Raw genomic sequence first — 142,997 nt, 5'->3', positions numbered from 1 at the left:
TTCTTTTTCCATCTTCACAACTATTTTAAGAGAAGCTTCCTATTTTCCAGGAAACGCCATAAAGCCACTTATCAAAGCACAGAATATATACTGTATGGCATGTATTTAAATGGCCGATGCACTCTGTACCACATATCTCCCTTCACTTGGGATTGTATTGCAGGCTTAACTATGGGTTCTTTAAATAACATTCCATGATTATCACATTTCCTGTGACTGTCATGCTTCAAACGAGTGGAACAAGGGACAGTTTTGATGTCAGCACAGCTCACAATGTGCTCTTCTGAACTGCTTTACAGTAAAGCTTAGAACAGAGAGCCGCTTGTAGACTCTTTGTAAATAGTCGCATACTGATACTTTGAAGTTAGTTCTTTTTGTCTAGTTGTGTTTAGTTTGTTGAGTTGTTGATGACTCACCAGTGGCAGGGCTGCACCCTTCGCTCTGTTAAGGCCCTATTATGCTTTTTGGGGTTTTCCCTTTCCTGTACTGTGCTATATACTGTAGGTTGGCTTGTAGTGTTATGTTTACTTACCTGCACATAGTGACATCACTACATAACAATCTTGCTTCTATTAGCAAACGCTCCAACACATTGTACGCCATAGGCTAACGAGCGGGACCTCTCTAAGCGGTTGACCATACTCAACAGGGCTGGCCAGCTAACCAATCAGAACAGACTGGGCTATGGTTTCAGACAGAGGGTGAAAAAAGGTGCTGCAGTATGAGAAAAATAAATCACTTTTGAACATTAAAGCATGTAAACATGCCACATCAGAGGCACAAACTTGAAACTTAGCATAATAGGGCTCCTTTAAGACAATTCAGCCAGCGGAGATAATGCTTCATGACCAAAAAGACACTCCAAAATTGCAATTCCCACACCTGAAAATGTACCAAAGCAGATACAGTACACACAGCACTACGCTCTTGTCTCTGTTCAGTCAGTGTTGTAGGTAAATGTCTGGTGTTGTCCAGGGATTGTGCTCCAACATTAGCATTGTAAATCTCTTTGAAGGTAGGTCAGTGGCTGGCATGCTTCTCTCTTTTAGGTACAGTAAAAAGCAGACGTCACTCAGCTCCCTCCCCCCCCTCTCACCCACCTCTCTCTCCCTGCAATGGCCAACATCTGCATTCTCAGCACTCTTGTGCATAAAGAGACATGGCTCATTTGGAGGGAAGTGCTCGACTTCCTTTGAGACCAGCAGCTGCTCCTGAGTTCAAAGCTGTATCGCATTGTTGGGACAATCAATGCTGTGCTCATACAGTTCTGTCACTTTCACAACAGAAATGCATTCAGATGTTGAATCAGTGATCCAAATGAACAATGCTTCATTTAAATAACATCATAATCATGGATTGTTGGCATGTTCCCAATGCTTTAAATTATTATAAATCATTGAACACCTTTGCTTATTATCAAATGTGTCCGTTTGTTAGGTGGATTATAAAAAAAAAAAAACTAATACACACTAATAATATTTAAAATATACAAGCCCTGGTTAAAAGAGCAAACAATAAGTTTTCTAGTGCAGATTAAAATTCACGAGATCTTATGATTTGTCATTTTGATTCTTCTTTCTCATGAACTGTTCTTGTTCTAACTTTAATAACAAACCCTGATACAGCTTAAAAGTGTATCTTAATGGTTTTTATTATCACAGTAACAAATAGCGTGCACAGTCTTAACAAAACTGTCTTCTCTCTGCCTGCAGCAGATCACCCAGATACAAAAGATAGATTATAGATAGATTATATCTTTTCAAATAAAAGAGACTATCATTTCAGCGCTCACGGTGCAGCCCAGCTGTAAACACACTGAGGAAAACATAAGTCCATATGAAAAGATGGTGCATACTCAGGGTGTCTGCGGGGTCTTAAAAAGTATTAAAAGTTGATAAATCAATTTAGCCAAAATGAAGACTATTAAAAAGTATTAAGGGGCATTTTCCAAGGTATTACATTTTGTAGCTTGTTTTCAATAAGTATATACATTTGTCCAAAGAGGTTGTATTCTACAGTCTGCCTGAATGTAATCATTGCGTAGGTGTGTAGTGTGATTCTGTGTAGTTTATTTATGGCATCCCGTTGGATTTGACGTCATCTGAACAGGACATCGCACGCTCACTGCTTGATAGCGCGCAAAGGTCCGTTTACGCCGGTTGTTAAACAACATCGTTATGGGGGAATGCAAGTCTGCGTCCAAATGGTTGGAAGATAAGTAGGAAGGACAATCAATACTGTATATAGTCAATGTGAGGTAACGTGTGTCGTCAATGTAACAGGTTAAAACTCAAAGTGGCGAAGAGGTCTTAAAATGTATGGAAAGGGTCTTAAAACAGGTCTTAAAAGGTATTACATTTGACTTCAGGATTCCTGCATATACCCTGATACTATATGATATTTTGTGCAGGAATCACTTTTTGCTCGTGCTGCTGAGGTGGAGTGATTGCTTTTTTATCGCTTGGCCTTTGTAGAAGAGAGCTGATCACAGAGCTCAGCCTCATCAAGAGCAAACTCATTAGAAAACACACACACATACACAAACAGTGTGATGGATGAGCACAGGCTAAGTGCTGCCACTTCTCATGCCCCCCCCCCCCCCACACACACACATACACACACACACACACACACACACACACACACACACACACACACACACACACACACACACACACACACACACACACACACACACACACACACTGAAGACAGGGCTTAGCTCCACGCCGTAGATCTGTCAATCCATATATGACAGTATCAGACAGGCTCTGTGTGCAGGCTGCAGGCGCTCAGATAGTATGACTCACACTTAGCTGCTCCAGGCCATAGTGGAATTAAGCTGTTCAAAGTTAGACTAGGGTGTAATGGGATGTTATCCATGAGAGTGCACACACATACTCAAGTCATTATTAAATGTAGGCAAGGGACTGGAAATACTAAAACACTTGGCAGAGTTTATAAGTTCAGGATGACATGTGAAGACAAACGTATACACTTAATTCATCTTTAACATGGTGTGTTCAGTTCAAGTATAATAAGGAGATAGGGCATGATGATATGAAGGGCAAAGCAGTCAGCATTGATGGTGTCTACAGACTACACACCGCTCTAGCCCCCTCTGTTGGACAGATGAAACAAAAGCCCACCATTCATTCACTGAATGTGTGCACTCTGATGGGGGGGTTAGATGAGATGCTATCTTTAACATGGTCAATCTGTTAGATGGAAGCGCTTTTCCCGCTGTTATCGTGTTTGTGAGTGTATCCATTTATCACAGCAAACTGAAATGTGTCTGTTGATGTTGCTCAGGGGCAAAGGATGCAATATTCTGTGATTATGTTGAACATATTTGTGTGTGTGTGTGTGTGTGTGTGTGTGTGTGTGTGTGTGTGTGTGTATGTGTGTGTGTGTGTGTGTGTGTGTGTGTGTGTGTGTGTGTGTGTGTGTGTGTGTGTGTGTGTGTGTCTGTGTGTGTGTGTGTGTGTGTGTGTGTGTGTGTGTGTGTGTGTGTGTGTGTGTGTGTGTGTGTGTGTGTGTGTGTGTGTGTGTGTGTGTGTGTGGTAGCAGTTGTGGTTTCTGTGCCACTGAGTAATAGACTCATTAGAACAGGAGCTCTGCACATGTGCTCCAGCTGGACTGTCTGTCTCCTCACTGTTCCTCCTCCCTCGTTAATGTTCTGCTTACCGTGTGTGTGCTTGGTCGTGGGTGTGTGTAATTGTGAGTCAGTATAAGTTTTTTATTTCTGAGTTTAAATGTGTGTTTGCCATTGATGTACATGTGTGGCATATATACTCTGTGTGTGTCTTTGAGTGTAAGTGTTTCAGTGTTTTTATGACTGCATGATAACTACTATAAATGTGTGTGTGGTGGGGGGGTGGATTCTAGATGAGACTCTCCCTCTCTCTCTCTCACACACACACACACACACACACACACACACACACACACACACACACACACACACACACACACACACACACACACACACACACACACACACACACACACACACACACACACACAAAGGTGGTCCATTTCATATAAAATGATAATACATGTCTGAATAATTATGTACAGTATGTAAAGTACCACAATGTGGAATGGTTACAAAACACAAAACTGTGTATGTACCGCCATGTTTCTTCTTCTCCTGTGTGCCAGCCAGCACTGGTGTTGTTAACGAGCTGGGGCAGTGTTGAGCTGTTGTGTTAAAATGTAAAAGGCTTCAGTTTGGCCTTGAGAACGCTATCACTGCTCCACTTAATTGCTTGAGAGAGCACAGTTCAGTCGGTTGTTTGGCGGAGAAAGTGAAAGTGCCACACCGCTGAATTATTGATGAGCAATCACATGCATACATGAGCCAGAAAGTGTGTAAGCATGTGTGAATGCTCACTTACACACGGACATCTCTGCATATGGGAGCATGTGTAGTGATAAGTGTTTAAGGGTTTTGCAACTTGGTTCTCAAGGATACCAGGAGCTATTTTAATATCAATTACCTTTGTTGATTTTACAATATTAGCATTCGAAATGTTAGTTTACGACTCGATGGTGGATGATGGAAATGAGGGGAAGAAGGACGAGGAAGACATTTTAAGAAGAGAAAAGAATTGAACAATTCTTTTTTTTTTATGTGTTTATTAGGAAGCTTTACATATGTTACACTGCAGAAGGACCTGTGTAGGCGCAGATCTTTTGTAAAGTTCTCGGTCTTAAAGGTTTGTATGAAAAAAAGAAAAATGTTTGATGGTTGATGTTTTGGTTGGAATCAAACACGATACCACTATGTATGTAGTTGTAGAAAACCATGGTTACTTGGTTACTTGCACATGACTTGACTATATATTATTGGCAGGGTGGGTTTGTGATGCAGAGAGGAGGGGAGATGGGAAGAGGAACAGATGGTGTTTGGTAGGAGGTGAGGCTTGTGGTCATCCTGTCCAGAGCTGCATGAGATCTGCCTGAAATGTCTGTGTTTGGAATAAAAAATGCAGTCGAGAGGAATTGCTGTTATCCAGTAATCCATATCACTGAGTAAAAACCTTGGAACTGCAATAGTTCTCAAATGATGAGTTGATTAATCCTTTAAGTGTTTTTTTTATAAAACAAGAATGCCAAACAGTTTCCGATTCCAGCTTTTAAAATTTCACTTTTCTTTCTGTTTTTTGCCAGAGTGAATTCAATACATTGGAGGTTTTAAGTGTAAGTCAGACAACGCAAGCTATTTGAAAACATCAACTTGAAGACCTCAGGGAAATTGTGATGTCATTCACAATTCTCTAACATTTTAAAGGGCAATAAGAAAATAATGAGGGAGCTCATTTGATTTTGAATCATCAATATTTATAGCTCTTACAGTTCTCGGTTTTTACGGAGCAACTCACGGCCCTCAATGTGCCTAATACGTTTATAAAAACATCTCAATTAAATGTTATAATTCGATAAGGAGAATAATTCTCACCCAAACATGCATTGTTCATTTGCGCCATAGATGTGTTTGAGCACATTGGTCCTACAGTGTGTGTCCGCCTGCTTGTTCTCTGTTGATCCTCTCTCACCTGGATAGCCATGTTTAGCTTTATTTAAAGAGCTGTGTGTATATTTGGAAGCACACATTTTCACATTAGCAGCGTTGACAAGAAATAATGTGCCTAATGTGGTATGTTGAAAAGGGGGAAGACAGACACACACACACGCTTTCATGTAATCACACACTGGCGCTGGGCTCTCCTCCAGAACTCGGTCATGAATCACAGGCGAGGAACAAAGACTTTGCCGAATGGCTCGTTCAACTTGGAGCAGAGTTAGTTAGCCCTGTCCGCTGACATATAGTTATGGATACATAAACACACAGTTGGGGGCAATAGCCTGCATCTCCAACACCGCCCACTGTATCTATGGGGGCACGCTTTAATTGAATTGCCACGGTGCCCATGTGTAGACGCTGTTCTGTGTGTCCATGCAAAGACACTCTCTCCTCTCCCACCCCGCTATCACACATAGGTGTTTTTGTGTGTGTGTTTATGCAAGGAGCTTAATGGCTAAGCCTGTGTCAGGCCGGTGAAAACATGGTCATTCATATGGTAATGACCAGGCAAAGAAGGCGATAATAAATCTCTCAACATCCTGTGAAAGCGTACAGACAAGTGCTCAGAGCTGGGAGCTTCGTATGGGACACCATCCCACTCGTATCTCAAACACCGGGACGCAGGGTTCCTCTTCACTGAGGAAGATACTGGAAGTGCTGGACGCCAAGTAGGTGGAACCCATACTCGGTAGCATTAGTTATTCACATTATAGCAGGCTTATGTTATTTTGTTAAACATAGATCGTATGGTTTTTATATGAAGGACTAATTCGTCTCGACAGACATTTTGCAAACAAGTGTAGTTTTAATCGCTAAATTAATCAGTCTGTGAAAACATGAGTTTCCTGCCTGGGTTATTTAACAGCTCCCCTGAGGAATGTAAAACAGTCGGACTGCATGCAGCATGTTTGGCTGAGCACATTTAATAGCATCTGGACAAGGGTTAGGGTTGGATCAGGTTAGGTCATTCTGTGCTTCAGACTCCTTTTTGAAGTGTGACAAATTAGATTGTTGAGTTAGAGAGTATAGCTTTACTGCCTGAATGGAGGGCATTAGCGAAATTGAATTTGACTTTGTTTGACTGGATTTCTCTTACTTTTTGAAACGGCTCACATTGAAAAACATGGCTTTTACCTCATGTCATTTCCCAGTGAGGCGAGAAGAAGCACACGAGAAGCAGTTTTTTGAATGAGGACAAGTTGAATGAAGCTCCTGTCTTGGAATAAGCTGTTCATTAGCAGCCAGTCAAGCACCATACTTATTTTTTGTGCTGATCACTGCAGCTCTGCTTACTCTGTAACTACACCGTCAGGGCCAAATGACAGCAGCACACATGGTTTTTTCTACAGCTCAAGAGAGATGTTCAGGTTGTCGCCGGCAGCAGGGCTTATGAGCCAACAGGGAGTACAGTTAGGCTGGCACTCAGAAACTAAACATGTAGGATACATTAGTTGGTCCATTACAGTAGCTGGAGGCGCGCTGTGCTTGTTGGCTGTAAACAGATTCCTGTGTTTCGTGGCAGAGTCTTTACTGCGAGGCTCCCACACTGGTCACGCCTGTCACACAGAGGTCTTGCTCCACCAATCACAAATATTCTCTGCAGAGACACTCACAGAGGCTACATGAAAGGATTCACACAATGAGGCATTCTGACATACCACGTTTTATATAATGCAGTTCTCTCAGGCTGGTTTAAATAGTGAAACAAATATGAATGTGAAAAAGGAATCGCACTCGCTGAAAGGGTGCTGTAGATCTGATGAGGTCAATGGTAAAACCGCCATATTGTTTCGTACACTTGCTTTGTTCTTTATCATTGGCCAAGGTGATTTCATTGAGCCTTATGTGTAGAAACAGTGTATGATGTTTGATAGGACAGATCCTGACACTGCATGGCGTCCATGTTGTGTGGATGCATGTTCACACATCATGAAACTCTGGCTGCGAGCCAGAATAGCAGCACATCGCTCAGTTTGGACTACGGTCAGGTCTCAATCTCTCTCTCTCTCTCTCTCTCTCTCTCTCTCTCTCTCTCTCTCTTCTCTCTCTCTCTCTCTCTCTCTCTCTCTCTCTCTCTCTCTCTCTCTCTCTCTCTCACACACACACACACACACATTACATTACATTATTATTACATTGCATTTAGCTGACGCTTTTATCCAAAGCGACTTACTGTACAATAAGTGCGTTCGACCAACAAAATACAAACTTGAAGAAAACAGAATCATGTAAGTACATCAGGTTTCATAGAGCCAAACATTTCAAGTGCTACTCAACTGGCTTTAGATAAGCCAGTCCTTTATTAGTATATAAGTGCTTTGTTAATAGTTCTATCGCTCGAAGTGGAGTCGAAAGAGATGAGTTTTCACACACACACACACACACACACACACACACACACACACACACACACACACACACACACACACACACACACTACACACACACACACACACACACACACACACTCACATGTCCATCCAAGAAACTTTGGCAGCACAACTTTATGCATTTAAATATAATTTCAAACACAAAAAAAGCAGGAAATCTCCATATTTGAGAGGCTGAAGGAAGCATTTTCTTCCATTATTGCATGCCATACTCATTTGACACAACCAATGACTACAATGCGTGGGGTTTGTATGTTAATGTGTGTCCATGTGTGCAATATCCTGATCCTTGGTCTGCTTTAGTATTCACTCTTGAATTCTTCTGCATCTGTCCCTTTATGAGAGCCGGTGAAATTGCACATTTGTGTGTGTGTGTGTGTGTTTTCTCTTCAAGTGAGTGCTACAGCATCAGTGTATATTTGTGAATGTTAATTACGGCCCCCTCTCGTCTGCTCCCCGAATCAGTGCACAGCTGTAGGGCCCCCCGAGTGAGGCAGGGCTGCATCCTACGTCTTATTATTCACGCTGTCTGTCTGCCTGCTCACCAGTCATACACAGCCTGGGGGATAGGTGTGTGTGTGTGTGTGTGTGTGTGTGTGTGTGTGTGTGTGTGTGTGTGTGTGTGTGTGTGTGTGTGTGTGTGTGTGTGTGTGTGTGTGTGTGTGTGTGTGTGTGTGTGTGTGTGTGTGTGTGTGTGTGTGTGTGTGTGTGTGTGTGTGTGTGTGTGTGTGTGTGTGTGTGTGTGTGTGTGTGTGTGTGTGTGTGTGTGTGTGTGTGTGTGTGTGTGTGTGTGTGTGTGTGTGTGTGTGTGTGTGTGTGAGTGAGAGATGTATTAGCAAAGTGGTAATGGGGGGTTCATTCAGTCTCCTAAGTCGTTGGCAGTACTTAATTAAAAGCGATACGACAGTGTGATTGGAGCAGTTGATAAATGGATGGAGACTGAAAGACGCCCATGTGCTTTAGGATTGGATATATCTGAGTGTGTGTGTGTGTGTGTGTGTGTGTGTGTGTGTGTGTGTGTGTGTGTGTGTGTGTGAAGAGTGAAAGGGGAGAGGAAGTCATTACCTTTTAATCATATCCTCCTTTTTTCCTTATCGTCCTTTTCCTCCTCTCCTTTCTTTCCTCGTCCCCCCTTCTGTCTAATTTCTCCTAATGCCCCTTCCAGTCGGCCCCCCCGTTTCATTTTTCCAGCTGGCTCTCAGTGTCAAGCTCCTTGTCATCTCAATCAAGCCCTCTTTTCTGCAACACTTACCCTTTTTCCTCTCGCCCTGACTGTCTTTAACCTTCCAGTAGATGTGTCAGAATGACTGGAGCTGTACAAAAGAATACATCTCTAGTCACATATTTGTCTTAGCCTTGAGGTTGCATGACATCTCGTGGCTTTCTGTGAAGTTAGTGTATTGCTGTGCTCAGCTGGGAGCTACAGTCAGTGTGACTGGAAATGGTCCAGGACTACTCTGTGAGAAACGTATCAGATGAAATCGTAATAGATTGTTTCGTTCATTTACAGAAATTGGAGAACATTCTTGAAAACTTCAATATACAGCACGTACCAGTGCAAGACCAAACTACAGCCTCTAATATAGGGCAACATTAAGTGTATATGCCACGGTACTTTAGTAACCCAATGAGTAAACATTTAAAAAAGTTCAATAAAATATAATCTATAGCAATGCAACAATTAATGTCATTATTGCGTAATCTGCTGAAAATGTTCCGGATTTAATAGTTTTGTCTATAAAAGAAAATAGAGAAAAATGCCCATTATAATTATTCAATAATAATGATCACTAACATATATATATATATATATATATATACAATATTACAAAAATTCTGTTTTCTGATTTGTTATATCCTAATAGACTGAATATCTCTTGATTTGGGATTGACAAATAAGACTTGGGATGAACATTTTTTACTCTTATATTACATTTTATAGACCAAATGATTAAACGATTATCATTTTCTAAACTGCTCAATAAACCCGGCAAATTGTTTCAGCTTTAACTAAATGTTCAACATCGTATTGTGGACGTATTATTGGACTTCATTTCATTGTGAAGGGGTTATCCATCACATTTTTTCCCCCCCATTGAGTTTATTCAGGCCATTTACATTTTCACATGTGGATTTAAGCCAAGATTCAGAAAATGACTAACCCAGTAGTCCAAGGTGACATGTAGTTCATCTCACTCCTTAGAAACAGAGTAGATGATCCATTGTGTGTGGGCGTTAGGTGGAGTCTTTGTGCAGGTCCATTACTGTGTATTCCAGCAGGCAATAATTAAACCTAATTATATGCAGCTATTCATTGAAATTAGCTGCCAAAGGGCAAATAGGTCTCTAATTTCTAAAATGAAATAGATGCAAACACCCAGACACAGGCTGATAAGCCTGCTGGGTCTTCTGTAGTACTCTCATCTCCAACCAGTTTAAAACACAGGGCAGGTTTTTGCACAACATCACAATGCAGTTTTGAATTACATATTACAGGACATGTTGGAAGTTATGTCTGCTTCTCTATTTTTCAGTTGTGGTGTTTGCCATGTTGTAGTATGCATTAAACGTAATGCTGTGGTTGCCTGCATCAATGAAAAGCTTCTGCTTTACAGTGTAACAGCGTTTGCGCTGCAACTTGACCTGTATAAAACGTGTTGTAACAGGCTAACCAAGCCTATAATCTTGTGTGTGTGTGTGTGTGTGTGTGTGTGTGTGTGTGTGTGTGTGTGTGTGTGTGTGTGTGTGTGTGTGTGTGTGTGTGTGTGTGTGTGTGTGTGTGGTGTGTGTGTGTGTGTGTGTGTGTGTGTGTGTGTGTGTGTGTGTGTGTGTGTGTGTGTGTGTGTGTGTGTGTGTGTGTGTGTGTGTGTGTGTGTGTGTGTGTGTGTGTGTGTGTGTGTGTGTGTGTGTGTGTGTGTGTGTGTGTGTGTGTGTGTGTGAGATTGGTATGTGGGATGGTGGTGGGGGGGGGGCAGGGGTCTGCTTTGACACCCTAATCCAGCAGCCTAGTTTGGCTTTGTGTGGAGACCTTAGCTGGGAGGAGAGACGGATGGAAAGAGTGAGAAAGACAGAGAGCGAGAGAAGGGCGGGGGGGGGGTGTCGGGGGCAGTCGATTGAGGGGGGAGTCGGGAGCGCCGGGTTTGAGAGGGAGGGGAGTGATGGGAAGGAGAATGTGGGAGATGGGGTTTGTTCATTCTCCTGCTCTCACTATGAGAGGAAACAAAGGATGCTGAAGGGCCTGACTTATGACAGCAGGACTTCTTACAGTTTACCTGTTAGCTTTTAGCCTCCGCTGACCTAACAGCCTGTATTGAAGCTGCTGGCTTCTTCTTGTTTTTCTTCTTCTCATTCAATCCGTCTGTGCATCTCTCTCTCTGCTGAAGACTCGTCACTGCTGACCTGCTTGCTCCCCTGGCATCTCTACAGTATGTGAGTTATACTGCCTGTCTGTGTGTCTTGAAACTATTTAATAGGGGTCTTATGAGGTCTTGTACTGTACTTTTACTTTTTTCCCGCTGCTTGGCTTTTGTCTTATAGACAGACAAAAAAAGCCAGACATGTGGTTATATCCGTAGTGGGGATCTGTTCTTTCTCCATCTATCTTATCTTATCTATCTCATTCATACTCTTTTTTTTTACCAGCATAACTGGTCACACAGTAACAGCAAAGAAACTAGTAACACCACTATTTGCCCATTTCCTATTGGCAGGGAAAGTCAGAGAAGTTATGGTCAAGTATGTAAATGCACACCTGAAATAGTTCCTCTCTGATCCTCATACAAACTGTTCTCTGCAAATATGCAGTGGAAAAAAGATGAGATTTTAGCGGCTGTCTAGGGTAACGCTGGGCTTTGTATGCCAGAGAGCTAATGCTAAATGACAGATGGCTACATCTGCTTTTGTTGCAGGCAAGCAGCACACACGACTGGAGAGCAAATGCTTCCCTGTCAAAATATTTAGCCGTGGTTTGTGGCTGAAGGGCAGACGGCGTGGTTGCTGGTTTGGCAGTAGTGTTGGCACTTTGAGGGTCAGCTTGGCACAGGAGCTGACATTAAGTGTTGGGGGGGGGGGGGGGGGTCCTCTCTGGCTGGCTGTCACTTAGGAAGAGCGGAAGGCAAAGGCTGGATGTTATTTATTCAAAGATAAAGACACATTTTGGACTATTGAATAGCAGTTCAAATTAGTGTTGCATTGTGTGAGCACTGAGCAGCACAGCATTTCTCAATATGATTATATATATATTATATTTACATTCAGAAAGGGATTTCTCGTCTCAGATTCTGTGATCATTTTTTAAAAATTGAACCTGACATCATTCCATTTAGAGCCAGAACAATAATCAAAAAATCAACCAGCAACTACTTTATCGATTCATTCGCTCTTTAAGTCATTTTTGAGAACAATAATGTATTGTTGTCCCTTTCTTCAAATTGTTTTAATTTTGGGCTAGGAGATTATCAAGGACTGGCATTTTGTACTATTGTCTGATGTTCTTTTGGAAAGACTGAACAATAATGAAAACCAAATGTTTTATAATGATATGATATATATAAGTAAATATAACGACAACCTTGTTCATGTTGCAATTACATTTGTGAGACCTATCTTAGTATAAGAATTTGAAGCAGTACTGTTTATAGGTATGATCCTTTAGAAGAAGTTAGAGTGTCATCACGATTTAGTGCTGCTTTATGTGGGAGGGTCCGCAAACACACACACACTGACACACTTAAGGAGAAAGTTAAGAGCAATAGTTGACATACACAGTACAGTACATGTCTGACTTCCTGCATCTAGAAGGAGAGATGTCTAAATCTTTTCCTGCTACAAGTTCGTTTTTCAGCAGCCTCATTAAGGTGAGTCTTAAGTAAAGCCAATCTCACCCTCTTCATTCAGCGCTCCATTATCTATCCCTGATGTGTTTGAGAGGAATGTGCTGTGTTTCAGTACGTATACTGTAAGAGCTTCGTCCAGGCACATGCAAGGTAATTCTCTAATGGGCCTCAGCTCCACTCAATAGCCATCAGTCAATTATAGTCAATATGACACAGCAGAGGGCAGCGGGCGCTCGTGCTGTCACTGTTCTGACTGTCACAAGATTGACCGTCTCTTTTTCCAAATTGGATTGCGTGCAGGGTGAGAGGTATGTTGGTAACACGATGACGTTTTAGAAAAAGATAGTCTCTCGAAAACAATCTCTTGCCACTTAGAATGGATGGAACGAAATGTGTACATTAGACTCATGGCTTTTCGTTTTCCTCTGCAAGAACTGCTGCAGGTATTTCAACAAAGGGGTCAAAAGATGAGTAGAATGCTTAGTATGCGTGGAGAGTGAGCCCTCCAGGGTGAGAGGAAGGTAAAGAGGTTAGAGTGGAGGGATAAAAGCCACAAAGGAGGTGGGTTTGGATGTAGGTGGAAAAGAAAAACAGTCTTTTAGTTCTGCCCCTTGAGATATTCTCTCACGATCATGACATGAGAAAATCCTCCTCCCCCCTCCCTCGTGTGCTTTGGTTCATCTCCCTCTTTTGACACATTCCATCTCGTTTTATTTACTGGATCCCACCGCCCTCTCCCCCCCAGGTGCTTGCTTGGAGTCACCCTTTCCCTTTTTTCTTTACAGCTCAATTACATGGTAAAGCCTTTAGTCAGCGCAGGAGGGTGGAGGGGGTCGAATGAAGTGTTTCCCACTCAGCTGTAAATATTCTGTAAGCTACAGTTTGCGATTGTGCAATTTGACGTCACGCTAAGCTTCCCTCCATCCGTTGCTCCATCACTCTCTTCTCTGCGTCCCACTGCCTCCCCCCCCCCCCCCCCCCCCCCTCTGTTATTCCCCAGGCGGATCCTCCCATTTCTATCTCGTGGTAGCTCAATCGGAGAAGGGGAATGGAGCATCTTTCTGTGAATACGTAAAAACACACACAAATATACGTGCAGGCATATTGTTAAACACACTCAATCCTATGCACCCGCACAGTAAATATCCCGATGCTACGGCGCCTCAGACTTTTAGTTTTTTATAACGAGGGTCATTGTTTACTGTTGAATGCTTGAGTCCATTCCTCCATATTTAATGACGAAGCTGTTTGTTCCCAGATGAAAAGATTAGCTTCACCAAGACATAACTTGATGGATCAGTGTGTGCAAAGGGGCCGCTCGGCCACAGAGACCGCTGACCAGAATTTGGTGCCGCCGCGGAGAATAGCCCTCTATTGTGTGGTTGTCATGCTGGTTGGCTGCTGTGGTGCGCACACACAGACATGATGGCATGCACGCAGACATACTGATGTACACACATACAGGCCGAGACACTTATCACCAGAAAGAGTCAGTGTCGGGTCAGCGCGGCCTGTGGACAGCACTGTATTGTTGCTAGCCTCCATCTCTACTGGACATTTAACAGTGCAGGCATTCAGCTGTTCCTGGTGACTCAGGACCAGCGGCCAGCGCCAACACAACCTGCCCTCACACTAACACACTGTTGTGTTCAAGAGAGATCAAAGATAACTGAAGAATATTTAGTCTGAGAAATGTTGGTAACAATTATTAATTGAGGGAGATAACTCAATGAAAGATCTAGGACAATAGCATTTGGTGTATGAAAGGGGACTTGTAAAAAAGTACATTTTATGAATTAATATAGGTTAAATATGTCAATAAAGGGCAAGTAAAGTAAATGGGTGAGGGTTTAAATCAATGTGTAACCCTAACCCTAACCCTATCCACATAGCTCTATTGAACCTATCACTTAACCTCCACTCTTATGACCCCCACTGAGAGCCTATAGAGATTAATATAAAGCACAAACTGATCCCTATTCATTGGCGTCCAGTGTTAACATCCTGTCGAAAATCTGACCAGTGAGATCTTGAGTTGACTTTTCTGAGCATTTCTGGCTTCCTGCCAAAACAAAGCACATGTCAAGTCAAGTGGCTGTTTGGCTTTGACACTCCTTCAAGCTCCTCGGTTTGACTGGCATATTTTCCTCAAGACCCTTCCTTTTTTCTCCATCCATCTTTAGGGGTGTTGGAGCTTGTTTGAGAAAGGTCACATATGAGAGCATAGTTTATGTACATTCTCATAGTTGTGTGTTAGAGGTGCTGTCAGTCAGCCCTCTCTGAGTGAATCAATATGTCTTTTGTCTGCCAAAGAGTGAGCCTCCATCCCATAAGCCTCAGCTTGGCTTTGTCTGATGTGCACAAACACAGTGACATCTCACATCCCCAGATCAGCCAAAACACTCAGTCAGTGACCATCTTTTCTGTCTCTTTAACAGGATCCGTGCGGCCCGTGGATTTGTTTCAACACATTTTGACAGTTTGTTGACACTGTCATTTAGTGGTGATGAGTTCAGATGTTACACATTTTTTAAAACATATTTGTGTTGTTGAATAAAAGCAACAAAAGTAATTGCATAATCTGTGGAGTTGGTAAGGATATCGCCATCATCTGTCCATACGGACTGATCGTCAGTCAGGTTTATCTGTATAATATGTGATAATTGGGATAATTTTAAAGGTTGAGTAATTGAGATTTATGTTTCTTTTTTGTCTACATTTCTTAGGGTAAGGATATAACATTTTATCATTTTAAATTAGCAACAATACAAGCACTAAAGCAGTGCTCGGGTTTGGATTTGTGTCTGTTTCTTCCTGTCCATCTCTTTGTTACTTTAGGATAACCATGGTCAATCTTTCATCACAATCCTAACAACCCACATTAAGTAATAGCTCCTTGCTAGCTCTACACCACACCGTGCCAAGCCTATAGACAATTAGCACTTTAAGCTACAGTATATAACCTTTTGCTGCAATCTGCAGAGCTTTATTTAACTTAATACCTTCACCATATCTCTCTGTCTCTATGTGCCCTCATTTCTCCCTTACTTCATTTACTCTAGTTAGATTCCAGGCTGGGAGAAGCTTGTACATTGAAGTTCCTTTCCAATAGGCCTATTAAAATAACATGCAGCTAGCTCTTATTTAACAGACTGCCTTTTAATTATGTGTGGGGAGACAACTGAGTGCGATTCAGTTCATGCTGACATCAGCAGAAGCCTTTTTACTTCTGGTAAAAACACTGCGAGGGAAAATGTTCCAGGCGCACCAGACAAATGATATTTTAAATGCCTCTTGCCTTGTCGATGTTATCATACAAGTATTTAAAGGGGAAATTTGAACACTAACTAATCTAACAATCGCAATGTCACTTCCTGAGTTTGAGAGAAAGATAGTTTCCAGTGGGTGAGGGCTGGTCATCTGCTACCACAGCCCTTCTCTGGTGCCCCGTGGTGCCAGTGCAACCAGCCTGGCACTTGTGCACACACACACATACACACCACCAGGGCATGGCTGAGCTAATGACTCATCTCTCTTCCCCTCCTCTTCTCTCCCTGTCTGTCTGTTCCTTTGTATTTCTCTGTCTCTGTCTGTACAGGGGACATCACTCAGAAGGGCTATGAGAAGAAAAGAGGCAAGCTGCTTGCGCCGTACATCCCACAGATACAAGGTAAGACACCGGCCTGCAGGACATTTACTGACCGGAACAGGTTTTTGTCTTGGCTCTGGCTGCCTTTTAGCACAGCAGTTAGCATAGTGTCCTTGCAAGAGCATACACGATGAGAACAAGTATACAAATATAGCAGCAGTTTCATTTACTCACAGCATAATTTAGTAAAATAAATACAATCCCAAAATAGTAAAGAAGAATGATTCAGAAGTTGCATTTTCTTTTAACTTTACAAAAAATAAAGTATTTTTCGTATGAGAGGTACCAGATGGAACATTACATGGCCATAACGTTTTGAGAAAGGATACTGTGAAGGCTTTTGACACATCTATACTTTATTCAGCTGGTTAGATAAGGTGTGTCTGCTGTTGTGTCCTTGATTCCTCGGGTCTGTTATCAATGCCATCGCCTCGCAGCAAGCATATATCATAGTGTAGGTCGGGGCCAAATGAAAATAGATGCTAATCATCCGAAGCTAGGAAGACCTACTGTAATGGATTTGTAAATATTCTACGTCCCTGCTGTAATGATACGTTTGGTCTCATTTACATTTTGAGTGTGTTTGTGTGCTGCTTTCATAACACTAAAGCTTAGCTCTAATTATTTAAAGGAATATTTTCTTTATTTAATCGTCAGCTCATGTGTATCTGTGCCTGCCATCCTGTGTTAGGCTATGGGTGTTTGAGAAGAGAGGTATTACATTTGGCAAACAGGAGGCGTAAAGTTTCCCAGATGTATGTCACTACTTATTATCTGTCCATGGCTTTTGAGTCTGAGGGGGGATACATGTATATGTCAATTCAGTGTATTTTTATCCCAAGTCAAGCAGTCAGTCCAAGGTGCCTCGGTCAAACTTTAAGGTCGAGGTGGTTTGCGGTGAATCCCAGAGGAGAGTCACTGTGAGCTTCATGCTTCTTTGTCCTTTGGTCCATGGCAGTCTTTGGTTTGGCCCGCTATCAGAACACCAGGCCTCAGTGGAAACCACAGTCTGTTGTGGGTCGCTCGCTCGAGGCTTTCCACTGGAGTTAGCAGGTCTGTTATTAAACTTTGTGGAACTATGTACTTCATTTTCTTTCTTTCTATTGCTCCCTTGTTAAAGTGGATTCACGTGTTTCCTTTTTGTTGTTTATTTTAAGATCCACTCTGGCTGGATGCTAACACCTAGAGTTGATAGATATAGGGCAGAAATGGATGGGCTTTTGGAGGGAGTGATATTCTTCCAGCAGGATGAATACATGTTTTGGGACTTGATGACACATCCATCAGCATGGTGAATCAGTGAGTTAGGGTTTACCAGCTAAAGGGTTGAAATAGAACACCAATGGACTGAGTACCATGCTAAATTCCACAAGCTGATTTACTGCCTTATATTTCACTGTTGTCACAGGACTACATGTGCCAAGTGCAATAAAGCATAGATGCACAGCCAGATTGTTGAAGATTTATGAGAGCTGATGAATTTTCTTTGTCTATAATTTTAGTGTGTAGGCTTCACTGTGAGCTTTGAAGGTACAGAATTGCTTTAGGTGTCAAACATACAGGAAAATCAACCATTTAGGAAAAGTTGTGTACTATGAATGCAAGTTTATAAGCATTAAAATGTAGCTGTTTGGAGGAATTTCTGCACCTCCGCAGTGAGAATACAGGTGTGTTGACATGACTTGAGTGATGCTTTTAAGACATCGAAGTTAAATCTTACGACTTTGATTAGTCCCAGGTCGGCATTGAAACCAACCCATTCATTAATATGAAGCATGTGTAATTTCAATCACTTATTTATGTCTGTGATGTAAATTGACAACTGTGTACAGCTCATTAGCCAGGCATATTTGCTATCTAGGAAGTAAGGCACGGCACACTGTCACACCGGTAATTGTTGGCATCAGATGAGTGCAAAAAACTCATCAGGGTTCGCTCTGGACCAATAACAACATGTGCTGTGACGGAGCACGCCTCTGATTGGCTTAGAGCGGCATGTCTCTAACGAGTGTTCTTCCCAGCAACCGGGTCTGGTGTCTTGGCTTGTTTTTATAGACCTGTTTCCTCTGAAAGGCTGGAGTGTGACCGGGTTGTCAGAGCAATATCAGGGACCAGCATATATGAATGTATCCATCCATGCTTAGGGAAGTGTGTGTGTGTGTGTGTGTGTGTGTGTGTGTGTGTGTGTGTGTGTGTGTGTGTGTGTGTGTGTGTGTGTGTGTGTGTGTGTGTGTGTGTGTGTGTGTGTGTGTGTGTGTGTGTGTGTGTGTGTGTGTGTGTGTGTGTGTGTGTGTGTGTGTGTGTGTGTGTGTGTGTGTGTGTGTGTGTGTGTGTGTGTGTGTGTGTGTGTGTGTGTGTGTGTGTGTGTGTGTGTGTGTGTGTGTGTGTGTGTGTGTGTGTGTGTGTGTGTGTGTGTGTGTGTGTGACACCATGCACTATGTGTCATCAAATGACATCCAGGCTTTAATAAAGCTGGTGTCATATTTCAAACTTTTGATATTGAATAGTTTACTTGATGCATGTGTAAATGTTTTGCAGTGTGTGCTGCCGCTGTCTGAGAGTTGCTGACAGTGTGGAGCTCACTGATCCCCTCTAAGCTGCCGCTGAAAAGCCGGGCGAGCTGATGGGTGGCAGGCTGGCCGGGTGTGTGACCGGGCAGCCAGATCGGTGTGGATCCAACACGCTAAATGTGTGATGACGCTGTCCTCAAAAGGCTGTTTTCCAATTGGTATACATGCAAAGGCAGCCACTCTGCCATTTGATTAACAGCATTTGCAATATCACAGAAACTTCAAAGCTGTTCATTTTGCCCAAAACATATAGATTTATGTTATTCCCCAATGGCCCTTGAGTTTAACTCCAGCCAGCCTCCACAAAGGATGTCGATTGTTTTCATTTGAACATAATCAACTTACTGTTAATTTAACAAGGTCTGTATTCATTTCAGTCGGATAACATTTAGAACGTCTTTTAACAATAAATCAACCTTTTTATAATTTTTTCAATTTGTAGTAATGTTACCACTGGCTTGGTTGTGCTCAGTTTGCTGTGTTTGCCTGAAGATTTGCAGTGGTTAATGTCCATATTTTAGAATCCAGTTAGCGGGTTTCATTGGAATAACTGGATTAAAAAAAAAACTCTTTAGCATGAACTTGAGTTTATGATGTATTGGGTTAGTGCTTGTCCCTTTCACAGGGGTTTTAGTACTCTACTCACACCAAATGTAATGTATTTCTTTATATAATGTTCTGCTGCTTTGACATATATCTGCAAGTATGAAACATGCAGTGTTTACGTAAAAGAAAAAATACATGAAACTGCACAATCCCCCGGCAGTAGTCGGTATTGTTTGTCGAGCTACAGTACTACAGAAGCATCCTTTCAAAGTTTATTCTCTTCATTGTCCCACTGTCGGGAAAGTATACTATATAAAGCTGTCGGATGTATTGCAGAGTTATAGTACAGATGCTGTTCCTTTGAATGCTTCCTGTTCCATTGTGTGTAAAGTTGTCCCTCATCTCTGCCAAGAATAACTGCAAAGGCCTTTCATTACTCTATATGGAAATACAAACACCTTGTGGGAGCTGCATTTCTTTAGTCAGAATGGTCATATTCCCTATTTACTGTAGGTGTGCATGTCGACATTTTATTATGCACAACATAACATACCTTAAAGGTCCCCTATTATGATATACTCTTTTTCATCAATATATTATAGGTCTCAGATATATACAAAACATGTCTCTGAAGTGTTTGCTCCAAACACCAAACAGGTCGTTGTAGCATCCCATAATTCCCTCTGTTTCAGTCCTGTTTCAAAAGTGCTGATTCTCTTACTTTTACTTTTTTATATAAATGGATCAGGACAAAAAGGAAGGGGGTCTTTATTCCTGAAACTTTCAGAGTCTCTTAATACAGAGGTATAAAATACACGAAAAACTTTTTTGCATAATAGGTGACGTTTAATAGTCGCTGAATTAATTGGGTATAAAGTTAATCTGGATCAAACTTGTGATGTTCTGTAAAATAAGATTCATCATGTTCTGTCATACTTTGATTTATTCGAAATATGGATACTTCCTTCCTTCTTCAAATACGTGAGAGGAAGAAGAAGAAGTGAACCAATAGAAGAAGACTACAAATAAAGCCCTTGGCACGACCTTCCTCCAGACGGCTTCCCCTCTGATGTTAACCACTAGTTACCTAATAAGACTCAAAGGAGAGTTGCGTAAGCAGAAGATGAGTCACAGCCTGTGTCACGCTGAGCAGAGCGGTTTGGCATCTTTGAGGGTTTGATAATTTTAGAACGCTCTAGTTAGAAGATGTTTTCTGTTTGACATTCATGGTGCTTAATCACCTCCTTTCTGTTACGCATGTGTAAATTGCTTATGCTTTCCTTTGACAGCTTTAAGGCAGTTGGAAAGCTGTTAGAGAGGCTGGATTAATTTAAGTGAAGACTTTCTCAACTCCAAGCTACTGTATTTGAAGAAAGCAGCCCAAGAAGGGATTACCATTAAGCTTGTGGATACTTGATCTAGTCAAGCAATACTCAGAATGGTGCTCTACGTGCAAGGCACATTCAGAGTGTCTACCTTGAATTAATGATAGTGGTTTTTCAGCTGGTCAGCATTAGAAGAAGGTATAACTTTAGATGTTGTCCTGTAATAAACTATCCTCTCCCTCCACAGGTGTAGATCCTTCTCTGCAAATTGACAACAGGATCCAGGCCTCTTCCCAAGCTGTTCTGTCAGGTTCCAAACACCACAAGTCCCGGGCGGCCAACACCCGGGATGAACGCTTCAGATCCGGTAAACATGTTTCCATTCTGACAGACCATTTTGAATGCCTGGCGCTCCTCTTTTATGCCGTGGCTTAACTGAATGTATGTGTTCTTTTAGATTTGCACACAGAAGCCGTCCAAGCAGCTTTGGCAAAGTACAAGGAGAGGAAGATGCCAATGCCCTCCAAGAGACGATCTGTGTTAGTTCAGTCTTCTGTTGAGGCATGCACCCCGCCAGGTGAGACCTCGGTTCCTGTAAACCCTCTGTTGTTCCCCAAAGGCAAGGTGTTTCCTGTTCACACACAGCCTAGGCTAATGCTCACACTGGGTTGTTTACATGTTCTGACCTGAGCATTGAAGGCTAAACTGCTGACACTGTTGTTCCCAGTGGTGGAAGATGATGTCGCGAGGCATTGCCATTGGAAATAAATATGCATTTTGATGAATGTGTCTATTCTTTGTGACTATAAAGGGCTCAGTTCTCACTGCTGTGTTTCCAGGCAGAGCTTCCCACATGAGTTGCATAATGGATGCATAATCAGATTTTTAACATTGTCTCAAATGCTTTTATAGCAATTTGTGTTGTGGGTCAGTTCATTTTAAGGTCATTTGACTGCGTTCTTTGCTTTTCTTGTTGCAATGTTCAAGGCCTCTCTCTTTTTGGAAAAGAAAGTATTTTATCTTCAATCAGTCAGTAAGCTCTCTGTGCAAGATGTGATGACAGAAAACTTGCCAGTCTCTCTGCGGTGGCTTTATCATTGGTGTATAAGAGTTAATTGGTGGGGGGCCTTCGAGCCTCATGTCTTGGGTAAAGAGAGGGGACACAGCGGTGGAGCGAGTAAACAGATTAAGAGCTCAGACATTGGGGTTTAAACAGGAGAAGGAGGGGGTTTTCACTCACACTGAGTCACCTAAAGGAGAAGGTATATAGGTTTGGCTAACAGACCACCATTACTTACATAAAAAAACATATGGTGCTCTTCTGGGTTTTATGGATAATGGCAGCAACAGGTTAGCACACTGGAAAGGTTGCGTTACTTAGAAATTAGTATAACAGTATTTTAGCAATGCCAGCAGCATTTTTTCTCTAAGGAATACTAAGTTGGTTTGTCAGTGGGTTGGCCAATCCACTACCTTATTTTGGATTAAAATATCACAACAACTTTTGAATTTGCGCTGATATTTGAAATAGACATTCATGGTCTCCAGGGGATAATGAAGTCTACTGTCTTTGTTTAATCTTTAAGAAACAACCAATAGATATGGTTACATTGGCATCAAGTCATGCCGATCTTTAATTGGAAATGCATCTTTCTGTGATCTCCTGACTTCTCCTGTAGCTCCACTTTGATTTTTACATTTACAATGTACACTACATAGATGAAGCATCGATTGAACCTGGACTGGCAAAAGTGTGTAGGATGTAATTTGTGCGTTGGTATAGTGACCTTTTGGGACCAACCATTATGAAGTTGCTTCAGCCAATAGGATTAGATTGATTGTTTTATAGATGAGTCAGGGAAAGCAACCTCAAGAATTTGACTGCTGGGTTGAAGCTTCATTCGATTTAGTATTATATCTTTATTGGACCTGACTTTATTGCCCAAAGAAAATAGTGAGCAAGCGTAATTGAAATCTATCTCTGCTTAGGTTTTCTCTTTTTCTTATATTCTTCCTTACCTCCTAATCCTCCTTCAATGCCCGACCTTATCTCGGACTCACTCTTTACTATCTATTCTTGTTTTTGTCGTAGTTTTCTGTGACCAATACCTCTTCACTTTTTCAGTTTCCTTTCAATTCTTTCCACCTCTCTATTTCTGCTTTGCTTTTCTTCTCTGAACCTCTCTTTCCCTCTCCCTCTGTGTAACTGTGTCAAGGTTACTGAGATTCTGAGACTGATTGGAGAGAGGCAGAGGAATAACAAACAGAATCATAAATGTGAGATAACCCCCGTGGGTCCGCTGGTCGTAGATACATTACATTCCAGCTTGTTATAATCAAACCTGCTCCAGCCTTGCTCTGAAAGCCTCTGCAAGGGCACGAGTAAGCCTGAAAAATACTCTAATAGTTTCTCATTCATTGAATTTACTTGTCCTCCACATACTGTGAGTGATGAGAAGACAGATCAAGATGAAAAAGTCTCATTAGTTTGGAGAACATCAAGAGACGTGATCATAAACAGGCTTGATCTCTCTTTTTCAGAAAATCTATTTCCCATCCTGTGGACTGTGGGATATGTTTTCCACATTAGTTACTGTAGGCGTTGTTCTGTAAAGTGTATGCACATGTGCTAGGATTTGTATAATATGTGGACATTAATGAGTTTTATACATTATATGGGTCATGGCTGATGAGTAATGGGGTCAAATTAGAACTTTCTTGGTGAAAACATATGTTTATTTTATCACATGGTCGATGTCTAAGCCTGTTCAGCCCTTTCATTGAACTCAGTTCAAAGAATAGTAATCTCAAACTGCTCATGTGTAACTTCAGTAACGCGGTAGAAAATACGAGATTTCTGGGAGCTTTGCAGATGACGTGGATTGTGGTCATTTTCAATGATCCTTACCTTGCTTTGAAGTCGTTCCTGTTTCAGGCTATCTTTGCCTAAACCAACTGCTCAGCTGCCTCAAGGGACAGACAGTAAAATCATCAGTGACTGAGTTTGAGTGCAAGCCATAATAACTTAAACATGTACATTAGCAAAATACAATATCATTTTGTTGGTCATGCTATTTCAGTTGATGTTTGGTCTGCAAAAACACCTTCAAGCAGGAATACCTGTACCTGTTTGATAATATGCAAGTCAAATGTTTTGTATTAAACATCCATATTTTAGAGGGCTGTTTTTAACATTCCTAATTAATATGAATGTGTATCTTATAAAGAGGCCTTTCTTACTCGAATACCTATAATTAAGTTACGTAAGCCTACTGTCAGTGTGCACGAACTCACCTCTTGTTATTGACATTCTCCTGTCTAGAAATGCAAAACATTCTGGTCTGTTTTTGAAGGCTATCACAATTTATCATTTATAATCAGGGCCGTCCCTCCCTACAGGCCGAAAATGCGGCGCACCTATGCGCTTATGCGGCGCAATTAGTGTGGCGAGGCACGGTTTCGCCGCTGCGAGGCTCCACTAGCAACAGAGGGCCTCATCATATAACTTTGCGTGGGGCCTCATGTTAGCCAGGGACGGCCCTGTTTATAATACACATACTGTATACATTGCGTGTTTTTGAGGCTACTTTTAGAGGCAAAGAAATATCCAATACATACAATACCAGTGAAGACATGGCCCATTAAACAACATATCATCTCCGAGCTTTACAACGTCCATTTCCATTTCAAACATCTGGCCATCCTACTAGCTTATATGTACTCTCTCCAGTATGTATAAGTAGAATAATGTATCATCAGCATATCATCTAAATCCTGCGGCTCCATATCTCTGTCCACTGTTGTGACGCTGCCCTGTCTGTACCTGTCAAACACAGACACCTCCTCGGCGTCAGAAGACGAGGGTTCGCTGCGCCGGCAGGGACGTCTGGCTACCTCCACGCCCTACCAGGGCCACGGCCACCCAGCCGTGGAGCACTGGTTTAACCGTGTCATCCAGGGTTCGTCCACCTCATCCTCCGCGTCATCCACCTCATCACATCCGGGAGGGAGATCCGTCAACACCACCAACACCACTGCCCACGCAGCCCTCAACGCCAACGCCGCAGCTACCGCACTGGCCGACCTCATGGCACACACCCAGCTAGGTCAGTGACACACACACAGTCTCACACAACATCACCGTATGGCTGCTCGATCTATTTGTTCTTATCCCCTTTAATTGACGAAGCCCTCATCCCAGGTTGTTGTAGTAAGCGGAAGGTGTTGTAGAAATGGAATAAAAAGTGGTCTCAGGCCAAGCAACAAAACAACATTTGAGGGTTTTTTCAAATATTGTTTTATTCTTATATCGTTCTCAATTTTAATTGTAGAAGGATACGTATTGATTCAGTTTTAATTGCCTGTTCAGGGTAGAATAAAAGTCCTATATAGTCCTTCAGCAAGCCTGCAGAATCCCCTGCTTACTCGTATGGTTTTGAATCCCTCTGTCTAAATAAATGAATGAATCTGTCAGCAAGCAGATTTTTTTTCCACTTTTTCCATTGTCTGTCTTTTTTGCTGATACAAGCATAAGTTGAGCAAGCCAATCAGAATTGATGTCTTGTCAAAGGTGACATCTTAACTTGTATTGTGTTGCTCAGACAGCTATTTCTATAACTGTAGCTCCATCGCAGGCAGACAGCGCTGTCTTACACATCTGCTACTTCCAATGCCTTATCTCCATATAGAAGCATAAAAGCACTTGAGGCAAGACAAAGAAAACATGTGGCAGAGTTTTATTTAACATCTCTCTAATTAGTCGTCTCCCTCTGCCATCTCACTGTCATCCAGTCATGTGAAAGGACACACAGCCACTTCCATACAAGTATCTGACTAATGAGACTCACCGGATTCATCTCCATACGTCTCTCAAACAGCAGCAAAGTGAAATGGTGTCTTGCTCGTGTGTGTTGATGTGTGTGTGCTGGCAGACGATACTATTAGGATGGAGCTGTCTGATTTCTGTCCAGCCTGTCCCCCCCTCAAGGTTGCTGTCATAAAGTAGAAGCAGTGACTGGTGCTGAATGTGGCTGTAAATAAATCTCCTCTATTATCCTGTCCCCTGACCCCTCAAACTCTGTCTGTCATTCACTTCAGCTATAAACAATGACTAGTAGGCCATCATCACACGCTTTGAAATCATTCATTTGTGTTGTGCTAATATATACAGTCAATATAGTACACATAAAAGGCATTACATTCTTCAAAGGGAACCTCAGCCCGTACATCACCATTTTCTTTTTTTGTCTGGGTCCAACAACACTGCTACCATAGCCCTTCAGAAAACGTTTACTTTATAAACCCCCTTTTCTTTTGCCAATGTAGAATTTTCAAGTGATTTCTATAAGAGTCACTCACTTGGTTTAAATAAGTTACAAGGTAAATTATGTAATTAATGGAAACCATTGTGAGGCAAACTTTTTATAATTTACCACTAACGGCAACAAATGGAAGCCTTAGCCTATTAATCAAACTAAACAGGCATCTTGTTGCCATGGATACATTCCTTACTGAGGGTAATTAATCTGCTGATTAGAAGCCATTTTTTCATTAGCATGGCATAAGTGAAATTCTTGTTAAAGGTCTTCTGCAGGTAAAGACTACCGTACTTTGAGAAGACATTAAGCCTCCTTATCAAATCCCCAAGTTTTTGGATCAGTTTATTTGCTCCTAAAGCAGATTTCTATATATTAGAGCTAGCCTAAGTAGGCCTGGAGTTTGCCCTTTTAACCCCCGACGCCCCACTCATCACAGATAACCACTCAGCGCCCCCCGATGTGACGGGGCTGTTGGAGCGCTCCTCGCTTCATGCAGAGCGGCCCCAGGTGGCCTCGGTGCGGGGCATTTCCCGGGGCAACAACCACCACACCAGCGTCATGGAGACCGCAGATGGTGAGTTTCTGACTCACACTCACACAAACACACAGAGAAACACACAGCAACACACACAGAAACGCACTCATGTCCCTTTCTCCCCTGCTGTCTTCCCCTCTGTCTTCCTCTTAGTCAGTCTGCCTCTCAGACTGGCACAAGCTGCTGACTGACCCTCTTGTGTTGCCATGGTAACACTGCACCTCTCCAACCCCTTCCAAAAAGAAAATATGTCTTCTACCCAATGCCTAATAGACATAGACACTACCAAAACACAATTGTTTCACTTGAGTCCTAAAAGTGTCAGGTCTAAGAGTCAGAGTTGTAAACCAAATGATCAGTGGTGATTCAATTTTTTTCATATTATTTGTCAATCAGTGCATAAAATGAACAGCTTATCACAACATTTCTTATTCAATATTCTCAAGACACACTCTTGTATCCACAAAATATATTGCCAGTTGTTTCAGAAGCTGTACAGACGTGTAACCAGTGAAATCACTATGAGGATGTGTCATAACTAGTTATTTTCTCTCAGTATTATTTCTACTTTTCTCATTCATCAGTTATATAGTATGTTTGAACAGTGATTTGCATAGCGTTAATTGTCCTCAGAGAGTTACCATGGAGGACAATCCCTTTTGAGAAGTCATTAAAAGCAGCTCCAATGTGTTCCTGCTCTCTCCATCTCCATTCTTTCAACATCAGAGCTGAAAGGCTGCTTTGAATGAATAGCCAATGTATAAAATAAGCCAGCAGTCTGAAAACTGGAACATTAACTTCCTGCCATCCATCTTCTGTCATTAAGAATGTGTGCGTTGGCTGCGTTTTCAGTGCAAATAAATGCTGAACCATCCCACCCTGCTGACATAAAGGGGAAGAGAGTGTTTAAAGATGTAAACAGTGTCATTGGTATCCCTTCTGTTCGGCTGTGCGGTTTTCAAGATGTTTCAAACCCACGTTGCTTATGCAAGTTTTCACACATCATATGAATAAATAAATCGTATTTGTTGTTCTGGTGCAACAACAACAACAACAACAATATTTGTCTTAGAGTCTTATAAGCCTGCTCTCACTTACGTCTGGCAGTTGGTTGATTTCTCTATCGCACACTCACACACAAAGTTAGCAGGACTGTTTCGTTGACATCCTGATGTGTCTCTCCTCCAGGCTGTGAGTGGCGAAGTGAAGGATCCCTCACTTTAATGGATGGTATTTATAACAGTTCTTCTAACTCTATGGCAGTCTTCTATATGTGCACTCTGCTGTGTGTGCGCATGTATGTCTGTGTGTGTTCCTGCCTTCGCTTCCATTGTCAGGTCTAACACTTGTCTAAACGTGTGTTTCCCAAAATATATGTAGAGCTACAGTCTTATGATTGTTTGTGTAATAAAGTGTGTTACGGCTTTAGCATTGATAGCATCTACAAGTCTATGCTCTTAAAATTGGTAATGATAAAGCAGACTGTGAAGAGGCCTTATCCATGCCAAATGTAACTATTCAGAGTTGTGAATAATTAGCATGTTGACATACTGGTTTCTGCGTTCACACTTACACTTCAGTCAGTTTGTTATTCTCACTACTGTGACACAAGCCTATTAGCCTGTAGCCACAGGGAGGGTTCTTTGATGGCAGCCGTCTAGCACTGTTGCCATTTTAACAAATAGTTGGGTGTGGAAAACATACCACACAGTAACTTTGGGTCGATCTGGATTTAGAAAGTGGCACTATAAGTGTGGTTTTCTTGCTGGAGCATGTTTGTCCAAAACAAACCACTTATCCAAGTCTCAAGTATTGTCTTTGTATGAAAAGTATGATATTCAGCTTTGCCTTCAATGTTGGGCAAAAACTAGGAAAAACACAGAACAAGCGCTGGGTGACACGTTCCTTCATTATGATATAAATACTTGCTTTTGCTGTTAATTCTCAGTATAGCACCAAATGTTTATTAATCCATGGCTGAAAACAGTCCCCAACAAATGCCCTGCTGTGTTAGTTAATGACTTAGTGACAATGAAAGAATAAATTGTCAACTGTTTTTACATAATTGCAACATCAGTAGGAACAAATGAGCTTGTGGCTTAGAGCCAAATTCAGGGTGAGCAGGTTGTAAAATATTTAAACATGGACCAACCATTGTTGGTTTGGGTCTTTCCATGGGATTTGTAAACAAAAGAAAAGGTAGAATAAGGCCATTCTTGCTTTTTTATGCAAAGAAGTGGTGTGTCATTTTTTCCAAAGGCCAGTGCTTGCTTTAGTAATTTAATGTTGTGGGTGGATAAATGATGATATTTTAAATGTAGTCATCATCATAAGAGGTTCCTGGTTGGCTGTTATATTAACGATCATGGCACCTGAGTGGGTGGGGTTCAGGGCCCTCAGATGTTGTCCTGTGTGTCTGGGGCTTTCTAATTGGCCCATCAGGTGCAGACCTGACCCCCCACATGTCTATTCCCAGTACATCTGTCCCTGCATGAGGAGGCAGAGTGTGTCTGAGCCAGGCTTATTATTGTAAGATAGATCAGGCACGCTGCATGCAGCTGTAGCCTTCGTCTCCTGTGGCTGTCTGGAATGTCTGACAGACCACCTCTCCCAAACTAAGTATGAATTCAGATGGAGGAAATGATGTCCAGTGATGACTATAGGTTGCACGTCCATGTCTAAAAATGTGAAGGATATCTAACAGAACACTGCCTCGTGTGTTGTTTCGCTCCTGTCCTGCTTATTTATTAGGTTTTTATGTCTTTATAAAGCTCCATGTCTCTGCGATTATTGCTTTTGACTCAGTGTTGCATTTATGTTGTGGTTCAGCAGTTTGAACCTACTCATCAAATAACTTGCATATTTTGATAAAACTGGGGTAAAGTTAAGGGCTGCATCCAAAAATTACTTTAATTTTTGGTTAATCTGCTGATTATTATTTTTGATTAATTGTTTGATCTGGTCCGTTCCAAGGTGTTGTCTTTACATCGCTTGTTGGTCAGTCTATATCCCCATAGATATATTCACTTTAACATCAGTATCGCAATAAATACAATTTCTATATGTATAATATAAAACTGAGAAATGTTGATAATTAAAAAGCCTGAAAACAGCACTTTTCACCTTCGCAAGGAAAGTTATTCTATTTAATAAGTAATTAACCACATACTTGGATTGAATAATTTCTTTCAATTCTACTAAAGTTGGATTTAGCCTCCCACATTAAGAATTTTATAGAGCGATTTGAAACACACACCTTTAGAGACACCTCATGAGTCACTTACTGCAAGGAGGACATCTTCGTTGCTAGGCAGCAGGCTAGGAGGCGCCTTACTTTGTGATTTATCGCCTGTTAGTTTTGTCTGTGATTCTAGAAAGTATCGAGACTGAAAGACTGTAACCTTTGACCTCCAGGTGACTGTAGAGAACCTCGAGGTCCACTGTTTTGTTGTCTTGGTACGATGTGAGTGACAGCTGGTGGTCCTGTATGTCACATCAGAGCACATCACTGAACTTTTCTCTTTTCTTTTGCTGTCTTCCCTCATCCATTTCCTTTCCCACACTTTATCCATCCATCAATCAATATATCTTTTCTATCTATTTCCGCTCCTCTTCATGTCTGCATTTCTCTCCATATCCTTTTCTCGCCATGTTTATTCCCCCCTACACTTTTCTTTTATTCCTCTCCAATCTAATTGTGTAGGTGTTCCAGTCAACAGTCGCGTCTCCTCCAAAATCCAGCAGCTGCTCAACACTCTGAAGAGACCAAAACGACCGCCGCTGCGAGAGTTCTTTGTCGACGACTTTGAGGAGCTTTTGGATGGTAAGCCGGCCTGAAAGCAATTACATTGCTTCTATTAAATCAATAAATCATGAAATATAGCACCCATCTTTCTGTGGTGTGATCGGCATACTGATCTGGACTTCAGCAGTTAAAAGCTGCATTTGATCAAAACACTCTTCAGTTAGAGAGCCACACGGGCTTAAAGATGTTGTCTAATTTATTTGTAGCTCTCAGTGGTGTTTTCCTGCTTTAATAATGTAATTTATTTCTTGTTGCAGCCGAGATAGAAATATGATATTGTCCAAATCACGCCTGTTAAATAAACAGTTAAGATACACTTTTAGGTCTGTGGTTGTTATTTTGTCAAGGGTGAAGCTGAGACCACCAGGTGTGCTAAGGGAGTGGTTAGGTAACACACACACACACACACACACACACACACACACACACACACACACACACACACACACACACACACACACACACACACACACACACACACACACACACACACACACACACACACACACACACACACACACACACACACACACACACACACACACACACACACACACACACACACACACAAACACAACCCGGACGTGCCCTCTCTCACCATTTCCTCCATTCCAGCCAGGGTTTTGGGTGGTGCTCTGCCAGGCTGAGTAAACACTGTAAAAATGAATAAGCGACAGGAATAGTAATGCAACAGCAGGTAATTGTATAGCCTTCCTGATGTTGGCACAGGGAGTGTGGCATGGCAAGACTCGGTGGTCTGCTTGATGCGAGCAGAAAAAAAGAGAGCAGAAATGTTGGCAGGCCTAACACTATCTGTACCTGATTGAGGTGTTTGCCAGCTCAGTTAAGCAGTTCTGAATTCCACTTACCAGAGCGTTAAGAGCGAGGATAGTGATGGAGAGATCAAAAGTGAGTAGGTTGCTGGTCGCATGAAGAGAGGGGAGGTAAAGGATGAAGGGAGTTACGGCTTATTGAAAGGCAAAGGTTTCTCTACGTTTTTCAGGATTTGGAATCTAAGGCAGCTAAGACAGATAAGAACAGATCTCAGCTCAATTTTAATCCTCCAGCTTTCCTCTCCCATCGTTCCATGTCGCTGTCATTCAATCCCGATACTCGTTTTATTACCCTTCAAGGAATACATCACCTACGAAATAAACTTTTTTTCTCAGTTACTCAATTCAATTTATCTTGAATTTAGGAAGAACACTTTAACTTTTTCTTTGTAATGTAATGTAACAAATACATTGAACCACCCTCACACCGATGCCCCTTTTTCTCTTGCTTCCATTGCAGTCCAGCAATCAGATCCCAACCAGCCGAGACCAGAGGGCCAGCACATGAGTCCCCTGGAAGGAGAGCCTCTGGAGGTGGTAAACAACTGGCCTCCCTCCTTACCAGCAGCCTTACAGCGATGGGGCACCACTCATCCCAAAAGCCCCTGTCTTACAGCACTCGACAATGCTGGCAAGCCTGTCTACACGCTCACCTATGGTAGGTATAACCTGTGAGTGATGGGCTCAGAATCTACTATATTATCCCATGTTGAAATCTGTCTGTGTGAGTTTTTATTCACACAAATAATGGACAAGGATGCGTCTGTATCTACATACATTATTTTGTAATCATTCTCAGTTATTGTGTATGTTTTTGTGTGGGTCCCGGGGTTGTTAAATGAACTTAAATATTTGACACTGTATTCACCTGTGTAGGTAAACTATGGACCAGAAGTCAGAAGCTGGCCTACACACTTCTCAACAAGTTGAGCACCAGAAATGAGCCTTTGCTCATGCCAGGAGACAGAGTGAGTCATGATGTGAAACGTTGCTCAATGCTGGAAGGTGGAATGTTATACTGTATATTTCATTGCAATTTAAAGCATTTTGCTGAGGCTCGTAAAATGATTTTCAGCAACTGTATTTCCTTTGAGTATTATTATTAATAATACAAATTAGTAAATGTTGATGGCTAGTCATTAAGCCACGAACATATTATGATCTAGTCAGCCTACTTGGAATCTTTATGTTTTTGATTGCTCCCTTGCAGAAGACTGCGTGTCACTGCTCAATTTCCATCGAATGAGTTCTAATTCGTTTTTATGTCTTTACATTAAACAATACTACAACTTGATTTCTTGTGAGGGGAATCAACTGTTGATTTCACGTCTTGTTAATAATTTAAACTACACACTATGCCCCTTTCCTTACATACAGTTGCAAGAAAAAGTATGTGAACCCTTTGGAATTACCTGGATTTCTCCATAAGTTGGTCATAAAATGTGTTCTGATCTGCACGTTTGAAGTTTGCAAAAGAGCACCTGGATGTTCCACAGCACTACTGGCAAAATATTCTGTGGACAGATGAAACCAAAGTTGAGTTGTTTGGAAGGAACACACAACGCTATGTGTGGAGAAAAAAAGGCACACCACACCAACATCAAAACCTCATCCCAACTGTGAAGTATGGTGGAGGAGCATCATGGTTTGGGGCTGCTTTGCTGCCTCAGGGCCTGGACAGATTGCCATCATCGACGGAAAAATGAATTCTCAAGTTTATCAAGACATTTTGCTGGAGAACTTAAGTCCATCTGTCCACCAATTGAAGCTCAACAGAAGATGGGTGATGCAACAGGACAACGACCCAAAGCACAGAAGTAAATCAACAACAGAATGGCTTCAACAGAAGAAAATAGGCCTTCTGGAGTGGCCCAGTCAGAGTCCTGACCTCAACCCAATTGAGATGCTGTGGCATGACCTCAAGAGAGCGATTCACACCAGACATCCCAAGAATATTGCTGAACTGAAACAGTTTTGTAAAGAGGAATGGTCCAAAATTCCTCCTGACCGTTGTGCAGGTCTGATATGCAACTATAGGAAACGTTTGGTTGAGGTTATTGCTGCCAAAGGAGGGTCAACCAGTTATTAAATCCAAGGGTTCACATACTTTTTCCACCCTGCACTCTGAATGTTTACATGGTGTGTTCAATAAAAACATAAAAACATATAGTTGTTTGTATGGTTTTAGCTTAAGCAGACTGTGTTTGTCTATTGTTGTGACTTAGATGAAGATCAGAACACATTTTATGACCAATTTATGCAGAAATCCAGGTAGTTCCAAAGGGTTCACATACCTTTTCTTGCAACTGTACTTTAAATTAAACACAAACTGCATAACATGGTACCATAACATCTCCTGTCTGTGATGCGTCTGTAGGTTGCACTGGTTTTCCCCAACAACGACCCTGTGATGTTCATGGTGGCCTTCTACGGATGTATCCTAGCAGAGTTGGTACCTGTGCCTATCGAAGTGCCGCTGACCAGAAAGGTAAAAGCAAATAAAATGTCCTGGGAATGTTGTCAACTTTAAAAAACATGTGCTGCTCTACATAACCAGGGAAGAGCATTAGTGACCCCTGCTGGTCATTTAGCCCTCTAAATGAGTCATTCAAAGGATATGCACAGTTGTTGCTGATTTATTCTAATATCCCAGAATATCTGTCTCTCCCCAAAAACCAAATGCCTTTTTAGTAATGAGTTGCATAATCACAACCCCAGCGGCATTACCTTTAATTGTTCTAATTATGTTCTGGTGATGCATTGCAGTTTCAAACCCGTCCATCAACTGAAAATGAACCAAATCTTGCCACTCGTTACACAGGCTGAATACTAATGCCTGTTCTTATTTGCCCTTCATGAGTACGCTGTTGGAAGACGCTGTGCTGTAATTAATGAGATTTGAGTGAGGTGAAATTATGTGTAATGCCAGTCAAAACATTAGATCACAGGCCAATTGTTCTCACCCCTCCCTAGCTCACTCTGCCAACTCACATTTTTCCAACCTCACTCTTTTAATCCTTCTTTCTTTTTCTGTGTGTTTTCCCCACTCCCACTCTCTCCATCTTACATTTGTTCTTGCTTTTCTGCACAGTATGCTTTGCTCTGCCAAGTTTAGCTGTCAGCTAATTTGCACAGCCGATCAAATATGATTGAGTGTGTGTCTGATCGCCGGCTTCTTTCCCGCAACGATTGGGCTTTGATGCTCCGCAGTACACTTTTTAATAGTGATTGGCCGTCACTCTGCTTTCTGACCTGCTGCTTCTTTGATGTACCACGCTCTGAAGTTTCTTCGTTCGTTGTCCTTCTTAAGCTCCTTGTTACAATTCCCACATGAGCTCCTCCTTCTCAAAGTTGACATGTTCTGAATTGTTTCTCAACAGTTGATTGTTGTGTAACTGACACTGTTTACCAAAGTTTCAGCCAGTGTGAACTTCAGCTTTTCATCCTTATTTGAATTATAGGATGCAGGAAGTCAACAGATCGGCTTTCTGTTAGGCAGCTGTGGCGTCACGTTGGCTCTGACCACTGATGCTTGTCAGAAAGGCTTGCCAAAAGCACAGACAGGGGAGGTTGCCACTTTCAAAGGTAAAATCTGATTCATCTTTTTATTTTTGACACTCTGTATATTTACCTTCAGTTTGAACCGACTTTATGTCTCCTGCTCTGCAGGATGGCCTCGGTTGCTCTGGTTTGTGACGGATGGAAAACATGTTGTGAAGCCTCCTAAAGACTGGCATCCTCCAATACGGGAAGCCAGTAATGACATAGCCTACATAGAGGTAAGTGTAGTTTACTGATTTGACCAATAAAGCTAGTTAAGATGTATGACGTTGTATGCATATTCTACGTTTTTTAACCCTTGACTCATAAGTGGGTCTTTTTTGAACCGGTGAGGTGGTTTTCTTAGAGTATCTTTGTAATTACATTTTTTTTTTATCATTTCATATTCCAGCTATTCCTCAAAAAACATGTTTTGGATATCATGCCATTCAAATGTTTACTTTACATTTTATACATTCTAAGAAATTTTAGTTTTTGTATCACTACCCCAAGCTTCCATAAGTGGGTCAAAAATGACCCGCATGCATTTTCTATGGAATTTTTTTCGAAATGTAAAAATTGTAAAATTCTAAGTAGTGAACAATTAAATATAAAATATTTCTAGTGTGAACCTAAATATAATACTAAATATTATACAAGTTATTTTTCTTAACCAAAATGACAAAAATGCCATAAAAAGACATTATTCTAATACGGGTCGTTTTTAACCCACTTATGGAAGAGTGTAGGGTCCAGTCACTCGTGCATCTAAGGGTTAAGATCGTTTTAGGTACAAATCACTGATTTTAGCTGTTGGCTGTTCCCTGTTTCTAACATCCAGTATAAAACCAGCAAGGAGGGAAGCACCATGGGGATTACAGTGTCAAATGCAGCCATGCTGGCTCACTGTCACGCCCTCACACAGGCCTGCGGCTACACTGAAGGTGAGGAGGACACATCCAATTACCTCTCAAGTACCCATACTTCCTTTCACCCTGCGTTTTTCTCCATCATTTATTCATTCTCCTGACATGGAGAAGAGCATTACTTCAGCTCGGCAAGACACAGAAAAGAAGAACAGACACCATATCCAGATTTAGCAATGAGAAATCTGTAGCACCAAAAAAGTATTCATTCAAGGAAGTGCTATGTTGTTATTTATAACCCAGGTTAGATAACACAGAGAACATTCATAGGATAATCTATGATGTTATAGTATTACAGATCCAATCAGAGGGTAACTACAGTCTAGTTTAATAAATGCAACTGCTCTGAGAATGTAAGGCACTTCCTCTCCTCTGGTGTCCCAGTTTTTCCTTAAATAACTGCACCAGTTTTCTGTAACTTAGTTTGGTGCTTCAACAAATCCAAAAGTGCTAAAATCTGGATTTTATTCATCTTTTATTAAGCTTGTTTGTTTGTGTAAAAGTAATGGAATCATGTGTGATTGCGCTAGGGAAGAAAATGAATGTTAGATTAAATGTCTCAAACGCTAATATTGGCAAAATCTCCTTTGTGATTTGCAGCCGAGACCATAACTAACGTCCTGGACTTCAAGAGAGAAGGAGGATTATGGCATGGTGTTCTTACTGTGAGTGGTTTTAAGGGTTAAATAATCGAAAATATACATCCGTGCTCAGATTGCTGATATCAAAATTGGATTTATCTCACCGCCATTTTTCCTATAAACATTACAACTAATAACTTCCTGATGAGGAAAGTTTTGTCCCATAACAAAAGAGTTTAAAACCTTTAAAAATGTTCATGCATACCCAATTCAGCCTGGTTTCAAACATGCAGTGGAATCTTATTACATTTATCTTTTGAACGAATTACATTAATCATGTGATAAAGTTAACTTCTGACATATTTTGATTATTATGCGACGCTTGTCTGTTTTCATGGCAGAGTGTCATGAATCGGATGCACGTGATCAGCATTCCTTACTCTCTGATGAAAGTCAACCCACTTTCCTGGATACAGAAGGTCCACATATACAAAGGTGAGGGTCCATACTCGTTGACATTTGTCCCTTTTCACCTTTCCTGCTGCATCTTAGCCCTATAAACAGGGATTTAATATAGGATAAACTGTTACCTAATTGTATCTAATTGAAGGGTAAAGCCATGTATGTGTTGCATTCAGTAGAGAATGTTCTGCCACCTATTGTAGTGCATTGTATCTTACTTAGCACATACATCTTAACAGGTTTTTTATGAGAAATGTCAGAGAAAAACTCTTTGGTAGCTGGCAGTTTACCCATCATTAAGTTAATGTTAGTATGTGCGTGAGATTAAAACTGGCGTCCATAAAGAGCTTATTTCTCCTAACAGTTCTGATTTGCACAAGGCATTTGGCAGTGGAGGATAGATGGAAGCAGCCGTTTGTTAGACTCATTGATTGTATTAGCCCAGTGGAGGTCGAGGACAGGAGGCTGAGTTGAATAAAATACATCTACTTTCTAGTCCAAGCTTCGCTGAGTCACCTGTTGGCAACCGACTCAATCCACTCTGCTATTTGCTGTCAGATTTTGTGATCTGTGATTGGCTCTCAAGCTTGTTGACAGACATTTTGATTGGATGACTCTATTGTGAACCTTTGTCTTTGTGTCCCCTTGCACAGCGCGGGTTGCAGTGGTGAAGTCGAGGGACATGCACTGGTCTCTGCTGGCCCAGAGAGATCAGAGAGACATCAGCCTGAGCTCGCTGCGCATGCTAATCGTAGCTGACGGAGCTAACCCATGTGAGTCCATCTGCAGGTTCTCATTTATAAAATATCTCTGTAAAAAGCCTGAAGCCATAAAAGATTATCACTGATTGGTTGGTTTGTGTTTGCCTGTATATCTGTGCGACTGGCTCTGAATATCTATGTGTCTGTGTGTGTGTGTGTGTGTGTGTGTGTGTGTGTGTGTGTGTGTGTGTGTGTGTGTGTGTGTGTGTGTGTGTGTGTGTGTGTGTGTGTGTGTGTGTGTGTGTGTGTGTGTGTGTGTGTGTGTGTGTGTGTGTGTGTGTGTGTGTGTGTGTGTGTGTGTGTGTGTGTGTGTCATCACAGGGTCTATCTCCTCGTGCGACGCCTTCCTCAACGTGTTTCAGGCACGTGGGCTGCGACCTGAGGTGATCTGTCCATGTGCCAGCTCTTCAGAAGCCATGACTGTCGCCATCCGCAGGTGAGCTGCTATTACTGCACTCTATAAGAAAAGGAAAACCACCACCACTTACTGTGTTATACAATCACACCACAGTATGAGATTAGCTGGATACTCCAAGCAAAGGAGGAAGATTTGCACTGCCTGTAAGGATAGGATGTCGGAAAAATGTATAAACATATTGTTTAAAAAAAATGGATAGGATGTCTCAGCTCTTGGCTGATCAGGATGAGAGCTTGACTTAAAAAATATGTTTCAAAAAGGTTATGTATGTGAAAGAGAAAAGCCTTTTTGATAAATATTTGAGAGTGTCTACCAGTTTTACATAGTCGTCATATTCTACCAAAACCATTCACCTCTTTTTAAGGTCTCAGTACTTCTGCAATAGAGACAAAGTACTAAGGCAGAGCTGTATTTCCTGAACTAAGTTAGAACTGGCATGATCAGGAAATGATCGTTACAGATCTCTTTAATTCCATATCCTCCTATGTGTGTCACTGTGTTTAGTAATAAGGAGTGTAACTGTGATTTTGTCTACTCTCTGCAGACCTCCAGAAATGGGTGTTCCTCCTCCAGGAAAGGCGGTGCTGTCTATGGGGGGGCTGAGCCACAGTGTGATCCGTGTGGACACAGAGGAGAAGCTCTCTGTCCTCACAGTGCAGGATGTGGGACAGGTCATGCCCGGAGGTATGATACACTGCGCTGCTTATTAACATGTTGGTGCCGTTGCCGAGGAAGATTCTGAAGATGAAAAGATAATTTTTAATTCACATCACTGTGTGTCCCCGGAAAATGGAGGCAATCAGATAAGACGTGTTAGGATATTAAAAAAAAAAAAGACACAGAAGGGTTCTCACTTCCACTATGTAAATGTTGACATTGAAATTATTAAATGATCTTGTTTGATGGTTTCTTCTGCATCTGTTGGTATGTACCAGCTGATGTTATCAAGGTGTTTATGTAAAAACATGAGGCAAATGCTTATTGTTTATAATATAATACAACATTAAAACAGTATTAAAGAAACTCTCTGACCATAATAAAGCAATTATTTAAAAAAAAAAAAAAACGATTTGCTGGAATAAACTTTACCTAATGATTAACTTAAAACCAAATAACGTTTTCCCAGAGGTTAAGAATGAAGCTATCCAAATAGGAATCTATTTTAATTGATATCTATTGCTCCTAATGCCCCACCCTGTCATCCTTCCCTGTCTCCAGCTCTGGTGTGTGTGGTGCGGGTGGAGGGGACACCCTATCTCTGTCAGACTGACGAGGTGGGAGAGATCTGCATGAGCTCCGGCTGCACGGGCGTAGCTTACTACGGCCTGCCGGGCATGACCAAGAACATCTTTGAGGTTAGTGTCCTATTTATGGAACTGTTCAAATAAACCCACAGTCTAAATGCTTAAATGCACTTCCTCCTTCCACATTTTTTATACTTCATACGCGGATATGTTTGAACTGTATTGTTTCTTTTTACAGACCATCCCAGTTACATCGTCTGGGATTCCCATCAGCGACAGACCCTTTACCAGAACGTCACTGCTGGGCTTTGTGGGGCCGGTTAGTATGATTTATTTTTGGCAGCAAATGCTACTTACGGATAGGTCTGCCTATAACTCAAATAGACCTAATTTGTTATACATCCCCATCATCAATTAGGTAAAGGGTTAGTTCAAAGGGTTAGTTCACTTAAAAAAAGGAATTCTGAAGTCACTGGATGAATACACACTGTACTTTAGATTAAGGTAAATAATCGAGATCCCCATATAAATGCTATGTCTTTTGCGTTTCCCACCAGGACAGCCTTGTGTTTATTGTGGGGAAGATGGATGGGCTGATGGTGGTCAGTGGGCGGAGACACAATGCAGATGATGTGGTGGCCACAGCCCTGGCAGTGGAGCCCATGAAGTTTGTGTACAGGGGAAGGTAAAAGAGGAAGCAAACCCTACATTTCCCAACAGATGTGTCTTCTATCTAAAGACAGCCGTAACAGTGTTCTTTTCTATGCTGTGTGTTCCAGGATAGCAGTGTTCTCTGTGTCCGTGCTGCATGACGAGAGGATCGTTGTTGTCGCGGAGCAGCGGCCGGACGCCTCTGAAGAAGACAGCTTCCAGTGGATGAGCCGAGTCCTTCAGGTGCCCACTCTGCTCTTTTTGACCTCTTATTATCAGATAGACACAGATTACTGAAGGACTATACCTGTGGCTTCACATCTTTTACTTGAATAAGAGCAAATCAGGTCTAATTAGTTAATATTACTCCTTACTAAATGGTTTTACAGCATGTTGCAAGGTTTACATTTTCTTCCTTCAAGTATATCATATTTTGTTTATATATATAAATAGATGACAAATCCTTGAGATACTGTGTGACAGTGAATACATTTTGAATGTCGTAAAAATGGTGGTAAAGGCTGCTATTGATTTGCAACATAAAGATACAAAAACAGTATATCCTTAAAGCAAGCTTCGGAAAATTGGCATTACAAATGTAAAGTGGTCTTAGTTGATGTGGACGAAAACTACACGTCCAATGTTATGGTCACTTTATGTCCCAGTTGTAGGTTTATTTTCTAATCCACACAAGCATATAAAATAGAATGGACTAGAATCAGCTGCAATGACCAATTCAATGTGTACACAAACAAGAAATTGATATAGATATACGGTTAAAAACATGGACAACAAAGCTGAACAAAACATTTGACTACTATGTACACATATATAGAGAAAATCTCAAATCTAAAAACAAGAATAACATCCCCTAAGGTGTTCACTGAAGCTAAAACTTGACTTTTTGTGTATTTCCTGTCTGTTTCCAGGCCATAGACAGCATCCACCAGGTGGGGGTGTACTGCTTGGCTCTGGTGCCGGCCAACACGCTTCCCAAGGCTCCGCTGGGGGGCATCCACATATCTGAGACCAAACAGCGCTTCCTGGAGGGCGCCCTGCACCCCTGCAACGTCCTCATGTGTCCTCACACATGTGTCACCAACCTGCCCAAGCCAAGACAAAAACAGCCAGGTAGATTGTCCAGCATGCATCTCATAAATTGATTTACATTTCTTGGTGTTCATATTTATGTCCTATTGAATGTGAGAGCTGACCTCCCTGAATGTGTTGTGTTGGACAGAGGTCGGTCCTGCTTCTATGATAGTGGGTAACCTGGTGGCAGGCAAGAGGATAGCACAGGCCTGTGGGAGAGACGTGGGCCAACTGGAGGACAATGACCAGGCACGTAAGGTAGTCATCCTCATTTCATCCTCTCATCACCTGCACACACACACAGGTGAGCATACATACAGGAGGGCGAGGAATCTGAAACACAAACAGCTGATGGAGAGGACTTCCCGCTGCTGGAGCTATCTGATAAAACAACTGTAGCATCATTTAGATTTCCCTTCCAGCATGTATTACATCCATTACTCTTCCTTATCACATATACTGTAGCCCATCACGTCTGTCATCCTTTCCTTACAAAAACCCACACTGTGCCACCATGCTCCATTAATTCTACATTGTTTGTGCAGAGATTCATCATGGTCTCAGTTTCTGTCCGTCAGTGTTCTGTCTCATTTCTCTGGAGTTAAACTGTTGTGTCTCTCTCCCCTTTAGTTCCTGTACATACAGGACGTGCTGCAATGGAGAGCTCAGGCCACTCCAGACCATCCTCTGTTCCTAGTTCTCAATGCTAAGGTACTGCCCTTTTCATCATGTATATAAAACTTAGTTTTACCATCGCAATTACTGTTCATTTCTTGTAAATACACTTAGAAACTGTTAACTGATAAACATTAGAAACATCTCTTTTGGCGGATTAAGGTTTTTTTAATGAGTGATGAATCATGGCACTTTATTGCAGTGATGTCATTTTCCCAAAAATAATGATAATATTTATTAATAATAATGGGATTTGTATAGCGCTTTTCCTAATTTTCAAAGATGCTTTACATAAAATCAGAACAGAAACAATACAAAGAAAACAAAAAAATATAAACAGTAGTCCTAATACAAGTGTGGAGTAAAATGGGAGGGGTTTGTTGATCAGAGTTTGAAAGCTAGAGTTTGATAATTAATGAAGTCTAACATATTGGTTTGCATCACGCGCAGAAGAAAACTTTTTTTTCAAACTAAAATCTCTGCTTGTTGATTCATCATCTTGAGAATTACAACTTTAATATCTGTTCATTGAGTGTGTGAAATGCATGTTTCTTGTGTTCTCTTCAGGGCACGGTGGCGAGCACAGCGACCTGTCTGCAGCTGCACAAGCGGGCAGAGCGGGTGGCCACAGCGCTGATGGGACGCCTCAACACTGGAGATCATGTAGCACTCGTCTACCCCCCAGGTAAGAGCTGCTACTGCTACTATGCTGCTTTTCCTTTGAGTACTGTTCTTAAGCTGGGCCCTGTCTTTTCTTCACTGTTTGAGTCTGTCTATGAATCAAAACCACAACAGAAAAGACTCAATAAATTTCTCAGTATAATTGTAAAGCTTTGATCAACTACTAGGTATAACATTTGGAAATCCGTTTTCTAAGTATTAACATAACTCTGCAGGAATCGACCTGATTGCCACTTTCTATGGCTGCCTGTACGCTGGCTGTGTGCCAGTCACTGTCAGACCCCCCCACCCCCAGAACCTGGCGACCACCCTGCCAACCGTCAAGATGATTGTTGAGGTAACAGAGAATCGTTCAACCTGTATCAAAATGCTTACTTAATCCATTACAAGTCATTTTATCCAAAACAACTTACATACACTTTGTTACCATATGGCCATGCCTTCACGACACATTTAAGGTTAAGCATCTTGCACAAGGAAACCTCTACATGTTGACTGCAGGATCACATCCTACAAATTACAATCATTAAACCTGGTGAATGTATGGCTATTGAAACATGAAATAAACTGAATTATATACAAAGTCAGCCCTGCTCCATTTTGGGGCTTAAATTATGTAAATAGTAAGTAGTAATACTGTTGTATCTCTGTGTTAAAGGTCAGTAAATCGGTGTGTATCCTAACCAGTCAAGCAATAATGAAGCTGCTGAAATCCAAAGAGGCTGCGGCTGCCGTGGACATCAAGAGCTGGCCCATGGTGTTGGACACAGGTGAATTATTCATACATACACAACACAATTTATGTGCTCATGTTGCCACCAGAGTGTAGATATTTGATTTGAAAAAAATGGTCTGTGATTTCAGTACTCTTTTTTAAAAACATTTCACCTCTCCTTCTGTTCATCCTCCAGATGATCTGCCCAGGAAGAAGACTCCCCAGATGTACAAGCCCCCGACCCCAGAGATGTTGGCCTACCTGGACTTCAGTGTGTCAACAACAGGCATCTTAGCAGGCGTCAAAGTATGTTACATTTGGAAAGAGTCGCTTGAGTAATCTGGATTTAGTTTTTGAATGGGGTTGTGTGAGAAACTTATCCAAAAGTAGGGTTTTCACTGCAGCAGATGAAGGTCGGCACACCCCCACTTTAAAGTAACAGACTCAAGTACCAGCACTGCATATAAAATACACTGCAAAAACAGCCCTTCCAAAAACAAGCAAAATATTCTTGAATCAAGTCAGATTTTCCTGTATCAAGCAAACAAATCTGCCAATGGGGTGAGCCAAATTTGCTTGGCTAGAATTCTTAAAACTAGAATTAAAATCTACCTACTGAAAGAACGTAATGGGCCTTGAAACTAGACAAAAATGAAAAATGTAAGCACATTTAGCTTATTACAAGCAATGATTCCTGCATTATTTAAGAAAGAATAATGTAAAATTATTGTTTTGGTTGAGTTGACTAAGAATGTATTTCTTAAATTAAGATTTATAATGAGCAAAGAAAGTTTACAATATGAGTCATTGGCTTTAATTGACAAAATATATTAGTGACTTTGTCTTAAACTTAGAATGTAAATCTTAAATTAAAGGGGACCTATCATGCAAAATGCACTCTTGTACGTCTTTTATACATGAATATGTGTCCCCGGTGTGTCAGGGAACTCACCAAGTGTCAGAAAATACAACCCTCTCTCTTTTCCTCTATACCCAAATCTGTAAAAACGGGGCTGCAACGGATCTGATACAGACTGATCCAGATTTGAATTATTTTCTACGTCACAAAAGGGGTGCTCCGCTTAGTGGTCAATTCTCCACCTATCAGGGGAATGAGAGGTTGGGCCACGGCCGGTCATTGGAGTAGCATGAAGCTGCAGCGTCGGAGGCTGCACTCTCACGACCGCACTCCCACGACCCTAGTTTTTCGTGACACTGCCATCTAGCGAGTAGCTCCCGGGTAGCTGTTATCTTCCCTCCCTTCAATCTAACCCTTCCCTTCCCCCCATCCTAACCCTAACCACTCCCTACCTTTTTATCTAATCCTAATCTTGCTTCCTCCCACCCAAATCTAAACCCCAAAACCTCAATGTTGATATGACGTAATCTAAATGAAATACAGGGTTTTAATTTAAAGCAGTTTTATGCCGAAAAACCCGGAAGTTCACACTAACTATTAACTTAACACTTTTATTCTGAAAATTCTTCATTTCTGGTTAGCATTAGCATGTGGCTAACGTTAAGAAAACTGTGAATTGAAGGTGAAATGACATGTGATGTTGTACACTAAACACACTGGGATTAACAATCATTTATTGACGCTTAAATAACGTTTCATCAGAATTATATATATATTAATAATATAATATGTTACTTTATATATACAGTCTATGGTAAGTACGGCAATGTTGCAAAACAACTAGGGTCGTGGGAGTGCGGTCGTGAGAGTGCGGTCGTGAGAGTGCAGTCTCCGACGCTGCAGCTTCATACAATTGGGCCATTGCCGCTCGAAAGTGCTGGAGACGCTGTAGTACATATGCCAGGACTGTAAGTGGCTCTTTTTCTCCCTCCCCGAGGCAAGCGTTTGCGCCTCCGGCTTTACAACAAATGAATAATGACTCTATATAATCATATGTAAGTCCCCACAGGAGCATTTTGGGGTGAAGTGTCTTGCCCAGGGACATAACGACATGCTGACTGCAGTGGGGTTTGAACCTGTGCTCCCCTGATCAGAACACAAACGCACTAGACCACTGCGCCACACGTCTCCAGTTGTCTCAATGGCAATGTGAATAGACAGCTCTTGACAATGAATAAATGTATATGAAATGTAAAATTGGTGTCATTTCATCAGATTCTTAAATTGAGAAGTTGTTTGATAGTTTATTTCTTAAAATTAAAATGTAATAAGAAAAAGTAAGATATATTTCCTCAAAGTAAGAATACTTTTCTTAAGCAAAACATTCTTAACAATATTATTTGACTTTTTAGACTAAAACATTTGAATTGTTTCCCAGAAACAAGTTTGTTTTACTTTCTTAAAATTCCTTTTTTGCAGTGTAGAAGGTGGACTAAATACAATACATCTTCATTGATTTGCAGACATTAGGTCACATGAGATTGATTTATTGAAAATAAATTAAACTTTTCAATAAAAAAACTGCAGAATTTTCATAAAAATATTAATATAATTTTTTATATTAAACACTCAAATCCAATCACAAAAGGGATGTGTGTTTTTGGCCCAGTGTAGTTATAACATCTGGTATGAATTTATGACACATCAGAAATAAAAAGGAGCAACACTTGTATTATTATTTTTATGGCCTGACTTTCAGTAATATGAGCAAGTGAGCATGGAGGTATTGAAAATGGCACCGTTTTTGAGTCATTTAACTGTAATCGATAGTCCCTGAGTGAAAGTGAGCTTACTGTCATCTGACTGCTGACTCTCTGTGAAAATGAGTAAGGAAACCTGAGCGAATGTGGTTCCTTTTTTCAACTTGAAGCATCTAACTTGGAACTAAAACAGTCAATTCCTACCTAAAAAGTTCATTCATCAAGCAACCATCCACACACTGCTCAGGTGTCCGTCAGTAAAATGATGGATCCCTCGAAGCTCAAGTGGTTGTATTTAAGATGAATTGTACTCAATGATTCAGTATTGACGCTTCATTGGTGTCTCTTTGTGTCACATCCTCTCCTCCAGATGTCTCACGCTGCCACCAGTGCCTTGTGTCGCTCCATCAAACTGCAGTGTGAGCTCTACCCGTCGCGGCAGATCGCCATCTGTCTGGACCCGTACTGCGGTCTGGGCTTCGCTCTCTGGTGCCTGTGCAGGTTAAACAGCAGCTCTAAACAAATCACAGAATGTATTTTTTGTCTCTGTCCTTCGTCTTCCTCATTCCTCTGTCTGCACGTATGTTTCTGGTTTCAGCGTGTACTCGGGCCACCAGTCGATCCTGGTTCCTCCTCTGGAGCTGGAGAGCAACGCGTCTCTGTGGCTGGCCGCAGTCAGCCAGTACAAAGTGCGCGTCACCTTCTGCTCATATTCAGTCATGGAGATGTGCACCAAGGGCCTGGGCTCACAGACAGAAGCACTGCGGGTCAGTTTGTCTCTTCAGGTGTTGAGTTGTGTCCATTTTGAAGGGTTTTCTTTCATTATTCCCCTCCTGGTGGTGCTGTTGCCTGCAGCACTTGTGACTGGGATACTTTTACCAAGCATGTCTGTGGTCTGATAAAAAAGTTATAGATAGATAGATATTTGACTCATCCCAAATCGGTAAATTAGTTTATCACAGCAGAAATGTTGTCAAGCATTACACAAGTTAAACATATTAAAAAGATACAATATATATATGTGTGTCTAAGTAGTAGATACATGTGTACATGTGTAGATATTTGGCATTTAAAACAACCCCTATGTACTCTTTTGTTTTAATTTAATTTGACTAATTTAGTTCTGTATTTAATTTGTCAGGTCTCTAAAGAGATATGATTAGCAAAACTGTACTTTTAATACAATGTGACACCAAGTAAAGAATACAATAAGATACAAATATAGCAACAATAAAATGTATATTCGAAGCAATTATATACAATTTCACAATAGTAGGGACATAAATCACTGGATTCAAAATAATACACAATATGAAGAAATGTTGAATAGATTGAATACTCTACATACAATACACACTCTCAATAAGCTACAGAAATATACTACAGACACATATTGGCTAACCCTAATCCTATTTTACACAATTTATACTTAATTATTATTATGTTTTTGATTTTAATGAGCCAACTTGTATTTCTTCCCTCCAGTTGAGGAACGTGAACCTGTCGTGTGTGCGAACGTGCATGGTGGTCGCAGAGGAGCGGCCCCGCATTGCACTCACTCAATCCTTCTCCAAGATCTTCAAGGACTTGGGGCTCTCGCCACGCGCCGTCAGCACCACCTTCGGCTGCAGGGTGAACGTGGCCATCTGTCTGCAGGTAAGCAGCTGAAGGAGGATGATGATGAGGAGGAGGAGGAAGAGAGAGGTCCAGAGTCTGCGGCGGTCAATGTTTACGTCTGTTCATCGTTTTTTTCCTCCTGTAGCACTTTGATGTCCTTTTCTATTTGTTTCTCCCTATCCCTGTGATTTTGTTCATGTGTGTGTGCATGTGTATCCACTTATATAAGTATATAAATATCTTTATCTGTCCTGCCCTGTCAGTCCAACAGGTTAGGGAAACTGGCTGAGCAGGTAACCGGAGGATAAGAGTTGCTTTTTGCTCTGTGGTCTGTAGCTGTGTGTGTGCGTTTGTTTTTCTTGCATGGTTTTTAAAAATGCCTCCAAACATTTTCTCTTGGTTTTCTTTTTCCTGATGAGCTACGGTTGAACTTTACCGCTATTCATTTCGACCGAGTCTTACCAGCCGGCTCTGAACCAAACCATTGCTTTCTGAGCAGGATATTTGTATTGTGCTTACATTATACCATGAGTGCACGGCATGAACTCTGCCATGATAAAAGTCATTTACAATTACCATTCACACAGCATTAGAAGAAATAATATGAAATATTTAAAAAAATGTCCCCCTATTTTTGACAAACCCAATATTTCAACTTAGTTAGTTTAATTAAAATACCAATTTGTTTTCTTTATATAATGAATAAAGTATTGTTTTGGTGCCTTTTCTTTCACACAGGAAGATATTCAGTGAATGAAGTCACTTATTTGTTTTAATGAAAGAACACGTTGGAGTAACTCCTCGTTACCAAATAGTACGCACAGATTTGCCTCATTAGTTTTATTGGAAGAGCGAACCTGTTGATCAGGTTCATAAAAAGAATGTCTGACAGAAGTTATGAACGCACTCTTAAGTTTTTTGGTTTCTCAGTCTGCTGGTTTGGGATTCATGGAAATCTCTTGATGAGTCTCATTGTCTCCGTGTCTGTCCTTGACCTCAGGGACAACTTCATAATAGAGTGATGGGACCCATAATGCATTGTGACTCGTCCTACATCAGCAATAATGAAACCTTTTAAGCAGAAGGAATCAATGTCTGACAACCACAATCAGTACTGAAAAATGAGGTGGATGGCAGACCGATTGACATTTAATCAAAACAAATGTTGCTCATTTAGAAATCTTCAAACATTGGAGTGCCTTTTTTGTTACAGCAGAAATAAAGAAATGACCTACTTTTAGGCTTCTAATGTACCACAGTAGATTCTCAAAAACATGTTAGACTTGCAAAAAAACGTATAAGATGAATCAGAATGTTCAAGTACTCACACTGTCTTTGTGAGTTTGACCAACTTCCTCACTGTCGTAGTCTGGCTGGTCGGCTTCTGGCTGCAACCCCCCCCCGCTTTGTCAACAGTTGTGTCCTAAGCAGCCTCCACCTCCCCTCCACTCAGGCTACATACAGTACAGCAATACTGTCAGGCTTTTAAGAGTTACATTGATGTCTCACTGCTTGCTTTCCTCCAGGGCACAGCGGGACCCGACCCCACCACTGTTTACGTGGACATGAGAGCGCTGCGTCACGACAGGTAGGGGGCGCCGCTGCAGCTTAAATAACAGGAGTTTTCTTTGAGATATAAACGTGGACATGTTTAGTCAGTCTAATGTGTGGTGTTATTATAATTCTGGTACACATTTTTATAGCAAATGAATACATTCTTCAATCTTGAACGGATTAGTTTTGGCTGTTTTTCCTGCTTTTTTCACATTTGGGGAATAGAATAATAACAAAGAGATTGGTATATGTATCCTTCAGGGTCCGCCTGGTAGAGAGAGGGTCTCCACACAGCCTGCCACTGATGGAGTCTGGGAAGGTACGTGATGTACACATTTATATTTTTCAAATAGATTTAGTTGTATTCTATATGTATGCTCCTTGTCGATGCAGATTTCTACATACACCAGATTCTTGAAATGCACTAAAACAATACAGGTAACTGTGTGCTGCAACATGTTTTCTAAATCTTTGATATATCTCTGTCTGCTGTTCTAGATCCTTCCAGGAGTGAAGGTGATCATTGCCAACACAGAGACTAAAGGACCCTTGGGAGACTCCCACCTAGGAGAGGTAAGTCACAAAGTTACCCTCACCTGTTCCACATGCATTATAAGTGCGCTTACTGCAGAGAACTGACCTCTTAAACGTCATATCAACGAAAACACACATTTCTATAATAAGGGTAATAGATTATAACAACCTTGTTTTACAAGCTAGATTTCTCAAGGAGTTTTAGTGAATTAAGAACACTTTAGACAGGGTAACGAGATGATAGAACAGGTGCCATCCTTTTAAATGAATAAATACATCTTCCTTTTTAAACAGCAGATTGAAGTTTAACTGGATCTTGCACAGAGTTGCATTGAGAGATCTAAAGACAGTTTCCAACAAACAATAAAATAACTAAGAAAAGCTGTGCTCTCACTTCAAAGCCTGTCCTTACACCAGACCTCCACAGCAGATGTATACAACCGTGTGTGTGTGTGTGTGTGTGTGTGTGTGTGTGTGTGTGTGTGTGTGTGTGTGTGTGTGTGTGTGTGTGTGTGTGTGTGTGTGTGTGTGTGTGTGTGTGTGTGTGTGTGTGTGTGTGTGTGTGTGTGTGTGTGTGTGTGTGTGTGTGTGTGTGTGTGTGTGTGTGTCTCAGGTGTGGGTGAGCAGTCCTCACAATGCCACAGGATACTACACAGTTTATGGGGAGGAGGCGCTGCACGCCGACCACTTCAACACCAAGCTGAGCTTCGGAGACACCCAGACGGTGTGGGCGAGGACGGGCTACCTCGGCTTCCTGCGGCGCACCGAGCTGACGGACGCCAGTGGAGGTGAGGATAACAAGCGCTCACTTGTTTAGGTCAAATACAAAAATGCGGTCTGTGTATTTTTTTTTAATAAGTAATATTTGATTTTATTAAGTTAATTAATTATTAATTATTCTTTAGAAGTCAGTTGAAGATAATTTGATGAAATTGGGGTTAATATAAGCATTATATTAAAACTAAAAAAGACAACACTTGTATAAACTTTTAATGCCACTTTAAGAGAAAAAGGGCTCTTGTTTTTAATTAAATAAATAAAAATGCCTTACAGTAGAACAGTTTGCTGATTAGAGCAGCTTAACTTTGAATACTTTTCTATGAAAATACAAAAACACTGTAAAACAAAATACTTTGATTTATTATTTGTACATCAGTTCTAAAGTAAATGTACAATAATAAAATGAATGCAGTTGTTGAGCTTTAACACATTCTAACTTGGTACATTGTGTGTGTGTGTGTGTGTGTGTGTGTGTGTGTGTGTGTGTGTGTGTGTGTGTGTGTGTGTGTGTGTGTGTGTGTGTGTGTGTGTGTGTGTGTGTGTGTGTGTGTGTGTGTGTGTGTGTGTGTGTGTGTGTGTGTGTGTGTGTGTGTGTGTGTGTCTCAGAGCGCCACGACGCCCTCTATGTGGTGGGCTCTCTGGATGAGACCCTGGAGCTGAGGGGAATGAGGTATCACCCAATCGACATCGAGACTTCCGTAATCCGTTCTCACAAGAGCATAGCTGAGTGGTGAGACATTTTCATCACTACTTCATCACTAATCACATCAAATGATGGATTATGTAGTAAGACATTTATCCAGTTAATACTAAAAAATATAAATGAGCAACATCAATTCTGACTAATCTGCCTCTATCCTGTTCTTTCTTTCCCTTTTGCTCTCTTTCCATTTTTCTTTTTGTCTCGCTTTCTCCCAGTGCGGTGTTCACTTGGACCAACCTCCTGGTGGTGGTGGTGGAGCTGGAGGGGTCTGAGCAGGAGGCCCTGGACCTGGTTGCCCTGGTCACCAACGTAGTCCTGGAGGAGCACTACCTCATCGTGGGAGTGGTGGTGGTGGTCGACCCCGGCGTCATCCCCATCAACTCCAGAGGGGAGAAGCAGCGCATGCACCTCAGAGACGGGTTCCTGGCCGACCAGCTGGACCCCATATATGTGGCTTACAACATGTGAGGGTCCCCTCCTCCTCCACGCGGCTCATCACACAACGGGAGTCGGTGTGGCTTCTGTTGAAAGAAAGCGTGCTCCTCTCAGCTCGCAGACAGGGAAACATGAAAGAAAACGTGGATGCAAAATGGAGAGAAATCCCAAGAGAAATGAGATCAACACAAACCTCATGTCAGTTTCTCCCTGCGATTTCTCGCCTTAACAAATAATGTTTTAAAGAGTTTTGAGTATGACAGAGTGTCTGTGTCCTTAAACCCGGGACACATGATAGCAGCAACGTATAACACTACACAGTTCCACTAACCTCATCTACTGTCCGTTTCTATATTTTCATTATTTGTTGTGTTTGCCATACACTAGTGCCATAGACTGACACCATGTTAAGTGTTCGCAGAGCCATTGCAGGCCATATATGATTTTTATAGAAGAAAATCCATCTTACGTACATTGCCGTCTGCCTGAGGTCAACCCGGATTTTAGTGTTCCTGCTCATTTCACATCATGTTGTTAGTATTGCAGTTATTGCTTCATTCATTTCAGCATCAGTTCTTTTAATTTGTGCTGTCAGTAACCGGATGTCTAGAAATACTATGTGGTTGACGCAATGTTGTCCTTTTCTAAATCCAAAAAGTGTAATATAGTTATTGTTTTATCTAAACAAAATGCAATATGAGTGACGTGAATTACTTTGAATGACTGCTGCAGACAGTAAGTGCCCAGCCTTCAGAGTCGTGAGATGGCGAGGAATATAATGGTTGCTTTCCATTAGCAACCTGCCAAATAATATGAATGAAGCCTTAAGTGAATTTTCAGACTCTTTTCCTATCCCAGCTTAACTTAATTTTGTGAAGTTTATCAGCTGTATGATAGGGAGGGGGATATGCAGAAGGAGGTAAGGTATGGTAAATCCTATTGCACCCAAAGTCTTTCATCTTTCTGGCTAATATGAATATACTTGATCGTAGCATCAGCCATAACAAACACACACTCCATAAATATTTTTAAAGTGTCTGTCCCTATTGTCAGTTGTGTTGAATGTGTTTTAAAGCAAAGGACTGGAAGACATTGAAGCCGGTGTTGGTTTCATGCAAAATGTCAAAGCCACATTTCGAGTGCCATAGGGTTGAATGAGAGTTACAAAAGTATTTGTATTGCATGTCTTGATGAAGGCAAGTGTCTAATATGCTCATAACATCTTAACCTCCCACATTGACTTTGTAAAGATTCACTTCACTGTGCGTTGCTTCTTTTCTCTGTGTGATCATCTCCTCAGAAACAGGCTCCTGCCTGCTGTAAGTATGTACAGGTTTTGTGTAAATTATTAATAGATGGAGAAGATGACCACATAACACAAAGACTGAATCTGGTATATGTGAATTTCTCCCTCACAAACAAAAATGATTTGAAACGTGTTCTCATGTGGACACTGAGAAGAGACGTGAAAAGCCTTGTAAACATTTTTATAGTATGGAAGTGGGAGACCAAGCACACTCCTTGCACAAGGAGAAGACAGCGGCGCTCTGGGGACCGCCGAGACGTCACGTCTTCCAGAGCAAACCTTTGTTGTTAACATATGGAAAGATACATTTGTCTGATATATGGTTAGTTGTCATTATTTTCATAACATGATTTCTTAATGAATAAAAAAAAGTGCTTTTAACTTCGAACGCTTGTTTTTACTAGCAACTGATCCTGCAGATGTCCTATCCAATAAAGAATATTCCAAATGTTCTAAAAGGCTACTATTGAAGGTGGAAGTGAACTCTTTTAAGCTCACTGTCAGCTTCTTGAGAAAACGACGCCTACACAGGTGTGTTCAATATCCCAGGTGATTAGCCCCGTTGCCCAGGGTGACGTGGGCAGAGCTAAGAATTTCATGACATCAATTCAATTTACTAATCCTGAGCCAACATGTGACCTGTCTTTTAGTCTGTTTGAAAAATAAAGATGTTTCGCTATGGAAAACCAAATAATAATAATAATGGAATCCTTTACCAGGATATTTCCAATAACAGAATCATCAAAATCATTAAGAGGCGATCCAAAATAAAAACACACAATGTAGTCTTGTCTTTAAAAAAAGTATCATAAGAATCATCTTCCAGTTGTAATTGTCTCTGTACCAAAAATGTGAAAATAAAGCATATGCAGTACAATAATGAATGTAAAAGGGTCATATGAAATTGCTTGCAGGGTGCTATGCTATTGACTTTAGTTGAAGGAAGAGTTTATATAAGAGCAAACTTTGTCACTCCAGGGTCCTTCGAACTTGCCAAACAATGCAGGGCTTAGGAGATAAGGAAAACATATTTATGATATTTAAAACCTAAAAGCTATATCAAACAATAAGCTCTTAAAGTAAATGCATTTTCAATATATTTTAATATGATCATGTCGTTGTGTTGGCAATAAGCTATAGTAGCAAGAATATAACCTCCATGTTGTGGGATACATAATAAACGATGTGGGTGCCAAGGGGCTCACGACGTTACCTACAGTGGGTGCTATTTGTGGGGTATTATCAGTTTACCCTACAAGGTACCACAAAGCTAACAATTTAATCAAAAACATTCTGTTAAGACCCTTGCAGGTATTGGAAGAGATCTATTCAGACACGAACACATTTAAATCCTCAGCATAGGTTTACAAAGTGTGCTTTTGAACACTTTGTATCCCCTTTTTAATGACTAGCGTTGCAACAGTAAAGCAACTTTTAAAGGTGCCATATGACTGAACATTTCTGATCCTCTCGCCTACATATTTAATGTTATCTTTTATTATTGACAGTATTGCATAAATCTCCCTCAAGCAACAGGTGTGGCAACCCAATAAAAGAGAACTAACTGATTATCCTTTTCCAGGGAGTGCCAATATAGAGAATAGAAAAGGACAGAGGTAGAACAACTCACAGGTTTGAGTGATAGTGTCTAGCCCTGGACACATTTACTGTGGTATTTAAAAAAAAAAGACATGACGTTTAATCCTTGATTGAATTGCTTTATTTTCGTTTTTTAATCGATGTAAAAAGTTCAAACAAAAAAGTGTAATAGTGAAGAAACTCAATTATGTGGCATTTGTACTTTCCAAAAAAAGTGGAACAGGGATTATATTGACCCTGAGTAAGTAGTAATAAATGATAACAGAACATCACATTCAATAATTCATATATTTCTGGTTATGCCATTGTTTCTTTGACTTATTGATAACTCAGTGAAACTCAGTGTTTAGAAAACTGTGAGGAAAAAGTCATACAGCGATCATTTTGGTCCTCAATGTAAAGGTTAACAACATGCAAAAAATATATTGATATTTTTACAACAGTCATACATATATTATATTGGTCGTCATAGTTAAAAATTGTAAATGTTTATAACAATGCTGAACAAAAAAAAGATTATAATTGCATTTTTAGAAAGTATTTAAAATAAAGTAATAATATATAAGTAAAACAGAGATTATATTGGACCTAGTGGATAGGTATAAATGATAATAAAGTAAAAATAAAAGTCATACAGATTTTATATTGGACCTCAGTGAGTTTTAACCGTTTACAACATTTCAAAGAAAATCTTGATATTTTCATAAAAAGTCATACAGACAATAAATTGGTCCTCACTTTGAGTAGTTGTACATTTGTAGAACAATAATAAAAAAAGTAAAAGTAATACAGAGTTTAAAGTGATCCCAAGTGAGTGGTCATAAACGACAACTTTGTATAAATATAACTTCCTTGGTTTAATTTCCATAACAAAATAATAGAGGGCCTATCGGTCCTGAGTGAGTAGTCAAAACTCTTCAACAATACTCAAAATATCATATCTACATTACAATGGCCTTTCATTGGCTTCAGAAAGTCCCTACATTACACACACATTTTATGTCAGCCTTTTGACTGATATATGTTCTTTTCAACAAATGGTACTATTATTTTCTTCAGAGTAATGTTTTAATAGAAGAATATGGCTAATGCCATTTTACATGTCAAACAAACCTAAATTGACCCTACCAACACGACGTGTCAGTTTGTCTTGAATCCCTAATTTAAATATTCCTCGACTAAACTCAGAAGCTCAGATGCGCTCTCCAGTGCCAACAACTCATTCTCTGGTTTGAACTGCTCATTTGGAATATGGGGAAATGGATGGCAGTTTGGATACTGAGTCTTTTTGTCGTCCACTCCCAACGCCTTCAGATTCCTCACTATTTGAGGAAGAACTCTCAGTTTGAGGTGGTAGAGGGAAACTTGTGCTGCAAGGGATAAAATGGAGCTGCTGGTGGGATGCTGACCATCTCTCTTATACTTTGCAGCTGTGAGAGACTTTTCCACTGCTTGATGGACTTTGAACAGACACCACTCTGTGCTTGCCCCACTGACGTCTTTGTAGGCTGCGTCGAGATCACAGCGAGCTTGTCTTCTCCAGCGTTGGGCCTCTTCTTTGTTTGGCCTTGGGACATTTTTATTATGTGTCCAAAAATTGTATGAACGGTTGCTTCTGGAGAATCTGTCTCTAGCATTTCTGTGATGCCTGGCCTCCTGATTCCATTCATCATAGAAGTTCCTGAAGTCTGATCTTTCGCTTGAATGAGATGAGCCTGTATTTTGGCCTTTGCCCTTCCCTTTGCTGAGCTCAGCAATTTGATTATGCAGGTATTTGAATGCCTCAGTGGCAAGATCTATGCAGTCAAGGTTTTTGTCAGGATGCCATCTAAGGTAAAGTCGTTTGATGGCTTTAAGCTTTTCCTCCTCAGGAAGAGTCCAAATCTCTTTTAAACATTCGTCAATTTCCATTTTAGCTTCTTCAAGAGAGGCTGGTGAGGATCTCGTAGAAGAGGAACTTGTAGTTGATGGTTTGGAAGAATGTGGCACAGCTCCTTCTAGTGGGACAATGTCCATGCAAGAAGTATCAGCAGATGTAGAAGCAGCAGAACTCCCTTTAGGTTCTGGTTTCTTTTGTCGTTTAAACTGATACAGGTCCAGACAACTGACTTCAATGGGCTCATCTTCTCCAATTTCTATTTTGTATCTGTGTGAATATGGTCCCGACTGCCCAGGCAGTTCTTCAACAATAACTGCATAGATATACTTGTTGTTGGTGCTGTAGCCAACATATTCACCCTCTTCAAAGTTATTGAGGATGTTCATGTCTAAGGAATCATGCCATTCCAGTGGGATTTCTGTTCCAGGGGCTGGTGGATTGTGGAAAATGCTTTGAGTTTCAGCACTGTCCAGGATCCCATTCTTAGCAAGAGCTTCCAGAACATCTTGCATATTGTCACATGTGAGAAGGAATATGAGGACCAGAAGCTGTTTCGATTCCAATATGTTACCTAAAAGAGCATTAATCTCCTTTGTCAATGTCATATTGATGTCACTTATCACCTTATGAATTATGTCGTTGTTGTGTTTCAAGTAAAATATGCAACCTTGTTGCTCTTGTTTGACAAAAACATCGGTTTGAGAGGCAGTCTGGTGTAGTGGCTGTTTATTCACCCAAAGCTCAGTTTTTAGACTTTTGCAGCAGACAATCTGAATTCTGCCAAAAGTCTTCTTGCACATCTCAGTAGCATCTTCTTGTGTTATTTCCCCCTGGGACTGGTCTCTGATAAGACAAATGAGTCCATGTATAAATGCTTCTGAGGACAAATGACTTTCAAACCATCCACTAAATTCACAGTCAGCACCAAGTTCACAACGCTGCATGTCTGATTCCACTACTTTCTCTTCAGTGAATTGAGACAGCATATTAGGCTTTAAGGTTTGAGGCAGCAATCGCAGCAATCGGTGATGCTCATACATGTCATCGCCTAAGTGACACTCACTAAGTTTCTCAAGTAACAGAAACTCATTCTCAAGCGCTTTTTCCAACCTTTTGCTCTCAAACACTGTATCATTGTAGTAGAGTTTGCAGGATGGGTATACTTTACCATCTACTGCAGGAAGATAAAAAGTCATTGAATCATCAACAAGGGACTGGTTTCCTTGAGTTTTGATTAACAGGAAAAACTGCTCAACAGCACGTTTCACAGTTTTCAGTTGGTTTGGGTTGAGATGGGGTTTCTCGCAGGAATCAGCATAAACTGCCCCCAGAACATTACAATACTGCATTGCTGTAGGTGTGTCCTTAACACCAATTTGCTTGAAGAACTTTGAAAACATGACATCGTCGGGAGAAACTTTGTACAAATACGGTCTGAACTCGCGCTCGTACGGGAGTGAAAAAGAAGTATCATCAGGCTTTGCAAGTTCTTTATCCTTTTCAACCAAAACCACAGGAAGACCAGCCAATGGTTGGACTTCAAACGTGTTTACTTGCAGGTATGCATATGCACTTCGAAAAACCTCAGCACGGGTTTGGATCAACTTTTGATCTTTACAGGGCGACTGACAGATGTTCCTCATGTTACTGGTGACATAGTTTGGCGGTGGTTGTTCATGAGCTCCAGCTTTATTCATCTTTTCCAAGACTTCCTTTGACTTATAAAAAGGTAGATGTATAATTGGCATTGAGGACCAAACCAGTTCTTGATGCTGGGCTTCACTGTCTATCAAAGACCCCCTGATTTTAACAGCAGTTCTCTCAGCCACTAATGGTTGGTGATAGTTTTGCAGTTCTTTTTGAATTTTCACAGGAAAAATGAACTTGATGTCAGCCATTTCCTCCAGAAACATTTCCTTTTCGTTCTTGTCTTTAATCTGTATATTCAAGGCGGCTTTGAATATTAAGGATGACTTTGGTTCCAAATCTTTAAGGTCACCATTTCCTTTTGCTTCTGATTCTAACTGGTGTGCAAAGTTAATTATGTCATCTTTTGACACAACATGCTTCATTCCAAGGTCTCTCAGTAACTTCTTTGGCTCTGGTAGAAGAAGCCCTTCACACAAGACAGTCCAAAATCTCTCAGGCACAAACCTCTCTTGGGGCAACATTTTTTTGTACAGCTCAACACTCTTATCAAAGAAGTATGATGCCTTCTCCAATGTGCCTTGAGAATTGGCAATCAATTGCACTGCCTTCATTGAGGAGATGATTGTGTCCCTACACTCACAATGAATGAATTGTGGTGTCAGTAAGAGTTTGAGACAGTGAAGCTTCTGCGTCCCATTGAGCGTGTGTACAACAGGCAGAATAAACTTCATGAAATATTCCAAATCAGTCATTATTTGGATTTTCAATGTGTCTGACAGACTGATGTTTGCATGACTGTATTTGAGAAAAGTGCTGTTTCTGTCAGATAGGGAGAACAAATCCGGAAATGTCTTTGAATATGCGCTGTTGAGGATGAACACCTCTTTAGGTCCATCAATCCTTACTCGTTCACCATGTATTGTTTCAAATATTGGCAAGGATTTGAGCTTTCTTTGATATTCTTGTTTGTCTTTGGACTTGGATACTCCAGACTGCAGGTCACACTGAAGCTCTTTCAACTCCTCAATTGAAAGCTTGGAAAACTCTGAGTGGTTTATGTTGTAGAGCTGCTCCAACACAGAGCTTTTATCATTCACATCCATAAGTTCAGAGTAAAGAAGTAAACGTTGGTCTACATGCATCTCTGTACTTTCAAGCGCCATAAAACCAAGTTTAAAAAGGATGCCTGATATGTCCTCTCCAGAGGTGCTCTTAAGCACACTTGGCATGTCTTTCATTGTTTTCAGGAAGTGTTTGTTGTTCAACCTTGGACACACAACAGGTAAAATGCAGCAGTCGCTGAAGAGCTGCCTAACATCACTTAATGTCAGGCTTTCTTCATCACCATTAGATGTTGCAGGTTTAATTTCACTTGTTAAGAAATTCCAAAGTGATTTCAACCACTTCAACATTGTCTCATGTGGGACATGAAGACCACTTTGTGGATCAACCTCACAGCTCTGAAGAAGTTGCTGAATTAACGGCTTCAGATATTTAGTTGCACAGGGAACTGTCAATCCTTTGACAAGGTTTAAAGTTCGTAGAGCATCAATGTTGTTTCTGTTTGTCTGTAAGTCTGCAAATTGTTCCTTGTAGGCAAAGAACAGACTCTCATAACTCGATATCAGCTTGGGAGATTTGGAGTCAAACACTCTCAAAACATTATCACTTGTGAGAAGAAGTGGAAGTCCATTGAGTGTAATAGAGTTGTCTTCTGTTGTCTTTTTAAAGTCTTTTAAGCAGAAACTCAAGAGCTCAGAACATCTTTTTCCATCTCTGATCAAGGTGGCAGTTATGGGCAGGGGTAAATCCTTTTCTGTTTTGGTTGGGTCATTGACGGTTATTTCTCTGAGGAAAGTCTGCACACTTGAAGGATTCACATCTCTTACTGCAATGCCTGAGGATCTGAAACTTTTCCAAACATTTTGCATGAAAGAAGGTACCAATTTCATTCCAAGATCTTCCAATATTGGCATTATCCTATCTTTTTCCCAGTGTGTGAGATAAAGTGCCTTAGTTGTTTCATTTTCTCTGACATTACACCAGTCAAAAGAATATGTCTTCATTTCTCTGCCTGCAATATTGCGTGTTGAACTCCTCAAAACTGGAATCACATCAAGACCTTTTTCTTTGATTGATCTGTAAACCTCATGTATCATTTCATGCCAATCCTGGCCAACATGTTCGGACACAGTTGGCCAAAAACACAAGTAGAATGACTCAAGACTTGCACGAGTGATATTCTTTTTTGCAAAGTGGTGGCAGATGTACTGAAGGAGATCAGCATAAAGTGGAGCAATGACATTCTGTTTCAAAGATTCATTCCAGTTAGATTTGAGACTTTGCCCATCTTCTATCCAAAGGCCTCTTCTGGCAGAATCTACCTCAAAGTTTGCGTTGACATGCACTGGCAGTCCAGTTGTTCCTGGCAAAGGAAGTGAACAAAAGGCTTGTCCAATAAAACAGATGTTGCTAGGTGGGGCTTCACCAGATAACTTTGAGCTCACTCGTGCCGCTATTGCTGCTTGAGGAAGTTTTTTTGGAAGCGTTAGGTCTCCTTTGCCACTGTTTTTGAAGCTCCCGAACTGTTCTGCAATGATCCATCTACTTAGTCTTTTATCGGAGGTTGAAATGAGTGCATTGTATATAGCCTTGTCTGGCGTCATTGGTTTGTCAGATTGCAGCGCATTTTGTTGAAGCTTAACAAAAGCATCTTTACTTTCTCTGCTTTCCTGTGGTAGGCCTTTTTCAACCATAAAGATTGTTTCGAGTATCCCTGATTGTTCATTGATTTCATGGACCTCTATTTTGCAGATGTTTTTCAGAAACAGAATCAATCCTTCAGGATCTTCAGAGAGTGCAGAGCAAAGTTCGTTCATGTCATGGTCTGTGACTTCCTGCTGTGATATTTTAGAGCGGTTTGCCATGGTACCGATTCTTAAGGGCAATCTGAACATGGTGCCATCTTTAAGGGGAAATTTGTCTGGAAGAAAGGATTTGTAGACATCCATGTACATGTTCTTAAAAGTGTCAGCTAGTTTATAGCCAGTTCCAGCTGGTGGTTTGTCTGAATGACCATCAATGAATTTTTGATTGGGATCGGAAATGCAGAGTAGTTTATCCCCAGTGAGGATGGAGGGGCAGTCAGTCAGATGGTAAACAGAGTTGAATCCTACTCCATATTTCCCTGTCTTCCCTGGAGAGTTGCGCTTTCCTCCTTCTCCCATCTGTTGGATGCCCTTCAGGTCATCATCAGAAAACACTTTGTTGTTGAAAACACACAGTGCTGGACCCTGCAGTTTGTTCCATTTCTCTCCAAAGGTTTTTTCTGTGCCATGCTGTCGTTTGTCCCAAACAAAGTGAATTTCAGTTGCCTCTGCATCATCAGCATTTTGGATAAGCTCTTTAAGGATATCTTTCTTTGATGGATAGGCTGAAATTATGTTTTTAATTCGAACAGTTAATTGTTCCTGCTGTTCAAAATGAAAAGTAAATGGTGAAATGTTTTCAACTGTATAGTTTTGCAGGGTATGATGCCTTGAAGTTTTGATTCCAAAGTGACAAGCCATAGCACGTTGGATATCCTTGTGACATAATGTCACACCTGGATCAACTGCCCTCCATGGGCTGTCATTGAAAAACATCTCACCTGCAGGTTGTAGAACATCATGTTCATTGGGTATCAGACAGTTGGTTGTTTTATCTTTGGCCTCATATATTCCTCTGAGAATTGTGAGACAAATCAAAAGGTCTTTCTTTGGCAGGGTCTTGTTGCCATGTTGAGAGTGTATTTCCTGCAGCACAGTTAGAAACTGACTGGTGGTAAATGTTTTTAGTCCAAACTCCTGAAGCAACTTCTTGTATGGCAAAAATTCATTTGGAACCTTCCTAATATAAGAACTCAGATCAAGATTTTGTGGGTAGTCTAGAACCAGATCCTGTGGTGATACAAACTGGTCGTGGCTCCACAGCCAGTGTGTATCCTTTTTCATCTTCCGTGAAAATTCAGTTATGTGGTCTTGCATGTGTTTGTAAATGCTATGCAGCTTTCTTTTAAAATCCACATTTGTGTTAGGATCAGTCATTTTCTGTGCTTTTGATGTCAGAGCAGACAAATTCTCTATCACTTTTTCAGGTGGGGGTAGGCGTTTGAGACCAAGTTGGCTGCTAACTCTGTCACTGAAAGTACCCAGAGGCATTACATGCTCAACAATGTCCTCATAATCAGAATGTCTTGTTTCATCAGGGCAGAAGAAACAACTTCTCTGAGATGTGTCATTGCCGTACGTTTTATCATTACCAGGCTTAGTACATGGGATCCATTTTAGCATGTTGATGCAATGAGGCTGCTCAGGGGAAAACTTAAACAGATCATTAGTATCCAACATCTTCAAGAGCACCTGAGCTCTATTAAGAGCCTCAGTTTGAGAGTCAACATGCGCTTTGTCAATCAGTGTGGCAGCATGCAAGAAGTGCTCCGGTGACACATCTACTTCTTTGTTTAGTAAGCCAAGATCCGTTAGGCTTTGAAGCATCTGTGATGTGCCAGTGTAAAGAGGTGGAGGGAAGAAATCTGACTCGAAAATGACTTTAAAGGTTTTAATTCTTGGATCAAAAAAGGCTGAGGGTTTTTTCAGTTCTCCATTCACTTCAATGAAGCTCAAATCCTTACATCTTTGTTTCAAGGTCTGATTTTGAGAGAAAAGGATAGCTCCATTCTGTAAAATCCAAGTCATGATTTTCTCAGTGTCTTCTCTTCTGCAAGCCCTGCTCTCAATACAGTCAATAAGGAGATGAGCTGCTTCAGCAGTGTCCAAAGGTTTAACTTTGAGCAGCTGTAACAGTCTGCGATCAGCCTCTGTTGCACACCGCACAACTGAATCAGGCATAGGGAAATCTGTTGGTACTTTTAGACCAGACATCAGAAGCACAGCCTGTTTTGATTGAGCTGCAACACATGATCCATTCATGGTTTGAAACAGAGGCAACTTTGAGAGTAAATCTTTCTCAGTGACTGAGAGACAATCAAGACGAGAGAGATAATCTTTCAGTTCTTCTCGTGCTCCGTGAGAGGAAGTTTTGAGATCTCTGATGAGATTCTGAGAATCCAGGTTCACCAATACTTTCATGACACTCCTTGGAGATGGGCACAGCACATATGAGTCAAGGTCTTCGTGTTTCAGCCAGTCGTTTTCTCTTACCGCTGTGCCACCAAGTTTGTTCACCAACTCAGTTATTTTTTTTGGCAAGTTCACCTGCTTTCTTTTCTGAAAAATTAAGGTTGTCTTCTGCTCTAGTTTAGCTAGTGATACTGGCTGACTGACTGACAGGGGACTGACTGGTATCAATGGCAATCCAATGAAATTACTTAACTCTTTGAAGTGAGTGTTGAGAAATGTCCAGAACTCTTGGAGCCACTCTAAAGGTGGATGTTGATTGCTGCTGACATCCCAAGTAACATGCCCCTTGCTCATCTGCTTCCAGTCCTGTGGCAAAAACCTCTTTGTATATTCAGCCACCCGTTTTGCGTCAATGTTGATGACCTGGAAAATATCTGGAAAATTGGTTTAAATACATTCATTAGTGAGTGAATACATGCATATGACAGATATTATGCATTTTTAAACCAATATACTATAAAATGATTTCTCTTACTTTCTCTTGCCAGTTTTTTCAGGTGGGCACTGCAGGCTGGACGGAGATCATCGGGGATGAAGAGGTGTTTGCAGAATGGTAGCAAGACTCTGGACAAAGGATACATTTGTTGAATAGGCATGTAACAAAAATAAAGACATTTGTATATCATTTAAGTTGAGAAGCCTTCAATATATTTTCCAATAAATACAATTGTATTGTTTTTACCAATCTGTACTGTAGATTGGATTTGGGCAACATTTAAACTTAGTATAGATGTAGTAGTAAATAAAAGAGAAAAAACATCTAAAAAGAAAATCAACCTACCTTGGAAATTCATTGCTGTCAATCAAAGCAGTGTCCTCCTCTCTGTCTGTGAACGATCTGAAGGAGCCATCGTTGAGCGGAAGCAGCTGAAGACCTTCCAGTTCTCTGTATTTTTCATCACTTAGAATGAACTCCAAAAGGCAGAGTTTGTCATGTTTAGAGATAGTGTGCACGTCAATCCTGCGGAGCGAGCCCCTTATGAAAGCTGGAGTCACGTGTTTTAGGGTGTCTAGGTGTGGATAGGCCTCATTTATAGCACTTGCAACACTGCCTGGTAAGGTGACAAGATTTTCTCCACAGGAAACCAAAGTCCTTTTAATTGCCGCCAATATGTCACTGCTTGTTGGACCATTACAGGGGAACACAGCTTCTGATGGAGTGATAAACTTTCTTTCATCTTTGGCAAGAGAGAGGACAGCAACCTTCTGCCTGAATAAGTGATCAAGAACATCCAGAGCAACGGCATGCCATTTGCGTTTGTGCTTTATCTGGGCAATATCTGGCCACAGATCGTACACTGAAGAGACAGGCAGATTATCTTGTTGTGCAAGGTTGATAGCATCTTGAATGATCATGATGTATGCCTGTGGTAGCACCTCCTTCATCAGCAATTCATTCCACACCGCATGTTCGTCATGTTGCTGGTCTTCCTCTTGCCACTTGATCTCTCTTCTGTTGTCTGTGAGGCCAAAGCACGCGTTGATATAAACTGGGAGTCCGGTCTTATTGGATTCATTGTTTGGTAGGGGGAGAAAGCAGCTCAATCTGCTATCACTACTCTCTCTCTTCTCACCACAAGGGAATGCCAAGTCAACTTGAGGGAAAAAGCTCAACTTTTTCGCAAGTGAATCAAGATGTTCTACATTTCCTTCTTTCATGGTACATGTTGTTAAAAGCCATTTTGTTTCTTTGTGGTCTTCTGAGTTGAGGGTTATTACTTTGAATCTTGTTGAACTCTCAATGATTGAATCGTCTTTTGACTCCAGAACGACATCTGTGGAGATTGAGGATTTCACTTCAAGCCTGGTTTTAACAGTGCCATGCATGTTGATATGTATCAAGGAAACAGAGGTCACATTTTTCAGGAACAGGAGACTTAAATCTGCATCCGCAATGAAGCTATCAAAAAGCTCAACCACCCTGTCAGAGTCATAGAGATTATCTGAAATATCTGATGCCTCTTTGCGCAAAGGGAACCTGAAAATTGTCCCGTCAAAGTGTTGGTCCTCGTTGATTACTGTTGACCATTCTTTTCTGCCAACAAGCGAAACTATATCTCGAAAAGGTTGGAACTGGTCATGCATCTTTATTAAAGCTTCCTTGTGTTTTGCATCATCTAAAGACCACAAAAAACCGCTATTTCTTTGTCCAAATATTTTTTCCTGGGGGTCCATCATGCCGAGGTGATCTGAACTGAATATACTGGGCACATCTGTGAAGAAAGTGGATCAACATTGTCATATTAAGTAACTCTGCATTTTCTCTAAGGACTAAAACTTAAACTGAGACAATCTGTATCTTTATGTAGTTTTACCTGTTATGTGGTAAACAGAGTTGAAGCCGATTCCAAACCTCCCAACTTTGTTTGGGTCATTGCGCTTCACACTCCTCCCTGCCATCTGAATTCCCTCCCAGTCCTCATCAGTGAAGGCTGCATTGTTGTATGCATAGAGAGCAGGACCTTTGAATAAAAAATAAAAAATTAGATTTGATGAAAAGTGCTTGAAACATTAGATCAGAGCATTTGTGCATGTTCTTTAATTTTCTTCGGTCTCTATAATTGCTTGTTTTGGATGCTATCCATGCATATATTAAATCGGCTAGAAATATAGGAAAGGCTGAGGGTGTAAACATATGTTTCTGCTTTTACAGTGCCCTCAATGTCAAATTGAGAACCTTTGATTGATTTCAGTAATATAGTAATGTTGTGGTGTTTAGTTTCATGTGGTGACTACTGTTTACTGTATATGTTACAGGTAACATAAAATGCAGAAACTGCCTGTAACGGTCTGAGAAATGTTTATATTTGGATGTTCATTTGTGTGCATTTCTTATCAATTTATGATTTAGTAAATTTGAGTGTAATTAGACAATTGTAAAATGTAGAGTATTATCTGGATAGCAAAATGTAGAATTGTTCACATTTGGGATGTAGTCGGTGAGTCACATGACCACAGTCAGGTCAGAAGGCATTGCCATGGCAACGCATGCCGTTGGCATAATCTACAGCAGTGTTTCTCAAACTTTTTCATACCAAGGACCACTTAACCAATAAAAAAACACTCGCAGACCACCTAACTCCACAAATATCCAAAATCACATTGTTTTTCTAGAACAGATTACAAATCGCCTGAAAATGGTACAAACAAGTGGCAACATGTGTGATGAAGGTGTTGTACTGGGCTATATCATGCAATCGAAAGTTAAAAACGTAAGCTCGCTCCATAGCGGATATATTCCCGTGAGAGTGCGGAAAACTTAAATGAATTAATTTCATATGTGAAATTTTTCCAATATACTCACGGACCACTATTGGGCGCTCACAGACTACCAGTGGTCCGCGGACCACACTTTGAGAAGCACTGATCTACAGGGTTCAAGAGGCGCACACGGTAAATGTTTCTCTTTTGTTGATATGTGTGTTAATATTTAGTGTATGCTTTGATTTTGCTAATGTGTTAGGTGTTACGATTTAATGTAAACTTTCAACTGTTAATTTCTTATAGTTTACACGTTGTCTTCGGAGAAAGAGAGCGAGAGGGAGAGAATAAACCTTCAAAAAAGACATGGCCTTATTTATTTGACCGGTGTAGCTACACTGCCTTAACTGATAATAAACGACATAGCATTTTAGACCCTGATGCCATCTTATCAAGTGATCATGTACTTAGGGTCGCTCGAAGGGTGAGAAGCTTGGTATTGACAAAAAAGAGGAATTGAGTGGTAATGAGAAAAAAAATACTTGACACACATCCTCTTTGGTGAACCACACTGGAGTATGGGAGGAAAACAAGCATAACTAAAAGACTCCAAAGGGGGAGCTGAGCAGGACTTACATTTGAGTATTACACCTTTTCATTAGAAGCCTCAACACTATGTCATCAAGCTACCTCTCCTTTATCCTTTAAATGTATACAAACTGATGTTGATAACCAAGATAGAGCATGGCTATTTTATGAACATTATTACGTTAACATAACACTACAGTGGGACTGGAACCAGCTCTCCTCTGAGCCAAAGATCGGCGCACTATCCCACTGCGCCACATCCTACATACCTTGGTATTTTCCCAATTCATCAGTCCACAGGCGCTCAGTCCCATAGCTTCTGTCATCGTGTATGAAAACCACTTCCGTGGCTTTAGCATCATCTGCATTCTGAATCAGCTCCTGTTGACAAATACATTCAAATCAATTACCATTAACAGAGCCTGACAAGGAGACTTCCGGTATGGGCTGTGCTGAATAGACGCGTGCTCGGTTGGCTCTAACTTTCCCACTTTTATTTCCCTTTTAAACCTCGTCTTTTTCAAGATAATTTGTTTGCAACGGCTTTATAAGCCAGTGTTAACTAAAAAGACCTCCGGCAAAGTCGAAAGCAAAGGGAAAACAAGCTGAAAAAGGCAAAGGGTCTCCGTCAGCGTCGACTCCTAGCATAACTCCAGCTCCGACTTCTGGCATTACTACAGCTTCGACTCCGAGCATAACTTGACATTAGCTTGCTACTGGATGGACATAGAGCAGCTCTCACGGCTGATTTCAAATCCTCATTCGAGTCTCTGACATCTACCCTGGACAGCATATACTCCACTATCACAGACCGCACGGGCAGCGTATACATTCTCTGGAAGCTAATGCTAATGAAGTTGACTAACGTCTCCAGCAACTTGAGAATGCATGCTCCGCTCTGAAGGGGGACAACGAGACACTCAAAACTAAGGTAGCAGATTTGGAGGGACGCAGCAGACGCCAACATCTTGAGATTATTGGCCTACCTGCATCTATCGAAGGTCCCCGTCCGTCTGCCTTCTTCTCTCAACTCCTCGTTGATACCCTCGGCACAGAGATTCTTGCTTCGCCCCCCGAGCTTGACCGAGCTCACCGGAGCCTCGCGCCCAAGCCTGCCCCAGGAGGGAGACCGAGACCTGTAATCCTGCGCTTCCACCGCTTCCAAATTAAGGACCTAGTGATCCGCGAGGCCCGCAGGCAGGGTGAGCTGAACTTCAAAAGGCCATAAGATCCGCTTGTATGATGACTACAGCCCCGACGTGTTAAAGCAGCACCCCGAAGCCCCATGTCTGAGCTGTACAAGCGCGGGTACAAGCCGGCTATCCTCTTCCCAGCAGAGCTGCGCATCACCCTGCCTAACGGGGACCGGACATGGCTCATGTCTACGGAGCCCTGGAGGGTTCATAGAGAGAAAAATAAATAAAACGTGGCCACGTTTTACTAAAGCGTGCGCACGAGTTACTAAAGCGTGCGCACGAGTTACTAAAGCGTGCGCACGATTTAATAACTAAAGCGTGCGCACGATTTAATAAAGCGTGGCCTCGTTACGTGTGTGTGTGTGTTTGTGTGAGGGGCGTTTGGGTGGGGGGCGGCATTTGTTTATGATAGTATCGTTCGTTCCGGTGAACTCCGGCAGGACTATCACATCGAGATTAAGATTAAACGAATTTCTTTCACTTGGGAATACACATATAACTATGGAGAACCAGATTTGTGTAAATTACTGTTCGTGGTCATTTGAAAACAAATGCCGGTGGTGTCGGACACACACAAACACACCGAGCACGCACACAGAGCGGAGCTGAGCGTGCACACACACACACACACACACACACACACACACACACACACACACACACACACACACACACACACACACACACCATGCGTCCCGGTGACAGGACATCTCCTTCATAAAACGAGGCGGAATACTCTGGTAGTTCGATGTGTGTAGAGGTGTGTGTGGTTAAACGTAGCTAGCAGCCTCGATCTCTATTAAGCGGTTCTAATGAAGGGAAACACAATGAAGTAAACAGTAAAAGGCACAGCTCTTTGCAGCTGGTGCTGCTCTTCTCAGATTCTGCTGAGTTACACGTTACTGCCTCCAGAGCCCTGTACTACGGAGCCAGTTCAACAGACCCTGGATATGTTCGATTTACCCGGCTTAACTAGCCCTAACAAACGCAATGTCGATAAGCGGTCCTGCGAAGCTGGTTATCAACTCAGTAAATCAACCAGGGTTTCTCTGACCGGCTGAGAGCGCGTTCACGTGAAAGGGACGGGGTTAGCAACATTTGACCAATCACAAACATGGAGACGCGTGCTGACAGCGCAGTGTCATACTTCATGAATGAATAGTGTAAATAGCGAATCCTGCTTCGTAGCACAGGCCACTGGTGCCGCAGAGATTTCATAAAGTGAAGGAGGTTTTCCTTCTATAAAACAGCTGTGGGCAGCAGATACTGTGAGTCACGGACAGGAATCCCTCAATATAAATAAAACAAGGCCAAGCTTTATTAACTCGTGCGCACGCTTTATTAAATCGTGCGCACGCTTTAGTTATTAAATCGTGCGCACGCTTTAGTAACTCGTGCGCACGTAACTCGTGCGCACGCTTTAGTAAAACGTGGCCACGTTTTATTTATTTTTCTCTCTATGAACCCTCCAGGGCTCCGTACATGTCTGCTCCAAAGGCTGACAAGTTTGTTCAGGACTTGAACATGGCTCTGTAAGCAAGCTAACTATCATGTAGTTACACTGTTATATAACTGTGTTCTCGATGCACTTTAACTGTCAATTCAGACGTACATTGATGCAGTAATATTCTGCTGTTAGGTTAACATTGTCCTTTTTAGGCATATGTCCGGCAGGTTGCTGTAATGGCAAGGCTTAAGTGTTCTAAATATCCAGTTAAACCAGATGCAATTTCCCTGTTGCTTGTCAGCGGGGGAGGGGGGTGCCAGGTATGGAGACAGGGACATGAAGGTACTGTACACCACCTGCCCAGTTTCATTTTATGCTAAGCTCTAACTCCTTATCAGCACCAAGTGGTGCTTTAAGATTTACTAGTTGGAATGTCAGGGGCCTGAATTCTTCTGTGAAACGTAACAATGTGATTAACCATCTAAAACATTTTTTTCAGACATTTTCTTTTCTCCATTCCTGACATAAATTCCAGCCAGCTCATTCTGGGAGGGGATTGTAACTGTTGTATTGATCCTTCACTTGACCGTTCATCTAAAAAGCCCTCTGCCCCATCTAAATCTTCCAAAGTTATCCAACTGTTAATGGAGCAATACGCAGTCTCAGATGTCTGGCGCTTTTTTAATCCTAGTGCCAAGCAGTTCTCCTTATTTTCTCCTGTTCATGGTACTTTCTCCCGAATTGATTTATTTCTTATTGGTAACAAATTGCTCCCCTCTGTTAGCTCGTGCTCATACAGCCCTATAGTTATATCGGACCACGCAACTGTCATTGTTGACATCTCTCTTCCCGGCAGGTCCTTGTCACGTTCCCCCTGGCGCTTCAATTCACTACTACTTTCTGACCCGGATTTTATCAAAACTATTAGGAATCGCATTGACCTTTTTATTTCCACTAATGTTAATCCGGCTGTATCTGCTGCAACAGTTGGGGAAGCGTGCAAGGCCTATCTAAGAGGAGAAATAATATCCTATTGCGCTTACCAAAGAAAAGTCAACACTGAGCAGAGTATCTGCCTTTCCAGGGCTTTATCGGATCTGCAGACAAGATGTGGAGACTCCCCCAGTGCATATATTCTCCAAGAATTACTGACAAAAAAGGTTGAATTTGACATTTTGGCCTCAGAAGAGGCAACATAATCACTTTTAAAAACACGCCACAATTACTATGAATTCGGAAATAAACCGAGCAAAATACTCGGCCACCAAATTCGACAATCCTCTTCCTCTCAGCACATCACCAAAATTAATACTGCTAATGGAATATCTATTAATCCTCAAACCATTAATGACCAATTCAAGGACTTTTATAGTTCATTATACACTTCTGAGAGCTCATCTGATGAGACACAATATGACAACTTCTTTAGGTCCCTAAACATCCCCTCCATTGACCCTGAAATATTGTCTGGGTTAGATGAACCCTTCGCAGTTAATGAAATCAAAGCTGCTCTAATGTCGATGCAGAGTGGGACATTTCCGGGCCCTGATGGCTTCCCTGCTAAAAAAATTGAAATGTTTTCTGATAAATTAACCCCTCTATTGCTTAACATGTTTAATGAATCGTTTCAATCTGGCACACTTCCCCCTACACTACGTCAGGCTACTATTTCTCTTATACTGAAAAAGGACAAGGATCCTCTTCTTTGTGGTAATATATCTTTGCTTTGTGCTGACGTCAAGCTTTTAGCTAAGGTGCTAGTAAAACATTTAGAATCAGTTCTGACTACTATCACAGTGTTTCCCCTACCATTGTCTTGGCGGGGCGCTGCGCCCTGCCAACGGAGCCCCGCGCCCTGTCTGAAATTCAAGGTGTTTTTTTTTTTATTATTTAAAAAATATATATATATATATATATATATATATCACCTGAAGTGATCTATCTACGGTCACGTTTCACATTGAACATGTGCTCTTTTATTAAATAAACTAAACGCCTATGTTATTTATCCAATGTGCATGTTTCAGTGTCCACTGCCTTGCGTATTCACATTCTCCCTCCGCTCTGTTTCTGAAGGGCGGGGCGGGGCTCCATTCCCCCCCCCCCCCCCCCCCCCACAGACACACACGCGAATGCACACACTCACAATCAGAGACAAGAGAGGAGGAAAGGAGGAGAACAACAGCTCTGCTGTCTGTCCGTTAGGGGAAACACTGTATCATCTCCACAGATCAAACAGGGTTAGACAGACACTCTTTAGTTTACACAATGTCAGATGGCTATTTGGCATATTATATTCACCCTCTTCTCCTGATTCCCCGGAAATTATTATTTAAATGGGCGTTGAGAAAGCTTTTGACCGGGTAGAATGGCCTTATTTATTTCACACATTGAGAAGATTTGGGTTTGGCGACACATTTATTTCATGGATTAGGCTTCTATATCCCCCCTAGCTTGCGTCCGCACAAATAATGATTATTCTGATTATTTTCCCCTCAAACGTGGAACTCGGCAGGTTTTTCCACTTTCTCCTCTTTTTTTTGCCATTGCCATTGAGCCGCTGGCGGTGGCCCTCAGGTCCAGTCAGATGCAGGGCATCTCAAGGGGGGGAGTTGGGCATAAACTATCCTTGTATGCTGACAACCTTCTGCTATTCATCTCGGACCCAGACAAATCTACTCCTCCAGTATCGGCTGTGCTGAGGGAGTTTGGGCAGATTTTGGGTAATAAGTTACATTTTAACAAAAGTGAACTACTTCCCATTAACGTTGCAGCTACAGCCTACCCCCTTTCAAAGTTACCGTTTAAGACATCTCTGGCAAGTTTTAAGTATCTGGGCGTTTGCGTGACCAAGAGCTTCTCAGATTTGTTTAGGTGCAATTTCTCCACTCTGTTTGTTCGACTGACTCAAGACCTCCAACGTTGGTCTCTCCTACCTCTATCTCTGGCTGGCAGAATAAATTGCATTAAAATGAATGTGCTCCCCAAATTTCTATATATTTTTCAGTGTATTCCAGTTTTCATTCCGAGACATTTCTTCCATTCACTTGATTGCTCAATTTCTCAGTTTATATGGAACAAGAAAACACCCAGAATTCGAAAAAACATTCTTCAAAAAAAACAAGGAAATGGGTGGCTTAGCATTGCCTAACTTTTTATTTTACTATTGGGCCGCTAACATTCAAACTTTATTGTCCTGGCGTTGTATTAACAAACAACCTCCACCGTGGCTGCAGACTGAGGATGCCTCATGTGCCTCTTCTCTGATGTCCCTCTTGTGCCTCCCCCTGACGTTACCATCCTCAAAATACTCCAAAAATATTGTAGTTAAAAACTGTCTCAAGATCTGGACTCAACTTAAACGGCACTTTGGGTTCCAGGGAATACCTCTACTGTCCCCTGTGCATTACAATCCGCTGTTCACTCCCTCTATCACTGATGCTGCCTTTTCAATATGGGAGATCAATGGGATTGTGTCTGTAAAACAACTTTACATTGATGGAACATTTGCATCTTTTGATCAGCTGGCCCGTAAATTCAATCTACCTAAGTCCCACTTCTTCAGATATTTACAAGTCCGAGATTTTATTCGTAATCGTTTTCCAAGTTTCCCTGCTATTCCTCCTTCTAACTGGGTTGACACTATCTTAAATATTAACCCTAACTTCAAGGGTACCATTTCAAAGCTATACAATACTTTTTTGACATGCCACCCTCTGCCCTCTGATAACTTTCGAACTAATTGGTCAGAGGACCTCAATATAGAGATAGGGACTGAGGTTTGCAGTCTATTTTGAAACGTGTCCACACATCATCCATTTGTGCCCGCCACGGGGTTTTACAATGAAAAGTGGTCCATAGAGTGCACTGGTCCAAAAGTAAACTAGCTCGCATCTATCCTGGTACTGATCCTAACTGTGATAAATGTCACCTAGGACCAGCTAATCTCGCCCACATGTTTTGGACTTGCCCCACCCTATCTCAGTTTTGGAAGTCTGTCTTTGACTCACTCTCAGCTATCACGTCTGTTACCATCCATCCCTCACCCTTAATTGGCCTGTTTGGTTTCTTGTTGACCATTTACTGCCATCCTATTTCGCTGAACTTGTAGCTTTCCTCACATTGCTGGCTAGGCGCGTTATTTTGATGCATTGGAAGGGTCCTCGTCCCCCCTCTCATACACATTGGATAAAGGATGCCCTATACTTTGTGAAATTGGAAAAAATTAAACACTGTATTAGGGGCTCAGACTTAAAGTTCACAAAAATATGGCTACCCTTCTTAGAACATGTTAAGTCCCTCCAGTTGGAGTCTGTCCCCATTGGCTGAGTCGTCCCCATGTACCGCAACAGCTCACAGGAAGGCTCACAAAATGTCTTGCAGGTTTTTATTTATTTATTTATTTGTGTATACCATATATATATATATATATATAGTATTTGTTTATTTTTTATTATTATCTTTTTTTATTTTTATTTTGTTATTTCATTATTACATTATTGTCTAATTGTAACTGATGTATTGTGTCTTGGGGTTGTTTTGTTAGAAATCGCAGGGGTAATGCATTGTATTGCTGCTGTCTTTGTGTATTGAAAATCGCAACAAAAAAAAAAACAGAGCATGACAAGCTCCAAATCGGGGCTACACAAGAGCAAAGTAAAAGTCCCTGCACACCATTATTCCACCTTTACATGTGTTTCACTTAAGTTGCCTAATGGACCTCCTCTCACTGTGTAGGTGCGTACAAACTGCACTTGATTCGGCATTCCCTCACCTGTCTGATGGTTTTGTTGTACCTGATAGGGTGGTATAATACCCCTTTATCATTCTTATTAGTACATAGTGTTGGGTAAAATCAGAGCATTTAACCCACCTTCAAAATTTGTCCACCATCTGGATATCGTCGTAGAATATCTTGTAGGTAGTCAATGAAGGGCGGTGCTGTTGCCCCGAAGGACGTTCTGAACCAAACATGAGGATAAAAGAGTGATGAACAAAAGTGAAAATCCCTGCAGGGTGAGTCTTCTTTAAACAAGATATGAAGAGCTGGAATTTGAAACAAGTTCAACCAGCAGGTACTTTTGACAAATCTTTAGCCATAGGGTCGAAGTGCCTACTTGAAGTAAGATGAGGATGATATATATGTTGCCAAGAAAATGTATTGCGCCCCATAATATTAAGTATATTTTTTGTGACTTTGCCCTCTAATGCACAATGAATTGATAAAATGCCAATTAAAAATGACTTGTATCGAGAGGAATTTTGAATTGTGTAGCATGTGTTAAATTAATGTGTGTCATTTATACATGTGTTGTGTATAATCAGTCACTCAAATAAGCTCTACAGCATCACACAGCACTTTGAATAACAACATGATGGTTTAGGAAGTTTAAAAAGTAAGAACAATAATGTACAATTGAATATAAGGTGATATGTTTTTCCCATACAAAATGAAAAGACTAACATGTATGAAATGTGTCTTTAGGGTGAGTTACTAAATCTGTCCAGGGACTACAGATGAAAAATAGCCTCTTGGCTAACTGGCACATTTCCAGAAATGTTCATTAATGTGCACTGTCTCTTTTAAATAAATGAATAAATAAATAAAAGTACTCCAAAAAACAGATCAGGGCACTCCCTGGGCTGCGGGTTAAGAGACAGTTGAAACTCACCGACTTCTTTTCTTAGTATTCAAACTTATCCCTCCTGGCAAAGATGCTGTAAGAGATTTAAAAAAATGTTGCATTAGCTTGCAGGAAAAAACGTCCCTTTTTATTCATATGTGATAACCACACCCGCTGGCACACATATTAGAAATGTCACAAGCTCCTCTGCACATATTTTAGTTTTCTATAGTGTGATCTCTCCTCCGTTGAGTTGTGTTGACCTCAAACCCATTGCACACCAATCAGCAGATACATAATGACACATGGCTTTTGTTTCATGCTTCATACAGGTACTTCTAGGGTTTTCAATGTCATTGGTAGAATGTTAGTTTCTTGTTTTAGGGCACCTTAGTTATTTTTTAAACAGCACAAGCAAAAGTAGGTGTGAAGGTTTTGTTATTTTTTTAAATCACAAATTAACACAGACACCTTTTAAAACAAACTTTTTTTTGCTAGATTGAGTGCACGCAATCTTGTCAAATGTAACGTGTTAAATGTTAACCAAACTTGTAAATGACCTTTAATATGTCTAACTATATTTTAAATGTGTTACCTTTTTAAAGAAGTGATTATATTTCTATGCCAATATTTTCCTATGATAAAGTCCTCGTTTTGCACTTTTATTTTGGTAGTCATAAAATCGGGACTCTTATGTTGAAGGGACTTTTACCGGAAGTTAATGGTCATCGTAGCAGTGTAAACACTTGTCACACATGAATATGAAAATGACTGATAAACGGAGAAATTAACATATAATAATTAGTTACATTGGGTATTTAGTACCTGACTGAGAAGGGCAGTAGGTTTTTTATTATTTTATTTTATACGTTGATTGATATTATGTGGTGTTATTTTGTGGTTTAGCAGAGTTTTGTGTGTAATGTGTTCAGCTTCGTTAGTTAGGGGGCAGTAGTGAGCTATTTTTACAAGTGAGTTTGTCTGCTAACATAAAAACATACAATACAGTAGTCTATTGTGTATGTGTTTTAGAGTAACTAGTTCATATGGGTTAAAACTGCACATGTGTGATTTAAAATAACACGCTACGAATTCATTAATGCTTATTCTGGTCAAGTTCAGTTAAAAAGGGTTAAAAGGTCATGTTTCATGGTTTATTGTCAGTAGGTAATTGCATTATTTAGTTTTCATTAGAATAGGTTAACAAATGCAAGGAATGGAAAATGTTTTATCCATGAGACAATGACTAATTATTGTATTTTCTTTCGTTTTATGGTAATTACGTTGGTAATGATTGTATACAAGCAAGGGTGTGCAATAAACAGTTCCCATCAGTTCGAGGGTATGACCATCATTCAGCCGGGTACGCTACAAAAACTCATGTCAGTTTCCTGCAGCTCACCTCCTCCTGCCAAAAGAGTGAGCTGCTGAATCACACCTGCCTTAGTGGGGTGGATGATTGGACTGTCCCATTTTTGTAAAAAAAAAGGGGTGTTTGGATGAGCCACTTAACCTAAGCTCCCCTTTTTTAAGTAGAGCCATTTTTTGCATCTCCCCTGCAGTCAAATATGGAGTGGCTAGCAATACATAATCACCCGAAAGTTTTTTTAATGTATTTATTGAATTTGTATCATTTTAAAGTTAGGAGATAAAGGCAGTCTCTAGACCAGGGATGTCCAAACTACGGACCAGGCCAACTGCATTAATAACATAAAAGTCAAAAACCAAACAAATTCTAAAAGTATAATGGCCCCTTTTCATATATTGTACTTCTTAAATATATTTATATATTTTTTTTAAATCTGGTTGGTGCTCACCAGCTAGACTGAGCAGCAATCTGAGGCTTCTGTTTTAAGGAATAGGCTGCCAAAACTTTTTGTAACACATTTTTTAAATAATTTGTTTTTTCAACTTTACCTTCTCTTTTCCTGCAGCCTCTCTGTGGTGGATATTGCGGCTGTCTCACAAAGAATAAAGCCCAACCCCAAAGCAGGAAATGAACCAATAAAATGCAAAAAAAACAAATGCTAATTATACATACAGGGATGTTGAATGAAGTATGAGCATGAATACTTTTTTTTAATCTGTATAAATCAGAACCTTTTATTTCACTGGTATCAAAATAGTCCTCTATAGAAATTGTTAGATTTCCTCATATATAACCTAAAACATACTTTTATTTAATCAGATGCTAATACAAATAACACAAAAGTAAAAAAATAAAAATGGAAACAACAGTAGGCCTACCCCATTCATATTTGAAGAGTTTTCCGTTCGGTTCAGCTTGTGCCAAGTTTGCCAAATAAATGATGCTTCATCAGTTCTCCTATTTATAAAGGCTGCTGATGTCCAACCCCTAATCGTCGTTTCCCCGTCACATACAGTTCTTTCATTTTCCAAACAAGTCAAAAGCCATTTTGTACGAATTGAAACAGGGCAGCAACATCAATGCAAATCACCGATAGTTTCTTGTGAACTCCCCAATGAAACGAAACTTTACTGAGGGAAGAGGAAGTCACTGTAGGATAGCCTATCTACCCTTATACATTGATATTGACTTGGAATATGCAATAAATGCCCATCATATACTTGGTGTTGTAAAGTTTGCACACACTGATTTAATGTTGGATCATCATAACAATAATTTGTCGGGTATAATTCATTTTAACTTAGAAGAAGAAAGAACACGGTATGTAAAATCCTTTGTTTATTGTTTATTGTCCTTTCATTATTCGCATCGTAACATCGCATTGTTAAGGGCGAAGCCAGGCATACACTGTAGTGCCTGTTCCTCAGTAAGCTAGTGTATTTCTATACATCCATGGTGTTTCTGGTTTTCAATTTTGCATGCCGATTAGTCTTAGAACCGTTTAACAACACTCGTAATCCGGTCAACTAGCGTGCGTCATTAACAGGGAAGTGATAAAGAAAATATGATTATAATCGTCATCATACAATGTTTTTTGTTATGGTAATAAAGCTGATAAGACACAGACTTTATACATGCATGTCTTCCCTCAGCTACACCACTTTAAAGTTTAAAGCACGATAAACATAATGTGTTTATCCCTTTCAGATGTCCCTATGATGTGTCACAGAATGAAAACCCCGCCCCTCGCTCTGTGGTAATGTAGAAAGCACCGTCAGCGGCGGCGCCAGGGGGTAGACAACAACAATTGGCCTAGCAACGGCTTAGCAACCCCATTGTTTTGTTATGAAAATGTATCTATATATATTTATACCATGATTTATACACATTCTCGCGAGATCTATCAGGGGTCGTTGTAAATTAAAGCGCGAACTGTTACTTGGCTAATGTTGTTATAATTCTCAGTATGTGAACACAGATCGAAAATGGAAAGATTTCTCACAAGTCAGCGTAAACGACCGCGATCTCCAACGGAGCCGGTCCAGCCGGACAACCCTGCTATCCGTGTGTTACGTCCCAACTAGGGGAAGAGGAATGCAACACACACCAGTATGTAATTGGTAAATTATAAGCGTTTATTTAAAAACAGCTGTAAACAAAATAGCAGGCAAACAGCCCGAAACAAACAAAAGAGCCAAAAGGGCACAGGTTGACAAATAACCAACTAAAGGAGGACTCTAAAAAAGGAGTCTAAAGACATACAGGGAAAATACATACTAATATACTAAATAAAGAACTAAACAAAACCTCACTCTAAAAGTGGTACAACTAACACAAATAATCTATACAAAAACACAGCTAAACTAAAGGCAACCGTCACAAATCCTAACTATACTCTAAACACTAGTGATGGCAGTTTGACACTGAAGCTTCGAACGGAGCTTCAACCCTGGACTTCCTATTCCATAGAAGCAGTGCTTCGAAGCTTGCTTCAAATCGCGTGACATGTGACGTCCGAAGCAGCAACTGCTTCAAATCACGTGACATGTGACGTCTGAACCAGCAACTGCTTCATTTCCTGAATGAATCAACTCACTGGTTCGCCGTCCAATCAGGTGATTCAATGCACTGCCTCGTCTCGATTCTGACAGGTGACAGGTTGAAACAGTTTCACATTTGAGCGCTTCAACACTTTATAACCACTCTAAACAATGCGCAATGTGTGGGTTGTTGTCGTAGTTTGCATTGTTGCTGTTGAGTTGTTGTTGGCATTGTATTTTAATTGGATCATTATAGAGCAAGCCAGGAAGATAAATAGGTCGTTCTGGCTCGTGAAACACTTCGAAATGTGGAGAAGTTGTGAACAAAAAGACAATGCGTAATATAAAAACACTTAGATGGTCTAAGGAATTGATAGCCCAGTGGATAGAGCCGGCGGCTAGGATGCGGCGATATCCTCCGCGCAGCTGGTTCAAAGCTCGGAATAGTTCAGCTTTTAATTTTAATACTTTAATAACTGATAAAAGGCCCTCTCCGCCCAAATAAATGTCAAGCACTCTCGAGTCTCTTCTCAATAACCCAATACACACTATTATCAATCTTTAATTGCAAATAGAACATGATATTCAGTCTTAGTGTGTGTGTGTGTGTATCGAATATTTTTCAAGGCAAAGATGCGTTAAACCCACTGCAGCCTTGCACTTCGCCAGGAGAGATCGCTGTAACTGAAGCTTCGAGAAATGAACCTATTTCCGACACAATTGTCCAAGTGGTTCGACGCTTCATTCAAAGCTTCATTTTGCCATCACTACTAAACACTAACTAGCTACTCTACACTCTAACTAACCTACTCTAGACACTACTAATCACACAAGTTTTAACCCCAGAACAAAGAGCAAGTAGCGAGAGGCATCTGTCCTCCAGAATGATGATTGTCCCCAAGCTTTGTAGTCATCTCCAGCAGGTGTGCGCCGGCTGTGCGCTACGATTGGAGTGCGTCGGGCCCGGCGTGCTCCAATCGCAATCTTCAGGAGGCGGACCAGGAGATGGGAGCCAATACCGGGAGGGCAACCGCACAGCTCATTTACATAGAACACACAGCTGAAAACACTCAGACGACCAGGAAGGCAGCAGCCGTAACACCGTGTGTGTGTGTGTGTGTGTGTGTGTGTGTGTGTGTGTGTGTGTGTGTGTGTGTGTGTGTGTGTGTGTGTGCGCGTGTGTGCGTGTGTTTGTGTGTGTGTCTCAGAGCGCCACGACGCCCTCTATGTGGTGGGCTCTCTGGATGAGACCCTGGAGCTGAGGGGAATGAGGTATCACCCAATCGACATCGAGACTTCCGTAATCCGTTCTCACAAGAGCATAGCTGAGTGGTGAGACATTTTCATCACTACTTCATCACTAATCACATCAAATGATGGATTATGTAGTAAGACATTTATCCAGTTAATACTAAAAAATATAAATGAGCAACATCAATTCTGACTAATCTGCCTCTATCCTGTTCTTTCTTTCCCTTTTGCTCTCTTTCCATTTTTCTTTTTGTCTCGCTTTCTCCCAGTGCGGTGTTCACTTGGACCAACCTCCTGGTGGTGGTGGTGGAGCTGGAGGGGTCTGAGCAGGAGGCCCTGGACCTGGTTGCCCTGGTCACCAACGTAGTCCTAGAGGAGCACTACCTCATCGTGGGAGTGGTGGTGGTGGTCGACCCCGGCGTCATCCCCATCAACTCCAGAGGGGAGAAGCAGCGCATGCACCTCAGAGACGGGTTCCTGGCCGACCAGCTGGACCCCATATATGTGGCTTACAACATGTGAGGGTCCCCTCCTCCTCCATGCGGCTCATCACACAACGGGAGTCGGTGTGGCTTCTGTTGAAAGAAAGCGTGCTCCTCTCAGCTCGCAGACAGGGAAACATGAAAGAAAACGTGGATGCAAAATGGAGAGAAATCCCAAGAGAAATGAGATCAACACAAACCTCATGTCAGTTTCTCCCTGCGATTTCTCGCCTCAACAAATGTTTTAAAGAGTTTTGAGTATGACAGAGTGTCTGTGTCCTTAAACCCGGGACACATGATAGCAGCAACGTATAACACTACACAGTTCCACTAACCTCATCTACTGTCCGTTTCTATATTTTCATTATTTGTTGTGTTTGCCATACACTAGTGCCATAGACTGACACCATGTTAAGTGTTCGCAGAGCCATTGCAGGCCATATATGATTTTTATAGAAGAAAATCCATCTTACGTACATTGCCGTCTGCCTGAGGTCAACCCGGATTTTAGTGTTCCTGCTCATTTCACATCATGTTGTTAGTATTGCAGTTATTGCTTCATTCATTTCAGCATCAGTTCTTTTAATTTGTGCTGTCAGTAACCGGATGTTGAGAAATACTATGTGGTTGACGCAATGTTGTCCTTTTCTAAATCCAAAAAGTGTAATATAGTTATTGTTTTATCTAAACAAAATGCAATATGAGTGACGTGAAATACTTTGAATGACTGCTGCAGACAGTAAGTGCCCAGCCTTCAGAGTCGTGAGATGGCGAGGAATATAATAGTTGCTTTCCATTAGCAACCTGCCAAATAATATGAATGAAGCCTTAAGTGAATTTTCAGACTCTTTTCCTATCCCAGCTTAACTTAATTTTGTGAAGTTTATCAGCTGTATGATAGGGAGGGGGATATGCAGAAGGAGGTAAGGTATGGTAAATCCTATTGCACCCAAAGTCTTTCATCTTTCTGGCTAATATGAATATACTTGATCGTAGCATCAGCCATAACAAACACACACTCCATAAATATTTTTAAAGTGTCTGTCCCTATTGTCAGTTGTGTTGAATGTGTTTTAAAGCAAAGGACTGGAAGACATTGAAGCCGGTGTTGGTTTCATGCAAAATGTCAAAGCCACATTTCGAGTGCCATAGGGTTGAATGAGAGTTACAAAAGTATTTGTATTGCATGTCTTGATGAAGGCAAGTGTCTAATATGCTCATAACATCTTAACCTCCCACATTGACTTTGTAAAGATTCACTTCACTGTGCGTTGCTTCTTTTCTCTGTGTGATCATCTCCTCAGAAACAGGCTCCTGCCTGCTGTAAGTATGTACAGGTTTTGTGTAAATTATTAATAGATGGAGAAGATGACCACATAACACAAAGACTGAATCTGGTATATGTGAATTTCTCCCTCACAAACAAAAATGATTTGAAACGTGTTCTCATGTGGACACTGAGAAAATACGTGAAAAGCCTTGTAAACATTTTTATAGTATGGAAGTGGGAGACCAAGCACACTCCTCGCACAAGGAGAAGACAGCGGCGCTCTGGGGACCGCCGAGACGTCACGTCTTCCAGAGCAAACCTTTGTTGTTAACATATGGAAAGATACATTTGTCTGATATATGGTTAGTTGTCATTATTTTCATAACATGATTTCTTAATGAATAAAAAAAAGTGCTTTTAACTTCGAACGCTTGTTTTTACTAGCAACTGATCCTGCAGATGTCCTATCCAATAAAGAATATTCCAAATGTTCTAAAAGGCTACTATTGAAGGTGGAAGTGAACACTTTTAAGCTCACTGTCAGCTTCTTGAGAAAACGACGCCTACACAGGTGTGTTCAATATCCCAGGTGATTAGCCCCGTTGCCCAGGGTGACGTGGACAGAGCTAAGAATTTCATGACATCAATTCAATTTACTAATCCTGAGCCAACATGTGACCTGTCTTTTAGTCTGTTTGAAAAATAAAGATGTTTCGCTATGGAAAACCAAATAATAATAATAATGGAATCCTTTACCAGGATATTTCCAATAACAGAATCATCAAAATCATTAAGAGGCGATCCAAAATAAAAACACACAATGTAGTCTTGTCTTTAAAAAAAGTATCATAAGAATCATCTTCCAGTTGTAATTGTCTCTGTACCAAAAATGTGAAAATAAAGCATATGCAGTACAATAATGAATGTAAAAGGGTCATATGAAATTGCTTGCAGGGTGCTATGCTATTGACTTTAGTTGAAGGAAGAGTTTATATAAGAGCAAACTTTGTCACTCCAGGGTCCTTCGAACTTGCCAAACAATGCAGGGCTTAGGAGATAAGGAAAACATATTTATGATATTTAAAACCTAAAAGCTATATCAAACAATAAGCTCTTAAAGTAAATGCATTTTCAATATATTTTAATATGATCATGTCGTTGTGTTGGCAATAAGCTATAGTAGCAAGAATATAACCTCCATGTTGTGGGATACATAATAAACGATGTGGGTGCCAAGGGGCTCACGTTACCTACAGTGGGTGCTATTTGTGGGGTATTATCAGTTTACCCTACAAGGTACCACAAAGCTAACAATTTAATCAAAAACATTCTGTTAAGACCCTTGCAGGTATTGGAAGAGATCTATTCAGACACGAACACATTTAAATCCTCAGCATAGGTTTACAAAGTGTGCTTTTGAACACTTTGTATCCCCTTTTTAATGACTAGCGTTGCAACAGTAAAGCAACTTTTAAAGGTGTCATATGACTGAACATTTCTGATCCTCTCGCCTACATATTTAATGTTATCTTTTATTATTGACAGTATTGCATAAATCTCCCTCAAGCAACAGGTGTGGCAACCCAATAAAAGAGAACTAACTGATTATCCTTTTCCAGGAAGTGCCAATATAGAGAATAGAAAAGGACAGAGGTAGAACAACTCACAGGTTTGAGTGATAGTGTCTAGCCCTGGACACATTTACTGTGGTATTTTAAAAAAAGACATGACGTTTAATCCTTGATTGAATTGCTTTATTTTCGTTTTTTAATAGATGTAAAAAGTTCAAACAAAAAAAGTGTAATAGTGAAGAAACTCAATTATGTGGCATTTGTACTTTCCAAAAAAAGTGGAACAGGGATTATATTGACCCTGAGTAAGTAGTAATAAATGATAACAGAACATCACATTCAATAATTCATATATTTCTGGTTATGCCATTGTTTCTTTGACTTATTGATAACTCAGTGAAACTCAGTGTTTAGAAAACTGTGAGGAAAAAGTCATACAGCCATCATTTTGGTCCTCAATGTAAAGGTTAACAACATGCAAAAAAAATATTGATATTTTTACAACAGTCATACATATTATATTGGTTGTCACAGTTAGAAATTGTAAATGTTTATAACAATGCTGAACAAAAAAAAATTATGATTGCATTTTTAGAAAGTATTTCAAATAAAGTAATAATATATAAGTAAAACAGAGATTATATTGGACCTAGTGGACAGGTATAAATGATAATAAAGTACAAAGAAAAGTCATACAGATTTTATATTGGACCTCAGTGAGTTTTAACCGTTTACAACATTTCAAAGAAAATCTTGATATTTTCATAAAAAGTCATACAGACAATAAATTGGTCCTCACTTTGAGTAGTTGTACATTTGAAGAACAAGAATAAAAAATACAAATAAAGTAATACAGAGTTTAAAGTGATCCCAAGTGAGTGGTCATAAACGACAACTTTGTATAAATATAACTTCCTTGGTTTAATTTCCATAACAAAATAATAGAGGGCTTATGGGTCCTGAGTGAGTAGTCAAAACTCTTCAACAATACTCAAAATATCATATTTACATTTCAATGGCCTTTCATTGGCTTCAGAAACTCAATTATGTGGCATTTGTACTTTCCAAAAAAAGTGGAACAGGGATTATATTGACCCTGAGTAAGTAGTAATAAATGATAAAATAACATATAACATCACATTCAATAATTCATATATTTCTGGTTATGCCATTGTTTCTTTGACTTATTGATAACTCAGTGAAACTCAGTGTTTAGAAAACTGTGAGGAACAAGTCATACAGCCATCATTTTGGTCCTCAGTGCAACAACAACACGCAACAAAATTATATTGATATTTTTACAACAGTCATACATATATTATATTGGTCGTCATAGTTAAAAATTGTGAATGTTTATAACAATGCTGAACAAAAAAAAGATTATAATTGCATTTTTAGAAAGTATTTAAAATAAAGTAATAATATATAAGTAAAAGAGAGATTATATTGGACCTAGTGGATAGGTATAAATGATAATAAAGTAAAAATAAAAGTCATACAGATTTTATATTGGACCTCAGTGAGTTTTAACCGTTTACAACATTTCAAAGAAAATCTTGATATTTTCATAAAAAGTCATACAGACAATAAATTGGTCCTCACTTTGAGTAGTTGTACATTTGTAGAACAATAATAAAAAAAGTAAAAGTAATACAGAGTTTAAAGTGATCCCAAGTGAGTGGTCATAAACGACAACTTTGTATAAATATAACTTCCTTGGTTTAATTTCCATAACAAAATAATAGAGGGCCTATCGGTCCTGAGTGAGTAGTCAAAACTCTTCAACAATACTCAAAATATCATATCTACATTACAATGGCCTTTCATTGGCTTCAGAAAGTCCCTACATTACACACACATTTTATGTCAGCCTTTTGACTGATATATGTTCTTTTCAACAAATGGTACTATTATTTTCTTCAGAGTAATGTTTTAATAGAAGAATATGGCTAATGCCATTTTACATGTCAAACAAACCTAAATTGACCCTACCAACACGACGTGTCAGTTTGTCTTGAATCCCTAATTTAAATATTCCTCGACTAAACTCAGAAGCTCAGATGCGCTCTCCAGTGCCAACAACTCATTCTCTGGTTTGAACTGCTCATTTGGAATATGGGGAAATGGATGGCAGTTTGGATACTGAGTCTTTTTGTCGTCCACTCCCAACGCCTTCAGATTCCTCACTATTTGAGGAAGAACTCTCAGTTTGAGGTGGTAGACGGAAACTTGTGCTGCAAGGGATAAAATGGAGCTGCTGGTGGGATGCTGACCATCTCTCTTATACTTTGCAGCTGTGAGAGACTTTTCCACTGCTTGATGGACTTTGAACAGACACCACTCTGTGCTCGCCCCACTGACGTCTTTGTAGGCTGCGTCGAGATCACAGCGAGCTTGTCTTCTCCAGCGTTGGGCCTCTTCTTTGTTTGGTCTTGGGACATTTTCATTATGTGTCCAAAAATTGTAGGAACGGTTGCTTCTGGAGAATCTGTCTCTAGCATTTCTGTGATGCCTGGCCTCCTGATTCCATTCATCATAGAAGTTCCTGAAGTCTGATCTTCCGCTTGAATGAGATGAGCCTGTATTTTGGCCTTTGCCCTTCCCTTTGCTGAGCTCAGCAATTTGATTATGCAGGTATTTGAATGCCTCAGTGGCAAGATCTATGCAGTCAAGGTTTTTGTCAGGATGCCATCTAAGGTAAAGTCGTTTGATGGCTTTATGCTTTTCCTCCACAGGAAGAGTCCAAATCTCTTTTAAACATTTGTCAATTTCCATTTTAGCTTCTTCAAGAGAGGCTGGTGAGGATCTCGTAGAAGAGGAACTTGTAGTTGATGGTTTGGAAGAATGTGGCACAGCTCCTTCTAGTGGGACAATGTCCATGCAAGAAGTATCAGCAGATGTAGAAGCAGCAGAACTCCCTTTAGGTTCTGGTTTCTTTTGTCGTTTAAACTGATACAGGTCCAGACAACTGACTTCAATGGGCTCATCTTCTCCAATTTCTATTTTGTATCTGTGTGAATATGGTCCCGACTGCCCAGGCAGTTCTTCAACAATAACTGCATAGATATACTTGTTGTTGGTGCTGTAGCCAACATATTCACCCTCTTCAAAGTTATTGAGGATGTTCATGTCTAAGGAATCATGCCATTCCAGTGGGATTTCGGTTCCAGGGGCTGGTGGATTGCGGAAAATGCTTTGAGTTTCAGCACTGTCATGGATCCGATTCTTAGCAAGAGTTTTCAGAACATCTTGCATATTGTCACACGTGAGAAGGTGCACGAGGACCATTAGGTGTTTCGATCCAAATATGTTACCTAAAAGAACATTAATCTCCATTGTCAATGTCATATTGATGTCACTTAAGACCCTAGGAATTATGTCGTTGTTGTGTTTCAAGTAAAATATGCAGCCTTGTTGCTCTTGTTTGACAAAAACATCGGTTTGAGAGGCAGTCTGGTGTAGTGGCTGTTTATTCACCCAAAGCTCAGTTTTTAGACTTTTGCAGCACACAATCTGAATTCTGCCAAAAGTCTTCTTGCACATCTCAGTAGCATCTTCTTGTGTTATTTCCCCCTTGGACTGGTCTCTGATAAGACAAATGAGTCCATGTATAAATGCTTCTGAGGACAAATGACTTTCAAACCATCCACTAAATTCACAGTCAGCACCAAGTTCACAACGCTGCATGTGAGATTCCACTACTTTCTCTTCAGTGAATTGAGACAGCATATTAGGCGTAAAGGTCTGAGGCAGCAATCGCAGCAATCGGTGATGCTCATACATATCATCGCCTAAGTGACACTCACTAAGTTTCTCAAGCAACAGAAACTTATTCTCAAGCGCTTTTTCCAACCTTTTGCTCTCAAACACTGTATCATTGTAGTAGAGTTTGCAGGATGGGTATACTTTACCATCTACTGCAGGAAGATAAAAAGTCATTGAATCATCAACAAGGGACTGGTTTCCTTGAGTTTTGATTGACCTGAAAAACTGCTCAACAGCACGTTTCACAGTTTTCAGTTGGTTTGGGTTGAGATGGGGTTTCTCGCAGGAATCAGCATAAACTGCCGCCAGAACATTACAATACTGCACTGCTGTAGGTGTGTCCTTAACACCAATTTGCTTGAAGAACTTTGAAAAGATCACATCATTCTCAGAAATGTTGTACAAATACGGTCTGAACTCGCGCTCGTGCAGGAGTGAAAAATAAGTATCATCAGGCTTTGCAAGTTCTTTGTCTTTTTCAACCAAAACCACAGGAAGACCAGCCAATGTTTGGACTTCAAACGTGTTTGCTTGCAGGTATGCATATGCACTTCGAAAAACCTCAGCACGGGTTTGGATCAACTTTTGATCTTTACAGGGCGACTGACAGATGTTCCTCATGTTACTGGCGACACAGTTTGGCGGCGGTTGTTCATGAGCTCCAGCTTTATTCATCTTTTCCACGACTTCCTCTGACTTATAAACAGGTAGATGTATAATTGGCATTGAGGACCAAATCAGTTCTTGATGCTTGGCTTCACTGTCTATCAAAGACCCCCTGATTTTAACAGTAGTTCTCTCAGCCACAATTGGTTTGTGGTAATTTTGCAGTTCTTCTTTAATTTTCATAGGAAAAATGAACTTGATGTCAGCCATTTCCTCCAGAAACATTTCCTTTTCGAGCTTGTCCTTAATCTGTATATTTAAGGTTGCTTCGAATATTAAGAATGACTTTGGTTCCAAATCTTTAAGGTCACCATTTCCTTTTGCTTCTGATTCTAACTGGTGTGCAAAGTTTAATATGTCATCTTTTGACACAACATGATTCATTCCAAGGTCTCTCAGTAACTTCTTTGGCTCTGGTTGAAAAAGCCCTTCACACAAGACAGTCCAAAATCTCTCAGGCACAAACCTCTCTTTGGGCAATATTTGTCTGTACAGCTCAACACTCTCATCAAAGAAGTATGATGCCTTCTCCAATGTGCCTTGAGAATTGGCAATCAATTTCACTGCCTTCATTGAGGAGATGATTGTTTTCCTGCACTTACAATGAATGAATTGTGGTGTCAGTAAGAGTTTGAGGCAGTGAAGCTTCTGCGTCCCATTGAGCGTGTTTACAACAGGCAGAATAAACTTCATGAAATAGTCCAAATCAGTCATTATTTGGATTTTCAATGTTTCTGCTAGACTGCTGTTTGCAGGACTGTTTTTGAGAAAAGTGCTGTTGCTGCCAGATAGGGAGAACAAATCCGGAAATGTCTTTGAATATGCGCTGTTGAGGATGAACACCTCTTTAGGTCCATCAATCCTTACTCGTTCACCATGTATTGTTTCAAATATTGGCAAAGATTTGAGCTTCCTTTGATATTCTTGTTTGTCTTTGGACTTGGATACTCCAGACTGCAGGTCACACTGAAGCTCTTTCAACTCCTCAATTGAAAGCTGGGAAAACTCTGAGTGCTTTATGTTGTAGAGCTGCTCCAACACAGAGCTTTTATCATTCACATCCATAAGTTCAGAGTAAATAAGTAAACGTTGTTCTACAGGCATCTCAAAGAAGAATCTGCCTTCAAGCGCCATAAAACCAAGTTTAAAAAGGATGCCTGATATGTCCTCTCCAGAGGTGCTCTTAATCACACTCGGCATGTCTTTCATTGTTTTCAGGAAGTGTTTGTTGTTCAACCTTGGACACACAACAGGTAAAATGCAGCAGTCGCTGAAGAGCTGCCTAACATCACTTAATGTCAGGCTTTCTTCATCACCCTTAGATGTTGCAGGTTTAATTTCACTTGTTAAGAACTTCCAAAGTAATTTCAACCACTTCAACATTGTCTCATGTGGGACAAGAAGACCACTTTGTGGATCAACTTCACAGCTCTGAAGAAGTTGCTGAATTAACGGCTTCAGATATTTAGTTGCACAGGGAACTGTCAATCCTTTGACAAGGTTTAAAGTTCGTAGAGCATCAATGTTCTCTCCGTTTGTCTGAAAGTCTGCAAATTCTTCCTTGTAGGCAAAGAACAGACTCTCATAACTCGATATCAGCTTGGGAGATTTGGAGTCAAACACTCTCAAAACATTATCACTTGTGAGAAGAAGTGGAAGTCCATTGAGTGTAATGGAGTTATCTTTTGCTGTCTTTTTAAAGTCTTTTAAGCAGAAACTCAAGAGCTCAGAACATCTTTTTCCATCTCTGATCAAGGTGGCAGTTATGGGCAGGGGTAAATCCTTTTCTGTTTTGGTTGGGTCATTGACGGTTATTTCTCTGAGGAAAGTCTGCACACTTGAAGGATTCACATCTCTTACGGCGATGCCTGCAGATCTGAAACTTTTCCAAACATTTTGCATGAAAGAAGGTACCAATTTCATTCCAAGATCTTCCAAAATTGGCATTATCCTATCTTTTTCCCAGTGTGTGAGATAAGGTGCCTTAGTGTTTTCATTTTCTCTGACATTACACCAGGAAAAAGAATATGTCTTCAATTCTTGGCCTGCAACATTGCGTGTTGAACTCCTCAAAACTGGAATCACATTAAGACCTTTTTCTTCGATTGATCTGTAAACCTCATGTATCATTTCATGCCAATCCTGGCCAACATGTTTGGACACAGTTGGCCAAAAACACAAGTAGAATGAATCAATACTTGTATAAGTGATTTTCTTTTCTGCAGAGTGGTGGCAGATGTACTGAAGGAGATCAGCATAAAGTGGAGCAATGACATTCTGTTTCAAAGATTCATTCCAGTTAGATTTGAGACTTTGCCCATCTTCTTTCCAAAGGCCTCTTCTGGCAGAATCTACCTCAAAGTTTGCGTTGACATGCACTGGCAGTCCAGTTGTTCCTGGCAAAGGAAGTGAGCAAAAGGCTTGTCCAATAAAACAGATGTTTCTAGGTGGGGCTTTAACAGATAACTTTGAGCTCACACGTGCCGCTATTGCTGCTTGAGGAAGTTTTTTTGGAAGTGTTAGGTCTCCTTTGCCACTGTTTTTGAATGTCCCAAATTGTTCTGCAATGATCCATTTACTTTGTCTTTTATCGGAGGTTGAAATGAGTGCATTGTATATAGCCTTGTCTGGCGTGATTGGTTTGTCAGATTGCAGCGCATTTTGTTGAAGCTTAACAAAAGCATCTTTACTTTCTCTGCTTTCCTGTGGTAGGCATTTTTCAACCATAAAGATTGTTTTGAGATTCCCTGAATGTTCATTGATTTCATGGACCTCTATTTTGCAGATGTTTTTCAGAAACAGAATCAGTCCTTCAGGATCTTTAGAGAGTGCAGAGCAAAGTTCGTTCATGTCATGCTCTGTGACTCCCTGCTGTGATATTTTAGAGCTGTTTGCCATGGTACCGATTCTTAAGGGTAATCTGAACATGGTGCCATCTTTAAGGGGAAATTTGTCTGGAAGAAAGGATTTGTACACATCCATGTACATGTTCTTAAAAGTGTCAGCTAGTTTATAGCCAGTTCCAGCTGGTGGTTTGTCTGAATGACTATCAATGAATTTTTGATTGGGATCGGAAATGCAGAGTAGTTTATCCCCAGTGAGGATGGAGGGGCAGTCAGTCAGATGGTAAACAGAGTTGAATCCTACTCCGTATTTCCCTGTCTTCCCTGGAGAGTTGCGCTTTCCTCCTTCTCCCAGCTGTTGGATGCCCTTCAGGTCATCATCAGAAAACACTTTGTTGTTGAAAACACACAGTGCTGGACCCTGCAGTTTGTTCCATTTCTTTCCAAATGTTTTTTCTGTGCCATGCTGTCGTTTGTCCCAAACAAAGTGAATTTCAGTTGCCTCTGCATCATCAGCATTTTGGATGAGCTCTTTAAGGATATCTTTCTTTGATGGATATGCTGAAATTATGTTTTTAATTCGAACAGTTAGTTGTTCCTGCTGTTCAAAATGAAAAGCAAATGGTGAAATGTTCTCAACTGTATAGTTTTGCAGGGTATGATGCCTTGTAGTTTTGATTCCAAAGTGACAAGCCATAGCACGTTGGATGTCCTTGTGACATAATGTCACACCTGGATCAACTGCCATCCATGGGCTGTCATTGAAAAACATCTCAGCTGCAGGTTGTAGAACATCATGTACATTGGGTAGCAGACAGTTGGTTGTTTTATCTTTGGTCTCATATATTCCTCTGAGAATTGTGAGACAAATCAAAAGGTCTTTCTTTGGCAGGGTCTTGTTGCCATGTTCAGAGTGTATTTCCTGCAGCACAGTTAGACGCTGACTTGTTGTAAATGATTTTTCAACTCCTACATTTTCCCAGAGCCTCCCAAAACCCTTAAAGGCAGTTGGAAGTACATAGAGATAGGGTTTTGCTTCAAATTGCTCACTTTCCGCAACACAGTTTACATTAATAAATGTACTGCCAACAAGAATGAACGGGAATGAATTTGCCCTCTCTGAAACAAAAGTGGTATCCCCAAAACCACTGAGCCACTGATCAAGAAACTTATAGCATTCACTTGCTATTTTGTGAAGCATGGATGTATCAATAGATTGAGATTGCTCACATGCTTCTTTCAGTTGTTGGAGCACTTCGTCAGGCCCTGGATTGACTTGAACTCCCAAAACTTGCAGGAGTGGATCAGTGTTGCATATTTCCAGATTGGTGTGATCCAGCACGTGTTGTGTCATGTTAACAAGTGGGGAGCGTGTTTCACCAAAAATATCCGTTGGCCTTCTAAATGTGACATTTCTTTCCATTTTTGTATCACCGGGGGAAAATGCTGGGAGAAATTCAGTCATCCTCAGTGTGTCCCAGTGGACAGAGCCTTCATCACTCATGTGATTCTTCATAAGTTCAAGCAGGCAATTTAAATGACCACATGCTTTCTTTTTGTCAAAGCTCCAGGTCCGGGGAATTGTGCGTGCTTTCTCTGTGATTTCTTCCAATGGGAGATGATCATTTGCCATTCCAAGTTCCAACAAGCGTTTAATCCTTTTGGGGGAGCAAAAGTCATTTTTGGTACCACAGAGTAAGCGTCCGTCTTCTGGTTCAAAGAGACAGGCCACTTTGCCCGATGGATTCACAAGTTTCCTGATATGCTGGAGCTGTCCGCCTGTTGTGGGGATGCATGGATAGCAGACCAGAAGTTCGTCAAGTTCTTTGATATTAAGGTCGATCGCATGCAGCACAAGAGTATCCCTACTCTTAGGGTCCATGGTGTCAAGGTTGTTGAACACAGCCTCTTGGTAAAACGTGTCCCAGTTCCATGTTCTATTCAGCAAGGCCTCCTCTAGGCCAGACCGTTTGAAGCTATTTCTCAACCACAGTGGAAGAGAAACAACATGGTTGGGTGCTTTGACATGTGTCTTGCACACTTGCACTGCAAGTTCACTGATGTCTTTATCCTCTTCGATACTCTTGTGTAGAAATATGGCACTGTTCATTGAGCACCAATGTTCTCCATCACTAAAGAGCTCTCGGCAAATGGAAGGCTGAGCTATGGCGGAGTACAATGCATCAACCAAGGGCTTGAAAGTGTCACTCACTTTCTCTCTGTCAGGCCAAAAGGTATGATAACAATATGTTTCCAGTTGCTTGTTTTCAGACATTTTCTTTAGTGCCAAAAGTGCAGAAATATATGCTGTCACTACAGGATCCTCAAGAAGGGCTTTGTTCCACTCATGTTTCACACCACTTTCCCACAGACCTTTGCGGTTGCTTGTCACAGCAAATGTTCCATTTACATTGACTGGAAGACCAGTGTGAATGGACAGAGGAAGGAAGCAAAATGCCTGTCCTACAAGATCTGTTTGTAGTGGGGCCAGCTTCCCAGTTCCTGGATTCTTTTGCAAAGGCACAGCAATCCCCCCGATGGGCAAAGAGAACTTGGCTTGCTTGTTTTCTTGAAGGGCCATTTGCAAGGACTTATGTGTCCCAAAGCAGTTGTAAAGGAGCCAGGACTGGACTTCAGTTTCACCAGATTGCTGACTAGTTATTTGGACAATGTTGACTGTGCAGCAGTGAATGACCTCTTTGCATTTCCCATCAAGTTTCATTAATACTTTCTCAGCTTGCTGCTGCTTGGACACGCTTGATTCGTCAGGAATCCTGATTGTACTCTCAGTGGTTTTGGAGACATTGAAGACTGTTTCTATTTCGTTATCTCTTGGTGGGGTTGATGCATTGTTTGAGATACTTTGTAAAGATAACATATTGATGTTCTTCAAAAAAAGCAGGTGCGTTTGTGAATTGTTTGTAAAGTGCTGTTGAAAAGTGATGATTTGTTGTTTGTTAAACACTTTTTCACTTATTTCTGACATGATAGCCTCTTCTTCAGTTCGAAAAGGTAGTTTGATCAGAGTACCTGGATATGGTTCAGGGGGACTTTGGCTTCTGAAATTGCAATCAAAAATGCGTTCATATGGTGCAAACTGACCAGGAAAGCAATGGAAAAGGTGTTTCTTTGAGAGATCCAGCTTGAGTCCAGGATTTGTTTTATGTTTGATGTGTTTCGTGAGGTGGGTTACATTTGGATCAAGTATGAGAAGACTGTTGCCACTCAGGATAGAAGGAACATCTGTTACATGATACACAGTATTAAATCCAAGTCCAAACTTTCCAATTTTTTCCACTTTGTTTTCTTTTGACGCAGAGCCAACTCTGACAATATTGTTCCAATCCTCAGCTGTGAATTGCTCATTATTAAATGCCCAAAGGCAAGGTCCCTGACAAAGGGCCATGTCAGGGTCAATGAGACTTTCAGGGGAGTCTTTGTGCACTCGTAAATCCACCATGAACTTGCAGGCTTTTGCCCCAGCATCCTCTGCATTTTGAATGATCTCTTTGAAGATGTCTCTTTCTTCATCATACTCCTTAAGGATGTTCTTAATCCTCGTTGTTATCGGTTCAGATTGTCCAAACTGTTCTATTCCCACTAACTCTGGATCGAGAATGTAGGTACTAAGAAATCTGATGTTAAACCATTCAGCAGCTGCTTTTGTGATATCTTCATGTAGAACATGAACTTCCTCCTGGCTGTACTTGATCTCTTTCAACCCACTTTTGCTCACATCACAGAAGACTGCTGTTGACAGTGGTTTAAGGGTATGTTGTTCACCCTGAATGAGAACTGGCACTGGGGTATCATCCTGAACCGTCTTCTTCTCTTTCCACAGCCACTTAAGAATCTCTATTGACACTTTTACCTCAGAGGAAGTTGCAAAAGGCTGTTGGGTTTCTTCAATGGTTTTCTGGATAGAATGGAGAATGCCAACAATGTCTTGATCTGAAAGCAATGATTTTAGTCCAAACTCCTGAAGCAAACTCTTGTATGGCAAAAATTCATTTGGAACCTTCCTAATATAAGAACTCAGATCAAGATTTCGTGGGTAGTCTAGAACCAGATCCTGTGGTGATACAAACTGGTCGTGGCTCCACAGCCAGTGTGTATCCTTTTTCATCTTCCGTGAAAATTCAGTTATGTGGTCTTGCATGTGTTTGTAAATGCTATGCAGCTTTCTTTTAAAATCCACATTTGTGTTAGGATCAGTCATTTTCTGTGCTTTTGATGTCAGAGCAGACAAATTCTCTATCACTTTTTCAGGTGGGGGTAGGCGTTTGAGACCAAGTTGGCTGCTAACTCTGTCACTGAAAGTACCCAGAGGCATTACATGCTCAACAATGTCCTCATAATCAGAATGTCTTGTTTCATCAGGGCAGAAGAAACAACTTCTCTGAGATGTGTCATTGCCGTACGTTTTATCATTACCAGGCTTAGTACATGGGATCCATTTTAGCATGTTGATGCAATGAGGCTGCTCAGGGGAAAACTTAAACAGATCATTAGTATCCAACATCTTCAAGAGCACCTGAGCTCTATTAAGAGCCTCAGTTTGAGAGTCAACATGCGCTTTGTCAATCAGTGTGGCAGCATGCAAGAAGTGCTCCGGTGACACATCTACTTCTTTGTTTAGTAAGCCAAGATCCGTTAGGCTTTGAAGCATCTGTGATGTGCCAGTGTAAAGAGGTGGAGGGAAGAAATCTGACTCGAAAATGACTTTAAAGGTTTTAATTCTTGGATCAAAAAAGGCTGAGGGTTTTTTCAGTTCTCCATTCACTTCAATGAAGCTCAAATCCTTACATCTTTGTTTCAAGGTCTGATTTTGAGAGAAAAGGATAGCTCCATTCTGTAAAATCCAAGTCATGATTTTCTCAGTGTCTTCTCTTCTGCAAGCCCTGCTCTCAATACAGTCAATAAGGAGATGAGCTGCTTCAGCAGTGTCCAAAGGTTTAACTTTGAGCAGCTGTAACAGTCTGTGATCAGCCTCTGTTGCACACCGCACAACTGAATCAGGCATAGGGAAATCTGTTGGTACTTTTAGACCAGACATCAGAAGCACAGCCTGTTTTGATTGAGCTGCAACACATGATCCATTCATGGTTTGAAACAGAGGCAACTTTGAGAGTAAATCTTTCTCAGTGACTGAGAGACTATCAAGACGAGAGAGATAATCTTTCAGTTCTTCTCGTGCTCCGTGAGAGGCAGTTTTGAGATCTCTGATGAGATTCTGAGAATCTAGGTTCACCAATACTTTCATGACACTCCTTGGAGATGGGCACAGCACATATGAGTCAAGGTCTTCGTGTTTGAGCCAGTCGTTTTCTCTTACCGCTGTGCCACCAAGTTTGTTCACCAACTCAGTTATTTTTTCTGGCAAGTTCACCTGCTTTCTCTTCTGAAAAATTAAGGTTGTCTTCTGCTCTAGTTTAGCTAGTGATACTGGCTGACTGACTGACAGGGGACTGACTGGTATCAATGGTAATCCAATGAAATTACTTAACTCTTTGAAGTGAGTGTTGAGAAATGTCCAGAACTCTTGGAGCCACTCTAAAGGTGGATGTTGATTGCTGCTGACATCCCAGGTAACATGGCCCTTGCTCATCTGCTTCCAGTCCTGTGGCAAAAACCTCTTTGTATATTCAGCCACCCGTTTTGCATCAATGTTGATGACCTTGAAAATATCTGGAAAATTGGTTAAAATACATTCATTAGTGAGTGAATACATACATATGACAGATGTTATGCATTTTTAAATCGCTATACTATAAAATGATTTCTCTTACTTTCTCTTGCCAGTTTTTTCAGGTGGGCACTGCAGGCTGGACGGAGATCATCGGGGATGAAGAGGTGTTTGCAGAATGGTAGCAAGACTCTGGACAAAGGATACATTTGTTGAATAGGCATGTAACAAAAACAAAGACATTTGTATATCATTTAAGTTGAGAAGCCTTCAATATATTTTCCAATAAATACAATTGTATTGTTTTTACCAATCTGTACTGTAGATTGGATTTGGGCAACATTTAAACTTAGTATAGATGTAGTAGTAAATAAAAGAGAAAAAACATCTAAAAAGAAAATAAACCTACCTTGGAAATTCATTGCTGTCAATCAAAGCAGTGTCCTCCTCTCTGTCTGTGAACGATCTGAAGGAGCCATCGTTGAGCGGAAGCAGCTGAAGACCTTCCAGTTCTCTGTATTTTTCATCACTTAGAATGAACTCCAAAAGGCAGAGTTTGTCATGTTTAGAGATAGTGTGCACGTCAATCCTGCGGAGCGAGCCCCTTATGAAAGCTGGAGTCACGTGTTTTAGGGTGTCTAGGTGTGGATAGGCCTCATTTATAGCACTTGCAACACTGCCTGGTAAGGTGACAAGATTTTCTCCACAGGAAACCAAAGTCCTTTTAATTGCCGCCAATATGTCACTGCTTGTTGGACCATTACAGGGGAACACAGCTTCTGATGGAGTGATAAACTTTCTTTCATCTTCGGCAAGAGAGAGGACAGCAACCTTCTGCCTGAATAAGTGATCAAGAACATCCAGAGCAACGGCATGCCATTTGCGTTTGTGCTTTATCTGGGCAATATCTGGCCACAGATCGTACACTGAAGAGACAGGCAGATGATCTTGTTGTGCAAGGTTGATAGCATCTTGAATGATCATGATGTATGCCTGTGGTAGCACCTCCTTCATCAGCAATTCATTCCACACCGCATGTTCGTCATGTTGCTGGTCTTCCTCTTGCCACTTGATCTCTCTTCTGTTGTCTGTGAGGCCAAAGCATGCGTTGATATAAACTGGGAGTCCGGTCTTATTGGATTCATTGTTTGGTAGGGGGAGAAAGCAGCTCAATCTGCTATCACTACTCTCTCTCTTCTCACCACAAGGGAATGCCAAGTCAACTTGAGGGAAAAAGCTCAACTTTTTCGCAAGTGAATCAAGATGTTCTACATTTCCTTCTTTCATGGTACATGTTGTTAAAAGCCATTTTGTTTCTTTGTGGTCTTCTGAGTTGAGGGTTATTACTTTGAATCTTGTTGAACTCTCAATGATTGAATCGTCTTTTGACTCCAGAACGACATCTGTGGAGATCGAGGATTTCACTTCAAGCCTGGTTTTAACGGTGCCATGCATGTTGATATGTATCAAGGAAACAGAGGTCACATTTTTCAGGAACAGGAGACTTAAATCTGCATCCGCAATGAAGCTATCAAAAAGCTCAACCACCCTGTCAGAGTCATAGAGATTATCTGAAATATCTGATGCCTCTTTGCGCAAAGGGAACCTGAAAATTGTCCCGTCAAAGTGTTGATCCTCGTTGATTACTGTTGACCATTCTTTTCTGCCAACAAGCGAAACTATATCTCGAAAAGGTTGGAACTGGTCATGCATCTCTATTAGAGCTTCCTGGTGTTCTGCATCATCCAAAGACCACAAAAACCCGCTATTTCTTTGTCCAAATATTTTTTCTTGGGGGTCCATCATGCCGAGGTGATCTGAACTGAATATACTGGGCACATCTGTGAAGAAAGTGGATCAACATTGTCATATTTAGTAACTCTGCATTTTCTCTAAGGACTAAAACTTAAACTGAGACAATCTGTATCTTTATGTAGTTTTACCTGTTATGTGGTAAACAGAGTTGAAGCCGATTCCAAACCTCCCAACTTTGTTTGGGTCATTGCGCTTCACACTCCTCCCTGCCATCTGAATTCCCTCCCAGTCCTCATCAGTGAAGGCTGCATTGTTGTATGCATAGAGAGCAGGACCTTTGAATAAAAAATAAAAAATTAGATTTGATGAAAAGTGCTTGAAACATTAGATCAGAGCATTTGTGCATGTTCTTTAATTTTCTTCGGTCTCTATAATTGCTTGTTTTGGATGCTATCCATGCATATATTAAATGGGCTAGAAATATAGGAAAGGCTGAGGGTGTAAACATATGTTTCTGCTTTTACAGTGCCCTCAATGTCAAATTGAGAACCTTTGATTGATTTCAGTAATATTGTAATGTTGTGGTGTTTAGTTTCATGTGGTGACTACTGTTTACTGTATATGTTACAGGTAACATAAAATGCAGAAACTGCCTGTAACGGTCTGAGAAATGTTTATATTTGGATGTTCATTTGTGTGCATTTCTTATCAATTTATGATTTTGTAAATGTGTGTGTAATTAGACAATTGTAAAATGTAGAGTATTATCTGGATAGCAAAATGTAGAATTGTTCACATTTGGGATGTGGTCGGTGAGTCACATGACCACAGTCAGGTCAGAAGGCATTGCCATGGAAACGCATGCCGTTAGCATAATCTACAGCAGTGTTTCTCAAACTTTTTCATACCAAGGACCACTTAACCAATAAAAAAACACTCGCGGACCACCTAACTCCACAAATATCCAAAATCACATCGTTTTTCAAGAACAGTTTACAAATCGCCTGAAAATGGTACAAACAAGTGGCAACATGTGTGATGAAGGTGTTGCACTGGGCTATATCATGCAATCGTTAAAAACTTAAGCTCGCTCCATTGCGGAGATATTCCCGCGAGAGTGCGGAAAGCTTTAATTGATTAATTAATTTCAAATGTGACATTTTACCAATATACTCACGGACCACTATTGGGCGCTCACGGACTACCAGTGGTCAGCGGACCACACTTTGAGAAGCACTGATCTACAGGGTTTAAGAGGCGCACACGGTAAATGTTTCTCTTTTGTTGATATGTGTGTTAATATTTAGCGTATGCTTTGATTTTGCTAATGTGTTAGGTGTTACGATTTAATGTAAACTTTCAACTGTTAATTTCTTATAGTTTACACGTTGTCTTCGGAGAAAGAGAGCGAGAGGGAGAGAATAAACCTTCAAAAAAGACATCAGTATGTTCGTGGCCTTATTTATTGGACCGGTGTAGCTACACTGCCTTAACTGATAATAAACGACATAGCATTTTAGACCCTGATGCCATGTTATCAAGTGATCATGTACTTAGGGTCGCTCGAAGGGTGAGAAGCCTGGTATTGACAAAAAAGAGGAATTGAGTGGTAATGAGAAAAAAATACTTGACACACATCCTCTTTGGTGAACCACACTGGAGTATGGGAGGAAACCCACATGAAAAAAAGCATAATTTAAAGACTCCAAAGGGGGAGCTGAGCAGGACTTACATTTGAGTATTACACCTTTTCATTAGAAGCCTCAACACTATGGCCCTTTCTCATTTCTCTAACTCCCCCCCTCGACTCCTATCCTCGAGACTTAATCCTGCCCACAGGAGATGCGAGCGGAGGAGCCGAGGAGGGGAACCGAGGAGAGAGGAGGGGAAGCAGCAGGCGGTTAGAGAAATGAGAACTCCTCTCCTCTGAGCGGTCATTTTAAAGAGACGTCCATTAATGATGACAGGAGGCACAGCAGCCCTCTGTCTGATGGACAGATGTGTTCATGACGACTTATATATTTACTTTGATTCATTCACAGTGCGGTATAATGAGACAATAACAGGCTACAGATGCGGACACACACACACATATATATATATATATATATATATATATATACAATTTCAGAATTAAACAGAGCACTCTCATAATAACGTAACGCAATCAGAGACTCCCCTCTCTGGTCGCTACAATGAGGAAAATAAATTACGGGCCAAAAGTTTTATTTACAAGTATTAAAAGTAAGCAGAAGACACCAAACCAACTGAGACCTGTCTGTCCGCTGCATCTACGCACACACTGTACCACACACACCTACACACTGTACCACACACACCTACACACTGTACCACACACACCTACACACTGTGCCACACACACCTACACCACACACACGCATCTACAGCTCCTAAAACAGGCTACAGCCGTTGTGTATTTTATTATGTGAAGAACTAAATGGTTTTAGAAAAATATTGACTCTTTGTTTGTAGATATCTACTAAACTAAAGAAAATAAAGAGAGTAGGCCTGTTATAATGAGTGATATATATTATACACACTGCTCAGCTTTCTGCACGGACCTCACAGCTGTTCTCACTGTAAACATAGCGTCGCGATGAAAGCAGTTAATAAAATAATATCCAGGGGATGCACGCAGAGCTGTCATTGGCTGACATAAGTCCGGCCGTGCGTCACGACTCTTTGAAACATCTCTGTTCCCGGAAATGCATCCACGAAGGAGCCTAGGAGGACCCATCAGTGTATCCTCGGTTATAGCTCCTCCAGAGAGCCTCCTCGACGCTCGATCCTCGGTCCTCGAAGTGCATTTAGACAAATGAGATGTTCTTCAACATGGCGCGCTGAAATTAATTTCCGGGTCACTACCGGAGGACTGAGGAGTCGAGGAGGGGGATTTGATGAAATGAGAAAGGGCCTAAGTCATCAAGCTACCTCTCCTTTATCCTTTAAATGCATACAAACTGATGTTGATAACCACGATAGAGCATGGCTATTTTATGAACATTATTACATTAACATAACACTACAGTGGGACTGGAACCAGCTCTCCCCTGAGCCAAAGATTGGCGCACTATCCCACTGCGCCAAAACCTCCCCATCCCACATACCTTGGTATTTTCCCAATTCATCAGTCCACAGGCGCTCAGTCCCATAGCTTCTGTCATCGTGTATGAAAACCACTTCCGTGGCTTTAGCATCATCTGCATTCTGAATCAGCTCCTGTTGACAAATACATTCAAATCAATTACCATTAACAGAGCATGACAAGCTCCAAATCGGGGCTACACAAGAGCAAAGTTAACGTCCCTGCAGACCATTATTCCACCTTTACATGCGTTTCACTTAAGTTGCCTAATGGACCTCCTCTCACTGTGTAGGTGCGTACAAACTGCACTTGATTCGGCATTCCCTCACCTGTCTGATGGTTTTGTTGTACCTGATAGGGTGGTATAATACCCCTTTGTCATTCTTATTAGTACATAGTGTTGGGTAAAATCAGAGCATTTAACCCACCTTCAAAATTTGTCCACCATCTGGATATCGTCGTAGAATATCTTGTAGGTAGTCAATGAAGGGCGGTGCTGTTGCCCCGAAGGACGTTCTGAACCAAACATGAGGATAAAAGAGTGATGAACAAAAGTGAAAATCCCTGCAGGGTGAGTCTTCTTTAAACAAGGTATGAAGAGCTGGAATTTGAAACAAGTTCAACCAGCAGGTACTTTTGACTAATCTTTAGCCATAGGGTCTAAGTGTCTACTTGAAGTAAGATGATGATATATATGCTGCCATAAAATGTATTGCGACCCATAATATTAAGTATATTATTTGTGACTTTGCCCTCTTATACGCAATTAATTGATAAAATGCCACTTAAACGTGACTTGTATGGAGAGGAATTTTGAATTGTGTAGCATGTGTTAGGGCTGCTCAATTAATCGTATTTTAAATCGCAATTAAATCAACTGTTAAAAACATACTGTTCAACATTTTTTTTTCAATAAATAGATGTTTTCAAATTAAATGGATAATCGTTTTTAATAATCGTGATATAAATTATTGACCCAAATAATCGAGATTATGATTTTTGCCATAATCAAGCAGTCCTAGCATGTGTTAAATTAATGTAAGTCATTTATATGTGTTGTGTTTAATCAGTCACACAAATAACCTCTACACCATCACACAGCACTTTGAATAACAAAATGATCGTGCTTAGGAAGTTTAAAAAGTGAGAACAATAATGTACAATTGAATATAAGGTGATATTATTTTCTCATACAAAATCAAAACACTAACGTGTACTGTATGAAATGTGTCTTTAGGGTGAGTTACTAAATCTGTCCAGGGACTACAAATGAAAAATAGCCTCTTGGCTAACTCTGGCACATTTACAGAAATGTTCATTAATGTGCACTGTGTAGTGCCGAGAGATAGGGAGTCAGAGGCGGTGCAAGGAAGGTGCAAAATGGTACTTTAATAGAGAGCAGAATAGGACATGTTGTCGGGTCGCAGCCCAGGACGACAAGAGAAAGAGCCAGGAGGGCACACACTATATATAGGTAACATGTCCGTGTGGTAACAATAGCTGCAACTGTAGTTCCAAGTTTGAATTATGTCCCAGTGGTTAAATAGGTGGTCACCAAAACTGTCCCTTTTAAATAAATGAATAAATAAATAAATAAAACACTCCAAAAAACAGATCAGGGCACTCCCTGGGCTGCGGGTTAAGAGACAGTTGAAACTCACCGACTTTTTTTCTTAGTATTCAAACTCATCCCTCCTGGCAAAGATTCTGTAAGAGATAAAAAAAATGTTGCATTAGCTTGCAGGAAAAAACGTCCCTTTTTATTCATATGTGATGACCACACCTGCTGGCATACATATTAGAAATGTCACAAGCTCCTCTGCACATACTTTAGTTTTCTATAGTAGGCTAGAATCTCAACTCCGTTGAGTTGTGTTGACCTCAAACCCATTGCACACCAATCAGCAGATACATAATGACACATTGCTTTTGTTTCATGCTTCATACAGGTACTTCTAGGGTTTTCAATGTCATTGGTAGAATGTTAGTGTCTTGTTTTAGTGCACCTTAGTTGTTTTTTAAACCGCTTTGGTAACCAGTGGCGGCTGGTGGAAAATATTTTTGGTGGGGCTGTTGATATAGTGAGTAAAACATTTTTTTGGGGGAGAAATGACCCCTTAAATTGGAACTTCTGGTGATGTAATGGCCTCATAAAATCGTGGTTCTAGGGCCAGGCTGAGTCGGGCTGAGTATGCTAAACTAACTGCGGTCAAGCCAGCCTCCACTCGGGAAAACCTAGTCAAGCCAGCCCTCACGTGATATTGCGGTGCGCGAATATCCTATGCATTACGGTAGAGTAAAAGAAAATCATCCCTCTGTGTTTAGATGAGAATAAAACAAAAACTGTCCAGTATCAAAGACTCATTTCACTTCATGGTGATAGCAGGACATCCCATCTAGTCACTCAGAAAAAATCAGGACATTCTGATGTAGAGTATCAAAATAAAAGACCTTTGAAATCTCTATTGCATGAGCTATCATCCCTGTTTTTAGATGAGAATAAAACAAAAAACTGTCCAGTATCATAGATCCATCTCACTCCAGGGTGATAGCAGGACACCCCATGTCGTCACTCAGAAAAAATCAGGACATTCTGATGTACAGTTTCAAAATAAAAGACCTTTGAAGTCTCATATTTGAGCTATCATCCCTGTCCCCAAAGGTCTTTTATTTTGAAACTGTACATCAGAATGTCCTGATTTTTTCTGAGTGACGACATGGGGTGTCCTGCTATCACCCTGGAGTGAGATGGATCTATGATACTGGACAGTTTTTGTTTTTGTTTCACAATAACTCCAAAGCAGGAAATAAACCAATAAAATGCAAAAAACAAATCCTAATTATACATACAGGGATGGTGAATGAAGTATGAGCATTCTACTTTTTTTTAATCTTTATAAATCAGAACCTTTTATTTCACTGGTATCAAAATAGTCCTCTATAAAAATTGTTAGATTTCCTCATATACAGTATAACCTAAAACATACTTTTATTTAATCAGATGCTAATAAAAATAACACAAAAGTTAAAAAATCTAAATGGAAACAACAGTAGGCCTACCTCATTCATATTTGAAGAGTTGTCCGTTCGGTTCAGCTTGTGCGAAGTTTGTCAAATAAATGATGTTTCATCAGTTCTCCTATTTATAAAGGCTGCTGATGTCCAACCCCTAATCGTCGTTTCCCGGCACATACAGTGTGTCTTTCGTTTTCCAAACAAGTCAAAAGCCATTTTGTACGAATCGAAAGTTAAGAGGGCAGCAACATCAGTGCAAATCACTGATAGTTTCTTGTGAACTCTCCAATGAAACGAAACTTTTCTGAGGGACGAGGAAGTCACTGTAGGATAGTATCTACCCGTCATTGATATTGACTTGGAATACACAATGTATGCCCATCAGATACTTGGTGTTGTACATTTTGCAGACACTGATTTAATGTTGGATCATCATAAGAATAATTTGTCCGGTATAATTCATTTTTTTGACTTAGGATGTGCAGACTCTCCTACATTAATGTCTCCTTCTCTGCGACGCAATACAAGTTATTCCGCCGCACGCTAGATGTTGCTGCAGCCCCTGTGTCTGGTAAACAGCCCTTTGCAGGAAAAAGGAGGGCTCAAAATGCTATCCCTCAGCCTTTATTTAACGGCGTAATTACAGTGCTTAACTGCGCTTAAAGGATCATTTCTTTAAACAAATGCCCGTTTTCTTAAGAAGAAATAACACGGTATGTAAAATCCCTTGTTTATGTTCCATTATTCGCATCGTAACATCGCATTGTTAAGGGCGAAGCCAGGCCTACATTGTAGTGCCTGTTCTTCAGTAAGCTTGTGTATTTCTATACATCCATGGTGTTTCTGGTTTTCAATTTTGCATGCAGATTAGTTTTAGAACAGTTTGACAACACTCGTAATCCGGTCAGCTAGCGTGCGTCATTAACAGGGAAGTGATACAGAAAATATGATAATCGTTATCATATAATGTTTTTTTTTTTTTTATGGCAATAAAGCTGATAAGACACAGACTTTATACATGCATGTCTACCCTCAGCTACACCACTTTAAAGCACGATAAACATAATGTGTTTATCCCTTTCAGATGTTCCTCGCTCTGTGGTATTGTAGATAGCACAATGTTGGATAAAACCAGTGCTAAAGACCAACAGACTGGGCAGTGCTCGGACTGTCGATGTAGCCTTCCACAGCTGGACTCTGACACAACCTCCACTTCCTCCCCTCCTTCCAAGTGTGCATCCTGCCAGGCAGGCAGCAGCCTCCCTCTCGGGCGGCGCCCACACCGCCACCTCCGCCTGGACCCTCACAGCTGCAGCTTGTGCTCCAAAACATTCATCTCCTCCGCCCACCTGACCCTTCACCTGGCATCCCACAACAAGGAGAGGAAATTCAGATGTAGCACCTGCGGCAAGTACTTCCATCAGTCCTCCCACCTGATGGCACACAAGATAATACACAGCGGGGACCGGCCATTTAAATGCTCAGAGTGTGGCAAGACCTTCGGCCGGGCCTCACATCTGAAGACCCACCAGCGGCTCCACACAGGCGAGAAGCCCTTCAAGTGCACCTACTGTGACAAGTCGTTCACACAGAAGGCTGGGCTCCTGGCTCATGTTCGCCTACACACAGGGGAGCGGCCGTATAAGTGTGAGCAGTGTGGGGCCGGTTTTCGCTCTCTGCCCCTCCTGCTCTCTCACAAGGCTGAGGAAGCGTTGGGAAAGGTCAAACCAGTGCCAGTGCCAGCGCCAGCTCCGGCACAGACACCGAGTAGCAGCGAGGGTCTGAAGTGTGGGGTCTGCTGCCGCACCTTTGTACGATCATCATACATCAGGCTGCACATACGCCTCAACAAAGGACAGCGGCCTTATCACTGCAAAGTGTGCAACAAGACCTTTGTCAAGCTGGATACGTTTGTCAACCACTGTGACAAACACTTGAGGCAGAAACGTGCTAAGAGTGGGGTAACAGAGGTTCAAGACAAAGTTGTTAAACCCCCCATGTTTGTCCCGCTCTCCAGGCCTCCTTCTCCTGAATCCTTACCCACTCAGCCTTTATCCTCAGAGGTCAACACGCGCTCCAGAGCTAAAGCAAAGAGTAAAACAGAGCCATGACCAATGAGACTGTATCCACAGACAAAAAATAAATGTGCCATGACAGTTCTGAAAGAGACAAACACAACATTTGGAATTCAATAATTCCCAAAACGTTATTTTATTTGTATCAACATTAGTGTATTTTTTGAACAGTCATTTTATTTAAAATAATAAATGTTATTTAATATCTCTAGGTAAAAATGGTAATGCCTATTTTAGCTCATTAGGATAATTAAGAATTTAAGTGGCATACAATGTTCACTCTAATCTTCGAATGTACAAAAATGATTAATCTCAAACCATTATAAATGATGGTTAATCTGTTTCTTGAACCTGTACAAGCCTTCTGGCATGTAAAACACTCGAACAAAGTAAGAATCATGTAAATTGAATGCCTATTGTAAAACAATATGCACATAAGAGTAAACCTAAACATAAAATCTTCTCCTTTTTGCACCTGAGATCACAAATCTTTTCAAAACGGTTTGTTGTTTCAGATTTCAACCATTGTCTTCAGCCCAATATTTAAATACGTTTTAATACAGTTAAAAATAATGCTCCTGTTCATTAGTAGCATGTAGCTTCTTTGTTAATCTATCCTTTTGATATGGGTGTTCTGTAGTTCCCAGGCCTTTGACCGTCACACTTCATTCCATCAGCAGAAGCTCACAGCTCATATCCTACTGACCCTGAACTCAACACAAGAGGTTTTAAACTCTTTCCCTGTAGATCTCCAACACTTGCAGAGAATCCGTCACCTCCACATGGGGAAACTATTTTTCCCAACCTATGGACGGAGAGAAAAACCCCCCAAATGAACATCTCTAACAACACCATTTATAAGTCAAAGTCAAGATAGGACTATGGGGACTCTAATGTATGAGTCACTTTGCACGAGTCACACATGTAACCACAATGTTGTATAAGAGAATCAAAGAATCTACCATCAATGTATGGACATTTATTTAATGAATAAAGAGAGATTTCAAAGTGAAGAATAAATGTTTGCCTGGCCCTTTTCCGTTCCCCCCGTGCTGCTGTTAATACTCCAGTGCAGGGTGATGGTCATGTGGCGTCTCCAGACGGGGTTCCTGCGCAGGACGATGGTTCCAGCGATGGAGTCTCCCTCCAAAACTCTGACGGGCCGGTCCAGCATGAAAAGAGTCTGCTTCCAGTGCGTTGACCTGAAGAAAAGAAACAACTTAATACTGTCATGCATTAAAGTTTGTGACTTTTTGTGACACTTTAAGATTTTAACAACATTATTTGCACATAGAGAAATACTATAGGTGTTGTGTACATTGCTTAGTGTATTTTTATTTTTGCAAATGACAAATTCTGATTAGTTAAATTATGCGTCAAGGGCTATTAAAAATACTGTTCAGGGCTCAGGAGCATTGCTGTTAGTGAATAAACCATCCTCCACATTAAAACTACACAACATGATATACACACATCTTTGTCTCTTTCAATTTCATGATAGATATGATAAATATTTCAAATCATTTTTAAAAAGCGTCGATAGAACAGGCTTGAGCCACAACTTTTCAGTCTGTATACATTTGCTTTAGTTTTCACTATTTCAGAAGTAGTGGCTAACTATGTATCCATGAAAGAAAATCAGACTTTTCCACACCAAAATGAAACTGCACCTTTATTTCCTGAGAAATTAAACACATGGCTCTATCAGTTAGCATATCCAGCCTGTTTTGAGTGGAGCAATTCTTTGTATAAAAGGGAAACACCCAGCACCTCCAGGTCTTTGATCTCCAGAGTGTACATGTCCAGGAGCAGGGCATCACAGGGAGCCGCGAGGCAGTCGCTGGGGTCGATGAGGTGACTATTGAAACTAAACAGGGCAAAGGACAAATTGGATTTCTGAACACATGTCATAAGATAACTAAGAAACAGGTAAACAACACTAGACTCTGTATACCATACTAATTGTAATTTAAAGTGTGTACTCATTTGTCTACAAACATTGGTAAACAGTAACAGATTATAAACATGCTCATGTCACAACAGTTAGTACTGGTAGCAACTTCTAAATGAGAAATAAAGTGTATAAAATACCTGCAACACCTTTCAGAACAAAAATAATCTCATGTTATTTGAGACCATCGGATCTGATTGGACTCAATAATTCCCTTCAGCGATTCAGTTTTATTGTGTTGATTGCAAACCTTTACTCCAATTCACCATCTTTATTCACCAAATGATTTTGGCCTTTTTAGTACCAGGATGTCGCTTGAGGATGTTTCAGTTTGAATCACATCCTGACTATTCTGGTAACTTTCCATGGAGTATTGCTCTGCACTAACATACCCCATGAAGGAACTAAAAACCTTGAGCCATTTCCTCAGAGAAAAGGGGAATCAATTATTGTCAAATCAGCAACACCTTTTGGCAACCCAAAGCAAGTTTACAAATAGGGTGTAAAATCCTTTAAAAACGAATTCTACCGATTCCTGATGGTAACTATAAATGTGGGCCGTGTGCATATTTGAAACAACAGGAAACAGCCACCCACACACAGATACAAAAGAAAACAGGTCTAGCAGGTCTCCCTTGAAAAAGAGATCAATGATCTCAAGGCATACACCTGGATAAATAAAGGTTTGAAATGAAATGAAAACATCTTAGGAATCCTCTTATGCAATACAAAAGTTGTAGTTTACTTATTAACTTATGCTTAACTTATCTTGTTTTTCTTCTCATGCTAGAAAAATACCAGTTAGCATCAGAGGTCAGCGTTAATTGTGGTTGGAAAGTGACCACTTAAATGTTTCGGGCTACTTGAGGCAACTTACAAAGACGCCAGTTAGTTGCTGCCTGAGACCAGCTGCCTGCTGGTGGATCAGTCACACTGGATCTATTTTGAAGACACAATTACTACGTACATATTGAGGGCTTTATGTACAAATTGTGTGTATAATTGTAGAAATGTACATGGTGGGAACTAAAGTTAACTGCGCTTACAATAATGAATCAACAGATCACCATATGCTTGACATACAATAAAATATTGTGGCATGTAGAGTCGATACAAACAAATGTATTCTCAAAAAATGTGGTACTTTTGTGACCGATATACACTTTACTTAAATTCAAATGTGCCGCTCACAGTGAATGTGACACTAATTTGAGTTTTATTGCATTGAAAATGGTTGCCATAGATGTGGCTTCTATTCTGATTGTCACATCATGATCCCTTGCATCACTATCTGGCACCACAGATTATTATACTCAACGATTAAACTTTACAGCTGAGTAGTGTATCTTACTGAAGAGGAGTACAGTCCAGTCCATAGGGCTGCTACCAGAAGGCCATCTTCTCTGCGTAATAGCTGTTGGCCTGACATGGCACCAGGGTGAGGGCTGCGGATGAGGTCCACATTACGCCGCCTTCTTTAAGCCAGTGGTCCCTGGCCAGCAGAACTGACTCCACCATGAACTCAAACTAGACCGGAGGGCGGAGAAACAAAAACAGGACGAGGTATATTAAACTCTTAGTGGGACTGTGAGCGGAAGAGCATTATGGGATCTGAATACAACTTCAATAAAACTTCAATAAAGCAGACCAAGTAGAACAGATATTACCATTATACCTTGTTGTGTTATTACCAGTAGGCAGTTTCCCATCCACTCAGACACCAGGATGTCCACCCGCTCTGGTAGATGTCCTCAGCTCGTCCCTGGAGCACCGTCACCACCTCCTCATAGCCGTTCTGCTTCACCAGCTGTCTGGTGTACTTGGCCATGGAGCTCGCCTCCATATCAAACAGCTACAAATCCCAAATTAGACACTGCTCACCCTGGGGTTTGTTCCATGTAGCAATACACCTTGTCCAGCAGATGGGAGTAAAAGTACACCAATGCATAGTACACTATACAGAGATTCTGTTTTTCCACATTTCTCATACTTCCAACTTCCTATGGGTTGTTTTTAGGTACTTTTGTTGACATTTTAGACATACTTTGAGCTTTAAAATATACTTTCAGAAAAATTCAATAATGCAATTATGAAATAAATATATATTAAAGTGTCAAATGTGGTCTATTATCAAAACCCTTTGTTTTTCCAGCTAACAAGTTGTTAATACTTAAAGGAAAATTCAAGACATTTTACACAGTCTGTTTCATAAGTAACCCCCCCCCCCCACTAGCACTACTGTTTACATGACCTGTGAGGGGCGTGCCAGCTGAGCGCAGAACAGGCTGATGATGCCAGTCCCACAGCCGAGGTCCATCACCACCTTATTCCTCACAGGAGTGCTGTTGCTGAGAATAACCTGCCTGTACGCCTCAGTGCGCCTTCTATCTGACAGCATCTCCGAGTGAAGCCTCTGTGGGATAATAAAATAAAATAAATAAAAAGTGATAAGAAAATACAGTTAGTGGTATGATTTGTGGATTTAACAAGTTAAATATGTGGAACATGTAACAAGTGATTTTAGTAACAACGTATAGGGATCAAATTGAACCATTAAGAATGTCCTCACTATAAAACTTTCTGTGCATTTCATCTTAGGAAAATCTGATGGGCAAAGGTTTGTAAGTCAAAAGCTGAACAGCAGCATGTTCCATCTAATTCACATATCTATTCTGGGTTCTTCCAACATTGTTTGTGAATGTCTTCATTTTTTGAAACTCTCTGAATGTGTTCTTAAACCCACCATATGCCCATAATGACATGTTTAAATATTGACCCATCTCACATCTTGCAGCAGATTCTCCACCTTCTGCCCTCAGGTTGGAGGTAGGCCTATAGGGTACTTTTGCAATTTGTACTAAATGCAATTTTAGTCATGGCACATTGCAAACGCTGTTTTTGCTTGTACTTATCGATAATAGAATGTGTTGCTGCCGTACAGTTGTGGTTGACGTAGCATTCGGTGCCATTTAGGTCCCCACCAGATTATATCATATATTTTGTATTTAAAAGGTCTAATGCTTATTTTTTTAAAAGCTTGGTTTTAAATGTTTATACCCTCTACCATAAAACAACAATGTTATTTAGCCAGGATATAAAAAATTCTAAATAATTACTCTGATTTTAGCACAAGTAGGCCAAATTGCTGTGTCCCCAATCATGTTTGCTCAACTTCTGTAACAGATATACAAAAATAAATCAAATAAATACAAACAAATTCTACATTTTTGTGAGTGTTGTATGACCCTTTTGCTAATATTCCTCACCAAATTGAAATTGTTGTTATTTCATTTGTATTGAAAATAAAGTGTGTGTCCCCTGTTTGAATGTCCCCCCTGTTACTCTGATTTGAATCCCTTTGGACACGCCCCTTTACTATTCTACTATTTGTATGACTCAAGAAGAAGGATACATTTTCAGTGGGAAATAATCTTCAAGAAGCAGAGTGATTGCGTTCTTCCTGCAACGTTTTTCTAATGTTTTAAAGAACTTAACTATTGCGGTAAAGCATAAAATGTCCACCCTGTTATGCTCATTTTTAGTGGAACTGATCATTTGTTTTACATTTAGAAAATATGGTGAATATATCTATCAAATATATGTTTCTGTTGTCACCAAGTGCTAGCTTGATTATCATCACACATGTAGCAATAGCCAAGTTTAGCATAAAATGTCCACCCTGTTACCGTCCACCCTGTTACTATTTGTCACAGTAACAGGGTGCACACACAGTAACTGGGGATGGTAAAAAAAAAAAAAATGTAAGCATAATATGCTGAGCTTGACCAAAAATATTTTTCTTATACTTTAACAAGCCATCATTCAGATTAAATAAAATAAAAACATGGAAAATTATGTTCTTTATTTTTGAATACCCTAGCTGAAATGGCACCGAATGCTAGGCCGTTTATGTTATGGTCATGTGTACATTATGTTCCTCTGTTTTTATAATGTACCATAATTGTAATCCGGGCACAATAAAGATGTATTAAATTGAATTGAAATAAAATAACATGCATAACAGTGTGATCTTTGAACGTTTCTAACCAGGGTCCCATAACGGCCAAAGTATTCCTCATCTTGCCATGGGTCCTCCAGAGAGGTGTCCTCCTCCTCCTCTTCCTCAGCAGCAGGCAGCTGGCGCAGGTAGCAGGCGGGGACATACCCTGCGATCCCCTGCAGCTCTGCCCACCACCACTCTGAAGAAGTCTTGGCGTGCACGAGCAGCGTGTCACTGTCCCCGCTGCGAGGCCACACGGTGCATCGATAAGTTAAGACTGAATACTTTTGTGAAATGAGCAGTTAATATTATCATCACAACACTTCAACAGCATGAACACTTCCGGTTTTGACGTCAGTTTAAATTACTGTGTCTTCAGGTGCTGTCGGACACATTGTTATCATCACTCGAATCGAAAATATACTGACATGTGTTTGATCTGGTTATAACATCACATAATGCACATCAAATATTTTCTTAATTTGGTCACAAAATAGTTATATTCTAACACTCTATGCTCTTGTTACTTCAGGCTAATTAACATCTGAAGCTTTCAAAGTAAAAGCGTATCATGGTGACTTCCAACCATAGAAACGGAATTTTAGAGGAGCACCTGAAGGCAGCAATGCGCTCTGGATTGGTGGGATAGAAACCACTTCATTGTTAAAAACTCTGACACTCTTCTTCTCGCACATATAAGAGAACGGTTCACAAAGAATTACTACTGCTTTTATTTTTCTCTTTTTTATTATTTTTTGAGTAGCATTAGTGCACTTCTTAATTTTCAAAGTATTAACACCTAAGTCATTTAAATACAAATGTATACTTTAGTTATTAATTTCAGTCAGCGGAAGGTATAGGAGCTCGCCCTTACCCTGCCACCAAAGTTACATTTCAATTTATACTATACACAATTATTTATTTTCCCTACTTTTTGTGGATAAAAAATACATTTAAGCACACTTGTTGTTTCTCATTGAGAACAAAGAAACTAAGAAATAATAAAAGGCACAGTTAACAGTATACAAACATACAAAAATATTTATTTTCATTTAATAAAAGAACCAACATTGAACAAACCCATGACTTAATTCGGCATATATTCAGTGTGCAGCTCCAACAGCTTACTATTTCACACTTTATCTCATCACCTCAGTAGATCAAGCGTGTTTATTTAATTCAGTCTTCTGAAATGTGTGTGTTTTCTTTTGCTGTTCAACACAACAACCAACATTAAGGAGTTCTTGCCAGGAGCATGTCACACACTCTTTGTTTCAGCTGTCTTTTGTCTTTGACTTGAGGAAGGGCTTATGCAGCACATCATAGAGTCGCCTTGCCTGAAAACACAAAATGCCAACATGGTACTTTTAGAAATGTTCCTTATGCCAGCTGTATATTTATACCACCACACACATGTATTTTAACTCACTTTTTGGGGTCCAAGGCCTGGACAGAGAACCAAGTCTTCCTTAGATGCACTGATGATTCCTTCTACAGACTGATCACAAAATACATCATCCCAGAAGGACAAGATTAATTTAGAGTACTCCATAAAATCAGCCTGTGGATATGCCTGTACATATTCACTGATTGTAGTGTAGCAGCAATTTGAGGAGAAATGTTCACTGAAGTGGTACTCACTGAGAAAGTGGACAGTAGGGTAATGGCATCGGTCTTGTTTATGGACTTCACAGTGGTGAGGCAATCAGTAACCTTAAAACAAACCAATCAAATCAGAAGTGCACCACTGTAATTGTTTTGAATTGACCTCAACAATCTACGTGGCTGCATCCGGTTCAGTCCATAACACTGTAAGGTCCTCCGTATTATTTGGTTGTTAACAAAAATATAGCAATGGACTACACATTCTTTAACGTGAAGACTTAAATCCACACACCTGTGACAGATAGTTTTTTTCAACTTGCTCCTTCAGTAAGTCTGCTGGTTTCTTTTCATATGACTTGTAGGTTTCCAGGTAACGACCGGCCTCCTCTGGACTGTCAAAACAACACAAATATTACCTTTGTTTATTTATTCTTTTCTAATTGTATTATGAGGCACAGTGTTCCCTGCTCAACAGAAGCAGGCACATTAAATAGAGATCTGTTGATCCTGGTTCGAACCAAAAAATATAATAAAACATATCTTATAAATGACAAAATTAGATCCATGAAGTTTTAAAGAATGTTTAGAACCTCCTACAAACTTAAAATTGCATTTCATGACACATTAAACATCAGAATATCAGTCTTTATCTTCTTATGGAGAGAAGCATTTTAAAACTGTTTCCAACTATAGTCTTCTCTATGTATGTTACTGTTCAGTCCTATTAGAAATCTGTTGCAGGTTGTACCTCCAAGCCAAGATCAGAGTGCAGTCAGCCATGATGCATATGCGAGCCAGCTCCTTCAACGTATGATGAGGGTCTTTCTGTAATAAAAAAACAATGTCAGAGAGAAAAACACAAATGGAATCTTGAATCTTTTTGAATGGAATTGATGTATAAAGAATGAGAAGGTTTTTGAAACACATCTGTAATTCTTTGTTATACAGCATCTAGTATTTGACATGTATGATTTCCTTCAATACAGTACTCTGAACACTTTAGACTAGAATTACATTCTGTTAGATCATTTTACTGAGTCAAAAGGAACAGGGAGTACTCAACTGATGCAAAGTAGTCAAATATCCAAGAGAGCTTTAGATCAATATTGCCCAGTACAAGTTAAAACTTTTTTCTTCTCAAAGCAAAGCACTTTAAGCTGTAACTTAACAAATTCAGACTGAATTATTATAACTTGTCAATGTTTTGATCACAAAACCACTTTGTACTTACCACATCTACTTGAACCAGCAACACTCGCAGGGTGAAATTCTGTCCAAGCAGCTTGAGACGATCGTGGATATAGTTGGGATTGAGATTGTGATACCTCAGACTTCAAGATGCCCCAGCATCAGTGTTTCAGCAAAACAGAACAAGAGAGAACATTTAAATGAAAAAAGTTGTATTTTGCACAATAAATTCGAAAAAGAATATCTCCTCTACACAAACAACTCTTATTAGTCTCACATACAGTATACAGACACACACATACACTCTTCTTGAGGTAAAAAAAAAACACACCTGAGAAAGAGAGCACAAGTTGTTTGGCCCAGGATATAGTCTGGTACGGCCTCACCAAACTCCCAAGGGACACTCCTCACAAACTTCAGGATTGGATTTCCCCTCTGAATTGGTATCAAAAAAATATGTAGAGGGATACTTACTGTTTAGCAAGCAAATAACAAGCAGGAGAACAGTCATATTTCCACACTAATGGGCACAGTATCAACAAACTGATGATTTATGAGTAAACCTTTTGACTCTGTATGGGAATGAGTGCAGAGGGTGAATGTATGGACGAGGAGCTGCTGTTTTCATTTAGAAACCTAATACATAATGTTGCATTGAGCCAAGAGGCACATACATGTTGATGCATACCTGCCGGGGACTGACAATAATGCTGCTCCCAGACCCCACTGGTTTTGGCCCCAGGTTTAGGCTTGGATATGACCTTTGACAATTCCCCTCTTCCTGGTGTGTGCCATCATCCACCTGTGTCTTCTCGCAATTCTCAACCCCATCAGATCCATCTTCAGTCCCTTTAGCAGGGTCCTTAACTGTTTCACATAAGCCTGGGGCAGAACGCACTGAATCTGAGTCACTTTGCTTCTGATTGCTGTCTCCATCTCCTTCAGTCCGGAGTAGTTTGGAGGGACCCACTCTTTGAGGAGGACCAGCTACACAGCTTTTACTCTGGACGACATAATCTGCATAGGAAATAGGCTGGTCCACTGGTTCATTGGCAGGATTTGTTGAACATGAATTTGATGCTGAGCTGTTTTGTGCTCCTTTAGGCGAAGCTTGAAACTGCGGCTTTGGCTGGAACACAAACAAATGAAAAATCCTGTTAGAGGCTCGAGAATTATGGAATGAATCGTGCAAAAAACAGAGTGGCTAACTCGGTTAGCAATTTAAAATGTAAGGAATGTACTAAAAGTAACGTTATTTAACAGATGAACAACTAGCTAGCTAATTTCTAGATGCTTTACAAAGTTAAGTGTAGCTAAATACAGACCGGTGTTCTTTCTTTAGTGAAAGCAGAGTCATCCAAGTTGATGTTAAACCTCTTCTTCATGTTTTTTAGCTACTTAATGGTTTGTTAGGTAACACCATAGGTTAAAGCATGCCACTGAAGTATATTTCATGCAATTCTCGCAAACCACTATCCTCTCGCTTTGAGAACTACTGACACCGGAGCTGCAACAACAACATTACCACTTCCGATCAGATACCTTCAGAATAAAAGCACACAAATATTAACTGACTAGACAACTTAGCACAAGCTATAACCATCTCATCACGTTTATTTTTTGTCATTTTAACTATCAGAAATACATCTTGGTTAAATAATGTGTATTTCTGGACCAGGGTATCAAAACCAGCAACACATAAGGATGATATAAATATCAAAATGGTGAATCAAAAACCAGATATAGGCTACACCCATGTATAGGATATACTTTCTTGACACTGTATATTATATAAAAGAATAAACAATAACGCACATCAAGACTAAACCAAGAAGTAGACTATAATGACCCACCGTTTTCTACAGTTAGCTAACGTGGAGCGTGTAGTTGTCAGGGCGACAGTGAGTGACGCCGCCATTCAAACCACGAAGCATGGCATTTCGGGATACCTTTTCCATCATGGTGGATAAGGTTGTAGGCTAACGTTAACGGTTAGCATATTCAACCATTGTTGTTTTTTACACATTGCGGTACTGCATTTTATACACAGGAACTACTTCTACCGAAAACAACCTGGGTAAATATATGATACATAATATACAACTTTCATGAGCAAGCGAACTTGCTTTGTTGAAACAAGAGGTGGCTAAAAGTCCTAGCACACTAGCTTGTTGAATAGCTACTAGCATGCTAACGTAGTAATGGCGATGAGCGAGTGGATCGCCGATTAGGCCGCGGCGTGCAGGCAGCATGTTGTACTATTAACAGCTTGTCCATTTGGTAAGCGTGCAATATAATTAAGGTTTGAGGAAATACCAGTGTATAAAGACATATTCACAGCAATTATTATCCTTATCCAGCTGCATTGATCTATGAATGGATGTTAACGCTACTTACGGCTTTGAAGGCCCGGCAGTGATCAGCGTTATCTAACGTGTTAGTGTCTGCTGCTGCTTGAAACTTTTTTATTTTTGCTTCCATTATCCGTGCAGCTTTGAACCAAGAAAACGAAGTAGTAATATCATTCAGATTTAAACTCAACACTGTGACATACTGTATCGAGAACAAATGAGCTAACTTAATGTTATCAGACGTTACTTGAAATGTAACATAGCATTTCTAAACGTTACCTTTGATGGCTAACGTTAGCTTTAGCATTAACTGAAGCGGTATCGCTCGGCACCTGGATGTTTGGCTACATAAGCTAACATGTTCGCTACTTAAAATGTGAGTGTAGCGGTTTTTGTGTATGTAACTTAAGTAATTTGTTTCTGCAAATACATATCTTACGTGATTTCAGTGAATTGTGAGTATGTGGCTTCTTCGCTACTGTGTGTGAGTAGCAGTGCTTCTCACATGTTTGTATCGTAACCTGATCGCAACTAAGCAGGGCTAATGTATTAATTCTATATCAAAGGAAACTAACGAACATATTTGAGTGAAGCGCGCAGGCTTTGGTTAAAATGTGTTTTTTCAAGAGTAAATTATTATATTATTATCATCCGTATTCACATGATAGTCTTTCAGCAGACACAGCGCTTTGTGGATAGGTCCGGCTCCGCGAGAATAGATGTAAGGCCAACAGTATATGAATGTTATTCAATAACATATCTTATGTGATATCTCAGTCAACTTTGAATGTGGTTTCGGAGTAGGTTTTGATATTTTTTTTTTTAGGCATGTATTTTGACTTGGTAACCGCAAATCCTTGTGCATTGTAAGGATTGGTTTCACACATTGTAATCTCTCGAAATAGTTTGCTGGAAACTAACTGAAAACTGTGTTTACATAACCGTGAAATCAAAAGCAAAGTCTAATCAGCTAATCTTTTATCTTACCAGTTGTATTACGATCTTTGATATTTGTGCTGAGACATACTGTATGATTAAAAGCCATAGGGTTTGGGTTTTGTGTTCAGAGGCAAGCTTCCCTATTTTGCCAATTGTTTTATTGGTCAATGGTATGTGGCTGAAAATTAAATATCACATTAATTAGATGGTGTTGATATCAATGTTTGTAAGGAACTTCTAAAGGGGTCATATAAAACAGAAGTTTAAAACAACTGACCTGTGATAAATCCTACCTTCATGAAGATGTAATGTTAAGTTTTTGTTATTTCTTTTGTAGAAGAGTCTTAATTCATCTTCCACTTTGCCTGCTATATATTGTCCCTGATTGGCTTGCCTTGGCGTGGTTAAAGCAGACTGAACAACCTTTTTAGTAGTTCATGTAAGGAGCATGTGGTTACTTGCATTTTTCACTAGCGTGACTATTGAATATATATATATACATACATCTTTTTATGTTGGAGCTGCATTATTTTTTGCTTAAGTTTTAAACCTTTTTGTTTCCAGTGCTGAGTGAGGGTCAAGCACGGCAGTGATATTAAGAGAGCCTTTGAGAAAACCAGGGGCAGCAGCACAATGGAATGTGCAGTGGACATCCCCTCAGGTGAGTAATGCTCTGTCAATTACATATTTTCCCCATTTTCTTTTAGTTTCTTTTAGTTACCCTTCCACCCCCAAACGCTTGAGCTGTATTTTGTTACCTCAATGTTGGAAAGGCTGTGCATTAGTGTTAATTTCGTTGACTAAAACTATTACGAAATATGTTCGTCAACGACCTTTTTTTCCATGACGATGACGAGACGGCACCGACGGCAGTAAACAATAACTGCAACGAAATCATCATGCAATATCGTTGACGAAAAGTGACGAGACGAAAATGTAGTTTACTAAATAAAAAATATGCCAAAATCTCTCTTTACTTTCGTTGACGAAAAATTTGGAGACAAAATATTATCAAAGATAACGTTACATTTCTGATAGTCAGTTTTTCTCCCAGCAGTTCCATTTCCGGTGCTGCGGAAGGGCAGCAGCTATGTGTCTGTGCTGGGTGCGGCGGTATATTTGAATTACACCGGGCAGCGGCACACTGTGAACTGTCAAGAAGACTCGGGTCTAACTCATGGTCTAACTAACCTTATTTAACAGAAAATAAAATGGCAACAACAGGGCTTGGGAGCAGTGGTCGCACTTGCGTTAACCGAATATCCCCCCCATCAGCGTGAGTGAGTGATAAATTGTGCACTCGACGGGTAATAATGGATTATGACGGAAATTTTACGATCCTGTCCGTCAAAATGACTGACAACGAAAAAGTCTAAAGCCACCACTGCTTGGGAGAAAGAAACAATGTGATATTTGGGCCCATTTTCGCTACAATGAGGCGGAGAAAAAAAGCGAATGCATTGTTTCATCAGAAGGGAAGAAATGTGGCCATAACACAGCTGGTAAAAACACCGCAAACCTGACCAGATACTCTCTGCAAAGCTACATTCTTAATCATCCAACCTGTGTTTTTCATCAAATAAGGACAAGATATAATCTTATTTATTTATATATACTAAAATGACAAATTATTGGTTTTGGCTAGACTAGTTTGACTGAAATGTTCTATATAATCTGATGACTAAAAAAACAGTTTTCATTGACAACAAGTAGACTAAAATAATTAGTTTTCTTTTCTAAAATAAGACTAAAATGCTCAGACCTTTAGTCGACTAAAACTTTACTAAATAAAAACAGGATGAAGGTAACTAAATATGACTAAAACTAAAAATGAAATTTAACACATGACTAAGACTAAAAATAAATTAAAAAAAATAGCTGACGAAATTAACACTACTGTGCATGTTCTTTGTTGTGGAAACATGTTAACATTACTGCAAAGAACAAACTATAGGAACTCTTCGTAATAAAGTAAAAAGTCACACAAATATAACATAACGTTTACCATGCCATATCTTGCTATGGGTATCCCATCTGCATGTGCTGTTTTTTCAAGTTGAAAGTGTAACTGAGATCTGCCAAATGTCTCTTAGCCGTTAATATATAAATGTAGCTCTTTGTGTACCTTCAACCTTTTGCACAGGTAAATGTATAATTTAATCTACACAATTTTTATAAGGAGCCAAACTAAATTGCTAATTTTAATCACAGCACAAATCAAATATCTTGCTTTAAGTTTTGCACTTGTTATGGATTTGCCAAATGCTAATTTATCTGAAATACTGGACATCCTGTCTCTAGGTGAAGATGAGGCCCCGGAGAAAGACGACATAATTGCCAAGGAAGGGAATGATCAACCACACAAGAAAAACAAGAAGCACAGAAAACACAAGAGCAAGAAGAAGAAGAAGAAGAGAAAGGGGGAAAAGGAGAGCAGTTCAGAATCTGGTGCTGAGTCAGATGTAGAGCCAACACTACCACAGAAGCCCCTCAGAAACACCAGAGCCAGGTCTGTTATTTAAGACATTACATGTTTTATATTCTGTGTAATTGTCTAGAATATGTTTTTTTTTTTTAAATGCCCTGTATTTTCTAGGGAGATTTGTCTTAGAAAAGCCACCAATCTCATTCAATGGAGTTCTTTTTTGCCTAAATAAGATTTTTAGATCCCAAAACTATAAAGTAGAATCCTATTAATTTGTGATAAGCATTTTTATAATTAACAACTAAGAAAACCATAAAACGTTTCATTTTCTTTGTTTTTGCAGTGCCAGAATAGCAGCAGCTGCAGGAGTTGGAGGCCAAGATGGGCTAAAGGAGGAGGGCAAAAAGGATGTTATTACAGGTAGGAGTCCCTGAGACAACCTCATTCAATAATTGTTGTTTTTTCATAATATTTTTTATAAAAAATAAAAATGTTCTTGTAGCACGTGCAGACATGGAGGGAGATGCAAAATCCAAGAAACACAAAAGACATGCTGCAAAAAAGAAGAAAAAGAAGAGAAGGAAGGATGAAAAGCAGGAGAAAAAATCCCCATCTCGATCCCCATCTGAAAGCAGCTCAGCTTCAGGCTCTGAGTCTGAAGGTGAAGGAGAGAAAGTTCCTGCTGATGTTAAATACTCTCCAGCTACAGCATCTGACCTGCAAGAACCAATGGCCAAACTGGTTTCAAAAAGCAAACGAGGGGAAAAACCTGAATCAATTGGAGTGAAGAAAGAGGAGTTATCAGGGATGGATGTGTCCCCATCGGCAGGGAAGGACTCGAGCAACAATATATCAGATATGAGTGTACGGTCACCCTCCGCATGCCACGATGATATTACCCAGACAGCGACTGTTCAGGTTAAGATCGAGGGTAGTCATGCTGATGGTACATTCAGCCATGCACATGAACTTCCTGACATTATCCCTAAACAGGAAGGTGCCACCCCAAGAGATGACCCAAGCCCGAAAGAGCAGTCCAACTCAGTTCAGAAGACAAGGGACAGGGATGGCATTTCCTCTAGGTCTCCTTCTCCTTCCAGGGACCTAGATATTAAGAGGTTGGGGTCAGGTCATAGTCGTTCACCAACACCTACTCCTATTAGGGAGCAGGCTGATGGGCAAACAACAGCAGCAGCGACTGCAATGAAAGAACGGTCAAGAACTCATTCCAGGTCAACCTCTAAGGAAAAACGGTCCATAACTCCTCTAAAGACTCGGCAGCCGTCCCAATCTCAGTCCCCTAAATCTAAGAGGAAGTCAATCTCTCCAAAGAGAGCAGCCCGCCAGTCCCGGTCTACCTCTCGCTCCGTCACCCCGAAGAAGAAGGTTTCAAAATCTCCAAGGAAGTCCAAGTCCCCTAAACGTCGGAGGAGTTCATTGTCTGTTTCTCCAAAGCGACGCAGAAGTTCTCACTCACCTAAAAGAAAGGTGTCCAGATCCCCTAAACGGGGTGGGCGCAGGTCCCCCTCTCTATCCCGATCTCCAAAGAGAAATCAGAGGTCCGAGTCACGTTCCCGTGGAGGAAGGCACTCCAGGGCCCGCTCACCTAGGCGAGGTGGTGCAGTTGGCAGACGTTCAAAGTCGCGTTCCGTCACGAGAACTCGTCGGTCAACTTCTAGATCAAGACGCCTTGTTCGTCGCTCCAGAACACGTTCACCGGGAAGACGTGCAGGAGGTAGGCGCTCGAAAAGTCGATCCTTATCTCGGCGAAAGAGGTCACCACCCCCTAGAACCCGCCGATCAAGCTCCCGTTCGACCCGTAAAAGCAAGCGCGCTCGGTCAAGATCCGTTGTAGTCCTTAAGCCCGGTCGACGTTCAAGATCCAAGAGTCCCCGCAAACAGACCAAATCCCAAACACCTCCCTCTCGGAGGCGCTCCCGTTCCCCTGCCAGGAGAAATCGTTCACCACCAAGGTCTGGCAAGCGCTCCAAATCTCGCTCGTTGTCTCGAAGGCATCAGTCAAAGTCAAGCTCACCAGTACCTATCAAGAATAAGTCCAAATCTCCTAGGAAGGGTGGAAGAAGGTCAACGTCTAAATCTGCCTCAGCAGACTTGAGCAGATCTAGGTCCAGGTCTAAGTCCAGTAATGGGGGGTCTGACAACTCACCAGCCAGATCTGCATCTTCCTCTCCTGTCAAAGAGATAAAGCCTTCCTCTCCTGAGTCAGAGCAGACAGAAACTGAAGGATTTTCTGCCACAGCAGGTCAGAGTCTTTTCCTTGCTTTGTTTAAAATGAAAATTGACGTTGTTCCTAAAATTGCTCTTCACTTGGTTCCCAAGAGTGTGAGCCTACTGTTGTAAAAAAAAGTTAAATTCACTTCTATTCTGCAGGAAGAGGCACATGTTATTTGCATATTCATTTGACTTGATCCCACAGGATTTAGGAGAATCAGAATTGCTAGATATCATCTTGCACTTTGTTTGCTCAGTTTACCAATCAGTAAATTATTATTTAATACTGGTAGTGTAAACAGATATTTAAGTATAGATATCTGCAAAGCAGGATCTCATACCCTCAGTTACTTGTTTTTCTGTTTCCTTAAAATGTTCTAACATGTCTTAATATACCATGTAGGTGCTTGGAAACCAATGCCCTCAGCAGCTGCCTCCATCCCCCAGGCTGAGAGTCCCTCAAATGCGTTGCAGGAATTAATTCAGATGTTTTCTCCGAACCACGACAAGGAACAGATAGAGGATGCCAGCTCATCCAATGAACAAGATGTTTCCAAGTCCAGATCTGGATCTCGAGAACCCGGCAATGCCGCAGACGTGTGCGAGCTTTCAGAAGGTTCAGATGTAGAAGCGGGTTCTTCCTCTCCAGTTAAGCAAAAGTCACCCTCACCTAAGGATTGCAGAAAACTTCGCTCAACTTCTTCACCCCGACGATCAGCATCCAAGTCTAAATCCCGAAGGAGGCAGTCTAGGTTTGTTGTGTGTGTGAATGTTTATATGTGCCTGTCCCATATATCAAATCCAAGTTCTCTTGAGTTCTTAAAGAGATCAATATGTAATACCTTTCTAGAGCTTAGTAATTATTGTTTAAAGACCTTACAAAATTAGATTGGAAAGGCATCTTATTGCAGACCCAATGCTAAGCCAACTTTGTAGATGTAATTAAAAGGTTCAGATGATGCATATGCTTAATTACTTATCAGTCTTATCATTCCCGTGTTCTCAGGTCCAAGTCTCCTGTTAGGAAAAGAGATTCTGTCTCTCCGTCAGAAAGAAAGAAACGGCGTTCCAAGTCTCGGAGTCCCACTCGGCGGCGGAGGTCACGCTCTACCGGGCGGCGCAAGCAATCACACTCCAAGACACGGACCAGAATTCGCCGCTCCAAGTCTCGATCGCCAACCAGAAAGCGGCGTTCCCGCTCACCCAATGCCCGTGGGAGAAGGAGGTCCAAGTCCGCAGACAGAAGCAAGCGATCCAAGAGCCGCTCCACAGGCCGGAGGAAAAGGTCGGTGGACAGAAGCAGGCGTTCAAGGTCTCGCTCTTCTGATCGCAGAAGAAGGTCTAGGTCGAGGGGCCGAGGGAGGCGCCCGGTGTTTCGAAGTCGTTCATTTGATAGGCGAGACAGGTGGAAAAGGGAACCCAGCCACTCTCCAGTTCTAATTCTCCGCAAGCAGCGCCGCTCAGGGTCCCGTACACGACGCAGCACCAGCAAGACTCCTCCACGCCTCACTGACCTGGGTAAATAACTTTTAATAGTATCTATGAGAATCACACATTACATTTATCATTTATTCATGGTCCAATCTTTGTACAATATTTCTAAAGGTTTACACTGCTTGTATGCTTCACTCTATTTATTTTACTTATCTATAACATTTTGCATTACCCCCTCCTCTCTTTCTTTTAGATAAGGATCAATTACTGGAGATAGCCAAAGCTAATGCTGCTGCCATGTGTGCTAAGGCGGGGGTGCCCATTCCTGAGAGTCTTCGGCCGAAAGCCATCCTCCAGCTTCCTCTACCCACTCCATCCCCCACCCCCCTCTCCTTACCGCTACCCTTACCTCTCTCAATGGGCATGGGAATGTCCAATATGTCAAACATGGGTCAGATGGGGATACCCAATATGCATGGAATGCCCAACATGTCAAACATCACCATGTCTGCCGCTATGGCAAGCATGACAGCAGCTACTATGACCGCTGCCTTGACCAATATGGGTGCCCTGGCAGCCATGCCTCCCCTTGCCCCGCTCCCTACCATCACTAACAAGCCTCCCCCATGTCTTGCCCCTCCACAACCAACCCTTAACATGGACCACATCGTGGAAGCAAAGAGGAAGGTCACTCAGCAAGCTAACATTCACACCATCAAGGAGCTTACTGAGGTGAGTGGGGGCTGTATTTGTGTTTATTATTGAACACTGATTGATTATACTTTTGTAGTAATAATATTCATATGAAAGAATATTGAAGGAAGTCCTGTGGGTCTGTTATTTTTGGTTGTTTAATTGCACAGTTGTGTTAAGTAAGAGTAACTGATTTTTTTTTGTGTGTGATTTTGTAGAAGTGTAAGATGATTGCAAACAGCAAGGAGGAGATGGCCATTGCTAGACCCCATGTCTCGGATGACGAAAGCTAAAACCGCAAAGCTTTCAAGGTAACATTTTCAAAGTGAATTCTTCCAGTTCTTTGCCTGTGACCTTGTCTTTGTATTCTATTCAATCCATTTTGGTCATTTTTATAATCACTTGTGCTCTGCATATTAAATAGAGACGTTTTAGTTATAAGGAAATAAAATGTTCTATGAAGACATTAAATGGTGACCTAACTTGACCCTTTCTTTCTCATTGTCTGCACACAGCCAGTACCCTCGACCGAAGGAAAATATAACAAATGCTTATAAAGGACGACTTACCTTCATACAGTTCTCATTGGCAGCCAGCTGCCCTGACTGAGCCTCATACACCAAGAAGAAGAAAAGTACCCATGTTGTCACAATTACAATATAGGCGCGCCGTCACCAGCCACTGCCCCACCCAGATCCCCAGTTTGTTTCCGTTTGTGTGAGAGAGAAAGACCCAGACTCATCTGTGAGACCACTGAGTTAACTGGACACACTGACATGTTGTATGACTGCATAGTGAGTCTATATGTGTGTATTGTTAGTCCTGTTTGTGTATATAGTGACTTTCACCACCTCAGTGTTGCTGCTCATTTAAGCGGTCACTAACTAAAGAGGAAACAAACCAAACTAACTAGTGGCGCAAGTGTTTTTGTATAAGATTAGTTTCTCTAAATGTATTTTACTTTTATGCTTTCTTAAATAATTGTGTTCAGTGGGGACTGCTTCCTTGTTCTTCTGCATTCCCCTCAGCTATCTCTAGTCGCTGGTTTTATAACAGAATAATGCAGAGGAAGTGTTGCTAGATCCCCACATGTGTTTTCAAAAGCCTGAGTCTCCAGGCCAACAGATTGACAACATGTTGTGAATCCTTGTACAGGGCGTCGGATCTGATTATTTTTGAAGGAATGGAACAATTGAATTTATTGGCTGTAAAGAAGATTTGAATTCATCTTCATTTACAACACAGAATTGATTCGGTTAGCACTGCCCTGGGTGTGATTTTCGTTTCCTCTATTTTTAATGGCAACAACCTAATCTTTGATCTCTTGAGTGTTTAATTTGGGCTTTGTTGGTATTGTTTTTTACTTAGAAAAATGGTTTGCTGTATATTCAAATGGACATTTCATCTGCCACTTGTAACAACAATTTCCTAACATGCAGTGTTGTGTATTTTTGCACAGCAATATTATATATGACATGATTTAAGATGCACAAAAAGATGCCATGATAGCGTTTTAACGACCTTTAGTCAAGGGCAAACATTTGAAAGGTCTGTATTTCTGTCATTTGTTATCTGGTTTTGATTTGAAAGCAATGCTGCTTGATAGTGGTCTTGGAGATCCCAGATATTTGGACTTTGCCAACAGAACCGAACCTCCAATTAATCCCAAATCAAGATCACAACTAAGATTAGATTGACTAGACAATGTTTTGTTTTCTGACGAGAAACCAGATGGGTTAAATGGCACTTCCCTTACACTTTTTTTCCCTTTCTAGTTCACACAGTGATTTAATAAATGATAAACAATAGGCTATGTTTTATAATTAAAACATGGTTGATATCAGTGGCTTTTTAAACAGGCACACATTGTAATTCCTGCATCTGGGGTTATAGAGTTGAATGTATGTAGTTGAGCCTATCCCAAACTGAACCATTGTTTAAATTCCTTATGTATTAGACAATCAGGTTATTTGTCTCAATGCTTTTTGAAAGAAAAAAGAAGATTTTCAATGTGCAAACATAATGAGAATCTCCCCTTACCAGCCGTTTTTATTGACACCTCAAACTCATTTAATATCTGCTTTACTTCTGAATGTTTTTGACTGGCTTCTAGTAGATCTTCTGCATCGGGGTGAACTGGGTCCATGTTTCACAAAATGCTTTTGTCCCATCAGATACCTGAAGAACAAAGACAAACTAGGCGCTTTTGGGAAAAATGTCAGGGATTAAGTTTTAAAGAATCTTCCACTCATTTTCATTGGAGAGGGAAATAATTCTTTATTATTCTTTTGTGTGGACCTCCCACGCCCAGGGCTGGTAAACTGTGGTAGATAATCTGTATTACTTTTTTGTCAAACTGTAACTTTACTGACTGTACCAAATTCGTTTTTGAGCTGTTGAATTGATTCCCTGAGGTAATCTTTAGCTATTTTAGGACCGAACATAAGAATAAAACACATTTTAGGATTCTTTTTTTTGGCGGGGGGGTTCATTTGAATACGACATTGCCTGCATTGTACATATGTGTTGATGATTATTAAAAACCTCAATGATCTGTATAGACATGTGTATGCTGTGTTCACTTAGTCAGTCTTATCATATAAGACTGAATATCACTTGGAGCCAGAAAGACTATTTTAAAACAGTTTTTCAATCAAATCAAGTCTAAGAATATTAAGCTTTTTATCTGTTAAAGCTAAAATGTGTATCAAAAATCTCACCCCATTTTTATGAGAGCTGTTTTTCCAAATGACCTGCCAATGAACACACATTTCTAAATTATCTTAATCCAAATAACTAGCTGAGCTCGCTGACAACATAAATTACTTCTCCAAACTGTCACAATGACGAGTCCATTTCATGATCAAACGGTTAATAATTCTCAATCGACATGGAGGTGTAAAGTAGATTGTGTGTCACAGTGCATGAGTTTCCTTGGTTTAAAATTAGACTGCGCTGCCAGGTGTGAATGGGGTCATAGAATAAATGTAAAGTGCAGTGACATTGGCCCGGTTATGCATTGCTCAGCAATGAGCGAGCAGCTTTCAGTTCTATAATTGAAAGCCTTCACAGCGGAGATGGAGCCCAACAGCACAACCTGACTGTACAATTTATTGATTTGCAAGACTGCTTGCGCGTGGGCAGTTTGTGTGTTGGCCTCGCTGAAAGAAAGAGAAGATATATACATATAAATACATGTTTTTATAAGAGTGTTTGAAGTGGACTGATGCCAGCATCTCATTTTCTGTGTGCTGGGATGAGTAGAAAATCCTTTCAGAAAATGTTGGAGCCAGAACGTCTTGTAGTTATGAAACCATCCTACAAGTGGTGCACTTTCCCTTTGTTTCAAGTGTAATTTTATTATGCAGGTACGAGTTAAATGAAGGAATTTTGGATCCTCTCCATCAACACAAGTTCTCTTTAAATCCCTATTACTTAAAGCTCCAAAAGAATTTTAAGGAGCAGAGGTAAAGTATAAAGGACTTTGACACATGAAATAACCCTCAGGAATCAATAATATATATCTACTTCTAAACACTTTATATTCAGGTTATAAATGTCTGATTTACTCTGATGGTAACCAGGGCGGTCTTGATGAAGAATGCTTAAAAGGCTTTTAATCTGTGGATTTGCTGACTGACCAGGGTAAAAAGGTCGTTTCTGCCTCAGTCTTCATCATGGGGTTTAGTGCATTTACATAACAAATATAGTCAATATATGTTTAAAGGTCTTTCAAGAGTTTTGACAGTGATTGACACTTTTTCGTTCATATTGCTGTTGAAACCAGGTTAAGATTGAATTGTTAGCTTTCTGCCGATAGTTTTTCTCTTTAAGATTGAACAAGTAGGAAGGTCACATTCATTGTTTTTATTTCCCACATTATCTTAAAGTCTCTTGTTGAAATGAAAGGCAAGCAAATCTGTAGCTGCAACATATTTATTTGGGAAAGGTAAATGCATGTGTCTCTGCATGACAAGTTATTAGCATGCATGTCTGAAGTTGCGTCATCTCACAAATATAACGTTAACTTGTACAGTAGTATATGGGAAAGTAAGGGGCTATGCATAAGTTATTGGGTTGCAGATACATTGAATCTAGTGTAAAACAAAGTAATACATATGTTTTAGGGTTGGTTTGCCTGGCTGAAGTTCTGGGGGCTGAGATGCAAAATGGCTAGCAGAGGTTAATGCACATCTGAATGAAGAAACATACACCAAAGATGTCACCTGATGTCAACAATGTCAAATGTCTTCATAGAAAATACATTTTGTATTCAACTCCCAGTTTCCAATATTATTTTCCTAAAAAGGGTTACTATGTGTGAGTAAGGGTCTGAACCAACTGCAATCTCTGAAAGAGTAACTGTTTACACATTCTGAGCCAATTGCTGTCATTTCATCTGTGGACTGCAATTACATTAATCAGTAATTACTGGGACATGCCTTCCGTTCCTGTCTGTGTGGTGTGTGCAGTTGTTTACACACAGCAGTCCCGTTTGCATGTATAAGTATGAGGGTTGCATACTGAGGAGTTAGTGAGTCATTGGTTTTTGCATATCAATAGCTGTCAGTCGATGGATGGCTGAGTGCTTTGCAACGACCACCCAGTCCAAGCACTCTACCCACTCTGTCAGGCTGCCAGGAAAGGAGGTCACATACACAAGTGTCCTCTCATTCCCTTTGCTTTCCATTTTCATAACACACTTTTCTCTCACAACATTGCTCCAGAGGCCACTCATATACACATGCACAGGCACACTCACACTGGATAAGCCGATGAATTTAGGCCATGGTGGAGTTCTGGATCGGAGAGGAACTTGTTTCACTACAATGTGAGACAGACTAACGAAGACAACAGAGACAGCGAAGAGAAAGGGAGAAAAGAGGATTTGAGAGAAAAGACAGGCACGACGAGATAAAAGCTGGCAGAGTGAAAGGCGGGGGGGGGGGGGGGGGGGGGGTTGCTGAGAACAAAACAAAAGAGAAAATAAGATGCCTAATTTTACTGACGAGGATGTGGAGCAATGTCGACAGCGTAACTGTGCCTGTGAGAGTCTATGTACTGGTCGGAGGAGTATAATAAAGGTTGTGACTTTGCCTGTACTTGTCGGTTCATTGTTCTGTCAAAACTGTGTGTGTGCACATTTCAGCTAAAGTGTTTGTGTGTCAATGTCCTCCACAGGACAGAGTTATACCAAACCAAAGTTGTATGGAAGCAGAAGATCCTGCACCCTGTAACAATATATGTTAACATCCACGTCTGCATGATTGAAGACACACATGTTGCATGCATGCATGCATTTTTAATGAGAGCAGTGGACTAGGAGCAACTATAGATCTTAATTTATAGATGAGTGAAGTTAACCCAATTGAAATATTCATGCAAAATGAAAATTACATTTCTAAATATTCTTTTCATTTTACATTCCAGATTGAACATTTAAATATTTATACGTATGCACCATCGTAAAGCATATTAAAATGTTTGAACTTCCTACTATATGGTTAGTATTCAAATCAAAATTCATATTAGAAGGCTCAACTGCTAATAATCTGATATTTAAAGTCTGAGAAATACTCAGTTATAGTGTACAATATTTAAGTTATATTAACTGCACGCTTCCATATAACTGCATGACTTTCAATATGTTACTGGACTTTAATTTGTAACTTGTGCAGAGCTCATTTAGGATGCCTGATGCCATTTTGTTCTTATACTTTGTACAGAAGTGATATCTCAAAAGGTTCCCTATTTGACCTTTAATGAAACAAGACTTCTCAGAACAAAATGACCTAAAACAACTCGTCTACCCATAAACATCAGAAAACAGTGAAGTATGCAGACATAAGGTTGCCCTGCTGTGTAGCAGAGACAACATTTTCTTAAACCATGTAAAAATATTATCTTATCTCATAATCAATTTAGAGATGCTGTTTTGAAATGTTGCCCCTAGTCATTTTAGCTGGACTTGAGTCATCAAACACCCTCCACTGGGGCGGAGGAGACGCTGGCCGCTGTCGCAGAACTGACCTATGAAGTCAGGCGCAAAGACGGATGCTTCCTGACTTTAGCACGCGTTAGTGTGAATGATGATAACATTGAAGTAGTACAGTATAGTTTGTGTGTGTGTATGTGTGTGTCTGGCTGAATAGACTCAATGTGATTCATTTCTATAGGGAGAGCGTGTGTGAGTCAGAGATCATAATGTGTATGTGTAAGGTTGTGTGTTTTTTTTATTCAACAAACACAGCAAGGTTGTGTGCACATGTCCTATTTGTCGCTCTCCATCTCCCTGTGTGTGTGTGTGTGTGTGTGTGTGTGTGTGTGTGTGTGTGTGTGTGTGTGTGTGTGTGTGTGTGTGTGTGTGTGTGTGTGTGTGTGTGTGTGTTTGAGACAGCCGCAGGAATGTGTATGTTAGTTCCAGTCCATTGCACGAAAATGAGAGCAGAGGTAGTGCTCTGTGTGTGTCGGTGTGTGCGTTGTTAGTTTGTCACAGGCATGGAAGGAATACCCATGATGACATACACGGAGATCAAGGTAGATCAAGGTTAATATGTGTGTTGTGTTTGTATATGTGTGTATGTGTGTGCTTTTGTTTATAAGCTGCAGGGAACGAGAGTTCCTCTTGTGTCCATACTGATTACAATTGCATGGGTTTGCACATCAAAGGTGAGACTTAATCATACTTATTCATATTTAACTGATGCTGTGCAACAAAATGTAATTTTCTTCATATCCATTCCCTAAATTCTGTAATTAATCTACCTAATTAAATGATAATAGGGTCATTTAAAAGAAGTGATTTAAATCCCTCTGGATGTCACCTGTACTCTCACTATTTAACTGCAGCCATACACTGCCCAAACACCTGTATATAATACAGTATCTGTGTGTGTGTGTGTGTGTGTGTGTGTGTGTGTGTGTGTGTGTGTGTGTGTGTGTGTGTGTGTGTGTGTGTGTGTGTGTGTGTGTGTGTGTGTGTGTGTGTGTGTGTGTTTGTATACATGGGGAGGTTTCAGTCCAGTGCTCATATTGAAGCCCCTAACCCTGCTGCTGAGACGTGTGTATTACAGAGTCATGGAGGTTCCAGTCCATCGCCCATGTTAGGGCTCTCTCAGTGAGAATATCAGAAGTGCGTCACAGTCACAAAACGATGTAAGGTCATGATACTACAAGGTAGAGTGGGGCAGCGGTGTGTATTTGTTAGTCTGTGTGTTGTCACTTGTGCGGAAGCAATATTTGATTGACTTAAGCCACAAAAGCATCAAGTTAGAGTGGTGTTGGCATTTTCATGTGTGTGCATATGTGTGTGTGTGTATGTGCATATGTGTGTGTGTGTGTGTGTGTGTGTGTGTGTGTGTGTGTGTGTGTGTGTGTGTGTGTGTGTGTGTGTGTGTGTGTGTGTGTGTGAGCATGCATGTGCTTCAGGAGGAACAACATGAGCAGCTGCCATCTCATGTTGGTGCCTTGACAGTTACCTGCATGTGTTTCCATCCCACGACTACAATATTCATGTGTTAGATATACAGGACTGTCTCAGAAAATTAGAATATTGTGATAAAGTTCTTTATTTTCTGTAATGCAATTAAAAAAACAAAAATGTCATACATTCTGGATTCATTACAAATCAACTGAAATATTGCAAGCCTTTTATTATTTTAATATTGCTGATTATGGCATACAGCTTAAGAAAACTCAAAAATCCTATCTCAAAAAATTAGAATAGTTCCTCAGACCAAGTAAAAAAAAAAGATTTATAACAGCAAAACACAATCAAACATTTGAAAATGTCCATTAATGCACTCAGTACTTGGTTGGGAATCCTTTTGCACGGATTACTGCATCAATGCGGCGTGGCATGGAGGCAATCAGCCTGTGGCATTGCTGAGGTGTTATGGATGCCCAGGATGCTTCAATAGCGGCCTTTAGCTCATTAGCATTGTTGGGTCTGGTGTCTTTCAGCTTCTTCTTCACAATACCCCACATATTCTCTATGGGGTTCAGGTCAGGGGAATTTGCAGGCCAATCGAGGACAGTAATGCCATGGTCAGTACACCAGTTACTGGTGGTTTTGGCACTGTGGGCAGGTGCCAGATCATGCTGGAAAATGAATTCCTCATCTCCATAGAGCTTTTCAGCAGACGGAAGCATGTAGTGCTCTAAAATCTCTTGGTACACAGCTGCATTTACTCTGGGCTTGATGAAACACAGTGGACCAACACCAGCAGCTGACATGGCTCCCCAAACCATCGCTGACTGTGGGAACTTCACACTGGATTTCAAGCAACTTGGATTTTGCTCCTCTCCAGCCTTTCTCCAGACTCTGGCGCCTTGACTTCCAAATGAAATACAAAACTTGCTTTCGTCTGAAAAGAGGACTTTGGACCACTGTGCAACTGTCCAGTGCTTCTTTTCCTTAGCCCAAGTCAGACGCCTCTTCCGTTGTCTTGAGTTCAGAAGTGGCTTGACCATGGGAATACGGCTATTGTAGCCCATTTCCCGGACACGTCTGTGAACAGTGACTTTTGATACCTGGACTCCAGCTTCAGTCCACTGTCTTTGAAGCTCCCCCAAATTCTGGAAGCGACTCTTCTTCACAATGCTGTTAAGGCTGCGGTCATCTCTCTTGGTTGTGCAGCGTTTCCTGCCACATTTCCCCCTTCCAACAGACTTTTTGTGGATGTGCTTTGAAACTGCACTCTGTGAACAGCTTGCTCTTTGAGAAATTTCTTTTTGTGTCTTACCCTCCTGATGGAGGGTGTCAATGACGGTCCTCTGGACAGCAGTCAGATCAGCAGTCTTCCCCATACTTGTGATTTAGTTTACTGAACCAAGCTGAGTGTTTTTCAAGGCTCAGGAAACCCTTGCAGGTGTTTCGAGTTAATTAGACGATTCAAGTGATTCGTTGAACACCCTACTAGTATACTTTTTCATGATATTCTAATATTTAGAGATAGGATATTTGAGTTTTCTTAAGCTGTATGCCATAATCAGCAATATTAAAATAATAAAAGGCTTGCAATATTTCAGTTGATTTGTAATGAATCCAGAATGTATGACATTTTTGTTTTTTTAATTGCATTACAGAAAATAAAGAACTTTATCACAATATTCTAATTTTCTGAGACAGTCCTGTACATACGAAACTGGCTGCCAATAAAACGCCTGTTACGTAAGAAAAACAGCTATATTAATTAGTGTTTGTTCGCGTTTTAGATCAAGGAGGAAAGGTTGTAAGTCTACAGGCTGCTACAACAATATTGAACAATGTAAGAGTAGATGACGGGGAATCCTTCTTCCGCAATTAAATATCCAGGTTTCACATCTTCCACACCTGCAACAGGCTAATCAAATATTGAAATCCGCAACTGGCTGATCAAATATTCATACTTGCCACAGGGCTGCTCGGTCCTCACATTAGTTAGTTGAGTGGTCCCTGCTGCCGACTGCAGGATCACTAGTCTATTCCTGGAAAAACTGGAGTTATCTTAAATTATGAACATGATCATTCAGTAGTCAGCCCTCACAGTTGTGGCAAATGTAATGTTTTTTTCTTCCCTAATACATTATGTCTATTTTTCATTTCATCAAAAGAGATGACATACATTTAATAAACATTTCAGTCTTTTGATCACCTTGATTTTTCTTCACATGCAGACTACTTGCTTGGGCCTTCATATCACATACATCCCAGCCTATAACATAAAATTAACATCTTCACATTTGTTCTAGTTATTTACATGTGAACTGAATGACTCCTAGGGGAGTGTCACAAGCTGATGTGCAGGGTAGCATGGGAGAAAAAAGATATCGTGCTGACATACTTAATTATCTTCCTTCAAAATATAACATGAATCAAAGAAACCAAATATCCTTCCCATTGCTCACAATAGTGGTGATGCTCTTTAAAAACAAATTCTCTCTCATTCCAGTCACATATAATGCATGAGAGCCCGCCTTCTCTTCAAACTGGCCAATCAGGTCGAATAGAATAGAGTCAAGAATTTTAACAAATATGAATTGTTTTTCTCCACCTTACTATTCCAACAAGGCCTCATTTCATTTGTTGAAATAAATACTGTACCCTCCAAACCATAACATACATTGTACATCATTCAGTATTTACCTTAATTAGCCACCATGACATCACACATAATTTAACCAATCCCATCTGAGACTCCACCTACTCATACACCATGTAAGGACCTCTCTGGCGGTGACCTGATTCCTCTAGAATACCAGCACAAAATGGCTTCCACAAAGGGCTCAAATTGAGGATCTGGTAATGAGTTTCACAATCTTCACTTCATTAAAATGCTTAGTATGTTTATTTGCCCTTGGGAAATGATATTAGAAACAATAAATATAAGACGCTGTGAAGACATTTCTTAATTTCTTAGAAGAAATAGCAAGTTGTTAGTAAGCAAGGAGAGGTCTTTTATATTTAAAGTCACATATTACTCTTTTACAGGTATACACCAAACAGCACTCATAACTGTCATGGGTGTCTTGCTAGTTGCAGGCTGCTTGGAAAGCTTTTATGGTAATTTGACACCCAACGCTGACTGCGTACGTACACATTAATCTTGTAAAGGAGACAATGTTACAAGAATACAGTTGGTGGCAAAGGTACCGAAGGGTTTTGTACGTGCAGCAGAATTGTCTCCTCACTATCCCTGCGCTTTTCTCAACGCACTGCACTTAGCACATTTTATTTACTGTGTGCAAGGTGTTAAACGCTGACTCACTATCACCAACAGCAACAAACATTTGGACTCGGCGGCTGTCCCAAGACTTTTACCTCTTACTGTACTTAGCCTATACACATTTTTATACATGACAGCTATTTTTAAGTTAACTTACTGGTTCCACGCCAAGAAATGTATGTTTTACCCCAATGCTGCATGCATTAATTATGGCTCCCATGCAAAATGGATTAGATCTGCGACTTCATTGAGTGGCTGAGGCAGTTGTGGAGTTCATGGCCCACATGACTTTACCTCCTATACTCCTATCCTATCCATACGATGGAGCCCACCTTCACCCCCACCAAGATGAGGAAAATAACTGGAAATGTATGACATTATGCCCCTCATTTTCTTTTGCTTTGGTTTGTGAATATGAACACCCCTTATGAGAAAGTGACCATCTCAGTGCTACTGAGACCAAGGACAGTCATTTAATATCAGACAATGGTGGTATATGGATATTTTTTATTTTAATCTTACAAATCACATTCTGTTAATGTTTTTGCTGTATCAAATAAGTAGTATAACAGTATTTTAAATGTTGATAGAGACAGTAAAACATAAAGAACAGCTCCTATGTCCATTTTAAATCCCTTAAATGTAAGTCATTGTTTAACATTGTTCTGTATTACAGAGAGGACGGGAAGTCTGATGTGATTGTTTTGGTTATTCTTCTATTTTCCTGCAGGACATGTTTGACTTTGAGAATTGGCTTGTCGTCTGCAATACCACTTTTGAATGCTTGTTGTACGAAAAAAATCACTCCTATTTGTTTTAATTTGCAAACTAATAGAGATTCATATCTCAAGTGTTTCCTTTATGGGATTTGCCAGAAAAGATGCATTGGTATGCATCACAAATTAATTATCTAGAGAAGACAAGTTTAACATTTCATTTGATGCTGTCACATCACTGGATGCAAACTTGAACTAAAGAGACAAAATTGGCTCCATGTCCTATTGATGCTGGAATTTGTTCATATTTTATCATATTCATGCATTATGCAGTAGAGTAGACCAAAGTCCTCTCTGTAGTCAAAATGGCTACAGATCCACCACAGTTTGAATAAGGAGACATGATATGGGACATGTTTGGTCAGCGGGTTTTCACACAAGTAAAGACGTTTAGCCCCAGGCTTTTATTTGAGGGCTCTCATCAGTATCTGTGAAAAGAATGCTTCGCTTAAGAGGTCGTTATCGACCTTGTTTGCCTCTAAAGTGTTGTTCTTATTAGCAACCTGAAAAACAATCGCATGGCAAATTGACTCAGTGTGGTGCAGCACGTATGATACCAGTGGGATCTCTTCTACTGCCTCTCATTTTAAATATATTTGTTCTACTTTATATTCTGCATATCCTCTTCTGCATCTTCTTATCTTTCTTTCCTTCACACTTGTGTGCCTCTATGCACACTTTAAAGCTTCTGCCTCTTTTCCATAGTTTATTTCTGAGACTCTTTATTTTCATGAATGTGGATGGTGCTTTATTGCCAGAGCTGCTACACCATTTCATCCACTTATTTTAACTTTTTTACACTGATGTGTGCATCCGTCTGTATATGTATCATGTATCTTCCTTTTATAATCAGTTTTTGTTCTTCTTCCTTTGTTCACTATTTCCCTACTAGTACTATTTAAACGTCCTGTATTTGCACTGAGACATATATTCATATAAACTGTCATATCTTACTCTTGGGTAGACAAACAGTCCTTACTGTATATGTGCATGATAAAAAAGATTGTCAGTGCTAAACTTCTAATTGTTCAATCTGCCACTCTTTAGTTAAGGTGTGGTTAATTTGAGTCAACTAGAACTACTAGGTTATGGTTGGAAATAAATGACCTCAGTTGTTCAAAAGAAATGTTTTGATGATATGACACAAATATCTCCAGAAATTGTGAGAAGTTCCTTTAACACAGAGTAAGTTTCACGATCTTGTATATTAGCTGCTAATCAAGTTTCCCCCCTGCTATCATTCTTTGAGATTTTAATTAATATAAATATTTTGTGCGGTAATATACTTTGAAAGACTCGTACCTACCTGATTGTGAGGATGAATAGTGTGGCAGATTCAGCAGCCCCTCTTGGGTTTGGCAGAATGAGTTATTGGCAAGCATCTATAAACACTTTTTCAGCCATTTAATTTGCTTCCAAAATTAAAATAATAATTTACATTATAATAGTAGATGAGTGGAAGGAGGAGGAAGTCTTTCCAGTTAGGCTTATCAGCCGTCTCACATGTTAAAGTTCACTTTGCTCGTTGAGTTCATTTATGAGGGAAATAAGGGAATGTCCATATTTCCAGCTCAATTAGACTGTCACATTGGTAGAAACCCATTGTGAAACCCTCTCTTTATGCAAATGATGGATCATTTGAACAGAAAATCTAATAGCAGCGTACTTTATATGCTCCATGTAAAACCCATGTGAGCAATTTTCTCCCATCAGGTATAATTATTATTGCCTTAGCAGCTGCTTTTTGTGATTCATTAATCAACATTTCTTCATAGCGAGTCAACAAATAAAAGGATGAAGCAGATGTCACAAAAAGTGGTTGAATTGTAAATTGCATTTTTTAATTCTACACTGTATAACCTATGCTAAATGTTACTTTTAAGTGGATTTGGTGAATTTCAAATTATCCTACAAACAAACACCATTTAAAGGTGCAACAAAGTGCATTGTTATATATTTGGATATTGTCCTGACTTTGTACCTCTGTGTGTATAAATAGGTATGAGCTTTTTTCTCTCCACATGTATGCAGAAGAGCAGGACATGCAAAGAGCCATTTAGTACATTACATGCATATTGCATTTTTTAAATCTCTGCACCGCGTAAGCATGTGTTGAGTGAACTTGTGTCGGTCCTCCTGAAGGTTTTTTGTGGGTGTTGGTGTGTGTGTGTGTGTGTGTGTGTGTGTGTGTGTGTGTGTGTGTGTGTGTGTGTGTGTGTGTGTTGGAAGGGAATTTCAGTTCTCTAATAGGGTTGCCGTAGAAACATCAGTGGTTTTGATAGAGGCAGTGCTCATGGCCACATTGGAGATGATCAACCTTTGGACAAAAAAGGGCCCGCCAGCCTCGTTTACTTCAGTGCCAGCTTTGCTCAGAGCGTGCTTGGTTTGCACCCAATCACACACACTCACTCACTCACTCACTCACACACAAACCAATACATTAAACCGAGGTCATCAGCCAGTAGCATCGATTGCAGAGCTTCCCCAGAAAGGTCCTGAACACAAACCTGGTTTACGATTTCTTCTTTAAAACCAGGGCTTGTCTTTTTTCTGGCGATATATGAGTCAACTAGTCACGTACTTTAAACCCTCTAATTTGCACATGTAATATCAAAGGATTTTGGTAGGTTTGGGTACAAATCATGGCTACTAAAAACAATGCTTGAGAGCAGGTTTCAGTCAGTTGTTGAAAATATGTGAAAATATTATGATGCTTGCTATGTATGATTACTTTTGTAACCTCCCAGACAATCACAAGGACCTCACAAAGCTCCACCCTCCTTGATAAAATCAATCAATGAACTAAGCAGGAATACTAATGAGAAGTCTATCTCTTAACAAGAATCTAAATGATAACAGTAATTCTGTTGTAATACTGCTTAAGTAAACACAGCAGGAGGTGCACAGCTTCTGCATAAACTCATTCTGATTTGACAAATTGGACTTGATACACTGTTTTAAACAGAGACTCACGCACAGCCACCACACAAAGCTGACAGAGGGATCACTGAGACAGGGGGGGGGGATTTTCAAGTTAAGCAACAGGATTTCACCAGCACTCCTAAAGGCTTTGTCGCCTCACATTGCCCATAGGTCTCTTGATTGAACAGCTGCCGTATCAATTCGGGGGCCAAAGCAGTGGCTATTTGTAACTCAGAGGTACCTTCAGCAATATATCTCCTGTCACAGATAAAGAAGAAGACACATGTACACGTAACACAGCCATGAACGAAGCCTCCTCACATTAAGATCACTGATTCAATCCAGTGTGCTTGCTAGATCGACTGAAGCTTTTACTCACACACATTTGTGGCTACACATATAAATATTTTGAAATGCATATGGTCCCGTCCCTGAGCGATCAGAGCTTATTTTTCTATTTGATTTGAGATGACAGCAGGAAGCGCCTTTAGGCCTGCGATACTTGGACATCAATTTCAGGCACTGTGGATTTACATGGCAGTATTTCTGCTACACGCTGGGGAAAAAGATAAATGATTAACGTTGGGCTATGAGGTGTAAAATATAATGTGAAAATTTGCTGGGCTAGGCTGCAGGTGTGACAGAATTATGTATGTTCTATAATGGCATTTAGAACAAATACATGAATTTTAGGATAAAAAAGTAATGTGCTACCCACCTTTGTGTTGAGATACACTTGGTGAATGTGTTTTTCCTCTACACCTTCCAAATGTCAGACCCATTACACAGGACACCAATCAACCGGTCAGTCACACAGTCAATTGTTGAGTCAATCAATAACTTAATCATGGGTTCAGAATATTGGAAATACTCTCGATGATAGCCGTTGAAATTGCTGATGTATTGAAAAAACATTAATCTCTGCTTATCTCTTGAAATGATAAAGAAGAATTTATAAAATGTGGGAGGCGTGTGGTGCAGTGGGTTGAGCGTTGGTGTTCGGATCAGGGGATCACAGGTTCAAACCCCACTGCAGTCAGCATGTCGTTATGTCCCTGGGCAAGACACTTCACCCCAAATTGCTCCTGTGGGGATTGCCCACAGTATTGAGTATGTAAGTCGCTTTGGATAAAAGCGTCTAACAAGTGACATGTAAAAAAGTAATAATAATTTTTTAAAAAGCTTTATCGTCTCTTTTGTCCTGTGAGTTATCTAGTGCTTTTTATTCGTTCTCACCTCTGCCCAAACTAGTCCACAGAGAATGACCAATTATAGGGCTTTCATATTCACACCACACAGTTATGGCCAGACATGTCAATTTCCTTGCAGCCTCTGGATGTACACGATGGTTCAGCGAGTCAATCGATACTCATCCTCACCTGCGCACTACTGTATCGCTTTCCCCTGAACTGTGATTGCAGTAGATTCACAAAACTGTTATTTTAAAGATTAATAAAACACCCTTCTCTCCAACACCTTATTGCTTTCTGTCTCTGCTTCACTCTCACCTTTTCTAATGCTTTCCATACTTTTCACACCCTAAGCCCACTTTATTAGCTCTCCTTCCCACCCTCTTTTCTCCTCTCTCTCCCATTATCCTTTGTCTTTCACTTGCACCATCCATTTTTATTTTCCCACACTGCTTTTTTGTTATCCTCTGGTTTTCCCAATCTTCTTCTTTCTCATGCTTTGTATTCACCTTTCTATTTTCATTTAAATTTCATTCAATCCTCCATTACTTGCTTTTCTCCTCCTTGTATCCATCTGACATCTGTCCTTTACTTCCCGATCGGCATCCTCCCCTCCCCCACTAACGCCATGAGAAATACCAATAAGGACTGCTGCAGTTTGTAGCCGCTGCAACATGCACCACTGCCTCATATGCTCCTGCAAACTGCAAAGGTGCAGCAACACAACTGAGCTGGTCCACACTGCACAGAAAACCACTGACTTCACAGCGAACCCCGGCCTACGCGTGCAACACAGTGTGGGTTTGTGTAGGTGAGATTGTGGAAATGAAGAGTAAATCAAATTTTGGCAAATAACCACCTGCCAATGGGAGCCAAAAACAAAGGCCTGAAGATTGAATAGTGAGCTTGTGGGTGTATTAGTTTAGTGCAAGTTGTTGATGAAATGTGTTGAAATAAAATGAGGCTCATATTTAGAGATATAGAACCAGCACACACCACTCAGTTTATGCCACTGTTGTCCATCGACAAACCAACAAGGCTGACAGATTACTGCTGATGAGGCAGAATTTTGAGCCACGCTAAATTAATGCTTGAGAGCCAATAACTTAGAGCAATTTAGTGAACCCTTTGTTTTAACTTTCGTTATCTTCTTTTCAATAACGTAACATATGACTAGGCAGATACCTAATCTAATGCTCTTTAAGTCTTCTATTCATTCATTGTAGCTATTTGTTAATATCCTGCACATATGACTAAACTTGTTACATTTGTGTGTCTGTTAAGTAATTGAGTGTGAATGCGTAAGTAGTCTACTAGTCTGAAATGAATAGACTCACAACATCTTCTCTGTTCTCTCTCCTGTCTATTGTCTTATCTTAATTATGTTTTATAATCCAGTACTGTGCTGTAATTTCCTCTCACAGTATGCAGGTCTCCATGTCAGTCCGCCCATTTAATCATTTCAGACAATATGTCAGACTTTGCTCCAGAGCACATGCACATCAAGTAATAAAAGCTTCCTACAGAGCAGCCTCTATCTCTATCCATCTATCTATGGCTGCTTTCTTACATTCTGTGAGTCTGGCATGTCTCCTGAATACTTTACAGTAATATATTCTCACACACGTTTTGACAGGCACACTTAGACAAACTGTGTGACCTTGCTTGTGTCTTCTATTGGCCCTCTTTGCGTGTCCTTTGTTATCTTGATGCAACATTATTTGTGACAAAGCACTTTGTGACAAGTGCTTGATAAATAAAGGATACTTGATATGACTGCCCAGCAAATAATATGATGGGAGGGATACAAATACTTAAAGCGAGGCTCCACCAGTGAACCATGATCAGGGAGGAGGGCAGGAGGAGAGAGGCTCGCGGACAGCATTATGCAATTTGACTGAAATATCATTGGAACACACTTGGAAATGAAATCAAGAGTCAATAATGTACACATGAAATGCATTCAGTGGTGGAGCACATGTTTTAAAAAAAATAGAAATGATATTGTCTGAGTTCGAGTATACCTAAACATTAACACTAAGTTTACAATGTGCTTTAAGAGCATATACTTGTTATGAGGTGTGCAACGGGTTTAAGTAATCAAATTACAGGATGAAAATGTGTTTTGTAACGGTGA

General features: G+C 40.6%; 8 protein-coding genes across 18 annotated transcripts in view; 4 read left to right on the top strand and 4 right to left on the bottom strand.

The window, feature by feature from the left end:
• Positions 1–53,071, top strand: part of dip2a (disco-interacting protein 2 homolog A) — an 82,869-nt gene extending 29,798 nt beyond the window's left edge. For 2 of the 7 annotated variants that reach the window (XM_079663814.1, XM_079663816.1), the window contains 38 exons: positions 16,414–16,485; positions 21,153–21,272; positions 21,363–21,482; positions 24,742–25,011; positions 26,660–26,797; positions 27,947–27,988; positions 30,462–30,581; positions 31,857–32,054; positions 32,273–32,364; positions 33,774–33,884; positions 34,858–34,981; positions 35,066–35,175; positions 35,778–35,880; positions 36,463–36,527; positions 36,845–36,938; positions 37,559–37,678; positions 37,988–38,102; positions 38,629–38,768; positions 39,303–39,439; positions 39,567–39,647; positions 39,886–40,013; positions 40,108–40,222; positions 40,909–41,110; positions 41,220–41,329; positions 41,702–41,782; positions 42,314–42,431; positions 42,643–42,764; positions 43,086–43,197; positions 43,339–43,448; positions 46,132–46,262; positions 46,360–46,528; positions 47,247–47,417; positions 48,905–48,966; positions 49,194–49,251; positions 49,431–49,505; positions 50,080–50,254; positions 50,853–50,976; positions 51,165–53,071. In XM_079663814.1, the coding sequence (XP_079519940.1) occupies positions 16,414–16,485; positions 21,153–21,272; positions 21,363–21,482; positions 24,742–25,011; positions 26,660–26,797; positions 27,947–27,988; positions 30,462–30,581; positions 31,857–32,054; positions 32,273–32,364; positions 33,774–33,884; positions 34,858–34,981; positions 35,066–35,175; positions 35,778–35,880; positions 36,463–36,527; positions 36,845–36,938; positions 37,559–37,678; positions 37,988–38,102; positions 38,629–38,768; positions 39,303–39,439; positions 39,567–39,647; positions 39,886–40,013; positions 40,108–40,222; positions 40,909–41,110; positions 41,220–41,329; positions 41,702–41,782; positions 42,314–42,431; positions 42,643–42,764; positions 43,086–43,197; positions 43,339–43,448; positions 46,132–46,262; positions 46,360–46,528; positions 47,247–47,417; positions 48,905–48,966; positions 49,194–49,251; positions 49,431–49,505; positions 50,080–50,254; positions 50,853–50,976; positions 51,165–51,417 (4,688 nt within the window). In that variant the 3' untranslated portion in view covers positions 51,418–53,071. The remainder of the gene's footprint in view (positions 1–16,413; positions 16,486–21,152; positions 21,273–21,362; positions 21,483–24,741; positions 25,012–26,659; positions 26,798–27,946; positions 27,989–30,461; positions 30,582–31,856; positions 32,055–32,272; positions 32,365–33,773; positions 33,885–34,857; positions 34,982–35,065; positions 35,176–35,777; positions 35,881–36,462; positions 36,528–36,844; positions 36,939–37,558; positions 37,679–37,987; positions 38,103–38,628; positions 38,769–39,302; positions 39,440–39,566; positions 39,648–39,885; positions 40,014–40,107; positions 40,223–40,908; positions 41,111–41,219; positions 41,330–41,701; positions 41,783–42,313; positions 42,432–42,642; positions 42,765–43,085; positions 43,198–43,338; positions 43,449–46,131; positions 46,263–46,359; positions 46,529–47,246; positions 47,418–48,904; positions 48,967–49,193; positions 49,252–49,430; positions 49,506–50,079; positions 50,255–50,852; positions 50,977–51,164) is intronic. The other 5 variants (XM_079663815.1, XM_079663817.1, XM_079663818.1 and 2 more) reach the window with 5 other exon arrangements.
• A 1,316-nt stretch (positions 53,072–54,387) lies between these two features.
• On the bottom strand, positions 54,388–77,337 carry LOC307028354 (sacsin-like). Its single transcript, XM_079663304.1, has 9 exons — positions 77,302–77,337; positions 76,972–77,011; positions 75,103–75,148; positions 74,304–74,391; positions 67,057–67,168; positions 65,314–65,460; positions 63,780–65,211; positions 63,474–63,562; positions 54,388–63,372 (listed from the first exon to the last, which is right to left on the bottom strand). The coding sequence occupies exons 1-9, from the start codon at positions 77,308–77,310 to the stop codon at positions 55,448–55,450; spliced, it is 9,888 nt and encodes a 3,295-aa protein (XP_079519430.1). The 5' UTR covers positions 77,311–77,337; the 3' UTR covers positions 54,388–55,447.
• A 1,643-nt stretch (positions 77,338–78,980) lies between these two features.
• On the top strand, positions 78,981–82,387 carry LOC307028356 (disco-interacting protein 2 homolog A-like). The gene is made up of 2 exons (XM_079663306.1): positions 78,981–80,295; positions 80,484–82,387. The coding sequence occupies exons 1-2, from the start codon at positions 80,231–80,233 to the stop codon at positions 80,734–80,736; spliced, it is 318 nt and encodes a 105-aa protein (XP_079519432.1). The 5' UTR covers positions 78,981–80,230; the 3' UTR covers positions 80,737–82,387.
• Positions 82,388–83,710: 1,323 nt separating this feature from the next.
• Positions 83,711–104,484, bottom strand: sacs2 (sacsin molecular chaperone 2). Of its 2 annotated transcripts, XM_079663303.1 has the most exons (8): positions 104,419–104,484; positions 103,020–103,065; positions 101,787–101,874; positions 101,381–101,492; positions 98,441–98,587; positions 96,907–98,338; positions 96,601–96,689; positions 83,711–96,499 (listed from the first exon to the last, which is right to left on the bottom strand). In XM_079663303.1, the coding sequence occupies exons 2-8, from the start codon at positions 103,046–103,048 to the stop codon at positions 85,560–85,562; spliced, it is 12,837 nt and encodes a 4,278-aa protein (XP_079519429.1). In that variant the 5' UTR covers positions 103,049–103,065; positions 104,419–104,484; the 3' UTR covers positions 83,711–85,559. The 2 variants fall into 2 exon arrangements, with proteins under 2 accessions (XP_079519429.1, XP_079519428.1); XM_079663302.1 differs by lacking the exon at positions 104,419–104,484 and having other exon boundaries at positions 103,020–103,513.
• Positions 104,485–104,598: 114 nt separating this feature from the next.
• On the top strand, positions 104,599–107,855 carry LOC307028355 (uncharacterized protein). The gene is made up of 2 exons (XM_079663305.1): positions 104,599–105,086; positions 105,458–107,855. The coding sequence occupies exon 2, from the start codon at positions 105,492–105,494 to the stop codon at positions 106,482–106,484; it is 993 nt and encodes a 330-aa protein (XP_079519431.1). The 5' UTR covers positions 104,599–105,086; positions 105,458–105,491; the 3' UTR covers positions 106,485–107,855.
• On the bottom strand, positions 107,413–112,689 carry prmt2 (protein arginine methyltransferase 2; the record flags this gene model as incomplete). The annotated part of the gene is given in 9 exon segments (XM_079665765.1): positions 107,413–107,650; positions 108,219–108,315; positions 109,277–109,338; positions 109,751–109,782; positions 109,786–109,926; positions 110,091–110,146; positions 110,149–110,251; positions 110,651–110,812; positions 112,447–112,689. Coding segments are annotated over 9 exon segments (1,095 nt in total), but the record flags the coding sequence as incomplete, so codon positions are not given.
• A 733-nt stretch (positions 112,690–113,422) lies between these two features.
• ercc1 (excision repair cross-complementation group 1) lies at positions 113,423–117,878 on the bottom strand. Of its 2 annotated transcripts, none has more exons than XM_079662826.1 (9): positions 117,590–117,878; positions 115,881–116,321; positions 115,524–115,627; positions 115,236–115,335; positions 114,753–114,829; positions 114,297–114,396; positions 114,041–114,112; positions 113,829–113,897; positions 113,423–113,736 (listed from the first exon to the last, which is right to left on the bottom strand). In XM_079662826.1, exons 1-9 carry the CDS (start codon positions 117,671–117,673, stop codon positions 113,674–113,676), a joined length of 1,110 nt encoding a protein of 369 aa, XP_079518952.1. In that variant the 5' UTR covers positions 117,674–117,878; the 3' UTR covers positions 113,423–113,673. The 2 variants fall into 2 exon arrangements, with proteins under 2 accessions (XP_079518952.1, XP_079518953.1); XM_079662827.1 differs by lacking the exon at positions 117,590–117,878 and adding an exon at positions 116,518–116,720.
• Positions 117,089–127,820, top strand: sona (SON DNA and RNA binding protein a). 3 transcript variants are annotated; one of them, XM_079662824.1, is made up of 11 exons: positions 117,089–117,269; positions 118,820–118,921; positions 119,047–119,143; positions 120,784–120,991; positions 121,251–121,327; positions 121,410–123,170; positions 123,543–123,891; positions 124,146–124,657; positions 124,827–125,305; positions 125,485–125,577; positions 125,782–127,820. In XM_079662824.1, the coding sequence occupies exons 3-10, from the start codon at positions 119,116–119,118 to the stop codon at positions 125,557–125,559; spliced, it is 3,489 nt and encodes a 1,162-aa protein (XP_079518950.1). In that variant the 5' UTR covers positions 117,089–117,269; positions 118,820–118,921; positions 119,047–119,115; the 3' UTR covers positions 125,560–125,577; positions 125,782–127,820. The 3 variants fall into 3 exon arrangements, with proteins under 3 accessions (XP_079518950.1, XP_079518949.1, XP_079518951.1); XM_079662823.1 differs by lacking the exon at positions 118,820–118,921; XM_079662825.1 differs by lacking the exons at positions 117,089–117,269; positions 118,820–118,921 and adding an exon at positions 117,452–117,472.
• The last annotated feature ends 15,177 nt before the right edge of the window (positions 127,821–142,997 follow it).

The sequence above is a fragment of the Notothenia rossii genome, assembly GCF_949606895.1.
Source record: "Notothenia rossii genome assembly, chromosome: 2".
Lineage (NCBI taxonomy): Eukaryota > Metazoa > Chordata > Actinopteri > Perciformes > Nototheniidae > Notothenia > Notothenia rossii.
This window is presented reverse-complemented; position numbering and strand designations above follow the sequence as displayed.

Excerpts from the sequence above, each read along its gene's own strand:
- LOC307028354 (XM_079663304.1), bottom strand. Across the intron at positions 75,149-76,971 it reads AGGCTGCAGGAAAAGAGAAG|CATCTTTGCCAGGAGGGATA; the intron begins GTAAAGTTGAAA and ends AATCTCTTACAG. Across the intron at positions 63,373-63,473 it reads GAAAAAACTGGCAAGAGAAA|ATATTTTCCAGGTCATCAAC; the intron begins GTAAGAGAAATC and ends CCAATTTTCCAG.
- LOC307028356 (XM_079663306.1), top strand. The coding sequence starts at position 80,231 with ATGAGGTATCACCCAATCGACATCGAGACTTCCGTAATCCGTTCTCAC. Across the intron at positions 80,296-80,483 it reads CACAAGAGCATAGCTGAGTG|TGCGGTGTTCACTTGGACCA; the intron begins GTGAGACATTTT and ends GCTTTCTCCCAG.
- ercc1 (XM_079662826.1), bottom strand. The coding sequence starts at position 117,673 with ATGGAAGCAAAAATAAAAAAGTTTCAAGCAGCAGCAGACACTAACACG. Across the intron at positions 116,322-117,589 it reads ACTGCCGGGCCTTCAAAGCC|CCAAAGCCGCAGTTTCAAGC; the intron begins GTAAGTAGCGTT and ends TTTGTGTTCCAG. Across the intron at positions 114,397-114,752 it reads ACTCTGATCTTGGCTTGGAG|TCCAGAGGAGGCCGGTCGTT; the intron begins GTACAACCTGCA and ends TTGTTTTGACAG.
- sacs2 (XM_079663302.1), bottom strand. The coding sequence starts at position 103,126 with ATGAATAAAAAGGGACGTTTTTTCCTGCAAGCTAATGCAACATTTTTT. Across the intron at positions 101,875-103,019 it reads AATACTAAGAAAAAAAGTCG|AACGTCCTTCGGGGCAACAG; the intron begins GTGAGTTTCAAC and ends TGTTTGGTTCAG. Across the intron at positions 98,588-101,380 it reads TGAATTGGGAAAATACCAAG|GTCCTGCTCTCTATGCATAC; the intron begins GTATGTGGGATG and ends TTTTATTCAAAG.
- sona (XM_079662823.1), top strand. The coding sequence starts at position 119,116 with ATGGAATGTGCAGTGGACATCCCCTCAG. Across the intron at positions 119,144-120,783 it reads TGCAGTGGACATCCCCTCAG|GTGAAGATGAGGCCCCGGAG; the intron begins GTGAGTAATGCT and ends TCCTGTCTCTAG. Across the intron at positions 125,306-125,484 it reads CCATCAAGGAGCTTACTGAG|AAGTGTAAGATGATTGCAAA; the intron begins GTGAGTGGGGGC and ends GTGATTTTGTAG.
- LOC307028355 (XM_079663305.1), top strand. The coding sequence starts at position 105,492 with ATGTTGGATAAAACCAGTGCTAAAGACCAACAGACTGGGCAGTGCTCG.